Source organism: Salmo salar, chromosome ssa01 (genome assembly GCF_905237065.1).
Source record: "Salmo salar chromosome ssa01, Ssal_v3.1, whole genome shotgun sequence".
Classification (NCBI taxonomy): domain Eukaryota; kingdom Metazoa; phylum Chordata; class Actinopteri; order Salmoniformes; family Salmonidae; genus Salmo; species Salmo salar.
Genome location: NC_059442.1, coordinates 25,759,970 through 25,870,163, shown reverse-complemented (window position 1 = coordinate 25,870,163; position 110,194 = coordinate 25,759,970). Strand labels below are relative to the sequence as shown.

At 44.5% G+C, this 110,194-nt stretch overlaps 2 protein-coding genes across 7 annotated transcripts; one reads left to right on the top strand and one right to left on the bottom strand.

The window, feature by feature from the left end:
- Window positions 1-8,221: 8,221 nt before the first annotated feature.
- LOC106586878 (formin-1) lies at window positions 8,222-105,871 on the top strand. 6 transcript variants are annotated; one of them, XM_045715748.1, is made up of 19 exons: window positions 8,222-8,381; window positions 12,065-13,787; window positions 32,315-32,478; window positions 44,496-44,616; window positions 48,257-48,318; window positions 49,868-50,574; window positions 55,114-55,255; window positions 62,011-62,098; window positions 66,822-66,883; window positions 68,826-68,914; window positions 69,935-70,064; window positions 70,316-70,462; window positions 70,564-70,623; window positions 70,733-70,853; window positions 80,973-81,065; window positions 94,902-94,953; window positions 99,034-99,183; window positions 103,549-103,630; window positions 103,785-105,871. In XM_045715748.1, exons 2-19 carry the CDS (start codon window positions 12,188-12,190, stop codon window positions 103,827-103,829), a joined length of 3,915 nt encoding a protein of 1,304 aa, XP_045571704.1. In that variant the 5' UTR covers window positions 8,222-8,381; window positions 12,065-12,187; the 3' UTR covers window positions 103,830-105,871. The 6 variants fall into 6 exon arrangements, 5 of the variants coding, with proteins under 5 accessions (XP_045571704.1, XP_045571709.1, XP_045571695.1 ...); XM_045715753.1 differs by lacking the exon at window positions 8,222-8,381 and adding an exon at window positions 8,724-8,968; XM_045715739.1 differs by lacking the exon at window positions 8,222-8,381 and adding an exon at window positions 9,022-9,890.
- Window positions 105,872-107,302: 1,431 nt separating this feature from the next.
- LOC106586810 (gremlin-1-like) lies at window positions 107,303-109,919 on the bottom strand. The gene is made up of 2 exons (XM_014174527.2): window positions 109,691-109,919; window positions 107,303-109,123 (listed from the first exon to the last, which is right to left on the bottom strand). Exon 2 carries the CDS (start codon window positions 109,120-109,122, stop codon window positions 108,571-108,573), a length of 552 nt encoding a protein of 183 aa, XP_014030002.1. The 5' UTR covers window position 109,123; window positions 109,691-109,919; the 3' UTR covers window positions 107,303-108,570.
- Window positions 109,920-110,194: the final 275 nt, after the last annotated feature.

Here is a 110,194-nt window from a genome sequence, read left to right as displayed (position 1 = left end):
GGTAGCACAAAGCCTCCTTCACTCATGCTGCCAAACATACCCTCGTAAAACTGACCATCCTACCGATCCTCGACTTCGGCGATGTCATTTACAAAATAGCCTCCAACACTCTACTCAACAAATTGGATGCAGTCTACCACAGTGCCATCCGTTTTGTCACTAAAGCACCATATATTACCCACCACTGCAACCTGTACCCTCTCGTTGGCTGGCCCTCGCTTCATACTCACCGCCAAACCCACTGGCTCCAGGTCATCTACAAGTCTTTGCTAGGTAAAGCCCCGCCTTATCTCAGCTCGCTGGTCACCATAGCAGCACCCACCCGTAGCACGCGCTCCAGCAGGTATATCTTACTGGTCACCCCCAAACTTGGCCGCCTTTCCTTCCAGTTCTCTGCTGCCATTGATTTGAACAAACTGCAAAAATCACTGAAGCTGGAGACTCATATCTCCCTCACTAGCTTTAAGCACCAGCTGTCAGAGCAGCTCACAGATCACTGCACCTGTACATAGCCTATCTGTAAATAGCCCATCCAACTACCTCATCCCCATACTGTATTTATTCATTTATCTTGCTCCTTTGCACCCCAGTATCTCTACTTGCACATTCATCTTCTGCACATCTACCACTCCAGTGTTTAATTGCTATATTGTAATTACTTCGCCACCATGGCCTATTTATTGCCTTCCCTCCCTTATCTTACTTCATTTGCACACACTGTATATAGACTTTTTTTTCTACTGTATTATTGACTGTATGTTTGTTTATTCCGTGTGTAACTCCGTGTTGTTGTATGTGTCAAACTGCTTTGCTTTATCTTGGCCAGGTCGCAGTTGTAAATGATAACTTGTTCTCAACTAGCCTACCTGGTTAAATAAAGGTGAAATAAAAAAATACAAATATTATTATTTATGTACGGTATCTACCTCAAATACTCTAGTATCCCTGCACATTGTACATTTGGTATTAAGTTTCATATCTTATTTCTTGTTCTCGTGTTTTCTTTATTATATATACAGTACCAGTCGAAAGTTTGGAAACAAACTCATTCAAGGGTTTTTCTTTATTTGTACTATTTTCTACATTGTAGAATAGTAGTGAATACATCAAAACTATGAAATAACACATATGGAATCATGTAGTAACCAAAAAAGTGTTAAACAAATCATAATATATTTTAGATTTTAGATTCTTCAAAGTAGCCACCCTTTGCCTTGATGACAGCTTTGCACACTTTTGGCATTCTCTCAACCAGCTTCACCTGGAATGTTTTTCCAACAGTCTTGAAGGAGTTCCCACATATGCTGAGTACTTGTTGGATGCTTTTCCTCCATTCTGCAGTCCAACTCATCCTGAACCATCTCAATTGGGTTGAGGTCGGGTGATTGTGGACGCCAGATCATCTGATGCAGCACTACATCACTCTCCTTGGTCAAATAGCCCTTACACAACCTGGAGGTGTGTTGGGTCATTGTCCTGTTGAAAAACAAATGATAGGCCTGCTAAGCGCAAACCAGATGGATGGCGTATCGCTGCAGAATGCTGTGGTAGCCATGCTGGTTAAGTGTGCCTTGAATTATAAATAAATCACTTACAGTGTCACCAGCAAAGCACCCCCACACCATCACACCTCCTCCTCCATGCTTCACGGTGGGAACCACACATGCGGAGATCATCTGATCACCTACTCTGCGTCTCACAAAGACACGGCGGTAGGAACCAAAAATTGAAAATTTTGACTCATCAGACCAAAGGACAGATTTCCACCGGTCTAATGTCCTTTGCTCGTGTTTCTTGGCCCAAGCAAGTCTCTTGTTATTATTGGTGTCCTTTAGTAGTGTTTTTTTGTTGTTGTAGGAATTCGACCATGAAGGCCTGATTCACGCAGTCTCCTCTGAACAGTTGATTTTGAGATGTGTCTGTTACTTGAACTCTGTGAAGCATTTATTTGGGCTGCAATCTGAGGTGCAGTTAACTCTAATGAACTTATCCTCTGCAGCAGAGGTAACTCTGGGTCTTCCTTTCCTGTGCCCGTCCTCATGAGAGTCAGTTTCATCATAGCACTTGAAGAAACTTTCAAAGTTCTTGAAATGTTCTGGATTGACTGACCTTCATGTCTTAAAGTAACGGACTGTTGTTTCTCTTTGCTTATTTGAGCTGTTCTTGCCATAATATGGACATTGTCTTTTAACAAATAGGTGTATCTTTTCTATACCACCCCTATTTGTCACAACACAACTGATTGGCTAAAAAGGAAAGAAATTCCATAAATTAACTTTTAACAAGGCACACCTGTTAATTGAAATGCATTCCAGGTGACTACCTCATGAAGCTGGTTGAGAGAATGCCAAGAGTGTGCAAAGCTGTCATCAAGGCAAAGGGTGGCTACTTTGAAGAATCTCAAATATCAAATATATTTTGATTTGTTTAACACTTTATTTGGTACTACATGATTCCATATGTGTTATTTCATAGTTTTGATGTCTTCACTATTATTCTACAATGTAGAAATAGTACAAATAAAGAACAACCCTGGAATGAGTAGGTGTGTCCAAACTTTTGACTGGTACTGTATATATATTTTTTTAATTAGTTATGCTATTTTTATATTGATTACTGCACTGTTGATAATGCAAGCTAAGCATTTCACTGTGCATGTGACAATAAAACCTTGAACTTGAACAAAACAATGTTAAAGAGCTTATGTACTAAGATGTTTGTAAAGTCAATATTTTATCATCTTGACAGAGAATAGTTCTTCCTCACCCCTCCGCCTCCGGTTTGTATTTCTTTGAGGGCAAATTAGTCATTTATTTCACAAAAACAAATACATAGACCTATAATTAATAATTAGCCAAGTATTTTGCTTGACATGGGCTGTAATTGTATTTTCTCGAACAGTAGACCAATGTTGTGACTTAAGTCTTAATTGGAGATAGCCTAATGTTTTATGGTCCAATGCTGCCACCTTGTGACATTGTTCCAATTGGAATGATGGATGTTCGTCTAAAAGTGGTTCTCAAAAGGTTTGACCCGTAACCCCCAAAAAGGAGTGGTTTACAGCTTGATTAATTAGGCTGTAATTGACAATTATTTGGTAAATACAGCCTGAAACTAATCCCTGCAAAATCGTGTAAATGTTCCTTACAAGCCAGAATGTTGAATAAAATTACAATAAACCTACTCTATCGGTTTTATGTGCTGTTTGTCCTTCAGCTGCTCTAAATTTTAGATAAGATATCCACAGAAAACTATTGTTTACCCAACTTTTTAGGGAGCCGGTAGGTAGGCTATATGGTTCCAGCCTTTTTGGTTCCAGGTAAAACCTTTGTTGGTTCCAGGTAGAACCATTTTGGATTCCATGTAGGACCCTAAAAGTTCTACATAAAACCAAAAGGGTTCCACCTGGAACCATCAAGGATTCTTCAAAGGATTCTCCTATGGGGACAGCTGAAGAACCCTTTTAGGTTCTAGAGATAACCATTTTTTCTAAGAGTGTATGTTACGTTATGTTAGCTTACATTACATTAGGCTGCCGATGGAATAACGGTCTTACTATATAATACTATAGAACTGTAGGACGTCCAACGTCTTGATTGCATCAGTATGCTTTGACCCATTTAGTATGATATATTATGATCGACTGCTTTAGTAGGATATGTTACTTTAGATTACCAAAGGAATAGCAGTCGAACAATATAAAACATTTTAGTCATTTAGCAGACGCTCTTATCCAAAACGACTTACAGTAGTGAGAGCATACATTTCATGCATTTATTTTTTTATTTTTTGTACTGGCCCCCCGTGGGAATCGAACCCACAACCCTGGCGTTGCACACACCATGCTGACATTGCAAACACCATACTCTACCAACTGAGCCACACAAATTGTATGACGTAGAGTGTCCTATTTCTCGATTGCTTTGACCGAATTTAATTTGTGACCCTCCATTTACCTCAATTTACTGGGCTCCCGAGTGGCGCAGCTTTTTTTTATTTTTTATTTTATTTCACCTTTATTTAACCAGGTTTATTTAACCAGGTTGAGAACAAGTTCTCATTTACAACTGTGACCTGGCCAAGATAAAGCAAAGCAGTGCGACACAAACAACAACACAGAGTTACACATGGAATAAACAAACGTACAATCAATAACACGATAGAAAAAAAGTCTATACACAGTGTGTGCAAATAGCGTGAGGAGGTAAGGCAATAAATAGGCCATGGTGGCGAAGTAATTACAATTTAGTTAATTAACACTGGAGTGATAGATGTGCAGATGATCATGTGCAAGTAGAAATACTGGTGTGCAAAAGAGCAGAAAAGTAAATAAAAACATTATGGGGATGAGGTAGGTAGATTGGATGGGCTATTACCTGCTCAGATAGCTGATGTTTAAAGTTAGTGAGGAAGATATAAGTCTCCAACTTCAGCAATTTTTGCAATTCGTTCCAGTCAATGGCAGCAGAGAACTGGAAGGAAAGGCTGCCAAAGAGGTGTTGGCGGGCAGCGATCGGTTGAAAAGCATGCATTTAGTTTTACTAGTATTTAAGAGCAGTTGGAGGCCACGGAAAGAGTGTTGTATGGCAATGAAGCTCCTTTGGAGGTTAGTTAACACAGTGTCCAAAGAAGGGCCAGATGTATACAGAATGGTGTCGTCTGCGTAGAGGTGGATCAGGGAATCACCCGCAGAAAGAGTGTCATTGTTGATAAATACAGAGAAAAGAGTCGGCCCGAGAATTGAACCATGTGGTACCCCCATAGAGACTGCCAGAGGTCCAGACAACAGGCCCTCCGATTTGACACACTGAACTCTATCTGAGAAGTAGTTGGTGAACCAGGCGAGGCAGTCATTTGAGAAACCAAGGCTGTTGAGTCTGCCGATAAGAATACGGTGATTGACAGAGTCGAAAGCCTTAGCCAGGTTAATTTAAGACGGCTGCACAGTACTGTCTTTTATCGATGGCGGTTATGATATTGTTTAATACCTTGAGCGTGGCTGAGGTGCCCCCGTGACTTGGCTCGGAAACCGGATTGCACAGCGGAGAAGGTATGGTGGGATTCGAAATGGTCAGTGATCTGTTTATTAACTTGGCTTTCGAAGACTTTAGAAAGGCAGGGCAGGATGGATATAGGTCTGTAACAGTTTGGGTCTAGAGTGTCACCACCTTTGAAGAGGGGGATGACTGCGGCAGCTTTCCAATCTTTAGGGATCTCGGACGATACGAAAGAGAGATTGAACAGAGTGGTAATAAGAGTTGCAACAATAGCGGCGGATAATTTTAGAAAGAGAGGGTCCAGATTGTCTAGCCCAGCTGATTTGTACGGGTCCAGGTTTTCCAGCTCTTTCAGAACATCTGCTATCTGGATTTGAGTGAAGGAGAAGCTGGGGAGGCTTGGCCAAGTAGCTGAAGGGGGTGCAGAGCTGTTGGCCGGGGTTGGGGTAGCCAGGAGGAAAGCATGGCCAGCCGTAGAGAAATTCTTATTGAAATTCTCGATTATCGTGGATTTATCGGTGGTGACAGTGTTTCCTAGCCTCAGTGCAGTGGGCAGCTGGCAGGAGGTGCTCTTATTCTCCATGGACTTTACAGTGTCCCAAAACTTTTTGGGGTTAGAGCTACAGGATGCAAATTTCTGTTTGAAAAAGCTAGCCTTAGCTTTCCTGACTGACTGTGTGTATTGGTTCCTGACTTCCCTGAAAAGTTGCATATCTCGGGGACTATTAGAAGCTAGTGCAGTGCGCCACAGGATGTTTTTGTGCTGGTCGAGGGCAGTCAGGTCTGGAGTGAACCAAGGGCTATATCTGTTCTTAGTTCTACATTTTTTGAAAGGGGCATGCTTATTTAAGATGGAGGCGTCACGCTTGAGGCGTCACTACAGACACCCTGGTTCCAATCCAGGCTGTTTCACAACCGGCCATGATTGGGAGTCCCATAGGGTGGCGCACAATTGGGCCAGCGTCATCTGGGTTTGGCCGGTGTAGTTCGTCATTGTAAATAAGAATTTGTTCTTAACTGACTTGCTTAGTTAAATAAAGGTTCAATAAAATAAAATAGAAACTATAATATGTTACGTTACGGTAGATTCCATTACATTAAGCTACCAATGGAATAGCGGCCGTACAATATAATATGAATTGCAGGACGTACAGTATCCTACGTCTTGATTCGGCCATAAAAATGCTTAGAACAAATTAAATAAAGCAATGCAGGATGTGTATACTAGTTACACGACAATCCAGAGTAATTTCTGCCAACAGTGAGAGAACAGAATCCATAGTTTGATACTAGAATTGACACAAGTTACATACAGTGGCTCTGACCAAATAAGTCAATAGTTGTGTTTGGGTTAGATTTCAACAGGATGTATACAGTACCTCAGAGCAATCTCAACAGTGCATACTGACAAGAGTGAATAGGCCATTTGAAATTATTCAGCACACAAACCAATGTAATAGACAAAGTTTATTGTATAAAAAAATGTAAGGGTTGTAGCATTAACAAAATACAGAAAGATAAGCAGGTTGATCACAGTTCTATTGCAGGTTCAATTCAACTTGTCTCCAGATTAAAATAAAACTAGATTAATGCCAGGGTCACATTTAATCTGAACACGTATCAAATGTATACACATGTTTGGAATGGAAATAGTGGTAGTAAATGCACTAAAAACCTATGCTCTCTTTGAAATGGTTATAAACTGAGCAAAAAAAGAAACGTCCCTTTTTCAGGACCATGTCTTTTGAAGATAATTAGTAAAAATCCAAATAACTTCACAGATCTTAATTGTAAAGGGTTTAAACACTGTTTCCCATGCTTGTTCAATGAACCATAAACAATTAATGGACATGCTCCTGTGGAACGGTCGTTAAGACACTAACAGCTTACAGACGGTAGTAATTAAGGTCACAGTTATGAAAACTTAGAACACTAAAGAGGCCTTTCTACTGACTCTGAAAAACACAGAAAGAAAGATGCCCAGGGTCCCTCCTCATCTGTGTGAACGTGCCTTAGGCATGCTGCAAGGAGGCATGAGGACTGCACATGTGGCCAGGGCAATAAATTGCAATGTCTGTATTGTGAGACGCCTTAGACAGCGCTACAGGGAGACAGGATGGAGAGCTGATCGTCCTCGCAGCGGCAGACCACGTGTAACAACACCTGCACAGGATCGGTACATCCGAACATCACACCTGCGGGACAGGTACAGGATGGCAACACCAACTGCCCGAGTTACACCAGGAATGCACAATCCCTCCATCAGTGCTCAGACTGTCCGCAATAGGCTGAGAGAGGCTGGACTGATGGCTTGTAGGCTTGTTGTAAGGCGGGTCCTCACCAGACATCACCGCAACAAAGTCGCCTATGGGCACAAACCCACCGTCGCTGGACCAGACAGGACTGGCAAAAAGTGCTCTTCACTGCGAGTCGCAGTTTTGTCTCACAAGGGGTGATGGTCGGATTCGTGTTTATCGTCGAAGGAATGAGCATTACACCGAGGCCTGTACTCTGGAACGGGATCGATATGGAGGTGGAGGGTCCATCATGGTCTGGGGCGGTGTGTCACAGCATCATTGGACTGAGCTTGTTGTCATTGCAGGCAATCTCAACGCTGTGCATTACAGGGAAGATATCCTCCTCCTTCATGTGGTACCCTTCCCGCAGGCTCATCCTGACATGACCCTCCAGCATGACAATGCCACCAGCTATACTGCTCGTTCTGTGAGTGATTTCCTGCAAGACAGGAATGTCAGTGTTCTGCAATGGCCAACGAAGAGCCCGGATCTCAATCCCATTGAGCATGTCTGGGACCTGTTGGATCGGAGGGTGAGGGCTAGGGCCATTCCACCCAGAAATGTCTGGGAACTTGCAGGTGCCTTGGTGGAAGAGTGGGGTATCATCTCACAGCAAGAACTGGCAAATCTGGTGCAGTCCATGAGGAGGAGATGCACTGCAGTACTTAATGCAGCTGGTGGCCACACCAGATACTGACTGTTACTTTTGATTTTGACCCCCCTTTGTTCAGGGACACATTATTCCATTTCTGTTAGTTACATGTCTGTGGAACTTGTTCAATTTGTCTCAGTTGTTGAATCTTGTTATGTTCATACAAATATTTACACATGTTAAGTTTGCTTTAAATAAACGCAGTCGACAGTGAGAGGACGTTTCTTTTTTTGCTGAGTTTATTTGGGCACTCACAGCTGCTGTACATACTCAGACTGAAATGCTTTCCACCTCTTCCAGGCATCTCAAACTATATCTGTCAATTAAGAATGTCTATATAAATGGCAGTGGCTAGTCTAACCACCACAGGTGTAATTTAGGATTGAAATATGCTCTGACCTGCAGGAACTGCTAGCAACAAGAGTTTTCAAATTTGTGAGTTATTTAAATGATCTTTGCTAGTATCGTCATTCAGTGTACTGGCTACTCGCCTAACAATAAGAAGGAAAATACGAAATGTAGCTATGCGTGACCAAGTAACGTAACATATCGTACTAAATGGGTTGACACGGATTTATGTAGAGAATAATACATTTAGTGACAGGCGGGTTTTAGTAAAAGGTGGCTACGCTCCGGGACTGCAGTGAATGTATATTTCATTCTAATTATTTCACGTTGGTATGGTAAACAAATCGTTGCCATGTAGCTAGCTAGCTACGGTAGCAGAGGTTAAATGATGACAAGAGACAAAAAATGGTTTCATAAATAATGTATAAATAGGAAACAAGGACTTCAGCAAATAATGATTTTATAAATAATTTAGAAATACGCAACAACCAAATTATTGTGGCGTCAACCGTCTGTGTAGCAGAGCTACATATTTTGGATCCAGCTTTATTCACCTGCACTTGTAAATAAATCCCACCATTTTGCACCTGAATTCTGCTTGATTTGAAGCTTCGCACCCGCCTGACAAGACAGTAAGGTCCACTACCTTACACACTCATTGAAGTAGCATACAGGTAGGCCTACAGCAATACACTTGGCATATAATGTTGTATAACGGAATTGTTGCTGGTTAGATCCCAGCCAGAGCCAAGTCTCCCAAAATTGTTATTATTTGCCATTTTGTCATATTGCTGTTTGAGTTGCCTACTTTATGTGTATCAGAGGATAAAGCTGATCTATGCAGGGTCGAGGGAGAGTATCAAGTAATACGCCTACGGTTTATTAATTGTATTCAATCCACTTTCAACTCATTCTTAAAGCCAAATTTGAATCGTTACTATTTCACATAATATGACTCCTCCGTATACACCTAAATAGTGACAGTGCATTGATGTACAGCCCTTGTCCTCTACCAGGTCCTCTCTAAATGCGGATTGTCTATTTTGTGAGTTTCTTATCGTTACCTGAGAGCTGCAGCTGCTCTGACTCAGTGTGCTGGGGGGAAGGGGGACGACGACGACGGCGACGACTGTCCCGGTGCACCAATAAGAGAGTGTCAAAAAAACACTGAGCTCTCCCGTTAGCCCAAACGCTTGTCTGTCATGAAGGATTAACGCAACCCTCCAAGAAGCAGCGGTGGACGCTGGCTGGCTGCAGTGACGATATGGATAAATTATTTGTCACGCAACTAAAATTGGTCAATCGCTGTTTATCGTCTTCAAACAGCAAAATAATGTATCTGCAGGAGGTGCGTTGGATGTATCCATGCATTTGATTATTGAATTAGGACACTGGAATCCTTCCTTTTGGAGAACATTTAGAGTAGACGTTCAACTTAATGGTGCACAGTTTTCCTATGGAATTTAATAACGTAAGACATAATGGAATAGTTTATTTTGACGATATATCTTGTGCATAGTTTGTGAAACAGTAAACAGAATAGAGACGCATGCATTAAATGGCTTGCTGCTGCAAGGTGAAACCCTACGGAGGCAGGTATGTAAACAGTTAAACTCAGAGATGTACGTTACAGTACAGATACATTATTTAAAGTGGAAATTATATCTCTTTTATATGTGGTACTAACATATTTGTTTGCTTGTGATTCATCTTCACTTTTTGGGACATTGTTGACGCAGCTTGTAAAATGTTGATGGAATGCCTTTTAGGTGAGTTGTTGGTGCTTCAATAAAGATGATAGTTTGTTTTGCCGATGATGACGATGATGTGGATGAAGACTGCAACAATTGACTAGAACAGTGATGAGAAATGTTGTCTGTCTTTCTAGGTATCCATCAAATAACATGCATTGTTTGTTGGTAGATTAGGATTACTTCCGTTTGAAAGGATGACCCCGCAACACTAGTATTACATTGATATACAATACATACATCGTCAATAGATCCAATGTCCATTAGTGACATCTTTCCATGCTGTTAATTCACTTCGATCCTGCCTGCTTTGCACTCTTGAATGAGCCCACTGTGATTTGACCAGCAGCGCAGTCGTGCATGTCCCACTCCCAATGCTACAGTATGTTCTGGTCTTAGGTACAGTAAAATAAATATCAAAATGACCTGTGTTACACCAGTTAAAGACAGTCATCCATGAATTTGCTGTAAGGGCATATGTAGGGTATACACTGAGTGTGCAAAACATTAGGAACACATTCCTAATATATAGTTGTACCCCTTTTGCTCTCACAACAGCCTCAATTCGTCGGCATTGACTCGACAAGGTGTCGAAAGCGTTCCACAGGGATGCTGGTCCATGTTGACGCCAATGCTTCCCACAGTTGTGTCAAGTTGGCTGGATGTCCTTTGGGTGGTGGACCATTTTTGATGCACACTGGAAACTGTTGAGCGTGAAAAACCCAGCAGGGTTGCAGTTGTTGACACACTGAAACCCGTGCGCCTGACACCTACTACCATAGCCCGTTCAAAGGCACTTAAATATTTTGGCTTTCCCATTCATCCTCTGAATGGTACACATACATAATCCATGTCTCAATTGTCTCAAGGCTTAAATATCCATCATTAGCATGTCTCCTTCCCTTCATCTACACTGATTGGAGTGGATTTAACAAGTGACATCAATAAGGGATCATACAGCAGCTTTCACCTGGTCAGTCTCTATGTCATGGAAAGAGCAGGTGTTCCTAATGTTTTGTACACTCAGTGTATATCTGATAAGGCGATTTATCTCCTAAACCAGTGGTTCCCAACCTTTTGCGCTTACTGTACCACCAACTGAATTTTGCTCTGCCCGAAGTACCCGCTTGAGCATTTTACCAGTAAGCCTATGTTCTCATGAGTCTTTTCAAGTATCCCCTTCAGGGGTCCTTTTTATTTATTTTTTTATTTTTATTTATCCTTTATTTATCTAGGCAAGTCAGTTAAGAACAAATTCTTATTTACAATGACGGCCTACCGGGGCAGAACTAAAGATTTTTACCTTGTCAGCTCGGGGATTCGATTCAGCAACCTTGCGGTTACTGGCCCAACGCTCTAACCACTAGGCTACCTGCCTCCCCAAAAAAGTACCTAGTACCCCTGGTTGGGAACCACTGCCCTAAACCTCTCATCTGTGCAAATGCATAGCCTAAATGTAAATGAAATACATCCCTATTCAAGGTTATATTCAGACCTGCTGCAGTGGGGTGCATAAAATAACGAAACTAAGACCTATTACTCTTGATGTATTGCCAAAGATCTTCTGTCTAAAACGGTCTGGCTGGTGTTGCTTATTTGTCAAACGTGGAGACTTCTGTTGTGCTAAGCATTTCCACTGGTGCACCTGTTATTTTCAATAGAATAACAGACAAATAACAAAGCCTTAAAGGTTTTGTTATTTCTTTTTCTGGTTTTGCTCTACCTTTATGTTGTATTCCCTCAGAACAGTATCAATGTTTACTCTGTGAACACTGGCCCTGAATGACTTTAAAAAAAATACTTTGTTCTGCTCTTTGTATTGCTGGACCTTTTAATAGTGATATTAGGCTTCTTGCATTGGTGGTAGTTTAGAAAAAATCTGTCTAAAGATAAAATACAACTTTTAATTTTAAATGTCTAAAAAAATGAAGCATTGATTGACAGCTGTTACATGCTTTATATTTACTCAGGCAGATAAATGGCTGTTTGTCTCAATGAAAGCATATTTTTCTCTGACAGGAGTTCAATCAACCAGATGATGAACAGCTAGAGCTCTTCAGACTCTTCCTCTGAAGCCCAACGCCAAACACACCAGCATCTGGGGACAACAGTCCATTTTATTAAAGTGCTTAAGCAATTAACATGGTGCCCATAATGGAGGGCAGGCATACGGTCCTGTGTCTCTACGAGCCCATCCGGGAACTGTGCAGTATCAGCCTTTATCAACCCAAGGGGAGGGCCCCAGGGTTTATGTACAAGAGCCACGCCCCTCGGTGGGCCCAGCCCTGTAATGACCAAGACCAGGGAGAGGTGGATCCCACGGCAGCCAAACGAAGAAGCCAGTCTTCTGAGTCCGCAGGCAAACTCCTCAACTGCTGCCAGGCAACAAAGGAGGCTGTTGCTGAGCTCTGCTGGCTAGCCGCGGAGCACCACCAGTTGCTGGCTGATCTCCTATCTCTGTGTGGAGACTGCGCTGACAGAGTCAGGATGGGTAATCAGGATGGGAAGCTCCAGGATCACAGGGAGGGTCGTGGGAGCTTCTCAGGACAGGTCCTCAGCAGCAATGCTCAACATGCTCTCTCTATGTCCCTGGGGCACAATAGAGCCTCCTCACTGGGCAGGAAGCTGAAGAAGCTGGGGGGAAAGAAGTTAAACAGTGCAGAGGAGTTCCTGCACAGCAAGATGAAGAAGAAAGTAGGGATAGGGAGCACTGCAGTAGAGTCTTTATCTTTTCAGTCCTCGGCTCAGACCCGGGATCAATCCAACCTCGTCCCAGTGGCGGAGGAGAAAATGATTCCTGGGACCCCATCCTTTCTCCAATCTTCGGACACTCCAATGTCAGGCTCCTATGTCAGTGTTGCCAGCAACCACATCCTCAGTATGGAGGAGCACTTCCATATCACTAGGGAGGGCTGGGACTTCATGGAGGAAGACTCTCGTGCCTCTGAACCAGACCTGGACTTTTGCAACAACATGTCTGAGTACGACAGTGAACTCTGCTTGGGCTACGAAGCTTCGTCCTGTAGTTTATTGGAAGACGTGCAGGATCATGTTCAACGAGAGCATATGATGAGTGGGAACAACATTCGTCCCATGAGGTCTGAGGACAAGTCAGCCCACCAGCTCTATTATGAGGTCAACAGGAGGGACACGGGGGTTAGGGTGGTTGCCAAGGGGAAGGAGACGGAGGGCACAGTGCAACATGTTAGCTATATTAGCCCAGGCTGGTCCAAAGAGTTCTATCCAGAGGCTGAATCAGATGTACCTCAGCCAGGGACGAGCAGCTGTCAGCAGGGGTATGGGGAGTGGAGGAGGGACATTAAAGATACAGGAGGAACCAAACCTTCAGAGGGGCTGCAGCTGCATCTCTCACTCCCTGTTGAGGCCTCCTCTGTCAAATTCCACAGTAAAAGCCCCTCTTCACCCTCTCTGTGTGGGGTGTTCAACACCTCCTACCCTGCCACCAACAGTCTGCAGAGCATGTCCCCAGTGCTGTCCCCCGTATCGCACAAGCTCCCCAGCCCCAAGCTCAACCATCGCATCCTGCTCCTCTCTGACGTTGACGTTGGCAAGGGGACGGACAGTGACAGCCCCATGACTGGATCCGAAGAGGAGCCCAAAGTTACCACAGAGGTCATAGATAAGAATGGCAACAAGCGGACCATCACACGGCTGGACCTGAACCTCAGCAGACTACCAGGGACTTCCAAATGGAATTTCAATGGCCTATCTACGGCAACAGGTGAGTTATTAACCATCAAAAGCACTCTGTGCACCGCTTGCATTCTGTCCTGTAATGTCCCCCGTCTTGACACTAATGTTGACATCAATGCTTTTCACTCCTTCGTGGGACGTGCCTCTCAGAATTTGTCCTTACAATACAACACTGGAATGCAATGGCTGTTATGTTAACTTAGCTGTAAGAGAGATTACATAGTGATTGATGTGTAGAATATAGCACCTGAGCACTATAGCTACATTTTTTTAGCCAGTCCATACAGCCTGGAGATGTTTTGGAAATGCTTGGTTACTACAGTGTGGTAGTTGTCAAACAACATACACTATTTCTACTTCACACTGTGGGAGTTTTCCCCACTGATTGAAGCTATTTTCTCTCTGTAGTTCCCCCCTCTAGGTCAGAGACAGAGTAAAGCATGTCCCAGTGCTAGCTGATGCACAGTCATCCCTTGCCAATCTGTTTAAATTAAAATGGTTTCTGATCGTCCTGTTTTGGTTGTGACTGGCTTGATATGCTTGCTTTGCCCTTGGCATGTGACTCCGTATTAAAAGCTGCCTAACATACAGAGAGAGAGCAGAGCCTGAGACTGATTTGATTTCTAACCCATGCTGATGAGACACTCTTAACCGTTTCAGCACCGGGCAGGGAAGGAGGGGCTGTGATGGGGTCCCAGATCAAAGGGTTTGGGTTGACATGCAGTTCAAACCCACTACCGCTCTCACGAAAACAATGTTAACTGAAGCATTGCCAATTTGTCCTCTCGGTGCTCTGCACCTCCTCCTAAACCACTGCCTACCGAGTTCACAGACTGCCAGGTGACAAAGACTCAGTCTCAATAGGCACACGGGTTACAGAAAAAAAGGATTAGGATTTGGGATGTAGTTTAAGAAGCAGAAGTGCAGCAGAACCTCCAAATGGCCTGACCGCCTCTTAATCTGGAATTAATAAAATGCAGTATCTCCATGGTTACATCGACAGCATAAATGTGATACAAGGTCTAGCTCCCCCATATCCTCTTTCTAAATCCATGTAGACGTGTCACAAGCCTCGGCCATTGAATAATGTAACATTGACTGTCAGCCATTGTACCCCAAATGCCTTGTCCCTAGAGCAAAGAGTAGCCTGCTTTTACGTTGTGTAGACAGGTTGTCTGGTAGTGCCATTTGACCTCCCAACCTGTGATCAGTGTAAGAGTGCTGTAGCGTGGCTTAGTGTTTGGGTACATCCCATCAATCCAAATTGGTAAAGGAAGATACAAAGGTCATGAAGCAAGTTGATTGTATCAATGTTTGCCTGGTGTTTCCATTAAACAGTTACCTGTAATTACATTGTAACTACATTGATGACGTCTACCCAGGGGTGAAAGTAAGGCAGTATGGTCCGGTACAGCGTCCCGGCAAAATAAATAGTTGGGTTACTCCGTACCGGTAAAACAAGAAAACTGTACGCTGTTACACCATTATCTATCATTACTGCATGACAAATGGACTTGAAAACGAGTAGTATAGCAGCCTACGCTGCAAAATGCCATGTGGTAGAGTGACCGAAACCGAGACGAGCGTGGACACATACATTCTGGCCTAATGACATTTGCCAAATGTCATTACACTTTTTGGTGTTTGGTGTAACAGATGTATCCTTCCATTCACCACTGTTTGGAAGGTGGAAATATGTTGTGAGTGGATGAACATGCACTGGTAGCCTAGTAAAAGAGCTGTTTGAAGTGATTGTTTCTGAATCAGATGAAAACATCATGACTGGTTGTGTTTATGCAACAATAAAAGTTAATGCATTTAAAAGTTAAATGACAAATCTTTATGAATTAATAGGGATTCTATATGTAGTTCTATGATTAGGCCCATACATTGTTTAGGTGTGTGCACAAATAAAAGGTCCCGTACCGGGAAGAAAGTAAATCTACGTTCACCACTGCATCTACTCACCAATGTAGCTGATACTCTCTCTCTTTTCAACAGCAATTGCCCACAGTTTGCTTTTTCACTGTCTACGTAGTTTGTTAATAGACTGTGAAGAATGATTGAATAATGAATCTTTCTTAGTCTGTGATTTTGGACCAGTAGCAGTGTTACTCCTATCCGGTCAGGATTCCTCTACAATGCTGAGAAACTATAAGGGACACAGGCTTGACAGCCAATGTTCAGCCTAGTATAGTCATGACTGGAGGGAGGCTGGTGTATGCAGGCGGATAGATAGTGTTACTCATGTGGGAATAATCTGAATCAATTCTCATCGTGGTAATGTCCCCCCCCCATCCACCCATTCATACACACACACACACCACATACACACAATTTCCTGCAGAGCCGGCTTAAGTCTTCACCACTTCAATTTTTCATTCATCTTCTGAACCTAGATCGCCAGGCTTCCCAGAATGCAAGACTACTGAGACTAGATTCAAACAGACAGAAAATCCTATTTTCTTTTAAAGGTCAAAATTTGCTTCTGCCTTTCAATGATAAGAGAAATAGGATTCAAAGCAGTAGACTTATTTTTCCCTGTTAGCCTGTCTGTGCCACTGTGTGCTTTTCAGGCTGTTGTGGCTCATGATTAATCAATATGAGTTCTATAAATAACTATTCTTGGCCTGAGTGAACAGGATACAGTTTCATCTACAGGCATATAACATGAAGACTGGCCGTTATTGAATTCCATGAACAGTGTCTGTATGTATAGTATAGTGTCTGTGTGTATAGATAGTAATATGATATTTCTCCATGTTGCATATTGTCCCCTCTAAATCTCCCCTTTGATAGAAATCTGAAAACAGTCTCATTGTTCATTTGGCAGGACCTCAGTGGGTTCTGAGCCATCCTTTGTCCACATTCAATAATTAATTACACTTGAAATGTTAACAAGGACAAATGGACAACAGAGGGGCTAGAATTGCTTCTATGTAGGTCAGAATAAAGGCTGCCCTTCATGATTGGTCCTGCCAATAATATTCTCATTTAAATAGGATCTCTGTCATCTCTGTTGTTTGTGTGAGGTTCAGTTATCAATGTTTAATTGGTCAAAAGAAACTGTACATAGGGGAGAGTGTAGAAATATATGTAACATTTAGAAACCTATTGTCCTCTGCCCCTGAGAAAGGCAGTTAACCCACTGTTCCCCGGGCGCCCGAAGACGTGGATGTCGATTAAGGCAGCCCTCCACACCTCTCTGATTCAGAGGGGTTGGGTTAAATGCAGAAGACATATTTCAGTTGAATGCATTCAGTTGTACAACTGACTAGGTATCCCCTTTCCCCTTCCCCTTCTATACTAACAAAAATATAAACGCAACATACAACAATTTACAGTTCATATAAAGTTACAGTTCATATAAGGAAATCAGTCAATTTAAATAAATAAATTAGTCCCTAATCTATGGATTTCACATGACTGGGCAGGGGCCCAGCATTGGGGGGCCTGGGAGGGTATAGGCTCACCCACATGGGAGCAAGGCCCACCCACTGGGGACCCAGGCCCAGCCAATCAGAATGAGTTTTTCCCCACAAAAGGGCTTTATTAGAGACAGAAATACTCCTGTTTCATCAGCTGTCTGGGTGGCTGGTCTCAGACAACCCCGCAGGTGAAGAAGCTGGATGTGGAGGTCCAGGGCTGGCGTGGTTGGACGTACTGCCAAATTCTCTAACGACGTTGGAGGCAGCTTATGGTAAAGAAATGAACATTAAATTCTCTGGCAACAGCTCTGGTGGACATTCCTGCAGACAGCATGCCAGCATGCCACACTCCCCCAAAACTTGAGACATCTGTGGCATTGTGTTGTGTGACAAAACTGCATATTTTAGAGTGGCCTTTTATTGTCCCCAGCACAAGGTGCACCTTTGTAATGATCATGCTGTTTATTCAGCTTCTTGATATGCCACACCTGTCAGGTGGATGGATTATCTTGGCAAAGGAGACATGCTCACTAACAGGGATGTAAACACATTTGTATACAGAGAAATACACTTTTGTGAGTATGTGTCACGTCCTGGCCAGTATAATGGTTAATTGTTATTGTAGTTTGGTCAGGACGTGGCAGAGGGTATTTGGTTTATGTGGTTCGGGGCGGTGTTTTTTCTAAAAGGGGCATTTGATTTATGTATTCCGGGGTTTTTGTTGTTTATGTAATTCTATGTTTAGTCTAGGTAATCTGTTTCTATGTTGGGTTAATTGGGGTGGACTTCCAATTGAAGGCAGCTGTGTGGTGTTGCCTTTGATTGGAAGTCCTATATTAGTTGGGTATGTTTGTCTGTGTATTTGTGGGAGATTGTTTCTTGTTTAGCGTGAGTAAGCCTAACAGGACTGTCTGTAAATCGTGAGTTCGTTTTGTTATTTTTGTATGTTCGTTTTGAGTTTATTAAATGTTCAAAATGAACTATCTCAACTCTGCTGCATATTGGTCCTCATTTTCCGACGATGATTTCGCCATATCGTCTGACGACGAAGAAATCCCTGACAGAATCTCCCACCAATCCAGGACCAAGCAGCAGAGGAAGGAGCAGTGGGATTTTGAATTGGACAAAGGGAAGAAATGGACATGGGAGCAAGTTATGGCCGGAGAGGGCCCATGGAGAATGGCTGGTAAGGAACGGGAATGTTTTCGAGGATCACGACTGGCGTTGAAGCACGAGAGGCACCCCCAAGAAAAATGTTTTGGGGGGCACACGGGTAGTTTGGCTAGGCCTAGGAAGAGCCGGAAGCCAGCTACCCGTGGTTATATGGAGGAGCGTATGAGGTGGAGGGCGCAATGTTTCGCTGAAGAGCGCACTCTCACACCCATACGCACGCACAGTCCGGTGCGCGTTATTCCAGCCCCTCGCAGGTGCCGTGCTAGAGCAGGCATCCAGCCTGGTAGGAGGATGCCTGCGCAGCGCATCTGGTCGCCGGTATGCCTCCGAGGACCAGGCTACCCAACTCCCGCTCTACGCACGGCTACCATCAGGCCCCTGCACAGCCCAGTCCGCCCTGTACAAGCAACCCGCTCGTACAGGGCTACTAGTTCCATCCAGCCAGGACGGGTTGTGCAGGAGGTAAGATCAAGACCGCCTGTGCGCCTCCATAGCCCTGGGTTTCCAGCTCCTGTCTCTCGTGCGGACCCGGAAGTGCGTCAGCCCAGTCCGACTCGTCCTGTTCCCGCTCCCCGCACTAGCCTGGAAGTGCGTGTTCCCAGTCTGGTACGTCCAGTACCAGCACCACGCACCAGGCTTTAAGTGCGTCATCCCAGTCCGACGTCGCTAGAGCTGCCCGTCAGTCAAGAGTCACCAGAGCTGCCCGTCAGTCAAGAGTCGCCAGAACTGCCCGTCAGTCAAGAGTCGCCAGAGCTGCCCGTCAGTGAGGAGTCGCCAGAGCTGCCCGTCAGTGAGGAATCGCCAGAGCTGCCCGTCAGTGAAGAGTCGCCAGAGCCACCCACTAGTCAGGAGCTGCCAGAGTGGCCAGACTGCCCGGAGATGCCAGAGTGGCCAGACTGCCCGGAGATGCCAGAGTGGCCAGACTGCCCGGAGATGCCAGAGTGGCCAGACTGCCCGGCGATGCCAGAGTGGCCCGACTGTCTTCCGGGTTTGCCAGAGTGGCCCGACTGTCTTCCGGGTTTGCCAGAGTGGCCCGACTGTCTTCCGGGTCTGCCAGAGTGGCCCGACTGTCTTCCGGGTCTGCCAGAGTGGCCCGACTGTCTTCCGGGTCTGCCAGAGTGGCCCGACTGTCTTCCGGGTCTGCCAGAGTGGCCCGACTGTCTTCCGGGTCTGCCAGAGTGGCCCGACTGTCTTCCGGGTCTGCCAGAGTGGCCCGACTGTCCTCCGGCCCAGCCCGAGTGGCCCGTCTACCCGGAGCTGCCGGGGTGGGTCGGCTGCCTGGAACTGCCAGAACCAGAGCCACCTCCAGATATAGGTGGGTTGGGGAGGGGGGGTGTAGCACAGTTGACGGCAGCCACCCTCCCTTCCCTCCCTTTAGTTAGGGGGATTTTTTTTGGGGGGGGGGTGGGGTTGTTATTTTTGAGGTGCTTCCGGGGTTAGCACCTTTAGGGGGGGGTACTGTCACGTCCTGGCCAGTATAAGGATTAATTGTTATTGTAGTTTGGTCAGGACGTGGCAGAGGGTATTTGGTTTATGTGGTTCGGGGTGGTGTTTTTTTCTAAAAGGGGCATTTGATTTATGTATTCCGGGGTTTTTGGGCACTGTTCCTTGTTTATGTAATTCTATGTTTAGTCTAGGTAATCTGTTTCTATGTTGGGTTAATTGGGGTGGACTTCCAATTGAAGGCAGCTGTGTGGTGTTGCCTTTGATTGGAAGTCCTATATTAGTTGGGTATGTTTGTCTGTGTATTTGTGGGAGATTGTTTCTTGTTTAGCGTGAGTAAGCCTAACAGGACTGTCTGTAAATCGTGAGTTCGTTTTGTTATTTTTGTATGTTCGTTTTGAGTTTATTAAATGTTCAAAATGAACTCTCTCAACTCTGCTGCATATTGGTCCTCATTTTCCGACGATGATTTCGCCATATCGTCTGACGACGAAGAAATCCCTGACAGTATGGAACATTTCTTGGATCATTTATTTCACCTTATGAAACATGGGACCAACACTTTACATGTTGCATTTATATTTTTGTTCAGTATAAATGCTCTGCGCTCGCCATGTTTTAGACCTAAAGTCTGTTTATGGATGTACAATCATAAATATATAACAATCACGTTATATTAGAGATTTCTGCTCGGATTATCTATGCTATGTTCATTATCATTGTAATTACTCTGCTCTAAGCAGGAGAGAAAATGTAAATCCCATTTTTAAATTACTTTCATAAACGATTTTCACTCCCTCCCACTGTCTATAGCAGAGACAGCAGCAACTGACACAAATAGAGACTGAGTATGAGTGAATGTTCCCTGCTCAATCTGAGGTACCTTAAATAATACCTTAATGACATAAACCAGGCCATATGGAACTGATCACTCCAGCCTGGAGTCAGTTGACATGTCTTTCATCCCCTCTCCTAGTGTCAATCGCAAAATGCCGGTCATGCAACATTGCTCCTCTCAGTGAGGACAAGGGCCAGCTCTATTCAGATAATGAAATAGATTGTGCGAAGCCCGTCTGGGTAGGAGGGTTTGTGCTCAGCTCTCACGCTGCCTGTCTAAGCTGTATCACGGCCAGAGGAATAGTTCTACACTAAGGTCCCTCTCTACTGAGGAACTTGTTACTGTTGGAGCTCTTCAGAATAATCTTACCTTTCTTATCATAATCACAAATAGTCATATTTATGTATCATGTAACTTTTAGGTTGATGTTATCTGTTGAAAACCTATTTTATTGCTTACATGTATTATTACTGTAGTTGTTTAGCCTCTAGTTGTTGTGCTTTATGTTGACGTGCAGACATCACACAAGTCCCACTCCATTCGCTCTCTTCGCCCCATCGCTCTGCTAGTGCTAGACAGGAGATGAGTGATGATGAATCTGTGACCAGCTAGCCACGCTACATTATAGCTCTCCCCTTCAGGGCACCAGAGAGAGAGAGAGAGACTCTCCATTCTCAGCTACTGTATGTCCACCCTGCCTCTGTAGACCAGGCCCCAGACAACCAACCACAGAGAGCAGCGGGAGCAGGGTTAAACCATGCAGGACAGACAGGAAATGAAGATGTATAAAGCCTGCCTCCAGCACAGAGATGATGGAGGAGTTTCTAGTTAACCAAGCACATGGGCAGTCTTTTATATTGGAATAATGAGTTTATAGATGTTTGTATAGTACGGTAGGAGTAGGGCACTGGACACCACTTTGAGGGTTAGTGGGTGTGGGTGAGAGGGAGGGAGAGAGAGAAGAGTGCATTGTTTATAATGTATGGCTTCAGCCTGTTCGATGGAGGGCCTTAAAGAAGAGGTTGTTCCTGCTCACCTTGAGATTGTTGAGCGGTGAATTGCGTATTATCTCCAGTCATTAATCACCACTGACAACTCCAGGCACTCCACGATCAGCCATAAGTTGCCCTCTCAGCACCATGTGACCTAACACAGGCCCTGTTCTATTAGCCCTGCGCTGTCCCCGCCCCACCCAGCCCAATGCTCTCTTTTTCAGATGCAGAGTGTTTAATAGTCACATGTAAAGGGTTGCAGGTGTGATTGCAGGGCTTCGAGCGCCAACATGCAGGACTAAGTGAAATAAAATAAGGAAAATGGTAAAAAAAAAGAAATTGAAAAGGAAAATAAAAAAAAAAAAAAATGAAATACTATTATTCTTTCTCTGTCTGTCTGACAGCTGCTCAGTTCACAAGCTCTGATTTATACACTGTCACATCACAGCCCTGTCAATCAACACCTGCAGGACCACAGCATTCCCTGTCTGTCTGCCTGTCTGTCTGCCTGTCTGCCTGCCTGGCCTTGCCTGAGAGGGAGGAGGTGTGGAAACACACCTGTGCCTATAAAGGAGTTACTGTAAGTCTTATTAGTCAGAGTAGCAACTAGTAAGGTAGCAGGAGCAGAACAGTAGCACTATCCAGTAGGAGTGAGTTTGGCAAGATGATAATGTTGTCTTAGGTTCAGTCCACTCTATAGCCTGGAAAAGGGTGTTGTTATCAGATCCCATGTCATCAGTGAGAAAGAGAAGTGTGTATCTCTGGCTCTGTGTTCAGTGAACTACAGGCATAGATTCAGCCTACCTTGGCTTCTGTTTAAGAGAAGTTGGAGATTAAATAACAATTAGAGCAGAGTTTTCCCCAGTTCCAGTGAACTTTGCTTCACCCAGCATTGTGTGTGTGTGTGTGTGTGTGTGTGTGTGTGTGTGTGTGTGTGTGTGTAATGAAGTAACTGCCAGGTATTCTCAGAGCACACGCTAATAAATGTATTACCTAATGCAGCAGTGTGCTTTCTAAATCAGATTCTAGTCATCACTTTATGAGTTTAACTTTCTATTATTATAGTGAAATGGATTCAATTGTTTAAGTGTATTATTTTTCATTGCACTAGTATTGTGTTTTTCATATGTGTAATAAACAAAAGTTGAATAGATTCAAGTCTATAATATGTTTTGGCATACATATAATTTCAGAAGAAGACACAAGATCCCCTGATGATGGCGTTAATTCATTGTGTACCTTTGTATTTAGGGTGGCAAGAGAGCCAGTCAGAGCTGCACTGCAGTGAGTGTGTCTACAGGGACATAAAGCCTCTCTACCTATTCCTGTCCAGATGGTGGCAACGTGGCTCTCTTAATGCATTTTTAACACTGCTGCCTGTGTCCTCAGCTCAGAATATGCCGTGTAGTCACAGCTATAGATGTGGTCAAACTAGTCTCAAAACTCAATTGTCAGTAAATGTTTAATATCTCAGGGATGAAAAGATGGAAGAGTGCTATTCTCTACTCAATACGTTTTATTTACAAACGATTTGGTGGGATTCTGTTTGATTAGAGGAACAAATTGACGCGATTCGTTTCGATACGATTCGATTTGTTGCATAAACATATTCATTTTCCATTCTAACATCTACTGCTGATGGAGCTCATCAGCTGGGCCTCTGAACTGGATTCTCTAAAATGACTTATACAGTTAAAGTCGGAAGTTTACATAAGCCTCAGCCAAATACATTGAAACTCAGTTTTTCACAATTCCTGACATTTAATCCTTGTAAAGATTCCCTGTCTTAGGTCAGTTAGGATCACCACTTTATTTTAAGAATGTGAAATGTCAGAATAATAGTAGAGAGAATTATTTTTTCAGCTTTTATTTCTTTCATCACATTCCCGGTGGGTCAGAAGTTTACAAAAACTCAATTAGTATTTAGTAGCATTGCCTTTAAATTGTTTGACTTGGGTCAAACACTTCGGGTAGGCTTCCACAAGCTTCCCACAATAAGTTGGGTGAATTTTGGCCCATTCCTCCAGACAGAGCTGGTGTAACTGAGTCAGGTTTGTAGGCCTCCTTGCTCGCACACGCATTTTCAGTTCTGCCAACAAATTTTCTATAGGATTGAGGTCAGGGCTTTGTGATGGCCACTCCAATACCTTGACTTTGTTGTCCTTAAGCCATTTTGCCACAACTTTGGAAGTATGCTTGGGGTCATTGTCCATTTGGAAGACCCATTTGTGACCAAGCTTTAACTTCCTGATTGATGTCTTGAGATGTTGCTTCAATATATCCACATAATTATCCTGCCTCATGATGCCATCTATTTTGTGCAGTGCACCAGTCCCTCCTGCAGCAAAGCACCCCCACAACATGATGCTGCTACCCCCGTGCTTCACGGTTGGGATGGTATTCTTCAGCTTGCAAGCCTCCCCCTTTTTCCTCCAAACATAACGATGGTCATTATGGCTAAACAGTTCTATTTTTGTTTCATCAGACCAGAGGACATTTCTCCAAAAAGTACCATCTTTGTTCCCATGTGCAGTTGCTGTTTTGGAGCAGTGGCTTCTTCCTTGCTGAGCGGCCTTTCAGGTTATGTCAATATAGGACTCGTTTTACTGTGGATATAGATACCTTTTACCTATTTCCTCCAGCATCTTCACAAGGTTCTTTGCTGTTGTTCTGGGATTGATTTGCACTTTTCGCACCAAAGTACGTTCACCTCTAGGAGACAGAACACGTCTCCTTCCTGAGCGGTATGACGGCTGCGTGGTCCCATGGTGTTTATACTTGCATACTATTGTTTATACAGATGGTCGTGGTACCTTCAGGCGTTTGGAAATTGCTCCCAAGGATGAACTAGACTTCTACAATGTTTTTTCTGATTTCTTTTGATTTTCCCAAGATGTCAAGCAAAGAGGAACTGGGTTTGAAGGTAGGCCTTGAAATACATCCATAGGTACACCTCCAATTGACTCATATTATGTCAATTAGCCTATCAGAAGCTTCTAAAGCCATGACATAATTTTCTGGAATTTACCAAGCTGTTTAAAGGCACAGTCAACTTAGTGTATGTAAACTTCTGACCCACTGGAATTGTGATACAGTGAATTATAAGTGAAATAATCTGTCTGTAAACAATTGTTGGAAAAATTACTTGTGTCATGCACACAGTAGATGTCCTAACCGACTTGCCAAAACTATAGTTTGTTAACAAGAAATTGGTGGAGTGGTTGAAAAATGAGTTTTAATGACTCCAACCTAAGTGTATGTAAACTTCCGACTTCAACTGTAAGTCTATGGCTATTGGCTCAGCGCCTGATCTGCACCATGAGGTAAACTGAGCCCCCGCTGAAATCACCATCACCGCTAATTAATTTGTCATTTTTGCACATTAAAAGTGTTAGAGATAGTAAAATGTCAATATTTATCTACAAATGTGCGACGACACAACAGTGGTAGGCCTGATCACAGATAACGATGAGACAGCCTATAGGGAGGAGGTCAGAGACCTGGTAGTGTGGTGCCAGGACAACAACCTCTCCCTCAATGTGACCAAGACAAAGGAGGTGATTGTGGACTTGAGGAAAAGGTGTCACAATGGGTGGCTTGTGGATTCCGAAGAGTCAGGTGCAGGAGACAGAAAGATTCCGTTAATGAATTTAATAAAAATTTCCACACGGAAAATATGCAAGGTATGGAGTGCAAGGTGTGCAAAAGTAACGCACCACCCTTAAAAGAACGTAACCAGGGATGCAGCCCAAAAGGAATAGCGTAACTCCACAATATACAGAACCACATGAAACACACCCTGACAAACGAACAATCCCGCACAAACAACAAACCTAACTAACTAGCCTAAATACCCCTCCCCACTAACAACTAACACAAAACAGGTGCGCAACTAACCTAGGCCTAACTAACAGAACGTGAAACATAAATCGATGGCAGCTAATCGGCCGGCGATGACGACCGCCGAGTGCCGCGCGGGCGAGGAGGGGCGTCTCCTTCCGTAGGTGTCGTGACAAAAGGAGGACTGAGCATGCCCCCATTCTCATCGACAGGGCTGTAGTGGAGCAGGTTGAGAGCTTCAAGTTCCTTGGCGTCCACATCACCAACAAACTGACATGGTCCAAGCACACCAAGACAGTCGTGAGAGGGCACGACAAAACCTATTCCCCCTCACGAGACTGAAAAGATTTGACATGGGTCCTCACATCCTCGAAAGGTTTTACAGCTGCACCATCAAGAGCACCCTGACAGGATTATCCCGTCAGTCTCCTGAGGGAGAATAGGTTTTGTCGTGCCCTTTTCACGACTGTCTTGGTGTGCTTGGACCATGTTAGTTTGTTGGTGATGTGGACGCCAAGGAACTTGAAGCTCTCAACCTGCTCCACTACAGCCCTGTCTAACTCAGGCAAGCAAAACCTTGAGACTTCCTTAGATATCGTGCACCAGCTGTTGTTTACATAAATGCATAGGCCCCCGCCCCGTGTCTTACCAGAGGCTGCTGTTCTATCCTGCTGATATAGTGTATAACCTGCCAGCTGTATGTTCTTAATGTCGTTGTTCAGCCACGACTCGGTGAAACATAAGATATTAAAGTTTTTAATGTCCCGTTGGTTGTATATACGTGCTTTCAGTTCGTCCCATTTATTTTCCAGCGATTGAATGTTAGCTAGAAGGCAAAGGCAGATTAGCCACTTGTCGCCTGATCCTCACAAGGCACCCTGATCTTTTTCTGCGAAATCTCAGTTTCCTTCTTCAGTGAATGACAGGGATCTGGGCCTGGTCGGGTGTCTGCAGTATATCCCTCCCATCCGTCTCATTGACGAAAAACTCTTTGTCTAATCTGAGGTGAGTAATCGCAGTTCAAATGTCCAGAAGCTCTTTTCGGTCATAAGAGACATTATGTACAAAACAAGATAAGAACAACACGAAAACACAAACAAAATAGCATGGTTGGTTAAGAGCTGATAAAAGGGCAGCACTCCCCTCCTGCGGACTCATGTGCCAACTTCAAAGTTTGTTGGAGGAAGAGTAATGGTCTGCGGGTGTATTTAATGGCCCCTTAGTTCCAGTGAAGGGAAATCTTAAGGCTACAGTATACAATGACATTCTAGATGTCAAGAGCGTCTGCTAAATGTAAATGTAGATGATTCTGCGCTTCAAACTTTGTGGCAACAGTTTGGGGAAGGCCCTTTCCTGTTTCAGCATGACAATGCCCCCATGCACAAAGCGAGGTCCATACAGAAGTGGTTTGTTGAGATTGGTGTGGAAGAGCTTGACTGGCCTGCACAGAGCCTGACCTCAACCCCATCGAACACTTTTGGAATGAATTGGAACGCCGACTGCGAGCCAGGCATAATCGCCCCCAACATCAGTGCCCGACTTTACTAATGCTCTTGTGGCTGAATGGAAGCCCCGCAGCAATGTTCAAACATCTAGTGGAAAGCCTTCCCAGAAGAGTGTAGGCTGTTATAGAAGCGAAAGGGGTACCAACTTCATATTAATGCCCATGGTTTTGGAATGAGATGTTCGATGAGCAGGTGTCCACATACTTTTGCTCATGTACTCTAGTTGTAAATTGACACGTCATTGTTTGAACCTTTCGTGCACTTGTTTTTATGCAAATTGAGGTTTGCTTTTTAGTTAATACTGCTGGAAAGCCTACTAGCTTTATGAGCTTAATCTATTGTTTGATGTGTAACCCACATGTTATATGCTACAGTAAATAGCCACTGCCAATTTAGCCAACCACACCACATGTTTTTGCATCCCACTTTGACATTAATTTTGTTATCTTGTTGCTATTTTGCATAGCTTAATCACGTATGCATATTGCTATTGATTTGTTTAATAATTGTATATTTTTATATTACAATTTATTAATATTATAGCATTAGATAACCTAATTGTGCATTCATGTACTATCATTATTGCATGTTATTATTTGCTATTTATTTGCTATTTATGTCTCCCTGCAGACATACGACGTTACCTACCGGCTGGACAGTCCCAACCAAAGCTAATCAAGACAAGAATTAGACAAATTCCAACTGAACTGTCAACAATCTAACTCAACTGTACTGTGATTCAATCCATCTGAACAACCTTACATGCAATGTACCATCATCTGAATATAAAGTCTCAGGTCAGAGACATTAGCATAATGGATGAGCGGTAGATTACATTGAGCCATGGGCTGAAGTTTTGTACAAGTTTTGTATAAGTGCTACTGGCAACATTAGTAGTCAATGTCTGTGTTTTGTTTCCACGAATGTGAGATAAATTGCCATATTTCTGTTGATTTTGGAGAATATTAAAATGATACATTTATTTGTTATATATATTTTTCACCTTTATTTAACCAGGTAGGCTAGTTGAGAACAAGTTCTCATTTGCAACTGCGACCTGGCCAAGATAAAGCAAAGCAGTTCGACACATACAACAACACAGAGAGTTACACATGGAATAAACAAACATACAGTCAATAATACAGTAGAAAAGTCTATATACAGTATGTGCAAATGAGGTAGGATAAGGGAGGTAAGGCAATAAATAGGCCATGGTGGCGAAGTAATTACAATATAGCAATTAAACACTGGAATGGTAGATGTGCAGAAGATTAATGTGCAAGTAGAGATACTGGGGTACAAAGGAGCAAGATAAATAAATACAGTATGGGGATGAGGTAGTTGGATGGGCTATTTACAGATGGGCTATGTACAGAGGCAGTGATCTGTGAGCTGCTCTGACAGCTGGTGCTTAAAGCTAGTGAGGGAGATATGAGTCTCCAGCTTCAGTGATTTTTGCAGTTCGTTCCAGTCATTGGCAGCAGTGAACTGGAAGGAAAGGCGGTCAAAGGAAGAATTGACTTTGGGGGTGACCAGTGAGATATACCTGCTGGAGTGCGTGCTACGGGTGGGTGCTGCTATGGTGACCAGTGAGCTGAGATAAGGCGGGGCTTTACCTAGCAGAGACTTGTAGATGACCTGGAGCCAGTGAAATACCTTACAAATCTTTAAACTGTCTTACTTTATCAATATACAAATGAGAAAGACCTGTTGTTTTGTCTTGTGATAATTTGCAATGAAAATATAAAGCATTTGAAGCTTCAAAATCATGTCCTGAAAAAGTAATTTTGTACTCAATAATTATTATCCTGAACAAACGTATTAATTTGTATTTTCACAGAAGTATATTTTCTCGGGTCCTTTGTTCAAGCATACTACTGTACATTTGAACTTTTGGAATGACCAATGAGGAGTTTATAAACACCATATAAGAGCCAGGAATATACAATAAGAGGACGGACTCCCATTTACAGTATTAGGATTTGAAACACCATCATAGTGTTTAGGAGCTTTAGAGAGTGGAAACAACCCCAAAAGAGAAGGGATCTAATAGTGTGTGAGAGTTGAGCATCTTATGCAGCATGAGGTTAGATACAGTGCCTTGCAAAAGTAATTATCCCCCTTGGAGTTTTTCCTATTTTATTGCATTACAACCTGTAATTTAAATAGATTTTTATTTGGATTTCATGTAATGGACATGCACAAAATAGTCCAAATTGGTGAAGTGAAATGAAAAAAATTACTTGTTTAAAAAAATTAAAAACAATTTAAAAAAAGGAAAAGTGGTGCATGCATATGTATTCACCCCCTTTGCTATGAAGCCCCTAAATAAGATCTGGTGCAACCAATTACCTTCAGTAGTCACATAATTAGTTTTAAAAAAAGTCCACCTGTGCGCAATCTAAGTGTCACATGATCTGTCACATGATCTCGGGTATATATACACCTGTTCTGAAAGGCCCAATGATCTGCAACACCACTATGCAAGGGGCACCACCAAGTAAGCGGTACCATGAAGACCAAGGAGCTCTCTAAACAGGTCAGGGACAAAGTTGTGGAGAAGTACAGATCAGGGTGGGTTCTAAAAAAATATCAGAATCTTTGAACATCACACAGAGCACCATTAAATCCATTATTAAAAAATGGAAAGAAAATGGCACCACAACAAACCTGCCAAGAGAGGGCCGCCCACCAAAACTCACGGACCAGGCAAGGATGGCATTAATCAGAGAGGCAACAAAGAGACCAAAGATAACCCTGAAGGAGCTGCAAAGCTCCACAGTGGAGATTGGAGTATCTGGCCATAGGACCACTTTAAGCCGTACACTCCACAGAGCTGGGCTTTACGGAAGAGTGGCCAGACAAAAAGCTACTGCTTAAAGAAAAAAATAATAAACATGTTTGGTGTTCACCAAAAGGCATGTGGGAGACTCCCAAAACATGGAAGAAGGTACTCTGGTCAAATGAGACAATGAGAAAATGCTATGTCTGGCGCAAACCCATCCCCACAGTGAAGCATGGTGGTGGCAGCATCATGTTCTGGGGATGTTTTTCATCGGCAGGGACTGGGAAACTGGTCAGAATTGAAGGAATGATGGATGGCGCTAAATACAGGGAAATTCTTGAGGGAAGCCTGTTTCAGTCTTCCAGAGATTTGACACTGGAATGGAGTTTCACCTTCCAGCAGGACAATGGTCATAAGCATACTGCTAAAGCAACACTTGAGTGATTTAAGGGGAAACATTTAAATGTCTTGGAATGGCCTAGTCAAAGCCCAGACCTCAATCCAATTGAGAATCTGTGGTATAACTTAAATATTGCTGTTCACCTGCTGTCACGTTCGTCGTATGAAGTGGACCAAAACGCAGCGGGAATGTGTATACTCATCTTCTTTTATTTAGAAGGAAACTTGAACACTTAACAAAATAACAAACACCGACGAAGACAGTCCTGTAAGGCAACACGCTATACATGGAACAACTACCCACAAACACAGTGACAAAAACCCCTTACTTAAATATGGCCTCCAATTAGAAGCAACGAAGAACAGCTGCTTCTAATTGAAGGCCAAACCCAAAAACCCTGAACATAGAAATAGACTAAATAGACAGACATAGAAATATACTAACATAGAACATTGCCCCCCCAAAAAACGAAACACACTAAACAAACACCCCCTGCCACACCCTGACCAAACTACAATAACAAACAACCCTTTTACTGGTCAGGACGTGACACCTGCGGAACCCATCCAACTTGAAGGAGCTGGAGCAGTTTTGCCTTGAAGAATGGGCAAAAATCCCAGTGGCTAGATGTGCCAAGCTTATAGAGACATACCCCAAGAGACTTGCAGCTGTAATTGCTTCAAAAGGTGGCTCTACAAAGTATTGACTTTGGGGGGGGGGTGAATAGTTATGCACGCTCAAGTTCTGTTTTTCTGTCTTATTTCTTGTTTGTTTCACAATAAAACATATTTTGCATCTTCAAAGTGTTGTGTAAATCAAGTGATACAACCCCCCCAAAATCCATTTTAATTCCAGGTTGTAAGGCAACAAAAGAGGAAAAATGCCTAGGGGGGTGAATACTTTCGCAAACCAGTGTACCTCTCATTTTAACCTTATTATTTATCTAAACAACAGGTTGAAGTGATGGCAGTGTGACCCTCCTGGGAAGGTGTTGTATTACAGCATGAGAAACCCCTGAATTGAGGTTGTTGAGCATCAGTGTGTTCATTGTGAGCTGTTTCTCTATTTCTCTTTCTCCCCCACCTCTCTGTCTTTATCGTACTTCAGCGCTTCTCAAATCAAATTGTATTCATCACATGCTTTGTAAACAACAGGTGTAGACTAAAAGTGAAATGTTTAGACCCAAGGCAAACAATGCAGGAAGTATTTTCGCTGTGTGTGAGAGTACCACGTGTGCATATGTGTACGTGTCAATGTGGATGTGACAGTATTTTTGGGTGAGATGCACTGTTGTGTTATGTTTTTGGGGAGTGCACAATACTAGCCTACCCTTGACATTATTTGTGCTCATAGGCTGGAGGGGTGATGGACTATGAATGAGGTTGTCTCTGAGCTATGAATCACAAAGTCCAAATGAATCTGAATCCATCCTTCTCTGTAGGCTGAAGGGAGTGGATGTGTTTGAGGATTATCTTGGAATAGGAATAGGGTATGGATGAGAGACTCTACTCACATTAGCCCTAGTCTTGCAGCTCTGTTCCACCATAGTTTAGCCAGAACATAGCCTTATCCAGTCAGATTTAGTCAGGTTTAGTCTCTCTCTGAGTGGGCTAGATGTTAGCTGCTCTGCTCTCCAATCCATGACAACAGAATAGATGTGTTACAGTGAGTGAAAACAAACATAAACATGCTGTTGGTCTGGTTTCTTTAGCCAATTGTTTTAGAGAAGAGCATAGTACCATTCCCTAGGTAATGTACTTTGTTACAGTCCTGCGATGGCCAATGCATTGACTCATATACAGAAATCCATATTGGTTATAGTGGCATTTGTTTCAGATCAGAGGGCGGTTGGCGGTCCACAGGCTGAAGGAAGTCTAGCTATGTGCAGTATATAAAAACACACATGTAGCCTGCAGCAGAGATATGCTTGCTCTGTATCTTTGGTTTTTAAAAGCTACGATGCCTGCTTTCTACCTCCACCCACTTGATCCATTCAGGAAACATGCTGGCTCTGTTGCTCTGTAAAATCCCTCCCTAACAGAGGGTGTGTTTCAGTCTATCCTAATACACCTGTTATTACATTTAATAACAACTCATTATTGTGTGTTTACGTGTGTGCACGTGTGTTTGTGTGTGTGTGTGTGTGTGTAGAGGAGGCCGATATCTGGATGCTGGACGGTGATGATGCCATCTCCCAGACCCAGGACTCCCTGAACCGTATCTCCCGTCCCAATCACCTGGACTTCCTCAGGATCACGCCCCCAGAGGATGACATCATCGGAGATTCCCCCTACTACCCTCAACTGGAGTGCACGGTGAGAGCTGCTGCACCCACACATTTAGCTAACAGCAATAGATCATACTTAGGGTTATGTGACCTGACCAGGAAAGAACTGGCCAAGGTGTAACTAGGCCCTAGAGTTTTTCCTGGTCAGGTGGGTCACATGGTCAGGAACACCTCTGGCCCTAATTGATACTGTATAAAGGTTACTACTCCATTACGTATCTGCTTTCAGAGCAGTGTAGCATGACAGTGCTGTTCCCTCAGGGCTCCAGGCCAACGAGTACTCCAATCTACTGAAGTGCTAAACCACCTGATCATGATTTCCGCCAGTTGCGTTAACATTAAGAGATCTGGGATGTGGTGCTGTGGACCTTGGTGGTTCAGAGCCCAGAACTGACTCTAGCTACTCTACTAACCCCTTCACCTAGGTCCAGTGTGTGTTACGTCCCACATAAACCCAGTGGGAAAAGGCTGCCTAAATATGATCCCCAATCAGAGACAACGAAAGACAGCTGCCTCTGATTGGGAACCATATCAGGCCAACATAGAAATACAATAATCTAGAATGCCCACCCAAAGCACACCCTGACCTAACCAAATAGAGAAATAAAAAGGCTCTCTATGGTCTGGGCGTGACAGTGTGTCTCTAGGTGTTTTCACTACTGAAGCCAATCATCCATCCAAACATCAGCCATTTGTCGCAGGCAGGGTAGTGTCAGATGACGTTGAAGTAATACAGCTACAGGTTCACCTGCCTCACCTAAAGCCTATTCTCATAGGAAGTTGCTGTAGACTCCCGACCGCTAAAAGTCCGTTTTTGGACTATATGTGTGAAATGCTTGATAATGTATTTGATATCAACAGATACCTAAGTATATTTTCTGGGTGAACTAAATATTGACTGATTGTCATCAAGCTGTCCACTCAAAAAGAATCTTCAAGCTGTAACCGATTCCTGCAATGAATCGTGAATAATAATGAGTGAGAAAGTTACTGACATACAAATATCATACCCACAAAACATGCTAACCTCTCACCATTACAATAACAGGGGAGGTTAGCATTTTTGGGGGGGATAATATTTGTGCATCTGCAACTTTCTCACTCATCATTATTCAAGATTCATTCAGGACTATCCGTAATCATGGTAGCATCCACATTAATGTAGAAGTGTTTACAAACATATACTATTCTTATTTACAATAAAAGTGACTCCAAATTACACAATACATTATTTACCCTTCATTTCTATTGGGCACAAAATAATCTGAGACACAACCAAAACAAAGAGCAATGCATCCAACAAGTTTGTAGAGTCACAAGCTTGATGTAATCTTTGCGTGCTAGGAATATGGGACCAAATACTAAACGTTTTACTACTTTAATACACATATACACTACCGTTCAAAAGTTTGGGGTCACTTAGAAATTTCCTTATTTTTGAAAGAAAAGCAATTTTTTTGTCCATTAAAATAACATCAAATTAATCAGAAATACAGTGTAGACATTGTTAATGTTGTAAATGACTATTGTAGCTGGAAACGGCTGGCAGATTTTTTATGGAATATCTATATAGGCGTACAGAGGCCCATTATCAGCAACCATCACTCCTGTGTTCCAATGGCACGTTGTGTTAGCTAATCCAAGTTTATCATTTTAAAAGGCTAATTGGTCATTAGAAAACCCTTTTTCAATTATGTTAGCACAGCTGAAAACTGGCCTTCTTTAGACTAGTTAGACTTTGTTGTAAAATTTCGCCGGAAGAAATGGCAGCAGTTTTACGGGCGCCCAACCAATTGTGGTACTATGTGTTTTTTTCACGTTATTTGTAACTTATTTTGTACATAATGTTTCTGCCACCATATCGTACGGCAAAAAAGAGCTTCTGGATATCAGGACAGCGATCACTCACCTCGGATTAGATGAAGATTTTTTCTACATCAAAGACGACACACAAGACATTCTCCAAACACCCCACAGGACCGGCATCCCCGTTATTTGCAAGAGGAAGCGACGCAGATACAGAGGACAAAGAGCCGGATGCCTGGTCAGGACCCGGAGAAGGCGACTGATCGAGGTACGATCACGAATGTCTTACCAACGGGACATCAAAAACTGTAATATCCTATGTTTCACGGAATCGTGGCTGAATGACGACATGGATATTCAGCTAGCGGGATATACGCTGCACCGGCAAGATAGAACAGCACACTCCGGTAAGACGAGGGGGGGCAGTCTGTGTCTATTTGTAAACAACAGCTGGTGGACGAAATCTAAGGAAGTCTCTAGATTTTGCTCGCCTGAAGTAGAGTATATTGTGATAAATTGCAGGCCACACTACTTGCCTAGAGAGTTTTCAGCTATACTTTTCATGGCTGTTTATTTACCACCACAGACGGATGCTGGCACTAAGACCACACTCAGTCAGCTGTATAAGGAAATAAGAAAACAGGAAACCACTCAACCAGAGGCGGCGTTCCTAGTGGCTAGAGACTTTAATGCAGGGAAACTTAAATCAGTTCTACCAAATTTCTATCAACATGTTAAATGTGCAACCCGAGGGACAAAAATTCTACGTCACCTGTGCTCCACACAGAGACGCATACAAAGCTCTCCCTCGCCCTCCATTTGGTAAATCCGACCACAACTCTATCCTTCTGATTCCTGCTTACAAGAAAAAATTAAAGCAGGAAGCACCGGTGACTCGGTCTATAAAAAAGTGGTCAGATGAAGCAGATGCTAAACTACAGGACTGTTTTGCTATCACAGACTGGAATATATTCTGGGATTCTTCCGATGGCATTGAGGAGTACACCACATCAGTCACTGGCTTTATCAATAAGTGCATTGAGGACGTCGTCCCCACAGTGACTGTACGTGCATACCCCAACCAGAAGCCATGGATTACAGGCAACATTCGCACTGAGCTAAAGGGTAGAGCTGCCGCTTTCAAGGTGCGGGACTCTAACCCGGAAGCTTATAAGAAATCCTGCTATGCCCTGCGATGAACCATCAAACAGGCAAAGCGTCAATACAGGGCTAAGATTGAATCATACTACAATGGCTCCGACGCTCATCTTGTGTGGCAGGGCTTGCAAACTATTACAGACTACAAAGGAAGCACAGCTGCGAGCTGCCCAGTGACACGAGCCTACCAGACGAGCTAAATCACTTCTATGCTCGCTTCGAGGCAAGCAACACCGAGGCATGCATGAGAGCATCAGCTGTTCTGGACGACTGTGTGATCACGCTCTCCATAGCCAACGTGAGTAAGACCTACACAAGGCTGCGGGGCCAGATGGATTACCAGGACGTGTGCTCCGGGCATGTGCTGACCAACTGGCAGGTGTCTTCACTGACATTTTCAACATGCCCCTGATTGAGTCTGTAATACTAACATGTTTCAAGCAGACGACTATAGTCCCTCTGCCCAAGAACACAAAGGCAACCTGCCTAAATGACTACAGACCCGTAGCACTCATGTCCGTAGCCATGAAGTGCTTTGAAAGGTTGGTAATGGCTCACATCAACACCATTATCCCAGAAACCCTAGACCCACTCCAATTTGCATACAGATCCACAGATGATGTAATCTCTATTGCACTCCACACTGCCCTTTCCGACCTGGACAAAAGGAACAGTTATGTGAGAATGCTTTTCATTGACTACAGCTCAGCATTCAACACCATAGTACCCTCAAAGCTCACCACTAAGCTAAGGATCCTGGGACTAAACACCTCCCTCTGCAACTGGATCCTGGACTTACTGACGGGCTGCCCCCAGGTGGTGAGGGTAGGTAGCAACACATCTGCCACGCTGATCCTCAACACTGGAGCTCCACAGGGGTGCATGCTCAGTCCCCTCCTGTACTCCCTGTTCACCCACGACTGCATGGCCAGGCACGACTCCAACACCATCATTAAGTTTGCAGACGACACAATAGTGGTAGGCCTGATCACAGACAACGACGAGACAGCAAATAGGGAGGAGGTCAGAGATCTGGCCGTGTGGTGCCAGAATAACAACCTATTCCTCAAAGTTACCAAGACTAAGGAGATGATTGTGGACTGCAGGAAAGGAGGACCGAGCACGCCCCCATTCTCATCGACAGGGCTGTAGTCAAACAGGTTGAGAGCTTCAAGTTCCTCGGTGTTCACATCAACAACAAACTAGAATGGTCCAAACACACCAAGACAGTCGTGAAGAGGGCACGACAAAGCCTATTCCCCCTCAGGAAACTAAAAAGATTTGGCATGGGTCCTGAGATCCTCAAAAGGTTCTACAACTGCAACATTGAGAGCATCCTGACTGGTTGCATCACTGCCTGGTACGGCAATTGCTCGGCCTCTGACCACAAGGCACTACAGAGGGTAGTGCGTACGGCCCAGTACATCACTGGGGCTAAGCTGCCTGCCATCCAGGACCTCTACACCAGGCGATGTCAGAGGAAAGCCCTAAAAATTGGCAAAGACCCCAGCCACCCCATTCATAGACTGTTCTCTCTTCTACCGCATGGCAAGCGGTACCGGAGTGCCAAGTCTTGGACAAAAAGGCTTTTTACCCCCAAGCCATAAGACTCCTGAACAGGTAATCAAATGGCTACCCGGACTATTTGCATTGTGTACTTTTATAGCCTCGCTACTGTATATAGCCTGTCTTTTTACTGTTGTATTATTTCTTAATTACTTATTGTTCAACTAACACCTTATTTGCACTATTGGTTAGAGCCTGTAAGTAAGCATTTCACTGTAAGGTTGTATTCGGCGCATGTGACAAATAAACTTAATTTGATTTAGTTGAGTATCTGGAGCATCAGCATTTGTGGGTTCGATTACAGGCTCAAAATGGGCAGAAAACTCGTCAGTCTGTTCTTGTTCTGAGAAATGAAGGTTATTCCATGCGAGAAATTGCCAAGAAACTGAAGATCTCATACAATGCTGTGTACTATTCCCTTCACAGAACAGCGCAAACTGGCTCTAACCAGACTAGAAAGAGGAGTGGGAGGCCCCGGTGCACAACTGAGCAAGAGGACAAGTACATTAGAGTGTCTAGTTTGAGAAACATACGTCTCACAAGTCCTCAACTGGCAGCTTTATTAAACAGTACCCGCAAAACACCAGTCTCAACTTGAACAGTGAACAGTGAAGAGGTGACTCCGGGATGCTGGCCTTCTAGAAAGAGTTGCAAAGAAAAATCCATATCTCAGACTGGCCAATATAAAAAAAGATTAAGATGGGCAAAAGAGCACAGACACTGGACAGAGGAACTCTGCCTAGAAGGCCAGCATCCCGGAGTGGCCCCTCCACTGTTGACGTTGAGACTGGTGTTTTGCAGGTACTATTTAATGAAGCTGCCAGTGGAGGACTTGTGAGGTGTCTGTTTCTCAAAGGCCTGATAAAGGTGGAATGCTTCCTTCTGGAAGGTTCTCCCATCTCCACAGATGAACTCTGGCGCTCACTCAGAGTGACCATCGGGTTCTTTGTCACCTCCCTGACCAAGGCCCTTCTCCCCCGATTGCTCAGTTTGGCCACGGCTAGCTTTAGGAAGAGTTTTGGTGGTTCCAAACTTCTTCCATTTTAAAATGATGTAGGCCACTGTGTTCTTGAGGACCTTCAATGCAGCATAAATGTTTTGGTACCCTTCCACAGACCTGTGCCTCGACACAATCCTGTCTCGGAGCTCTACGGACAATTCCTTCGACCTCATGGCTTGGTTTTCGCTCTGACATGCACTGTCAACTGTGGGACCTTATATAGACAGATGTGTGCCTTTCCAAATCTTGTCCAGTCAATAGAATTTGTTGTAGGAACATCTCAAGGATGATCAATGGAAACAGGATGCACCGGAGCTCAATTTCGAGTCTCATAGCAAAGGGTTTGAATACTTACCGTAAATTCCGGACTATAAGCCGCAACATTTTTCCCACGCTTTGAACATCGCGGCGTTAACAATGACGTGGCTAATATATGGATTTTTCCCGCATTCTGTGACGTGCTCAGTTTTTTGGTGGCATGAAGCTTTCATTAGACCAATGAAATTGCCGAACGGGTTAAGGTCAAACAAGTTTTTTGTTTACTGTTTAGATTAAATCGAGCGCTCTCAAACTTCCCATCATTCTGATTACGGTAGTCATTTTGTCACCCTCATCATGGCAAAGACACGGAGAAATGAATATGATGCAGTTTTCAAGTTGAAGGCGATTGATCTGGCTGTTGGAAAAGGAAATAGAGCTGCTGCACGGGAGCTTGGTCTTAATGAGTCGATGATAAGACGTTGGAAACAGCAGCGTGAGGAATTGACTCAGTGCAAAAAGACAACTAAAGCTTACTGCTAATTTTTTATTTTTTTGTTACAAGCCGTTTCGTTAAAGCCTATTTATTTTTGTTACAAGCCGTGTTTCGTTAAAGCCTATTTATTTTTGTTACAAGCCGTGTTTCGTTAAAGCCTGTGTAAAGTTAATTTGTTTCAATGTACCGGTAGGCACCTGCGGCTTATAGACATGTGCGGCTTATTTATGTTCAAAATAAAAATAAATTTTTTAATTCAGGCTTATATTCAGGTGCGCTTAATAGTCCGGAAATTACGGTATGTAAATAAGGTATTTCTGTTTTTGTTTTTTTATACATTTGCAAGAATTTCTAAAACCTATTTTTGATTTCTCATTATGGGGTATTGTGTGTAGATTGATGATGTAAAAAATTATTTAATCAATTTTAGAATAAGGCTGTAATGTAACAAAATGTGGAAAAAGTCAAGGGGTCTGAATACTTTCCAAATGCACTGTAAATTGTAACAACTTAACAATTCCTGTGTCTGTCTGTCAAGATTCCATCATGCCATTTGACTAGATTTGAAGGGTAGATTATTGTGTGGTTTGGGTGTGGTTGTGTGTCAGAGTGACATAGCATAGTTTAATTAAAAGACACTCCCTGATCTTTGTTGTAGCATATCATAACAAAAGTAACCTGTCTCTGGTTTTACCTCTAGACTAGTGGTAGACTGTCTCAACATGAAGATACCCACATACTCATGTGTGGTGTGGCCTATGCTGGCATTGTAGTCATAGCGTCCATTATGGTGACTTAAATGCCATGGCATCCATTGGGGTGACTTGTTTTTCAAGTCACTTGTTACTTGATTGATAGACTGCTTTTCAAACATTGTACAGTAGTTGTGGCTAGGGCTGGGAATTGCCAGCGACCTCATGATGCAATATTTTCATGATACTTAGGTCCTGATACGATACGTATTAGGATTCTCACGATTCTATGCGCAGTATGTAATCCACAGAATAGGGTCTATAGACATCGCCGGGCGGCAGCGTAGCCTAGTGGTTAGAGCGTTGGACTAGTAACTGAAAGGTCGCAAGATCGAATCACCGAGCTGACAAGGTACAAAATCTGTCGTTCTGCTCCAGAACAAGGCAGTTAACCCACTGTTCCTAGGCCGTCATTGAAAATAAGAATTTGTTCTTAACTGACTTGCCTAGTTAAATAAAGGTAAACAAATATGTATTGTGATTTGATACTGTCCTAAAATCACTAGTTGTAGTCAGTGGGAGATTTAAAGAAGAACCTCCTTACTGTCACTGTGACTCAGCTCCTCTCAGCCCTTCAATACAGGGTAAGTCATGCTGAGGCCTGGCTATGTGGCTAGCTGATGGATTTACACTTAGTAAATTAAACACCAATGCTATTGATTTGATTACATAATAAGCCTCGCTACAGGCTTGACAGCCCCTGACTGACTATCTGTGGATTTGTTTTAAACTCTAGAAGATCAGAAATAATGTTTAAGTACAATAATAGTATTTTCTAATACATTACAAATATGAGTATCTAATATATTATTAATATTTACAGAGCTTTGTTATTAATGGCATGTTTTTGTCTTTGAACACAAACTGCATGTCTGGTTTGGTATGGGGCTCTAAATCACATTGACAACCATTGGTAATTCTTAATATTCCTATGTCTGAAGGAATGCAGTGAACATTGGCTGCTAAGGCCAACTATGGGTACCCTCTGAAAGTTAAATGACCAAGCAGCCCTAATTTCACCAAGTACTTTTCAGGCCTCTGTGCTCTGTTTTGTGCTAAAATCTGTCAAGTGGTAGTGCACATTGTGTTCAAATAAAAGTTGCATGGTGCTAGATAGATTGTTGAACCCATCGTACCTCTTTGAAGCAGCAGGTTTTGTAGACTATACATATTGTAGTGTTGCTTGTCTGTGTACACTCAATATAAACTCACTGTACTAGAAAACCTGTGTGATGATATGTATGTTTGCAGTTTATGATTTAGTGTCAAGACAAATCTTATCTAACGATATTCACACTCTGAGATGAAGAAATCAATACTTATTTTCCTCTCACCAAACTGTAGCAGCGTTAGCCCCTTGACGTTAGCGGAGCTACTGACGGCACAAGATTGCAGTGTTGGTCAGGGCTGGGCAGCAGCAGCAAACTGACTAATCACTACAGCTTAAGCCCTATGCTGTAATAGTACAGAGAGCAAAGAGCAGAGTAACACAGGGCTGGATCTCCCCTGCGGTCCACCTGACCATCAGGAGATTAGCTAGCTAACTAGCTAGCAGCCCCACTCTTACACTGCACTCAGAGAGCACAGGGCTAATCAACAGAGAGCTCCAGCTACCCATGGCTGCCATTTTGCGGAAGTAAGAAGAAGTAACCGGACACCTGTGCTGCCTGCTGCCACAGTTCCCTCCCAGACAGGGCGGGGGGAGGCGGGGCCAGACCGGATAGACCAGTGTGCCGCATTCTTTTCCAACCTGGAGGCTTTTCTCAGGAACACAGAGATCTTCTGTACACATATACACACAGGGGGAGAGGGGAAAGAACCATGCCAGGAGGGCAACTCGGACAGTAGCTCTGACTCAGGTCTCTGTACCTACACATACGGAAGGAGAGGAGAAGTGGAACCTTCCGGGCCAAATTCAAATAACTTGTTCCGTTGTTTTCCTGAGAAACTGAGAATTTGTTTCTCCTGGATTCCCAGGGAGATTATTCCGGGACATGCTTCCTGCCTCTGAACAGTTTGACGTGACCGGGCACGTCATTGGAATTCTGCTCTACAAAACTGGAAGTTCTGAAACTCTGGAAAATGTGTCTGTGACATTTAATGTAGAGTAGAGGCTGTTTGTGATTGAAGAAAGTTGTCTATACACAGCACAGCAAGGTTTTGTGTTGCCAAACGGGATTACAGGATAGCAGGGGTTATAGCTGGAGCCCTCCTGGAGAGGGTAAGAAGAGCTAGGGGATTTGTCCTCACAAAGGCCTTTTGTTCATTGGAACCAGTAGAAGTGGAACACAGCTTGGCAGGTTACACAGCTGGAGGTGTAAAGATGAGCCTTTTGTGACACTCTGAATGGACACACTGTGCTGGGCTAGCCTTTCTACCTGGCTGGCTGACTAGAAGTTACATTTTAGTAATTTAGTAGACACTCTTATCCAGAGTGACTTACAGGAGCAATTAGGGTTAAATACCTTGCTCAAGGGGCAAATCAACTGATTTTTCACCTAGTCGGCTCAGGGAATCAAACCAGCAACCTTTTGGTTACTGGCCCAACGCTCTTAACGCTAGGCTACCTGCCGACCCAGAGTTCCCTGCCCGAAGTACATGCTACAGTGCAGTTAAGGGCTCTGTGAAAATGGACAGTGTAAGTAATAGCTCTGAGGGTCAGGGGAAGCAGCAATCCAATTTGTTCCGCAATAAGATATCCACTATGTTTACACGTGGGGACAAGACTGAGCCTCAGAGGCTGGCGGGAGAGACTGCGGTGCTGACGGCTTTCAGGACCCTGTCTGATGAAGAGAACGATCTCACAGGGGTCAGTGATCAAAGTGCCCTGGATGTTATCAGTGATGTGAGGGGTATGAGTGTGGTACTTCATAAAAGAGAGGCCACCTTCCTTTATACTGAGGACAGGATAGAATCATGGGAGAATGAGTCCAGTAGCTTTGTGACCTCTCCTAACGCAGGCCAGGTGTCTGTTTCCCCGGCCGACCCAGGTCTGGTCCAGGTTACAATGGTGGAGATCTGTAGCGACACAGAGATGGAAGATGAGGAGGGGATCAGCAGCCTCAGCCAATCGGACAAGCATGACGCCCCTAGAATTTCCTTCCCACCTGACGATACAATGGTGGAGATCTGTAGCGACACAGAGATGGAAGATGAGGAGGGGATCAGCAGCCTCAGCCAATCGGACAAGCATGACGCCCCTGGAATGTCCTTCCCACCTGACGATGACCAGTGGACTGTGGCAGTTTTCGATGATAACAAGGGTCAGCTACCACCCGTTGGCCCAGTGAGAGGTGCCATTGAGACAGACTTAAAGCTGCCTGTGTTTAAGCCACATAGTCTTGTGGAGGGATCCCTCAAAAACACCTCTGTTCTGTACTCTGCGAGGTTTATGGGCAGATCTAACAGTGGGACAGATCTTGGACTGCTCTCCTCTGTCTCCAAAACACAAGTGCCTGGAGACGGCTGCAGCACCGACCTCTACACTGATCCCAGGCCTGTGGAGGTGGGTGTGGATGCAGCAGCCATGGGTTCAAAGGGGTCCAGCCATCATCACCACAAAGTAGCCAAAGGCGTCAGCACCAGCCAGGAGGTTTTGGGCCTTACTGACATGTGTGCTGGAGACAACTCTGCAGTGGCTTCACCTCTTAACTTGTCTCTCACCTCTGAACCCCAGACATCAGAGGAAGCAGCAGACGACACTGCCTTGCAGTCAGGACAGCCAGAAGACCAAGATTCTGGACAGAGGAAGGAGATTTTGGGGGAAAACACTGGAACTGAGGAGCATAAAGATCATGTCCACTGCCTGGACTCCCCCTCCACCCTCTCTGAGTCAAAGCCACCTGAAGCAGCAGAGACATCTTATCCTAGCCTGGAGAAGCAGCCTGACACTGAAGTGAGAAAAGGTATTTTAAGGACTGGTCTGTCCGTGTCGCGTGTTCCTGGAGAGTCCCCAACTGACAGCCAGCCAAGTGCCACTCCTGTCTCTGTCTCACCCAGGGGCCAAGGCGACATGCCTGTCAAAAGGAGGCCCGACAAAGACTCACCCTCCGCCTCCCCCTCCAGTGGCACAGTCTCCTCCCATGCCCCCTCCTTCCAGCTGCCTGCCCTGTTCAGTGGACTGCGGGTTCTGAAGAAAGGGGCTGTGGGGGAGGAAAGGGAGACAGTGTCTGAGATCAAACAGAGAGATGCTGACCTGGCCCTTCTGAGCCTGAAGAAGACCGTCAACAAAGCCAATAACTTCCCTGAGCAGATCACCTCCAGTAGCCGCACCCCCAAGAAACGTCCAGAGCCCAAACATGTGTCTGAGACCAAGGGTAATCTCCTGGGGCAGCTCAGCCAGCTGCTCAACCTTGACGGGACCAAGGCCGAGGACAAGCCGGACTCACTGCTAGAGCTCAGAGACAGGGAGCCTGAGAGGGGGGAGAAGGGGGCGACAGACAAGGGTCCAGATCTGATCCCCACCACCCCACCAGCAGACAGCAGGAAAGCCTCAGACACAACATTAAACACTTTTAATAGTCTCTTCAGCTCCAAACCTGCTAAAAGGGATACAGCGGATCCTGTGGATTTAGAGGCTGTCAAGAAAAGAAATAAAAGTGAGAAGGACCTGCTGAAATCCATCTTTGAGAGAACCTCCAAGTCTCCCAGCAGTGAGCAAAAAGCTCCAGCAGAGTCTAAAGTATGTACTGTTTGTGTCTAACTCAAAGGTTTATTCCTTCTGTATTTTATAGAACCCTATTGTTTGTTTGTTCTCAGATCATCAAGGTTTTGAAATGTAGGAATGCAGAGCCATTTGAAGTGTATGTTGTGTTTTGTTGTGACCTGCAAGGCAGACAGGACAGTAGGGTATTAGTTTTGGTCATGATCTTGATTTGAGATGTTCTCATGTCTTATCACATGTTGACTTTTCAGTCAGATTGCAGATACTCTTATCCTGGGCACCAACTGTTCTGTAAGTCTGTATGTTCTGTGTTAATTGAGGAATGATCTGCTGTCTTTCCTCCCAGTCTGAGGTCACCTCCCCTACAGACAGTGAGGACCGGACCCCCGGGCGGCTCCAGGCCATCTGGCCCCCGCCCAAGCCCAAGGATGAGGAGGAGAAGGTGGGGCTCAGGTACACCGAGGCAGGTAAGGACCTGCGCCATCCTGGAGCTCTCCACTTACTCTACACCGCATCTAAAGTCTCATACAATGTCCTGTTAGAAATGCATGTATGCTGTTGTCTTCCTTAACTAATTCTCACAAGACAAGATAGTCTTAACAAAAATAAACTGAGTGCCTCCTCCCTGTTTTATCCAGGGCAGGCGCTCTCCTTACATAATCGGTCTATTTAGTCTAATTGAGAGGTGACACAAACATGTAGTGCAGCCCTGCTGGTATCTACAGAGCCAGCTAATCCCAGTGACGGGGTGTAAAATAACCTTAAATCCATTTAAAGCAGGAACGCACTGAAACCTTCCCTCCACAGTAATGCTGCTGTCTGTTGAGACGTCTGGTAGAATCACACAGTATAGTGGAGCTTTGGGAGGTAGTTTGGGGATAGGCTGGGGGTGGGCAGCCTGCCATTCTCTCAGCATGTCTCTCTTTGAAGAAGAATACTCACATAAATAGGGTAAAGGCACGGAGGACTCTAAATAGGCTGATCTGATTACATTACAGGGAGAAGTTCATTTATCTTAATGTGTTGGTTGCAGAAAACCTGCTGTACTGGAGCAGAGCAAGTATGTGGCAGCTATATCAGGCCATCTCATGGAGTTTGGAAGGTGGAGGAAAACATGTTTACGTGTGTGTGTGTGTGTGTGTGTGTGTGTGTGTGTGTGTGTGTGTGTGCGCACATCCATGCTGTAGGCACGCACCCACACACACACCATTACCATTAACTCTCGTGCTTTCACTCTCTCAGAATTTTAGCCTTGAAACAGCATTGTTGGTTTGTTCAAACTGCTTGTGTAACCCTAATTATTTTACTTAACTATCTATTGTTTACCCCGAAGGGCCCGATGATAAAGAGTCTGGTTACCATTAAGTTATTTTCTATAGTTTAATCATTCCAAGTAGCAGTAACACAAACTTTAGGGGCACAACAGGTTACATCTTCACTTATCTGTCACACATCATCTCTCATGTGAATTCCTCCTCACGTGCAGGTGAGTCTGGGAAGGGTATTTTCAGAAGTCCCAACATAAAATACATATTGCAATGCCATAATAAAAGTCTCAGATACACATTGCATGTTTATGATTATATACTGAACAAAAATATAAATGCAACATTTAACAATTTCAAAGATTTTACTGAGTTACAGTTCATAGAAGGAAATCTGTAATTTGAAATAAATTCATTAAGCCCTAATTTATGGATTTCACATGACTGGGAATACAGATATCTTTTTTTTTAAGTAGGGGCGTGGATCAGAAAACCAGTCAGTATCTAGTGTGACCACCATTTTCCTCATGTAGTGCGAGACATTTCCTTCTCATAGAGTTGAGAGCATCCCTAACATGCTCAATGGATGACATGTCTGGTGAGTATGCAGGCCATGGAAGAACTGGGACATTTTCAGCTTCCAGGAATTGTGTACAGATCCTTGCGACATTGGGCCATGCATTATGATGCTGAAACATGAGGGAAGGGCAGCAGATGAATGGCACGACAATGGGACTCAGGATCTCGTCACGGTATCTCTGTGCATTCAAATTGCCATCGATAAAATGCAATTGTGTTCATTGTCTGTAGCTAATGCCTGCCCATAGCATAACCCCACCTCCACCATGGGGCACTCTGTTCACAACATTGACATCAGTAAACCGCTCGCCAACACAAAGCCATGCACACTGTGCCATCTACCCGGTACAGTTGAAACCGGGATTCATCCATGAAGAGCACACTTCTCCAGCGTGCCAGTGGCCATCGAAGGCGAGCATTTGCCCACTGAAGTCAGTTACGAAACCATGGTGAGGACGACAAGCACACAGATGAGCGTCCCTAAGACGCTTGCTGACAGTTTGTGCAGAAACTATTCGCTTGTGCAAACCCACAGTTTCATCAACTGTCCGGGTGGCTGGTCTCAGACGATCGCGCAGGCGAAGAAACCGGATGTGGAGGTCCTGGGCTGGTGTTGTTACACATGGTCTGCGCTTGTGAGGCTGGTTGGACGTACTGCCAAATTCTCTAAAGCGACGTTGGTAGAGAAATTAACATTACATTCTCTGGCAACAGCTCTGGTGGACATTCCTGCAGTCAGCATTCCAATTTTGCACGCTCCCTGAAAACTTCAGACATCTGTGGCATTGTGTTGTGTGGCAAAACGGCACATTTTAGAGTGGCCCTTTATTGTCCCCAGCGGAAGGTGCACCTGTGTAATGATCATGTTGTTTAATCATCTTATTGATATGCCACACCTGTCAGGTGGATGGATTATCTTGGCAAAGAGACATGCTCACTAACAGGGATGTAAACATATTTGTGTCATTTTTTTTACAAAATAATATTTTTGTGAGTATGGAACATTTCTGGGAACTTTTATTTCAGCTCATGAAACATGGGACCAACACTTTACATGTTGCATTTATATAGATTTTTCAGTATAAAATATAGATTTCTTATTCTAAAACCATGGCTACAGTTACATACTTTAAAACACCAAACAAGCATACTGTGATACCCCCTCTACAACAGATTGCTTAGCGCAAATAGCTTTACTGCTGAGTGTGCTAACTTGTTCATACTGCCAGAAGCTCTTTATATAGTTCACTGCACAATTAGATGAAAAAAACAACTATTTTGATGTGGTTGTCGAAGACATTGTTATTCTCACATACACTGAGTGTACAAAACATTAAAATATTATAAATTGAAGTGCCTTTGAACGGGGTATAGTAGTAGGTGCCAGGTGTACCGGTTTATGTCAAGAACTGCAACTCTGCTGGGTTCTTCACACTCAACAGTCTCCCATGTGTATCAAGAATGGTCCACCACCCAAAGGACATTCAGCCAACTTGACACAACTGTGGGAAGCACTCGGGTCAACATGGGCCAGCATCCCTGTGGAACACTTTCGACATCTTGTAAAGTCCATGCCCCGACGAACTGAGGCTGTTTTGAGGGCAAAAGGAGGGGTGCAACTCAATATTAGGAAGGTGTTCTTAATGTTTTTCACTCTCAGTGTATGTTGTCCTTATAAACTATATATTACTATAGTTTATTGTGGGATAACGAGGCAACATAAATAAAGCAGTCTTTGAAAATTCAATATCTTTCACGGTACCAGCAAGGACATTAAAAACAGGTTGGTTTAGTTTCCTAAATAGGCGCTTTTACTGGCATAGCTGTAACTGATCCACCCTACAGTAACTGTTGTCAGATGTTACTGTTGTCTTAAAAAGTAGATTCATGTCCTTTATTGTTCTTCAAGTGGTCCGTCGAGACAAAGGCATGTCTCTTTTGTCTCTCAACATCAGCCTAGCGTAATATGGAAGAGGAGAGGATGATGTTTTACTGCCATATTAGTTACCCCTGCAATGATAGGTTAATCTTGTGTGCATGTCACTATTTTACTAGTTAATGTATGATCACAGAGTAAATTATCTCATGAATGGCCAGTAAATTTGGTGGCTTTTGAAAGTGTCATCTCTGGCAGACATTAAAATAATCCTTCAAACTAATGTGACATTTGAGATGGTCATATGCTGTGTAATTGTATTTATGTAGAAATATTTATTACATTATGGTGTCCTACAGTAAGTGTCTGTGCTCTTTACGCTCACAGAGCACCAGGCTGCCCTCTTACAGCTGAAGAGAGAATGCAAAGAGGAGGTGGAGAAAGTACATGTAAGTTAATCTCCTTGTTCGAAGCAGTTCACTACATATAGTTCCTACTGGTTTCAGCACTGGGGTTTGTTTCAATGAAGAGAGAGAGAGAGGTTTGCAGATGTAGTCACCTCACCATGTCCTCCTGGAATGTAATAACAAAGTAACTTATAGTTAGGGAACCCAGGCAACTGCAGTTTTCTTCAGAGACACTAGATGTCACCAATCAACCACAGAAGCAAAGCCAACCCTTGTCTTTAGTGACTGGACTTTCCACGCTTGATGTCTGAGCTTGTCCCATAGTGTAGTTAACACTTCTCTTCATCACCATAGAACACTTACAGCCTTTAGTCTCTATCTAAATGTTATTAGCCTCACCTGTTGGGCTTATTCAAAACTGTATGTCAAAGTGGGTCTGGTGTCATCTTTTGACTCCTTCACATGGTCATTTCAACTAAAGCATCTCAGTAATTGACACACCTCTGTGGCATAACACTGTTGTCAGTCCCCAGGTTTTATCAGCATAGAAATGATCAAATGTGTTGGACTCTGTTTGAATGACAGTGCTCACCTCCAGTAGGACAGACCACATTCACATTTGATATGCAGTCAGCGTTGACTCTGGAAGCTGTGATGTCCTCATATGAAATAAGATCACCATTTACAACCTGGATGCACACAGAGATCTAATTTACTGAACTGTCTCTCTGCAACTGGAAATGTCTCCATTGTTTCTTGTAAGATCTAGTTTTGAGTTCACCCTATGAAGTTAGTAGATTCCAAGGAAGCACTAAAACGCATTGTTTGTTCAACTGAGCCACCAGTGCCAAGGTGGTGCAACTGAAAACAGTATTTCAAATAGTTTCTCACAGGTCTCAGTGGAGCGGTCAAATGTATTGGTTATGTTTTCTCTGTCTTCCAAGAACAGCCTGAGATTAATAAGAATGCATGTCAAAACATGCCAGATGATAGAACTGTTGACCTTATTTATGGAACAATTTTTTTGAAGATCAAGCTTATGGGAGCAAAATGTTTGGAAAGTGTGTCTTAAAATTACTATTATTACAGCAGTGCTGAATCAGCAGCTATAGGTTACTCTGTCTTCCTCTGTGTGTTACCCTGTCATTTGTCCCCGATCCCTTGCATTAGGCCATGATATTGACACTCCTAAATATGTAGTTAAACCATGAGAAAGGACAGAAACGTGCCTAACACATTTTCCTAGCTGACCACATGCTAACAAGGAACATGTGTCGGATACATAGCAAAATATTTTCCTTTTCACTTTTCCTCAAGTTTGTCTGGATTGTGTTGATGTTTGAAACGTCTATCAACATCCAGCTTATTAGATCTTCATTATGTTGTCAGTCATTGTACTTTTCGGTTGGAGATGAAAGATTGGAATGAAAATGAGTGGGCATGTTAGAATTACTACATTTCATCTCATGAAGGTCATGATGAACATTTTGAGTCACCCAGGGGTCTTTTTGGAGCCCCACAGTATGTGATTCTGTTTCATATGGCTGAGTGGGATGTTTCTGACTGATCTCTGTGCTCCTGCTCCACACAGGCAGACTTTGAGCTACAGATCTTCCAGGTGCGAGGGGAGCATGCTGTCGCCATGTCCCATCTGGAGGGAGTGATCTGCATGATGCAGACAGACCGTCAACAGGCCTTCAGCCTGGGACACGAGAGGGGCGAGCTCCGTGAGGCCTGCGTGTCCACCGAGGACGACCTGCCTCCCAAAACTTTTCGGAATGTCTGCATCCAGACAGACAGGGAGACCTTCCTCAGGACGCCCGAGGGTGAGGCCAGTCGGCCCGGGCTCAGCCCCAGTCAGAACGTGCCTAAGAAACTCAACCTGGACTCCATCAACCTGAGTCTGCATGGAGGAGCCTCAGGGCTCCCCGGCCCACCTCCCCCGCCCCCTCCTCCCCTTCCTCCCCTCCCTGGCCAATCAGGACCGCCTCCACCTCCTCCTCCACCTCCCCCTCCCCCATTACCTGGCAACATGGGGCCACCGCCTCCACCCCCCCTCCCAGGTTTTGGTCCCCCACCTCTCCCACCTCCCCCTCCCCCTCCTCCGGGGTTACCTGGAGCTGGCCCTCCTCTTCCTCCCCCTCCACCTGGGTGTGCCCCACCCCCTCCTCCTGGGGGTGGATTATTTGGGTTTGGGTTCAGCCAGGCAGCAGAGAAGGCCCCAAGGAAACCTGCGTTGGAACCTGCTACTCCCATGAAGCCTCTATACTGGACGAGGATACAGATCCAAGACAATAAGTATGTACTACTTCTATAGCCCATTCACAAGCTTTATTATCATCCCTATCTCCCCAGTGTGTCACTGCCATCCAGTATAGAGACACTGTCATTCAGTAATGCATCAGGCTGGGTTGACCTCCCCTGCACCAGTACTCTGGATGAGGACAGGTGCCCCAGTGAGATGTAGTGGATTATTCAGCTAATTTCCAGTGGCTGTGGTTTGTACTGCTGGATACCAGGCTCACAGCTTTATGGCCTTGTATTTCTATGGCTGGATTAGTAGAGGAAGTTGACTTGTGGTTCACACTCTCTGATCCTGGCCAATGATGGAGGGTTGAGTGGGCCACAGCGGTTTCATGTCTGCTATAAAGTTTACAGGAGAACAGAATTAAACAGGACTCTTAACTGTAACAAGTTTTTGGGCTAATGGACATTATGAGGGGAAATACAGTACACTTTGAAATAAGGCCAGGTCAACGAACAAATGTGAAGATAAACACAATTTGACTGTGTACACAGTGCAGGCTTTATGAGGAACCTGTAATAGGAAGGAATAGTTAGCACTAGTGTTTCCCCTAGGATTTCTTTCAGCAAATTTAGCAGGGGATTATTGGAGTCTTCCTGCAGGGTGGGGTGGGTACATCTTCTACATGCATATAGGGGAAATGCATACATGACATACAGGGGAATGGCATACATGATATACAATGCCTTTGGAAATTATTCAGACCCCTTAACTTTTTCCACATTTTGTTAGGTTATAGCCTTTTTCTAAAATGGATGAAATAAATGTAAAAAAACCTCAGCAATCTACACACAATGCCCCATGATGACAAAGCGAAAACAGGTTTTTAGAAATGTTTGCAAATGTATTACAAATAAAAAACAGAAATAATTTATTTACATAAGTATTCAGACCAATTGCTATGAAACTCAAAATTGAGCTCAGGTGCATCCTGTTTCCATTGATCATCCTTGAGATGTTTCTACAACCTGATTGGAGTCCACCTGTGGTAAATTCAATTGATTGGACATGATTTGGAAAGGCATCCACCTGTCAATATAAGGTCTCACAGTTGACAGTGCATGTCAGGGCAGAAGCCACTAAAGGCACAATACAACCAGCTTGGAGTTTGCCAAAAGTCAAAAGATTATCTTGTCTGATGAAAACAAGATTGAACTCTTTGGCCTGAATGCCAAGCGTCACGTCTGGATGAAACCAGGCACAATCCCTACGGTGAAGCATGGTGGTGGCACCATCATGCTGTGGGGATGTTCTCCGTGGCAGGGACCGAGAGACTAGGCAGGATCGAGGCAAAGATGAACGGAAATAAGTCAAGAGCGATCCTTTTTGAAAACCTGCTCCAGAGCCCTCAGGACCTGACTGGGGTGAAGGTTCACCTTCCAACAGGACAACAACCCTAAGCACACAGCCAAGACAATGCAGGAGTGACTTCGGGACAAGTCTCTGAATGTCGTTGAGGGGCCCAGCCAGAGCCCAGACTTGAACCCGATCGAACATCTCTGGAGAGACCTGAAAATATCTGTGCAGCGACGCTCCCCATCCAACCTGACAGAGCTTGAGAGGATCTACAGAGAAAAATGGGAGAAACTCACCAAATACACGTGTGCCAAGCTTGTAACGTCATACCTGTAACGGGCATCGTAAGGATTGGACCAAGGTGCAGCGGGAACGTGTATGCTCATCCTCTTTATTAAATCAAAAGAAGGAAAACCAAACAAATCACGTTTACAAAACAACGACCGACACTAAACAGTCCTGTCAGGTGCACAGACACAAAACAGGAAACAACTACCCACAAATCCCATTACAAAAACACCCCTATACATAGGACCTTCAATCAGAGGCAAGGAGGAACAGCTGCCTCCAATTGAAGGTCAATCCAATGAACTAAACATAGAAATAGATAGACTAGACTGAACATAGAAATACACTAACATAGAACATAGACCAAAAAACCCCGGAACACATAAAATAAACACCCCTCTTACATAAGTACATAGCCCAACAAACCCTGAACCACATAAAACAAACACCCCCTGCCACGTCCTGACCAAACTACAATAACAAATAACCCCTTTACTGGTCAGGACGTGACAATACCCAAGAAGACTCCATTCTGTAATCTACTGCCAAAGGCGCTTCAACAAAGTACTGAGTAAAAGGTCTGAATACTTATGTAAATGTGATATTTCAGTTTTGTATTTTTTTTTAATAAATTAGCAAAAATTTATAAAAACCTGTTTTTGCATTGTCATTATGGGGTATTGTGTGTAGATTGATGAGGGGAAAAAACGAATTAATTAATTTTAGAATAAGGCTGTCACGTAACAAAATGTGGAAAAAGTCAAGGGGTCTGAATACTTTCCGAATGCACTATATAGGGGAATTGCATACATGTCATATAGGGGAATTGCATACATGACATATAGGGGAATTGCATACATGATATAAAGGGGAATTGAATACATGACATATAGGGAAATTGCATACATGACATATAGGGTAAATGCATAAATGACAATACAGGGATGATCCAGTCATTTATAAATGTTGTCTACCGTGGAATCACAAAGGCTTTGTGGAGTTTATGTAGATTTACTTTCCCAACATTTTCTGTCATTGTTTCCTCCACTGCAGCGTGCTGGAGACAGTCAGAGTCCATTGCATGGAGTTATTTGAGTTGGTCCATTTGAAGGCAGTATGAAATGAAAGGGTGGATTTTCAGGAGTAACATTATGTTCTTGGTTAAAGCCTATTCTGGGCTGTCTCAGACAGATATTTTCACCACCGCTGTGGGAAGCCAATAGCAAATAGGACCCAATTGGACTCACTTCACTCTAATTGAGTCTCTGGCTATGTGGTTGATTGCTGTGGTATTTCAGCCATGACTAGCTTGCCAACTTTTTTGAATGTTTGTTGAGTTCACTTTGTCTCCACAGTTGTAAAATGTCTCCTCTCTGGAGGAACAGCCCGGGCCTGCCAAACCCTGACCTCATGACTGGACAGTAGAGAGAACCCAAACACATTTAAGGCATATCTACTGTATATACAGTATGGAGACAGTGCTTTAACCTACATCTACAGAAGCAGTGTAAAAAGTGCCAAACAGTAGGCCTATTACATTTTACAAAGGGATCCTTTATAGAAAGTTGCTAAATCATGCAACATTACACAGTAGTATCAGTAGATTAGCTCTACTTTGAAAGATAACATGACCTGTTACACACTGAGTATACAAAACATTAAGAACACCTGCTCTTTCCATGACAGACTGACCAGGTGAATCCAGGTGAAAGCTATCCACTTCAATCAGTGTAGATGAAGGGGAGGGGACAGGTTAAATAAGGATTTTTAAGCCTTGACACAATTGAGATATGGACTGTGTATGTGTGCCATTCAGAGGGTGGTTGGGCAAGACAAAATATGTAAGTGCCTTTGAACGGGGTATGGTAGTAGGTGCCAGGCACACCGGTTTGTGTAAAGAACTGCAACGCTGCTGGGTTTTTCATGCTCAACAGTTTCCGGTGTATATCAAGAATGGTCCACCACCCAAAGGATATCCAGCCGACTTGACACAACTGTAGGAAGCATTGGAGTCAACATGGGCCAGCATCCCTGTGGAACACTTTCAACACCTTGTAGAGTCCATGCCCCAACCAATTGAGGCTGTTCTGAGGGCAAAAAGAGGGGTGCAACTCAATATTAGGAAGGTGTTCCTAATGTTTGGTATACTCAGTGTACATACAGTAAGTCTGCTCACGTGGGTGGGTCCTGATGAACCTGTCTCAATAAATCTGCTGCCTGTGAAGCTGCCTGACCTGGCCTATAAACAGGCTGAGTTATGGCTGACTTCATCTTCCTGTCCCTGCATTATCAGAGACTAGGAGGCTGGATCACGTATCATGCCGAGTCTAAGGCTACCACACTGTCTGACCCAAGGGGTAGTTGTCTTCTGTGAGTTAAAAGAGGAATGGAAAGTAATGGTAGCAGAGCAGGGCTGAACTCTGGAAGACTCCTGTACAGAGACATCTTCAGACTTCCTCTCTGTTTGCTTTCAGCGTTACCCAGCAACAGAGGAAACAGAATACCTCCTATCTTCCTGCTAGTTTATTTGAAATGCTCCTTTAGTGCTGAAATCTCACATCTCAAACTCAGGGACACTTCACTCACATGATTTTCAGAAGCCTCAGTCATAAATGTCACTTTATTAAAAAGTGGAAATGCATTCTTCAAATTCTCACTTCAGCAACCGTCTGCTATAAATCAAAAGATGGAAGTAAACACTGGACAGCCCGAGTAAACATCAAATAAACTGCTTCATATCTGTTTATCTCTGTCACAGGACAATTTGTACTGAGCAGTCCACTAGCTATTCTACTTTTCCCAGGAAGTCACCTCTGTAACGCACTCTTCTTTCATCACAGTAACACTGTCACTAAAGAGGGTCACATGTTGAATTGGGGTGCTCCTCAGCATATGGAAGGGTATCTCTCCCCCAGCCCCAAGACTAAAAGCCTGTGTCTTGTTTCCAGTAATAATACACTGTGGGGCTCTCTGGAGGAGCCAGACATCGCAGACACCAAGGAGTTTGAGGACCTGTTCTCCAAGGCCACTCTGCAGCCAAAGAAGAAGCCCCTCTCAGACACCTTTGAGAAGAAGGCCAAGACTAAGAAGGTTGGTTTAACTCATACATTCTCTTCTCTCCCCATGCTGCTGCTATTATATTGTGTTGGCTCCTGCTGTTTCTCTCTCAGGAGGAGCATCTTAAATATCTTGGGCTTGGAAAGTGATGAGTGCTATTGGACTTTCCATGCAGGGATTTATATGCTGTAACTCTAAAGCTGTTATCAGTAACGATGACACACTATATTTGGCATGGCACGTTGTAATTCTCAACACCTGTCTTCTCTGAAGAAAATGCTTTGTCATCGTAATGGTGTTTAATTGCTACCACACGAGGGCGATAGTGGCACATTTAAATTCATATTTCCTTTACTAGAGTTTCCTAGTCAATATTAGGAATGATTGAGATTAGGTAGTCAGAAAGAAAATATTGACATAAACACATTTTTGAGGACATTATTACTGTTACTCCAGTAAGAGCATCTGCTAAATGAGTACAATGGTGTGAGCAGATTATCCCGTATTCTCCAACACTAGACCACTTACCTCTGGAACATTCCTTTAGGAGCTCTGCTGAATTACCCCAAGTAAGGATCCCAGCCTTACATGGAGTCTAATCTACAAAGAACACAAAGTGTGCAAGGAGTAAACCGCCCCCCTCCCTTTTCTCCTCTTACTCCCAACTGTCCAATTCCTGGTGATTGGTGTAGCCAGCTCTTGGGCTAGGTCAAAGCAAGCTATCAGGTGGCAGTGAGTTCAGTTCTCTTCTCCTCTCTCTGGCTCTGTGAATGGAAGCACAGCTGAGTAGAATCCACCTTTTGAAGACCTGCTGCTTACACTTCACAATCAGCTGCAGACTAAACTGTTCTATGCCATGGCTTGGAATGTTCTTTGGATTGTACTTTCAACTAAGTTTGATAGTTATTTTCCTACTGAACCTGGTCATAGTTATCGTTTGAGATAAATTATAGAACATACAGAATTACTAATGTTTTCCTGGGCTAATGCAGCTTGGTCAGATAGCAATGTGAGCTAGGAAGCTGATTTAGGGGCCAGCCAGTCCTGCAGGCAGGGTCAATAAGACAGAAGACAGTTGGCAGGACTGATTTACAATCCAGAATGACTTACAGGAGCAATTAGAGTCAACCCAGCTAACAACAAACTTCCCACAACTTTAGAGAGCATTCCCTTAAGGGTCTCATTAGGTCATTAACTAACGTTTTCATAAGAATGTTCCTGTGATGTGCAAGGAATGTTTGCAAGAGACCATTCCCTTAATGTCAAATAGAACTTACCCAGAATGTGGTTACCATGTTTTCAGAACTAAGATATTAATGTTATAGACACAATTCATCCAACGTGGCAAAAACATTCATGTGTCCAGTTTTCTGTGGGTTAGGAGAATATTTCATTAATGTCCCACCACACATATATTACCAGTCAAAAGTTTGGACACACCTACTCATTCAAGGGTTTTTCTTTATTTTTACTATTTCCTACATTGTAGAATAATAGTGAAGACATCAAAACTATGAAATAACACATATGGAATCATGTAGTAACCAAAAAAGTATTCAACAAATCAAAATATATTTGAGATTTGAGATTCTTCAAAGTTGCCTTGATGACAGCTTTGCACACTCTTGGCATTCTCTTAACCAGCTTCATGAGGTAGTCACCTGGAATGCATTTCAATTAACAGGTGTGCCTTGTTAAAAGTTCATTTGTGGAATTTCTTTCCTTATTAATGCGTTTGAGCCAATCGGTTGTGTTGTGACAAGGTAGGGGTGGTATACAGAAGATAGCCCTATTTGGTAAAAGACCAAGTCCATATTATGGCAAGAACAGCTTGAATAAGCTAAGAAAAACGACAGTCCATCATTACTTTAAGATATGAAGGTCAGTCAATCCGGAACATTTCAAGAACTTTGAAAGTTTCTTCAAGTGCAGTTGCAAAAACCATCAAGCTCTATGATGAAACTGGCTCTCATGAGGACCGCCACAGGAATGGAAGACCCAGAATTACATCTGCTGCAGAGGATACGTTAATTAGAGTTAACTGCACCTCAGTTTGCAACCCAAATAAGTGCTTCAAGGAGTTCAAGTAACAGACACATCTCAACATCAACTGTTCAGAGGAGACTGTGTGAAGCAGGCCTTCATGGTCGAATTGCTGCAAATAAAACACTACTAAAGGACACCAAGAAGAAGAAGGGACTTGCTTGGGCCAAGAAACACGATCAATGGACATTAGACCGGTGGAAATCTGTCCTTCGGTCTGATGAGTCCAAAATTGAGATTTTTGTTTCCAACCGCGTGTCTTTGTGAGATGCAGAGTAGGTGAACGGATGATCTCAGCATGTGTAGTTCCCAACGTGAAGCGAGGAGGAGGTGTGATGGTGTGGGGGTGCTTTGCTGGTGACACTGTTGGTGATTTATTTATAATTCAAGGCACACTTAACCATCATGGCTACCACAACATTCTGCAGCGATATGCCATGCAATCTGGTTTGCGCTTAGTGGGACTATCATTTGTTTTTCAACAGGACAATGACCTAAAACACACGTTCAGGCTGTGTAAGGGATATTTGATTAAGAAGGAGAGTGATGGTGCTGCATCAGATGACCTGACCTCCACAATCTACCGACCTCAACCCAATTGATATGGTTTAGGATGAGTTGGACCACAAAGTGAAGGAAAAGCAGCCAACAAGTGCTCAGCATATCTGGGAACTCCTTCAAAACTGTTGGTAAAGCATTCCTCATGAAGCTGGTTTTGAGAATGCCAAGAGTTTGCAAAGCTGTCATCAAGGCAAAGGGTGGCTACTTTGAAGAATCTAAAATATATTTTGATTTGTTGAACACTTTTTTGGTTATTACATGATTCCATATGTTATTTCATAGTGTTGATGTCTTCACTATTATTCTACAATGTAGAAAATAGTAAAAATAAAGAAAAACCCTTGAATGAGTAGGTGTGTCCAAACTTTTTACTGGTACTGTACACAGAACATGGTTGCCATGTTCTCAGAATGTAATATATTAGTGTTCTAGACACATTTCATGGGAACATTGCAAGAACATTCATCTGTCCAGTTTTCTGAGGGTTAGGAGAATATTCCACCAACATCCCACCAAACATACGCCAAAACATGCTAAAAAGGTTTTCAGAAGGTCTTTGCTATCATAGATCGAATGTTCCCCTAACAATCGGAAAACTGTACACTCAAACATTAGGGAAACATTACGATAATGTTCTCTCCCTTGAATTGTTAGCTGTGAAGTGCCTTGCTCAAAGGCACAATGACAGATGTTTCACCTAGTCGGCTCGTGGATTTGAACCAGTGACCTTTAGTTTACTGGCCCAACGCTCTTAACCGCTAACTTAAGCCACCCTGGAGTCTCTCTGTGGCTATCTGAGTTGGATCAAATGTTTGTGGGTTCAGAGTGACCAGACTGGATGGATACACCCACACTGAGACCTCTACAGTGGACTGGAGCCTTGACAGATTGATGACAATGTGTATGGATTGGGAAGGGGACAGTCTGGGCTAGTGGCCGATTTTTAACTGCTTGGACGCCACATTCAGTGCCATGGGGTTAGTGGGAATGCTGACACACACGGCTGCAGAAGTGCAGAGTTGCAGCATTGGACTTGACAACAACATGGGGCCTGACACAAATGCACATAACCCACTAGAAATGGGGATACTTTTCTTGGTAGTTCTTATTTGAGATACAGTATGTGGTATAGATATCCATGAGCAGTGAACTGTACTAGGGGCTGTACTATACTCAGGCCAGAGACAGCAGCCTGTGTTCAGCTATGATTACTTGGAGACACTACCACAACTGTGGAAAGGGTTGGCTACAGCCCCTTGGCACTCGAACACATTTAGAAGGGTCAGCTAAACAAAAGTAACTTGTTTACTGCTTCATCTTTTATCCCTAAAAGTTTATCTTCCAACGTTCAAACTCTCTGAATCATCGTCTGTTGATAGGTTCCCAGAAGTACTGGCTCTGACTAGACAAAGGAGGGGGGAGAGGGGGATGGAGAGGGGGGAGAGGGGGATGGAGAGAGGTGTTGGGGGGTGCAGACTGTCGTCCAGCTTGCTAACAGACAGAGCCAGACTGGGCCTGTGGAGACATGGGGTCAATCAAGAGCGCTGTCTTGCCTTACTCTGCAATATCTTCCCCCGAGGAGATTTGACAAGCCAATAGTCCTGTCCTGGCCTCGCCACCACACCGATATGGTTCGACACGACACAGAGACAAGTAATTCAATCTCTGCCCTGTAGTCGTCTCCATCAACTTTATGAAGAGCAGCTACACTCTGCACACATGATGGTTTTCACTGTACTAAGCATGTTAGCCGTAGGGCACACAGGGGTGTGTGATGACAGAACACCTATACATGCCTGACGCACTTGTAACTTGTTCAGAAAGTATTGCCAGATCAGATAACACCTGTGGGCCTAGTCGGGGGTGTGATGGGGGGGGGGGGAATGAATGGAATGTGTATGTGCAATATGGAGATTAGCCATTTTTCTCCCATCCCTGCTAATGCACAACTCTACATACTGGACCCTAAGTGGAAGTTGGGGCGGTAAAGGAATGGTAGAGGGGTGAGTCTGTACATGGGAGTGCTAATCTGTATCATGTGTCCAATACAACTGAAAGCTGCTGTTTTCTCTGGAGGCCTTTTTCTTTCACGCCACTGATTATCATATCAAAGCAGCAGAGATGACATGCAGGGGAATGAGCTCTCTGTCAGCCTCCACAGTCCATGGCCGCCCAGGACACACCAGACCAGACTGGGGGTAATTGTAGCCATGTGGCTCCACTCGGCTCCACAGTGGGGCTGGAGGAGATGAGATGACACCTGTAGGGGCATTTGAAGTGGAAAAGAGAGGATGCACGTGTTGCTGCATATTGGGTGTGAGGATAATGAGCTACAGGAAACCCTGACAGCACCCCACTCCCACCCACTGCCCCCCAGCCCTGCGTATACACCAGTAATACAGCCTGCGTAAACATTACACAGCAATTCCCGCCACCCATGGATCTCTGTAAAACGAATAGTGGCTTTAATTTGTTCAGACCCTACGTCTTTAGGGATGACATAATCGTTCACACTGGGGTTTATTAAAGGCATATTTTGAGTGTTGAGTGGGAGAGTGGTTGTAAGATTTGCAGAACGTTGTGTGGGGATGTTGAGCATTCAGTGGAGGGTGTTATTGATGTGTTCTCTTGATCCATGTATTATTGTAACGTATCTCCATGGTGGGTGAACTCTGACAGGGTTGGCTCCCAGTCACCTGTATAGCTGCCTGCCCCCTCAGCCATGGCTGTGTAAACTATCAGCTCTCTGATGAACCTGGTGCCCTCTCCCTTTCCCCAACACCAGCCACCTGCTACTCCTCAAAGCACTCCCTCTTCCTTTTGTTATTTTAATCTTCATTTCAGTGTCAAACCAATGTCTCCTCTATATTTCAAGTGTTTTTTTGGTCTGCTGGAAGGACATGGACTGGTGGGTAGTTCTCCTAGTGTCCACTGGATGTAGCTGTTATATTCGTCATGGGTTTCTAACTGAGCTCTCAGCATCAGCATCAGAACGTTCCTTACTTGCGGGCCTGAGAGTAAGCATCCAGGCTTGTTCCTCCAGATCAGTTGTAATTTCTCAGTAAGTCAACTAGTCAGGCTAATTGGTGCTTCTGGGTCCACAGCGAGTGGCCAGGGCTCCTGGGAAGCTTTTAGTGTGGCCCGACCAGTGCAGTTCATTAAAGGTGTTGGGAAGGCCTCTCACTCTGCCTGCTTCCCCTCTCATGTCCCCATACAGGGAGATCCTCGGTGATAATGGGTAATGACGTGGAAGCAGTATGCATCTTACCTTCTGTAATGCAATACTCACTTCTAAGGCTTCTGCTCCTTGGTTCCCACTGGATGGCCCAGTAGCTGAGATGCAGTAATAACGGCCAGTGCTTCCTAATGAAGAAGGCTGAGACATTAAGTTTTAGAGCTGGGCTTTACCTTGCCAAAACTGTTTCTAGCTTTATGGGTAATTCAGTAATAAGTAATTGTGACCATGTGTAGGCACAAATAAAAATCCTGTGAATTTATAGTTTGTTATAAAAAACACTTACCTGCTCTTCCAGACTGAAAAGATGTCCTTTTATGGTTTCATTTGAAACTTTTTAACTTTCCTGTGGCTTTATGTTTCTGACTATATCATGCACTTTTAAAGGGGGACTTTTTCTCTATACTCTGTGCTCTGCATTGTTAGTGATGTCATTCGATAAGTCCTGCTGTCTGTGGCGTGTGGGTTTCTATCCTCACTGTCTCTCAGCCTGTTATCATGGACCGGGAAGGATTATGACACTGTGTAGATTAGTGTGGCTTTAGGGTCAATCCAGACGCTCCACAGAGATGTTAGAATGGCTCTTCTCTAGAGCACTCCTTCTCTCCCCAACCAGAGTCAATCTATCTTCAAGTGGTCTTGCTCTGGGAAGTGACTAACTTATACTTTCTTCTGGCCTCTCTGGGAAAAAGACTGTGGATGATGTTAACCTGTGTCCCTGTTTCATCTGAATATATCATATTATATCATATTCTAGTATTCTAATAAAATAAATCCTATTAGTTGAATTTAAGATGAACTGTTGGTCTAAATCTTATCAACTGTATTAACTGTGCCACTTCAGTCACATGGTAATGGTGATCAAATAGAGGATGTGTAATCCAATGGAATTCTCACTCTTCGATGTAATCACTGTGATTAAAATATGATGTTTATGTCTTTTCTGCAGATTATCAAGCTGCTGGATGGGAAGCGTTCCCAAGCAGTAGGCATCCTCATCTCAAGTCTACACCTTGAAATGAAGGACATTCAGAAAGGTGAGAGCATACAAAATGGAACTCCTTAACTGTGTTAAAACCACGCTGTTTGGTGCGTTATTACTGGAGGATATTGTCTATATTACTGACAACCTGTCATTTCCTCTCCGTCCAACAGTAATTTTTTCAATTAAATAGTGATAAACTTCAGTTACAATCCTATTTTCACCTGATTAGAAAATATGCTTAAATGCCATAAAAAGGATGAAAGTAGTTATTTTAGAAAGAAGAAATGTTGAAGCCCGCTGCAAATTGTTTCCTGCCTCTTGTGTGAATAGTTCCACTTTTATAGATGAAGTTGTGTTTCATGTCGAATGTGGAAGATTTCCAAGTTTTCCAGACTAGTGCCCCCAGTTTCCCAGACTAGTACATAATGTTGTGAGTGAACAGCATTGGAATGAAATTAGCCATTTTTGCAATTCTGTCTCGCCAGATTCAATCGTTCCTGCACTGGTCAAAATCACATCAATATTTTCCTTCTTGCACTAAAGAGGAGTGGAGTATTTGGTTGTGTATGTGTATTTGACTGCACATGTTTATGTATGTGAATGGGGCGGGGAATGTCCGAGGCAGCGCTTAGGCGTGCATGGGTTAGGGCCGTTGGTGACAGCCAGGGTGCACTGGGTTGATACTGGGACTGGGACTGGGTGTGGAGCGCCTGGCAGTCTGAGCATGCGGCCAGCCTGGCAGATGTGTTTATTGTTGCCAGTGACGGTTTCCACCGCCTAATGGGAGCGACACCCTACTAATGATCTGAGTGTGTATAAATCCACCTTCGCAGTCAGCAGACATAGCACCGCCACATAAAAACGCTGGCCCAATGCAAACCGAACAACACATTGGGCCAAGCTGCCATTTTTAGTTGTGATATTTTTTTCTCTCTCCTTCTCCCTCTGTCAGTGTCGAGGTAAAGAACCCCCAATAAAAGAGTCTGCTCTCTCCCAGCGTGAGCCTGCTTCCTACAGCCTTAATGGGAGGTGTAGGTGAAATGGACAATTTGAATCTGACAATGCAGCAGAGCAGCTTAATAAGCAGTTCTAAGGGCCCTGGTCCCTGGCCTCACCTGCTTGCCTGCCCTTTGTAGGCAAATTAAAAGGACATGGGACATGTAATGTAATTACAGCCACTAGGGAGGAGGGAGTGAGGGGAGGCAGGGGTTTGGTGGCCCAGAGCAGGGAGAGGGAAGAGTGGGGGCCAACGGAGGGCTTGAGCCTGGCTGGGGGACCTCCTGGGCCACCGCAGTTCAAGGCACACCACAAACACCCTGAGCGATGGGTGTGAAGTGAAGGGAAAGGGAGTGAGGCGGCGACAGGTTTCCTTTGATCTCCCGGTGTGGAGAGATATCCGGGCCTGGCCTCCTTTGGCTCAGAGCACTGTGCTGCACTGCGCTGCGGCCCCCCTTTGGTGTGTGATTGACGGGTTCATGGCGGGCGCACTGAGGCCTTAAGTAATCCACTCTATTAAGAGGTAGGAAATGGCCCTCCACCTCCAGCCTGCTATCCAGCATGCTCTCCACTTCGATCCATAATTTTGGGCTGCCCTGCTGCCTCACCTGGTCAGGCGTCATTGGAAGAATGCTTGGATTCTGGGATGCAGAACTATTTCTTCTTATTTTGGAGGCACTGTGTGGAGATAGAAGTTGACATGTCTTAATGACTCCAGGGGTGTCGCTGTATACAGTACAGTCATGTGCTTTTGGCTCGACTTCACTGGTGGTTCTTTGCTAGTCATGCGACTCTGAGACATGACACAGCCACAGTGATGTAGAGAGGGGCTTGTTTCCACTCACATTGGGTCTGTTCTGGGCTGATCTGAGTGCAGGCGTCGCTCTGCAGTCTACAGCTAACAGCACACAGATCCATATCGCCATTGAGACCAGGAGCCATCCCTCCCAGTCTACCCCCTCCTTTCCTCTCTCCTCCCTGACCTGTACCCAGCCATAAAGCTGTGACTCCTCTTTCTGAGACACTGAGCAGAGCTCTCCCTCTCTTACTTTCTTTCTCTCTCGCACTGCTGCTAAGCAGGGGTGAAAGTAGATCAAATGTCTTGCTGGTACGGGGACCTCCTACAGTATGTGTGAACGCACTTTGTCATTTTCATGGGCCTAATCACAGAATTACATATAGAATAATGTTCTATTTAATAGGGTCTCTATGGGCCTAATAGGAAAGATTTGCCGTTTTACATTGACTTTTACACTTGTGCGGCAATCTAATCAACATGATAAAAGAATCCCCTCAAAATCTGTCCGTTTTTTTCATGGGCTGCATCTCAATCCACGTCCGTCTATGTCCGTCTATGTGGGCTTTCCGCATCTGTGGCTGAGCTACAGCGCTGTTTGTCAGACCAGGACACATCCCGAAAATGTCTGTAGTGTCTGAAGAGGTTAGCCTACTAGCAATGGAAAGATGACACTCTTACGAACACAATGATGTACTCCGTTTTGTTCTGTGACCCCCCACAAGTGTCACAGGATTTGTCTGAAGGTAACCCATACAAATTAATGGAGGTATGGAGATAGTTTTATGACATTTCAAAACGAGGACGTTTAGGGACCAGGGAGGTTCCAAATGACATCAGTTTGGCTGGTTTTAAAGAAGTTTGGCCAGTTTTAAGGAAGTTTGGCCGGTTTTAAGCAAGTTTGTCTGGTTTTAAGGAAGTTTGGTTAGTTTTAAGGAAGTTTAGCCGGTTTTAAGGAAGTTTGGCCAGTTAGGCTGGGTTTAAGGAAGTTTGGCCGGTTTTAAGGAAGTTTGGCCAGTTTTAAGGAAATTAATAGCTGGGGAAAAGATCCAATATGTTTCTGGTAGTATTTCAGTTTGTCTTGGATGCATATTTTATGTGGATGAAAATTAAATATTGTCAGCTTTTATGTCGCTGAAATAAATTGCACATTAGGATTAAACAACAGGTCCCTAACTGTACATTTGCATTCTCTCAAGGTGCTGAAAGAAAGAAATCATATTTCTCCACTACTGTTCCCGAGACAAAATTAACATTTGACCTATCATTTTACTACGAGGAACACTTAATTTTGCAGGAGTTCATATTATAATAGGCTAGGCTATGTGTGAGGCCTACATTCAGTTACTATTCCAACTATTAGGCTACTCCACTCTAAAATAATTCCGGCATCCATACAGTGCCATTTGATAAATGCGAAGAGACATCACATACAAAACACCAAACAGTATTATGAATGACATTGTCACGTCCTGACCAGTAAAAGGGGTTATTTGTCATTGTAGTTTGGTCAGGGCGTGGCAGAGCGGGGGTGTTTGTTTTGTGTGGTTTGGTGTTTTTGGTTTATGTTCTATATTTTCTATTTCTATGTGTATATCTAGTTTTCTATTTCTATGTTGGGTTTTTGGCAATGACCTCCAATTAGAGGCAGCTGGTTGTCGTTGTCTCTAATTGGAGGCCATATTTAGTTGAGTTTGTTTTCACTTGTGTTTTGTGGGTGCTTGTTTCCTGTATAGCCTGTGTTGCCTTACGGAACTGTTTCGTCGGTTTGTTATTTTTGTTTAAGTGTTCACGTTACTTCAATAAAAGAAGATGAGCACTCTACACGGTGCGCCTTGGTCCAATCCTTACGACGCCTATGACAGACATTCAGTGATTGTCATCATTCGGCCTAAACAAGTCTTGTAAGCTGAATTTATGTGTACACTGCTGTCCCCGCGCATCTCTTTCTCACCCACTCATCTCTGCCTTAGCAAGATTTCACTGTCTATTTTCCATATGACTGACATGCGGTCATGATAAATAGTGTAATAGCCTACAGTTTTCTTGGAATCTATGTTTTAACTATTGTGATAGGCTCATGTTTTAACGGTACTGAGTACCCCCACTATTTATTTGGTTGGTTATCCGTACTGGACCGTTCCAGCTTACTTTCACCCCTTCTGATAAAAGGTTATTGTTATCTCTCTCTCCTCTACACTCTGAGAAAAAAGGGTTCCAAATAAGTTATTTGGCTGCCCCCATAGGAGAACCATTTTTGGTTCCATGTAGAACCCTCTGTGCAAAGGGTTTTAGATGGAACTCAAAAGGGTTCTACCTGGAACCAAAATGGTTCTTCCTGGAACCATAAAGGGCTCTTCAAAGGGTTCTCCTGTGGGGATAGCTGAAGAACCCTTTTAGCTTCTAGATAGCACCTTTTTTTCTTAGAGTGGAGCCTCCTCTCTCGCTCTCGCTCTCTCTCTCTCTTCTCTCTCCCCTCCTCTCTCTCTGCGGCCCCACTTTAGAGATCATTACTGGAGACTGTGGTAGTTCTGGCTGAAGGTCCTGGGGTTAAGCAGTTACAGGCTCTCTCCTGTGACCCCTGGCCTGAGAGGAAAGCTCCCGTGTGAGGTGAGCCCTGGGCTCTGCTCTGACACAACGACTGCCCTGGCCTGCCTGACCACACGCCCCGATACCCACCACTCCCTAATTCTCTCGTTCAGTCACTTTAAAGTGATAGTTCACTACAAAATCTAAGTTTGTCAGACATTTCAGATCTCAAAAGATGTTTCATGTTGAAGTGAGTTAACAAAATAATAGACATGGGTATTATTTCTGTAAAGTATAGTTTTGTACATAGCATGCCTATATGAATTTAATCTTCCTCACAGGATAACAGGCCTGGGCTCCAAACCCAGGCAGCAGGTCATTTAAACAGCATGCCTGCCCAACATATTCCATCTTTATAAAAGATTGTCTCTAATAAATGAATTTATTGTTCTAGCTGTTTTGAGTGTCGATAACTCTGTGGTGGACTTGGAGACCATCGAGGCTTTATATGAAAATGTGAGTATTCCGAAGTGTGCTGTAAAGTCATTCAATAGCATTTTTTATTTTTTTAAATTTATTTTACCAGGTAAGTTGACTGAGAACACATTCTCATTTACAGCAACAACCTGGGGTTACAGGTGGATGAATGAGCCAATTGTAAGCTGGGGATGATTAGGTGACCATGATTGTATGAAGGACAGATTGGGAATTTAGCCAGGACACCGGGGTAAACACCCCGACTCTTACGATAAGTGCCATGGGATCTTTAATGACCTCAGAGAGTCAGGACACCCATTTAACATCCCATCCAAAAGACAGCACCCTACACAGGTCAGTGTCCCAATCACTGCCCTGGGGCATTGGGATATTTTTTTAGACCAGAGGAAAGAGTGCCTCCTACTGGCCCTCCAACACCACTTCCAACAGCATCTGATCTCCCATCCAGGGACTGACCAGGACCAACCCTGCTTAGCTTTAGAAGCAAGCCAGCAGTGGGATGCAAGGTGGTATGCATGAGAGAAATGTGAGAATCTAAACTCCTTTTTAAGTGTTTTTCTCACTCAGTATGCTTTTGTTAACACTACACAGTGGTGGAATAATACCCAATTGCCATACTTAAGTAAAAGTAAAAAAGCATACTTCAACACTCAGACATCATTTACAAATGAAGCATTTGTGTTTAGTGAGTCTGCCAAATCAGAGGCAGTAGGGATGACCAGAGATGTTCTCTTAATAAGTACGTGAATTGAGCCATTTTCCTGTCCTGTTAAGCATTCAAAATGTAACGAGTACTTTGGTGGTCAGGGAAAATGTATGGAGTAAAAAGTACATTCACAGTCACAGTGCCATCCGTTTTGTCACCAAAGCCCCATATACTACCCACCACTGCGACCTGTACGCTCTCGTTGGCTGGCCTTCGCTTCATAATCGTCGCCAAACACATTGGCTCCAGGTCATCTACAAGACCCTGCTAGGTAAAGTCCCCCCTTATCTCCGCTCACTGGTCACCATAGCAGCACCCACCTGTAGCACGCGCTCCAGCAGGTATATCTCTCTGGTCACCCCTAAAGCCAACTCCTCCTTTGGTCGTCTCTCCTTCCAGTTCTCTGCTGCCAATGACTGGAATGAACTACAAAAATCTCTGAAACTGGAAACACTTATCGCCCTCACTTTAAGCACCAGCTGTCAGAGCAGCTCACAGATCACTGCACCTGTACATAGCCCATCTATAATTTAGCCCAAACTACTACCTCTTCCCCTACTGTATTTATTTATTTTATTTATTTTGCTCCTTTGCACCATATTATTTATATTTTATCTCTGAACTTTCTTCAAACTACAAATCTACCATTCCAGTGTTTTTCTTGCTATACTTTATTTACTTTTCCACCATGGCATTTTTTTGCCTTTACCTCCCTTATCTCACATCATTTGCTCACATTGTATATAGTCTTATTTATTTATTTATTTATTTTTTTTTCTACTGCATCATTGATTGTATGTTGTTTTACTCCATGTGTAACTCTGTGTTTTTGTATGTTGTCGAACTGCTTTGCTTTATCTTGGCCAGGTCGCAATTGTAAATGAGAACTTGTTCTCAACTTGCCTACCTGGTTAAATAAAGGTGAAATAAAAAATTAAATAAATAAAAAACATTATTTTCTTTAGGAATGTAGTGGAGTAAAAGTTGTCAAAAATATAAATAGTAAAGTACAGATACCCCAACAAAAACGACTTAAGTAGTACTTTAAAGTAGTTTTACTTAAGAACTTTACACCACTGACAGTACACCAGGGCTCTATAACATATGCTAGTCTACAGCTAATTTCTCAAGGATGTCAAACTCAACATTTATCTATTGCTATTCTACCTCTTGTTTTGTAATGACTGTCTATATCATTCATTGCTACAGCTTTATTGTTGTCTACTCACCCGTTTTGTTTGTGTGTGATCACAGAGGGCCACGAATGACGAGCTGGAGAAGATAAAAACACACTATGAGACGTCCAAGGAGGACGAGGTGAAGCTACTGGACAAGCCTGAACAGTAAGAGTGCTTCTCCAGCATCCAAGGGTTCAGGGAAAGGGCAGTAGAACGCTGGACCCTGACTTCTACTGGAGTCAGAGAACTAGATGCTCATACACACAGAAAACCATCCCCTCCAGTGAATTCACCATGTCAATTTCAGAGGGTACTTTGGTTTTGTCTTAGAGATTTTTTAGAAACACATCATGTGGTTTTTAATGTGTACAGACAGAGAAAAACAGTTTGATTTTGAAACACTTTGGTCTTTGACAGCCTGAGCTCACTCATCACGTTGATGGTTCTTTACAGCCAAACCATTATAGGGAGATATTTTATATAAACATCACTTAGAAAAGGTGGCATCACGTTTGTGTTTATTTATCATTTCAAGAAGTAAATAAACCAAGCTCCTTAGTCTTCCTCAGACAGTAAATATTTGTTCCTGGTCTGTTTTGCAACCCTCATGTCTTCCATACTGAGGGAATGGATGGGTGTGTGTGTGTGTGTGTGTGTGTGTGTGTGTGTGTGTGTGTGTGTGTGTGTGTGTGTGTGTGTGTGTGTGTGTGTGTGTGTGTGTGTGTGTGTGTGTGTGTGTGTGTGTGTGTGTGTGTGTGTGTGTGTGTGTCAGAGTGAATGGCAGAGATGGACGGCTGCTGGCTGTTAGCGTGGCGTCCTTCCCATGGGGGTTAAATGTAGCTGGCCTGTTAATGACTTGTCACTGTGGGGCTGTTCATATGTTCATACCCACTCAGTGTCTGATCCATCAGCAGCCTAATCCCACAGGATATTACGGACATGTCCCTGTTTACACGAGTCGGCCTGACGCTACGTTTGACCAATCAGTGCTCCGGTCCTCCTTAGTTGACCCTGGACCTATCAAACTATTAGAGCAGAAAGACTCATGACTATCAGCTGCTAGTTAAAAGCCATACTGACTCAGCCGTGTGTGTGTGGAAGCAGCGCAGCCAAGGATTAAAAATAGTTCTTCCTGTTGGACATTTTGTTTAATTTTGTCATAACACATTATTTCCTCTTGTGCAGGTTCTTGTATGAACTCTCCCAGATTCCAGACTTCTCTGGCCGGTCCCACTGCATCATATTCCAGTCTGTCTTCCTTGACTGCATATCTTCCATCCACCGCAAAGTAGAAATAGTCTCCACCGTGAGCAAAGTAAGACATGACATGACTGCAATCTTATTGATTTGTCAGTGTATGAGCTTTTATCATGCTGACCCTGTCTGTCTGTCTGTCTGTCTGTCTGTCTGTCTGTCTGTCTGTCTGTCTGTCTGTCTGTCTGTCTGTCTGTCTGTCTGTCTGTCTGTCTGTCTGTCTGTCTGTCTGTCTGTCTGTCTGTCTGTCTGTCTGTCTGTCTGTCTGTCTGTCTGTCTGTCTGTCTGTCTGTCTGTCTGTCTGTCTGTCAGGATCTGCTGGACTGTAGAAGTGTGAAGGATGTGATGGGGCTGGTCCTAGCCTTTGGGAACTACATGAATGGAGGCAACAGGACACGGGGTCAGGCTGATGGCTTTGGCCTGGAGATCCTGCCCAAACTGAAGGACGTCAAGAGCAGGGTACATTCACCACACACACACCCATATTACATTATATTAATCTACAGTATGTTACTGAGAAGTTGAACTGGCTTCTTCTGTCTGACCCTTTGTATCTTTAGGACAATCGTATCAGTCTGGTGGATTACGTAGTTGCATACTATCTGCGCAATTTTGACGAGGTACAGTATTTCAGATGAAGTGAACAAATATCCCAGGATGGACTAAAAGATAGATTCTACTGTTGTTTCCTGATGTTTTGTCATTGGTGGGTTGTCTGTTGGTTTGCAGCACGCAGGAACAGACAAGAGTATATTCCCACTGCCTGAGCCACAGGATTTATTCTTGGCCGCTCAGGTCAAGTTTGAAGACCTCACAAAGGACATGAGGAAGCTGGGGAGAGACCTGACTGGTGAGACACAGGTTATTTCACTTTTTTCTAAGCAACTCACGTAACATCAGGCATACATAGAGGCGTCCTGTTCTATATGTAGTGTGATACTCATTGTACATTCCGTCTTATCCTGTAAGAACACTTTCCTCCATCATCCATCAGCGGTGTTTCAGGGTAGATTCAGGGTAGATTCAGGATCTCAGACGCTCTGAAACACCTTTTCCTTGTTCCCAGGCATCGTGTCATGCCATAACAGGCATGTCATCACTCCCTCATTTCCCCCTGCCATGAACATGCTCTACTTACAGTATCCTATGTCAGAAGTGTCAGTGTCTTCATTTCAGCCAAAGCAAGTCTATCTGTCTGAAACGTTTACAGATGATATGAAAGCTGGATGGAAATGCAATAAAGGAGCAACACTCACAGGAGAAACTTTACCACATGGCTGGTATCAGGAGCTCAGTGCTCACTGGCATGGTCTGCCCAGTTAGCAAGCCAGCCAGTTAGCCAGCCAGTTAGCCAGCCAGTTAGCCAGCTAGTTAGCCAGCCAGCTAGCCAGTGAGTCAGTCAGCCAGTTAGCCAGCCAGCTGGCCAGTGAATTAGCCAGTGAGTCAGTCACCCAGCCAGTCAGTTAGCCAGTGAGTCAGTCAGCCAGCCAGTTAGCCAGTGAGTCAGTCAGCCAGTGAGCCAGCCAGCCAGTTAGCCAGCCAGCCAGCCAGTGAATTAGCCAGTGAGTCAGTCACCCAGCCAGCCAGTCAGTTAGCCAGTGAGTCAGTCAGCAAGCCAGCCAGTCAGTTAGCCAATGAGTCAGTCAGCCAGCTAGTCAGTTAGTCAGTGAGTCAGCCAGCCAGCCAGTCAATGAGTTAGTCAGTGAGTCAGTCACCCAGCACGTCAGTTAGTCAGTGAGTCAGCCAGACAGCCAGCCAATCAGTTAGTTAATCAGTAAGTCAGTCAGCCAGTCAGATAGTCAGTGAGTCAGTCATCGAGCCAGTCAGTGGTCAGATGGGCCGTCCGGGGGTTAAAGGCATTGCCCCCCAGGCAGTCAGATAGTCAGTGAGTCAGTCATCGAGCCAGTCAGTGGTCAGGGCGGGGAGTCATTGAGCCAGTCAGTGGTCAGATGGGCCGTCCGGGGTTAAAGGCATTGCCCCCCAGGCAGTCAGATAGTCAGTCATTGAGCCTGTCAGTGGTCAGATGGGCCGTCCGGGGGTTAAAGGCATTGCCCCCCAGGCAGTCAGTGAGTCAGTCATTGAGCCAGTCAGTGGTCAGATGGGCCGTCCGGGGGTTAAAGGCATTGCCCCCCAGGCAGTCAGATAGTCAGTGAGTCAGTCATCGAGCCAGTCAGTGGTCAGATGGGCCGTCCGGGGGTTAAAGGCATTGCCCCCCAGGCAGTCAGTGAGTCAGTCATCGAGCCAGTCAGTAGTCAGATGGGCCGTCCGGGGGTTAAAGGCATTGCCCCCCAGGCAGTCAGATAGTCAGTGAGTCAGTCATCGAGCCAGTCAGTGGTCAGATGGGCCGTCCGGGGGTTAAAGGCGTTGACCCCCAGCACCCTGGTGTCTGTGATTATTTCAGTCAACCAATAATACAGCATATGAAAGCAATTAGATATGCTCTCTACTCTCCCCTCCTCGTTCAGATTGCTGCCCTCTGGGAAAATACAAAGAGTCTATAAAAGAGCCCCAGACCCAGCTGTCAGTCATTTATTAGGAAAAATGTAACACTTAAAGACAATACATTTATTTTATATGTATTTATATCTACTGCAGGAATAAAATAGCAGTCTCCCCCGGAGTCCTCTGGGTATTGGCAAGGAGCGGTGAGCCTGAATTCTCAGTGTTTGGTGAGGTCCACCTATGACTCCCATTTTTATCCTCCTCGCCAGCCTCCAGGAATAAATATTTATGCTGCGCTATTATAAACCACCCTAAAGAAACAAACTGATCTTAATTATATCAGATCACTTCCATTCACATCTGAATTATGTCTAACTCTGTGTGGCTGGTGCTGACACAGGATCACACCCCCATGGGTTCTGTAGCTACAAGGGCTCTCAACTGAGAGGAGGCTAGCAATATGAAGCAGCTCTCCTTATCCATGCAGGAGCCACATGAGTCCTGTTTTGCCCCACTTTTTAATTCTTTGCTAAGGTTCAGTGGTGTTCCTCCATATCCCTCTTCCCGAGAGTGAGGCTCCAGTAAGTAGCCAGGCAGATGTATGTGTGTGTCTGGTCTGAGACAATGGAAAGGAGTTGGTCAGACTCCCTAGCCTGGCGGCTGCACTTTCCTCCTCTCTGCCGTGAAGAAACATAATCCTCATTTGATCTGCCTTCCTGTTTGGGCAGGAGGTGATGACCTCTCTCTGGGTCTCTCTCTGGGGAGGGGGGGGGGTAGGATCCATCCCTTCTCTCCTGCGCAAGGAGCCTGACAACTATAGAGTAAGACCTGGATATTGCACCTTGTTTTCCCTAGAGTCTTCTGAGGCTTTCAGTTAAAATCAAATCAAATTGTATTTGTCACATGCACTGTATACAACAGGTGTAGACCTTACAGTGAAATGCTAACTTACAAGCCATTAACCAACAATGCTTTAAGAAGTTAAGAAGAAAAATGTGTTAAGTAAAAAATAGTTAAGTAGAAAAAGTGAAAATAAAAGTAACAAATAATTAAAGAGCAGCAGTAAAATAACAATAGCGAGGCTATATACAGGGGGTACCAGTACAGAGTCAATGTGCAGGGGCACCGGTTAGTCAAGATAATTGAGGTAATATGTACATGTAGGTAGAGTTAAAGTGACTATGCATAGATAATAAACAGAGAATAGCAGAGGTAGCCCTTTGATTTGCTGTTCAGAAGTCTTATGGCTTGGGGGTAGAAGCTGTTAAGAAGCCTTTTTGACCTAGACTTGGCGCTCCGACACCGCTTGCCGTTCGGTAGCAGAGAGAACAGTCTATGACTAGGGTGGCTGTGGTCCTGGATGGTGGGAAGCTTGGCCCCGGTGATGTACTGGGCCGTACGCACTACCTTCTGTAGTGCCTTGCAGTCGGAGGCCGAGCAGTTGCCATACCAGGCAGTGATGCAACCAGTCAGGATGCTCTTGATGGTGCAGTTGTAGACCCTTTTGAGGATCTGAGGACCCATGCCAAATCTTTTCAGAGTCCTGAGGGGGAATAGGCTTTGTCGTGCCCTCTCGCGACTGTCTTAGTGTGTTTGGACCATGTTAGTTTGTTGGTGATGTGGACACCAAGGAACTTGAAGCTCTCAACCTGTTCCACTGCAGCCCCATCGACTAGAATGGGGGTGTGCTCGGTCCTCCTTTTCCTGTAGTCCACAATCATCTCCTTTGTCTTGATCATGTTGAAGGAGAGGTTGTTGTCCTGGCACGACACCGCCAGGTCTCTGACCTCCCTGTAGGCTGTCTCATCGTTGTTGGTTCTATCTGTCAGGAGGGGTATCTGTATGTTTGGGGGCTACGGTACATGTATATGTTCCTGGAGAGTATCCTTGGTTCACCCAATCCCTGGGCTCATGTGGGCACGGAGTTAACCTTTCATCCAATCAGGGTCAGCGGAGACCACGGCCACGTAAAGCTCTATTTAACTGCTAGGTAATTGGGGCAGACAGCGAGGCAGGGACGCTACTGAATGTATCAAATAAAAAAGAACAGTCAGAGCTCATTTGCTGCCCAGGGGAGTTTAGTGTTTCACAGAAGGCCTGTGCAGGGTTCGGCATTCATCACCATGGCAAATCAGACAGTGTCTTTATTAGAAATGCCCCTTAATGTATGGTCGAGGCAAGGCCTTTACCCTGAAGTCCATTTTATGACAGAAGCTCCAGTTTTGGTTAGAGTACCGCTACCCCTCCTCCCCACATAACGGTTAAATATAGGCTACTCGTAATTTTACTTAAATACAGGCACAAGATTTAGGGAACATACAGAGTGTAGATAATACAGTCTTTGTAAACTCAAGACCCTCACATAAGAATTGTAAACCATGTTCTATGGTTTCTATTATTTTGTCTTGGTAGCAGGCCATATATTAAATGATGACACTGCCTTTTCAACAGCTTTGTCCATACATTTCCTCACCTTGTTTTTCTCTTAAATATGGAGCCAATTGAAGCTAAATCTATCAACTAGAATAGAATAAAACTTTATTGTCCATCCAGGATGGACATTTGTCTTTGGCATCACCTTGATTAAAAGAATCACATACATTTTCACATCATACACATTTAAACCAGTCAGTACATCATGTTGCATCCACTAACAACATAGAGGACATTAATACATTCACTCAGAACGACCACTGTCCCAACTGCACTAGATAGATAAGTACATATACCGATGCAACTTATTTTAACCCCTTTAAATTCCTGAAAATCTATACTTTTTTTATGATTTCCTCAAACTATGACATCCCAAGCATTCCCTTACAGCAGAACAGCTGAAACCCTTAACATTGGAGTACCATGTCTTACAGCAGTTGTGTTCTCAGACAGGCTCTATGTAAGACGTGGGCCAGGGTTGGATGCAGGATAGGTCCAGGCTGATAGAGTCCCATAGAGCGGTGCACAATTGTCCCAGCGTCGTCCAGCTTAAGGTTTGGATGGTGTAGGCCGTTATTGTACATAATCATTTGTTCTTAACTGATTTGCCTAGTTAAATAAAGGTTAAATAAAAATTAAATAAAGAAATCAAGAGATAGATTTATCTTAGAGGTAGGTGTGGGTGTTTGACCTTTATCTCTTGGCTGGCCCAATGTAGCCTGGGTTATAGCAGGGCTCTAGCCTGGATGGGAGGGAGGGAGGGGAGGGAGGAGGAAGCTGGGTGCCTGACAGTGCGCTGGGGTGGGTTGTATATAATTGTGGATTAGTGAGAGAATTCCTTGTGCTTTAGAGCTGATGGAAAATGATCCAGTGCCTGGCGTAAATAACACTGATCTGCCAGGCCAGACCACGGACAAGACTAACCTCCCTCTCTCTCTCTCTCTCTCTCTGTCTCTCTGTCTCTCTCTCTCTCTGTCTCTCTGTCTCTCTCTCTCTCTCTCTCTCTGTCTCTCTCTCTCTCTCTGTCTCTCTGTCTCTCTCTCTCTGTCTCTCTCTCTCTCTGTCTCTCTCTCTCTCTCTCTCTCTCTGTCTCTGTCTCTCTCTCTCTGTCTCTCTCTCTCTCTGTCTCTCTCTCTCTCTGTCTCTCTGTCTCTCTCTCTCTCTGTCTCTCTCTCTGTCTCTCTGTCTCTCTCTCTCTCTCTCTCTGTCTCTCTCTCTCTCTCTGTCTCTCTCTCTCTCTCTCTCTGTCTCTCTCTCTCTCTCTCTGTCTCTCTCTCTCTCTCTCTGTCTCTCTCTCTCTCTCTCTGTCTCTCTCTCTCTCTCTCTCTCTCTCTCTGTCTCTCTGTCTCTCTCTGTCTCTCTCTCTGTCTCTCTCTCTCTCTCTGTCTCTCTCTCTCTCTGTCTCTCTGTCTCTCTCTCTCTCTCTCTCTCTGTCTCTCTCTCTGATTAAAAAGGGTTTTCAAAACATTCATGCTTGACGGGTGAAAACATATGTAGTGTCAGTTTATCTGTGTGAGTTTTTTATTGTCACTGATGGTTAGAAATAAAGGAGGGCATAACAGAATCAACATGAACCTGGAATGAGTTCAAGCAGTAGAACAGTGAGAACAGAAACCTTTTCTATATGGCAGTCAAATATGTAGAGCTCAATGATCATCCAAGTGTACAATGTTTTGTTTTCCAAACATCCCAGGGTCTACAGAATAATGTGGCAAGCTGTCGGTTAATGTGGGGAATTCATGGTTCATTCATTACATCAAAGTGAGCTTGATTAACAGTGTTTGCCATGTCTCAGAGCAGAAGTCAGACTATCTTTTCATGTAAGCCCACTCCCCATGTTACAGTACAGTAACATACCTTATATGATGCATACCAGCTACCCCAGTGTCCCTACAGACAGCATGTACTGGGTGAGCTTCCTATTTACACACACTGTAGAGTTTATGAATCCATGCCTTACTACAGTATTAACCGCATACTGTTTGGGCAACCCTTGAGAATATGGCCATCAAATCATCCTGCCATAATTTTTGTCTTGTATCTCCACTCTAAACCCAAATAAACCATCACAAATAAACCATTACAAATGTTCCGCTACATGTATTTGTATACAGAGAATCAATGTGTTGCTTACAGTTTATGATGAGTAACATCTGGAAATCAGTCTTCTTCAGTGAAATAACCCTATCCCACAATAATGCTGAATCCACTCTCTGTATGAAGGCTGGCCCTGCCTGAATGTGGTGGCGGGAGGGGAGACAGGTCCCTTGTGACCTGGTGACTGGACAGGAAGCCAGACAGGACAAACAGCGCTGACATTCACAGTAGGATCTGCTTCTGTCTAACCATCTTAACACAGGGTGCCAAATACAACTGGTGTAGACTTTACCGTAAAATGCTTGAATACGAGCCCTTCCCAACGATGCAGAGTTGGTGCAGCTGTAGAACTTTTTCAGGATCCGAGAGCCCAAGCCAAATGTTTTCAGCCTCCTGATCGGGAAGAGACGCTGTCGTGCCCTCTTGATGACTGTGTGGGAGTGTGTGGACCAAGATCCTGGTGTGCCTTAGCAGTTATCTGGTTAACACAGATGATGGATAGGAAAGCACCTTTTGGTGGTCATTTAAAACAGAGTCTTTTCCTCTATGAAGGAAGAGCCTCAACTGCAGTCTCTGTCTCCCCTCCCCCACCCTCTCTCTCTCTACCCCTCCATCCCTCTCTCTCTCTCTACCCCTCCATCCCTCTCTCTCTCTCTCAATTCAATTCAATTTGCTTTATTGGCATGACGTAACAATGTACATATTGCCAAAGCTTAATTTGGATATTTACGATATTAAAATAAGAAGAATCAAAATTGTCAACGGGACAACAGTAGCAACAATAACCAAGGGTCAAAATAACCATACATTGAACAATAACTAAGCATACAGTAGAGGAAACGTGCAGGTTGGTTGGTCTGTCAGACACTGTCCCTCATTTAATGGCAGGCAGCAAAGTAGTACGCTGCCAACCCACAGCTCTCTGCGTCCTCCCCCAACAGGACGGGTAGCCTATCCTCATCAGAGAGGTCTTTGAAAACTTGAATGAGGGTTTCAAATTTGGGGAAATATTTTATATTTTTTACATTTTGTCAGGAAATGCAGCTCTGTCTCAGGTTTTGCTGTTGTGCAGTGGGTGCACAGCCTTTCCTCTACAGAGAGCCAGGTTTTCCTGTGTCTACCCTTCTCAATGGCTAGGCGGTTCTCACTGAGCCTGTACTTTGTCAAGGTTTTTCTAAGGTTTTGATCAGTAACCATTGTCAAATAGTTAGCCACGGTGTACTGTCGATTTAGGGCCAGATAGCACTGCATTTTGCTTTGTGCTTGTGCTTCCCAATAAGCAATTTAGTTTTGTTTTGACTGTGTTGTAATTTGGTTTATTCTGATTGATTGGATGTTCTTGTCTTGAGGCTTCAGTGTGTTAGTAGAACAGGTTTGTGAACTCAGCCCCAGGACCAGCTGGATGAGGGGACTCTTTTCTTTGCTCAGCTCTTGGCATTGCAGGGCTTGGTAATGATATGAGAGGGTCACTATATTTTAGATGTTTCCAAAACTTAATAGCTCTTTTTTTAGATTTTATTATTAGTGGATATTGGCCTAATTCTGCCCTGCATGCATTGTTTGTAGTTTTCCTCTGGATTATGTAGGAGAATCTTACAGAACTCTGCATGCAGGGTTTCAATTGGGTATTTGTCCCATTTGGTGAAATCTTGTTTTGCAAGTGGACCCCACACCTCGCTGCCATAAAGTGCAATTGGTTCAATGACACATTCAATTAGTTTTAGCCAAATTTTAATAGGTATTTCAATTTGAATTTGTTTTTTAATGGCGTAGAATTCCCTGCGTGCTTTCTCTCTCAGTTCATTCACTGCCTCATTAAGGTGTCCAGTTGAGCTTATTTTTAAACCTAAGTAATTGTAGTGTGTGCAGTACTCTATATATTTTGTACCAATTGAGAACTTTGGTCTAATTCCCTGAGATCTGGATCTTCTCTGGAAAATCATTATTTTTGTATTTTTGGGATGTTACTGCCAGGGCCCAGGTCTCTCTCTCTCTCGCTCTTTCTCTGCTGCTGTAACCCCAGGGAAATTGACACGGCTGTTTGGGCACGGAGGACCCAGATTAACACTCACTGGCCAATTAGAGAACAGCATGGACATATTTACAGTAATGGGATTAGGTGGCTGTGGGGAGAGCAGGCCCCTGGGAGCAAAGTGGGCCTTCAGTTGGCCTATTTCACTGTGGTAATACTGTTTCACTGTAGTAAAACTTTTACACTCTAGCAATACATTTACACTGTATTAATACTTTTACACTGTAGCAATACTTTTACACTGTAGAAATACTTTTACACTGTAGTAATACTTTTACACTGTAACCGAAGTAATACTTTTACACTGTATTAATTTTACACTGTATTAATACTTTTACACTGTAGAAATACTTTTACACTGTAGAAATATTTTACACTGTAGTAATAATTTTACACTGTAACTGTAGTAATACTTTTACAGTGTAGTAATACTTTTACACTGTAGTAATGCTGTTTCACTGTAGTAATACTTTTACACTGTAGAAATACTTTTACACTGTAGTAATACTTTTACACTGTAGCCTGCATATCCCCAGGAGACTGCTTTAGAAAGGGCTCCCTTGATCCTCTACTAGCTCCTCCTCCCCCCCACTCCTCCTCTGTGCCTATGTATTGTCACTGTAGGACAATGTCCTAAACCAGAGCCTACTGGGTTTTTATTTCATGCAGCTGCTGATGTTTTGGGGGTTTCCTTCTTGTGGCCTACACTGTCTGGACCACATTTAGAGGAGATCCGCCTCTTAATTGTAGTCTTGCTGTTTTGAACACCCTTTAATGTGCCTGTTTGAGACAGGGGGGTTTTAAGGAGCGAGGGATCTAAGACTTTTAAAAAAGTAGGAACATTTCAGTGGTGTTTGAGCTGGCTCACCTGATCAGGTTTGTGTCATGGTTGTCCCTCAGCTGTAGATGATGTATTTTCTTACTCAATTCGTGTGCAGTAGTTCAAGTTTAGTCCCTCACCTTTCAAGAGCAACTATTCCTGAGACCCTGGAAAAGGATTGTGGGTAACTGGGCATATTCACCTGTTCTTAATACATCCCTCTGGATTATTCTGGAAACCAGTGAAGCAGTCTCACACTCTGACCAGCCAAGTGTTCCTGTTGTGTTGTTAAGACATTTAGCTATGCAGTAATAACCAACACAAGGTATTTACTGCACTCATTAATGACTTGCAGGTTTGAGTAAAGTTGCAAAAGTTATTCCGGCAGGCCGCTCTGTATATAGCGTCCCACGCTGATTGTTAGGAGGAAATGAAATAGTTTGGCTCACGTTTGCCCAAGTCATCATTGTTTCCTTTGAGCCTGTGTGAGCTAGGTGGTTTGGCAGGGCAACAAAGACCCATCCACAACAAACAAGGCTTCGACATTCAGCCGTCACCCACATGTACAGTTCCACTGGGGAGAGCCAGAACAGGACAGGCCCATCTACTGCCACCATGTCATATCTAGCTAGTGGGCCAAACACTCATGGTGGTTGGATAACTGTCTTACCCCAGTATCAGTGGCGCCAACATGTATTACCTCCTCACATTTTTTGAGAGTACCAGATTGAACACCCTACTCACATTCAAAGAACAGTCTGTGTTTATGAAGATTTATAATACATTTCTCATTTTGAATGCAGACCAAGCTCATTTAAGTGATTGCAAGGTCTTTTCAATAGCCATCTGGTTGGGATGTTTTGGAGGAGATTCACACACATTTCCCCTCAAATGTTTTCCCTCGGCAGGCTTTGGTTAACTCACTTATGAAAGTGCTGGAAATGTGCTACATTTGCTGTTTGGGCACGCTTGTTATTGTTTTACAGCTTAGCTCAATAATAAATGCCAAATTCACACAGTATACAGTCTACTCTCGCTCACACTTTCTTTCTTTCCCCCACCCAACCCAGGCCAGAGCTTTTTTTAATCCATTCCTGCTGAGAAATGTCAGATATTTAACATTTCACGCTCTCTCTCTCCCTCAGTGTGTGAAAAGGCTGTTCAGAAGGTGTGTGATAGCTCCTCTGAGAAGGACCTCCAGCCCTTCAAGGAGAAAATGGAGGCCTTCGTCTCGACCGGTGAGTAAAACAAACCATAACCAGAGAGAGAGGAGGAGAAGAGATATGACTAGGACAGTAGCGGTGCATGGGTAAAATCACTGGGGAAGCCAGGGGGAAAAAGCCATATCACAACCTGCTGTATGTGTTGTGTTAATTACGTTACTTGCTCTATAACCTGTTAGTTCATATGCCTTGCCAGCATGATATATAGGCATATGGCTGAGACAATAAGAAGATACAGTGGCAGAATAAATTCAACGACACCTTTGTTTCATCACAAAACTGGAGAGCAACATCTGTCCGCTGAAGTCCACAAAGCATATTGCATGTACAGTGCATTCAGAAAGTATGCAGACCCCATTACTTTTTTTCTATCTTAAATGCCTGATTGGTGGAGTGCTGCAGAGATGGTTGTCCTTCTGGAAGATTCTCCCATCTCCTCAGAAGAACTTTGGAGCTCTGTCAGAGTGACCATCGGATTCTTGGTCACCTCCCTGACCAAGGACCTTCTCCCCAGATTGCTCAGTATGGCCGGGCAGCCATCTCTATGAAGAGTCTTGGTGGTTCCAAACTTATTCCATTTAAGAATGATGGAGGCCACTGTGTTCTTGGGGACCTTCAATGCTGCAGATGTTTTGGTGCCATTCCCCAGATCTGTGCCTCGACACAATTCTGTCTCTGAGCTCTACGGACAATTCCTTCGACCTCATGACTTGGTTTTTGCTCTGATATGCACTGTCAACTGTGGGACCTTATATAGACAGGTGTGTGCCTTTCCAAATCATGTCCAATCAATTGAATTTACCACAGGTGGACTCCAATCAAGTTGTAGAAACATCTCAAGGATGATCAATGGAAACAGGATGCACCTAAGCTCAATTTCGAGTCTCATAGCAAAGGGTCTGAATACTTATGTAAATAATTTTAAATACATTTTCAAAAATGTCTAGATACCTGTTTCCGCTTTGTCATTATGGAGTATTGTGTGTAGATTGATGAGTCATTTTTTTTTATTAAATCCATTTTAGAATAAGGCTTTAATGTAACGAAATGTGGAAAAAGGGAAGGGCTCTGAATACTTTCCGAATACACTGTATATATATTCATATTATTATTATAATTTTTTACTATATCAATATGTGTTGGTTGTCAATGTTTTGATGTCAAACTGGTGGCAGTTGTGAAGAAAAGTCAATAGTTGGAAGAGTTGCAGAGTTGATTGAAAATAATGCCATTGTGATAAATTTTTTCATTAATTAGGCTATTTTCTACTAGAAACTCATGGACAATATCGAATATAGATATAAAACTATATTAGTATATATGAATATTTGTTTTTTAAGTTATTCAAGTATAAATTACCGAAGTTACAATAGATTGCCATATATTTTCTGTTAATTACCGAAATTACTAAAGATTCTGGTAACTTTGGTAAATCACCGGTAGCTTTGCAACCCTAGACATGACCCCATGTGTTGACCTCCAGGGGGTGCTATGTGTTGTTTTTCTATGTTGTTTTAGTAAATACTGCTCCAGCAGACTCATAGCGTGTCACCTAACCCATTGTTTGATATCACTCACTGTATCTGAGGCAAGCAGAGGCCTGTGTCAGAGCCCATCCACTGGACTGAGTGATGAGACGACCTTCCCCCTCCTCCTACCGCCAAATCATACTCTGTGACACACTCCCAAGTTCTACCAGTAGATAGTGATGATGTATATTCACCCCCTCTGTCATGTCTCTAAGCCAGCCTGTCATCTCTCTGAATGGAGAATGAACCCACTGTTCTCCAAATCTGTCTTCAGAGATGAAATATTCTCCACATAGACTATTTATTGCTGAGGAGAATGGCATGTAAAGAAACCAAACTCAGAAACTAGAAAGATCCTGTTTTCCTTTCTCCAAAACACTGAGAGGAACCATTAAAGCCCAGAGCTGTAATTTAGCTCTTCACTATATTCTTTTGCCCTGTCAGGCCGTTAGTTGGGTGGTGGTGGAGCCTAGAGCCAGCGTTAGTTAGAGACGGAGCTGCCTGTCAGGGACAGGAGTGTAAAGCCTAACCCTGTAGAGAGGATCACATTGCCCTTAACATGCTGCCTGTACTCATGGCTGCTATAAAGCTGGCAGGACATCCCTGGCTGAGGCCTCGTAAAGGCTGGTTGGACAGCTTGGGGACCACTGTGTTAGCCGGGGACACACTACACCGAGATGGAGACGCTCTGATCCTCTCTACCTCTCCCCCCTCTACTAGACATCTTCACCCCAGACGCTTCCTACAGCCCCCTTCGGTGCCTTGCAAAGGCAGCCAGTCACCCAGTAGAGCTACTGCCATTGAAAACATAAAGCTTTTTCACTTCCATCATGCAGACACGGGCTCCTGTATGGTTTCTGTGGTATGCAGCATGAGGAAACACAGAGGTCATAGTGTTCCTAGAGAGAAAGTGGACATCCATCTCGGAGCGTTCCTCCAACGTGTTCAACTGTGATTACTATTGATCATAGGGATGTGAGAGGCAGAGGGAAGGAGTTTACAGAGACACGGTGTGATCCCTGATTTACTGGAAATTACTGTGTAAATATTCCCAGGAGTTATTGTTCACATAGCAGAGACACATCTGATCCTAACATGCATTACAATGTGTCTTGTAGACAGAGGGAGAGGCCTTGTGTCAGGCTTATGCAGAGTGGGTGCCAGGCTTGTGTCGCTAAAGCACCATAATACATACAGAAGCTCTTCCCCATTTGAATGAGTGCCAACTAGGACTCCCATACAGTAGGTAGGTGTGCTACTGCCAATGTTCTCACACAGTTCACTGGTTTTAAACGATCAAGCTCTCATCAGTCTCGCAGTGGGTAAACATAAGTGCAACCAAACAGAATCCAACTCAATGCAACTTGGCAAGCCAACAACCACCTGCATGCAATCTCGCCACCTTCACCATCTTCACATAGCTGCCACAAAGAGCCACAAAGAGCGGGCTATTAACAAAACACACTGACTCAGGTCTATAAACCTCTATAGGTCTGGTAGAGCATCAGAGTTGGCTTAAAGTGGACCACCTCTGAGGCCAACATCCTCAACAATGTCTTTTATCTCTACAAAGTACTAGTGACAGACAAAAGTGTCAGCGTCACGCAAGGCAATCTACATTTTACTACATTAAAGGGCAAATTGCACACATTACTTGGCGGACAGAGAATATTGTTAAACAATAGGCTCTTTCTATAAAAAATGCAAATGAGGTATCTCACAGAGAGATTGCATCCATATGTTGTTGGAGGTACAGAGTGAGAACTGGAGGCAGGGCAGTGTTTTCAGCATAGAAATGATTTATGAACTGTATGTGTTGCAAACAAAGTCTGCCTTGGTATGTTTGTCTCCTAGTTACACATTGCAAATGGAAATGTGTTCTAGAATGTTTACTCTTTTTAACATTCCAGTGTGTCAAACCTCTATCTGTATTATTGGTCAATAACACAGAATATTTGAAAGGTCTTTAAACCATGATGGTTGCCACAGGCTACAAAATGGTATTGGTTAAAAAACACATCTTAAACATAAACTTTCCAGTGGGAAACATATAAACCATTCTTAATAAACAGAGCTCCTCCAGCAGTTGCCCTTACTTGTGAAGCAGTGCGGTTTAGTGCTGGTGACAGGTCCCTTCCATTGCTCATCTGCATGCGTGGCAGTGTGCTTCTGGTAGCAATCTCGTCATCGGTATTGATGGACAGTGATAACCATAAGCAAGCATGTGTAAGAAGGGAGACAGTATTATCTCATACACACTGTATGCTTTTTTATGGAGGAGGGAGAGTCTGTTGGTCATAGTGCACTACATGCTTGCTCCTGTGCGAGGCAGGGGAGCAGAGCAGCTCATGTGACCGTGTCTGTGGAGCGCTGACCCAGAACTGCCTGGGAGACTGTCGGGAGGCTGTGAGGAAGCTGTGGGGGCTGTGACCCACCCCTGCTTCCCTTCCATACATACAGTACTGCTCTTCCTCTTGTTTTATCTGCTCAGATTTTGGACATTTTTGATAGAATGCTGAAATGTTGAGTCCCTAACTTCAAATCAAATCAAATGTTATTTGTCACATGCACCGAATACAACAGGTGTAGACCTTACAGTGAAATGCTTACTTAGAAGCCCTTAACCAATCATGCAGTTTTAAGAAAATACCTAAAAAAAAGTAAGAGCTAAGTATAACAAATAATTAAAGAGCAGCAGTCAATAACAATAGCGGGGCTATATACAGGGGGTATTTTAGCCATTTGATTAGATGTTCAGGAGTCTTATCGCTTGGGGGCTTGGCCTTCCCTGTGGCTCAGTTGGTAGAGCATGGTGTTTGCAATGCCAGCATGGTGTGTGCAACGCCAGGGTTGTGGGTTCGATTCCCACGGGGGGCCAGTACAAAAAAAAAAAATGCATGAAATGAAATGTATGCATTCACTACTGTAAGTCGCTCTGGATAAGAGCGTCTGCTAAATGACTAAAATGTAAATGTAAGCTGTTTAGAAGCCTCTTGTACCTAGACTTGGTGCTCCGGTACCGCTTGCTATGCGGAAGCAGAGAGAACAGTCTATGACTAGGGTGGCTGGAGTCTTTGACAATGTCTAGGGCCTTCCTCTGACACTGCCTAGTATAGAGGTCCTGGATGGCAGGAAGCTTGGCCCCGGTGATGTACTGGGCTATACACACTACCCTCTGTAGTGCCTTGCGGTCAGAGGCCGAGCAGTGATGCAACCAGTCAGGATGCTCTCGATGGTGCAGCTGTAAAACCTTTTGAGGATCTGAGGACCCATGCCAAATCGTTTCAGTCTCCTGAGGGGGAATAGGTTTTGTCGTGCCCTCTTCACGACTGTCTTGGTGTGCTTGGACCATGTTGGTGATGTGGACGCCAAGGAACTTGAAGCTCTCAACCTGCTCACTACAGCCCCGTCAATGAGAATGGGGGCGTGCTCGGTCCTCCTTTTCCTGTAGTCCACAATCATCTCAAGTCAAATCAAATCAAAGTGTATTTGTCACGTGCGCCAAATACAACAGGTGTAGAACTTACAGTGAAATGCTTACTTAAAGGCCCTAACCAACAGTGCAATTTTTAAGTAAAAAATAGGTATTAGGTGAACAATAGATAAGTAAAGAAATTAAAAACAACAGTAAAAAGACAGTGAAAAATAACAGTAGCAAGGCTTTACACAGTAGCGAGGCTATAACAGTAGCGAGGCTATATACAGGCACCGGTTAGTCGGGCTAATTGTAATAGTATGTACATGTAGGTATGGTTAAAGTGACTATGCATATATGATAAACAGAGAGTAGCAGTAGCGTAAAAGAGGGGTTGGTGGGTGGTGGTTGGCGGGACACAATGCAGATAGCCTGGTTAGCCAATGTGCGGGGGCACTGGTTAGTCAGGCCAATTGAGGTAGTATGTACATGAATGTATAGTTAAAGTGACTATGCATATATGATAAACAGAGAGTAGCAGCAGTGTCAAAGAGGGGTTGGGTGGGTGGACGACACAATGCTAACAGTTCGGTTAGCCATTTAATTACTTGTTTAGGAGTCTTATGGCTTGGGGGTAAAAGTTGACTTGGCGCTCCAGTACCGCTTGCCATGTGGTAGTAGAGAGAACAGTCTATGACTGGGGTGGGTGGGGTCTTTGCCAATTTTTAGGGCCTTCCTCTGACACCGCCTGGTGTAGAGGTCCTGGATGGCAGGCAGCTTTGCCCCAGTGATGTACTGGGCCATACGCATTACCCTTTGTAGTGCCTTACGGTCAGAGGCCGAGCAGTTGCCGTACCAGGCAGTGATGCAACCAGTCAGGATGCTCCCGATGTTGCAGTTGAAAAACCTTTTGAGGATCTGAGGACCCATGCCAAATCTTTTTAGTTTCCTGAGGAGGAATAGGCATTGTCATTCCCTCTTCACGACTGTCTTGGTGTGTTTGGACCATTCTAGTTTGTTGGTGATGTGGACGCCAAGGATCTTGAGGCTCTCAACCTGCTCCACTACAGCCCCGTTGATGAGAATGGGGGCGTGCTCGGTCCTCCTTTTCCTGTAGTCCACAATCATCTCCTTAGTCTTGGTTACGTTGAGGGATAGGTTTTTTTTACTGGCACCACCCGGCCAGGTCTCTGACCCCCTCCCTGTAGGCTGTATCGTCGTTGTCGGTGATCAGGCCTACCACTGTTGTGTCATCTGCAAACTTAATGATGGTGCGTGCCTGGCCACGCAGTCGTGGGTGAACAGGGAGTACAGGAGGGGACTGAGCACGCACCCCTGGGGGCTCCAGTGTTGAGGATCAGCTTGGCAGATGTGTTGCTACCTACCCTCACCACCTGGGGGGCGGCCCGTCAGTAAGTCCAGGATCCAGTTGCAGAGGGAGGTGTTGAGTCCCAGGATCCTTAGCTTAGTGATGAGCTTTGAGGGTACTGTGGTGTTGAACGCTGAGCTGTAGTCAATGAATAGCATTCTCACGTAGGTGTTCCTTTTGTCCAGGTGGGAAAGGCAGTGTGGAGTGCAATAGAGATTGCATCATCTGTGGATCTGTTTGGGCGGTATGCAAATTCGAGTGGGTCTAGATTTTCTGGGATAGTGGTGTTCATTTGAGCCATTACCAGTCTTTGAAAGCACTTCATGGCTACAGACGTGAGTTTTACGGGTCTGTAGTCATTTAGGCAGGTTGCCTTAGTGTTCTTGGGCACAGGGACTATGGTGGTCTGCTTGAAACATGTTGGTATTACAGACTCAATCAGGGACATTTTGAAAATGTCAGTGAAGACACCTGCCAGTTGGTCAGCACATGCCCGGAGCACACGTCCTGGTAATGCGTCTGGCCCCGCGGCCTTGTGAATGTTGACCTGTTTAAAGGTCTTACACACGCCAGCTACGGAGAGCGTGATCACACAGTCGTCCGGAACAGCTGATGCTCTCATGCATGCCTCAGTGTTGCTTTCCTCAAAACAAGCATAGAAGTGATTTAGCTCGTCTGGTAGGCTCGTGTAACTGGGCAGCTTGTGGCTGTGCTCCCATTGTAGTCTGTAATAGTTTGTAAGCCCTGCCAAATCCTAAGACAAGCATCGGAGCCGGTGTAGTACGATTCAATATTAGCTCTGTATTGGCACTTTGCCTGTTTGATGGTTTGTCAGAGGGCATAGCAGGATTTCTTATAAGCTTCCGGGTTTGAGTCCCGCACCTTGAAAGCGGCATCTCTACCCTTTAGTTCAGTGCGAATGTTGTCTGCAATCCATGGTTTCTGGTTGGGGTATGTACGTACAGTCACTGTGGGGACGACGTCCTCGATGCACTTATTGATAAAGCCAGTGACTGATGTGGTGTACACCTCAATGCAATCGGAAGAAACCCGGAACATGTTCCAGTCTGTGATAGCAAAACAGTCCTGTAGTTTAGCATCTGCTTTGTCTGACCGTTTTTTTATAGACATAGTCACTGGTGCTTCCTGCTTTAATTTTTGCTTGTAAGCAGGAATCAGGAGGATAGAATTGTGAATCAGATTTACCAAATAGAGGGTGAGGGAGAGCTTTGTATGCATCTCTGTGTGTGGAGTAAAGGTTATCTAGAAATTTCTTTCCCTCTGGTTGCTCATTTAACATGTTGATAGACATTAGGTAAAACTGATTTATGTTTCCCTGCATTAAAGTCTCCGGCCACTAGGAGCACTGCCTCTGGGTGAGTGGTTTCCTGTTTGCTTATTTCCTTATACAGCTGACTGAGTGTGGTCTTAGTGCCAGCATCCATCTGTGGTGGTAAATAAACAGACACAAAAAGTATAGATGAAAACTCTCTAGGCAAATAGTGTGGTCTACAGTTTATCGTAAGATACTCTACTTCAGGCGAGCAAAATCTTGACACTTCCTTAGATTTCGTGAACCAGCTGTTGTTTACAAATATGCACAGACCGCCCCCCCTCATCTTACCGGAGTGTGCTGTTCTATCTTGCCGGTGCAGCGTATATCCTGCTAGCTGAATCCATGTCATCATTCAACCATGATTCAGTGAAACATAAGATGTTACAGTTTTTGATGTCCCGTTGGTAGGATATTCGTGATCATACCTCATCTAATTTATTGTCCAATGATTGTACGTTGGCGAGTAATATTAACGGTAACGGCAGCTTTCCCACTCGCCTTCTGCGGATCCTTACGAGGCACCCCGCTCTGTGTCCTCTGTACCTGCATCTCTTTCTCTTGCCGGCAGGATCGAATGGCAGCCGCGGGTAAGCTCAAGGGGGAGGTGTGTGTCTCTTTGTTAACAACAGCTGGTGCGCGATCTCTAATATTAAGGAAGTCTCGAGGTTCTGCTCAAGAATAGCTCATGATAAGCTGTAGACCATACTATTTACGAAGAGAGTTTTCATCTATATTTTTCTTAGCTATCTATTTACCACTACAAACCGATGCTGGCACTAAGACAGCACTCAACGAGCTGTATAGGGCCATAAGCAAACAAGAAAATGCTGTTTCGCTAGAACCGACTGGAATATGTTCCGGAATTCATCCAATTGCATTGAGGAGTTTACCACATCAGTCACCGGCTTTATTAATGTGCAACAACAACGTTGTCTCCACAGTGACTGTACATACTGTACATTTTCCAACCATAAGCCATGGATTACAGGCATCATTCGCACTGACACTAATTCGGACACTTATAAGAAATCCTGATATGACCTCCGACAAGCCATCAAACAGGCAAAGTGTCAATACAGGACTAAATGTCTTCTATGCTCGCTTCGAGGCAAGCAACACTGAACCATGCAATAGAGCACCAGCTGTTTCGGACGACTGTGTGATCACGTTCTCCGTAGCCGATGTGAGTAAGACCTATAAATAGGTTAACATTCACAAGGCCGCATGGCCAGACGGATTACCAGGACACGTACTCAGAGCATGCGCTGAACAGCTGGCCAGCTGTCTTAACTGACATTTTAAACCTCTCCCTGACCTGCAATAACTATATGTTTCAAGCAGACCACCATAGTCCTGTGCCCAAGAACGCTATGGTAACCTGTTTAAATTACTATTTCCCAGTAGCACTCACATCTGTAGCCATGAAATGCAAAGTCTGGTCATTGTTCACATCAATACCATCATCCCATACACCCTGGACCCACTCCAATTCGCATACCGCCCCAACAGATCCACAGATGACGCAATCTCTATTGCACTCTACACTGCCCTCTCCCACCTAGACAAGAGGAACACCTATGTGAGAATGCTGTTCATTGACTACAGTTAAGCGTTCAACACAATAGTGCCCTCCAACCTCATCACTAAGCTAAGGACCCTTGGACTGAACACCTCCCTTTGCAACTGGATCATGGACTTCATGATGGGCCGCCCCCAGGTAGTGAGGGTAGGCAACAACATATCCGCCAGGCTGAAGCTCAAGCTGCCCAGTGACGAGCTAAATCACTTCAATGCTCGCTTGAGAGGCAAGCAACACTGAGGCATGCATGAGAGCATCAGCTGTTCCGGACAACTGTATGACCACGCTCTCCGTAGCTGACGTGAGTAAGACCTTTAAACAGGTCAACATTCACAAGGCTGCGGGGCCAGGTGGATTACCAGGACGTGTGCTCTGGGCATGTGCTGACCAACTGGCAGGTGTCTTCATTGACTACAGCTCAGCGTTCAACACCATAGTACCCTCAAAGCTCATCACTAAGCTAAGGATCCTGGGACTAAACACCTCCCTCTGCAACTGGATCCTGGACTTACTGACGGGCCACCCCCAGGTGGTGAGGGTAGGTAGCCACACATCTGCCACGCTGATCCTCAACACTGGAGCCCCCAGGGGTGCGTGCTCAGTCCCCTCCTGTACTCCCTGTTCACCCACGACTGCATGGCCAGGCACGACTCCATCACCATCATTAAGTTTGCAGACGACACAACAGTGGTAGGCCTGATCACCGACAATGACGAGACAGCCTACAGGGAGGAGGTCAGAGACCTGGCCGGGTGGTGCCAGAAAAAATAAACTATTCCTCAACGTAACCAAGACTAAGGAGATGATTGTGGACTACAGGAAAGGAGGACCGAGCACGCCCCCATTCTCATCGACGGGGCTATAGTGGAGCAGGTTGAGAGCTTCAAGTTCCTTGGTGTCCACATCACCAACAAACTAGAATGGTCCAAACACACCAAGACAGTCGTGAAGAGGGCATGACAAAGCCTATTCCCCCTCAGGAAACTGAAAGGCCGCTCCGCAGGGAAGAAGCCACTGCTCCAAAACCGCCATAAAATAGACAGACTACGGTTTGCAACTGCACATGGTGACAAAGATCGTACTTTTTGGAGAAATGTCCTCTGGTCTGATGAAACAAAAATAGAACTGTTTGGCCATAATGACCATCGTTATGTTTGGAGGAAAAAGGGGGAGGCTTGCAAGCTGAAGAACACCATCCCAACCGTGAAGCACGGGGGTGGCAGCATCATGTTGTGGGGGTGCTCTGCTGCAGGAGGGACTGGTGCACTTCACAAAATAGATGGCTTCATGAGGCAGGAAAATTATGTGGGTATATTGAAGCAACATCTCAAGACATCAGTCAGGAAGTTAAAGCTTGGTTGCAAATGGGTCTTCCAAATAGACAATGACCCTAAGCATGACCCCAAGCATACTTCCAAAGTTGTGGCAAATGGCTTAAGGACAACAAAGTCATGGTATTGGCGTGGTCATCACAAAGCCCTGACCTCAATCCCATAGACAATTTGTGGGCAGAACAGAAAAAGCGTTTGCGAGCATGGAGGCCTACAAACCTGACTCAGTTACACCAGCTCTGTCAGGAGGAATGGGCCAAAATTCACCCAACCTATTGTGGGAAGTTTGTGGAAGGCTACCCAAAACGTTTGACCCAAGTTAAATTGTGAACACTGAGTTTAAATGTATTTGGCTCAGGTGTATGAAAACTTCCAACTTCAGCTGTACATACATCAAAACATTTTTATAGCTGTGGTCACCGATGCAGTAAAGATTGTGTAATTTTCTTTCACAGAAAGCTTCCAGGTCCTTAACACAGCTTATGTATGTAGTTCCCTAGCCCTTCGTTATCTGAATGCTTGGTAAACCAGTGGTTTGGAAAAGTGTGTCAGAGTTTTAAAGGCCTAATTTATTGTCCCTCCCAGCATGCGTGTCTCATAACTTTCTAGTTAGCCACTACTGGTTTCATGTTTACACAGGTAGCGGAGGAAGAGAAACTTCACACATCCTCTTTCTCTCTCTCGCTTTCTTTCTTTCTTTCTTTCTTTCTTTCTTTCTTTCTTTCTTTCTCTCTCTCTCTCGCTCTCTCTCGCTCTGTGGACCACTCTCTCTCAGAGCACAGGCCAGCCTGGTGCCACCTCTACACAGAACCGCACCAGAGAGGACCTCAGGCGCCAGCTCGACCCCCCCGCTGTGACTAACGCCATTGGTCATGACTCTCCCCCCTCCTCCCCCATCCCAGCCATGGCCACCCCTTCCTTTCATTAGGTTTATCTCAGACAATCAGCCTGCTTATGTAAAAAAAAATGGGGTGGTAGCAGCTTAAGCTCACCCTCTCCCAAAAGACCCGCAAACCTGCCTTTGAACAATTTTTGGGAGACTTCCCCCTCTTAAATCTTCAAGTGGGAAAGGTCCCCCATCATTGTAAAAAGGATGAATCTGGAAAAATGCAATAAATCTGAGATCACAGGCACTCTCTGGCCCTAGATAAATTCTTGCACCTCGCCCTGGCCGGCCGCACACATCTGCCTTGCATTTAGACACTTTTACATGGCAGGAGTCCACAGGAGCCTCCAGTTCCCGAGCCTCATACACTCACTCCTCAGCCCAGCTCTGTGCTGCCTGTGCCCCTGCTCCGCGCCTCTGCTTCTTTCCCCTCCTCAACACAGTCCACTGAGACCTCTTCTACTACAACCCCACCCCAGACATCACCAACTCACACTCCTCATCAATACACTGTATATATATATATACACTGTACAGTATCAGTCAAAAGTCTGGATACCTACTCATTCAAGAGGTTTTCTTTATTTTGACTATTTTCACACCCTTTTGCCTTGATGACAGCACTCTTGGTATTCTCTCAACCAGCATAACCTGGAATGCTTTTCCAAAAGTCTTGAAGGAGTTCCCACATATGCTGAGCACTTGTTGGCTGCTTTTCCTTCACTCTGCGGTCCAACTTATCTCAAAGCATCTCAATTGGGTCGAGGTCGGGTGATTGTGGAGGCCAGGTCATCTGATGCAGCACTCCATCAATCTCCTTCTTGGTCAAATAGCCCTTACACAGCCTGGAGGTGTGTTGGGTCATTGTCCTGTTGAAAAACAAATGACAGTCCCACTAAGCGCAAACCAGATGGGACACTGCAGAATGCTGTGGTAGCCATGCTGGTTAAGTGTGCCTTGAATTCTAAATAAATCACCGACAGTGTCACCAGCAAAGCACCATCACACCTCCTCCTCCATGCTTCATGGTGGGAACCACACATGCGGAGATCATCCGTTCACCTACTTTGCGACTCACAAAGACATGGCAGTTGGAACCAAAAATCTCAAATTTGGACTCATCAGACCAAAGGACAGATTTCCACCGGTCTAATGTCCATTGCTCGTGTTTCTTGGCCCAAGCTCGTGTCTTCTTCTTATTGGTGTCCTTAAGTAGTGGTTTCTTTGCAGAAATTCGACCATGAAGGTCTCCTCTGAACAGTTGATGTTGAGATGTGTCTGTTACTTGAACTCTGTGAAACATTTATTTGGGCTGCAATCTGAGGTGCATGTGAATAAATGAACTTATCCTCTGCAGCAGAGGTATCTCTGGGTCTTCCTTTCCTGTGGCGGTCCTCATGAGAGCCAGTTTCATCATAGCGCTTGATGGTTTTTGCGACTGCACTTGAAGAAACTTTAAAAGTTTGTAAAATTTTCTGGATTGACTGACCTTCTTGTCTTAAAGTAATGATGGACTGTTCTTTCCCTTTGCTTATATGTTCTTGACATCATATGGACTTGGTATTTTACCAAATAGGGCTATCTTCTGTTTACCATCCCTAACTTGTCACAACACAACTGATTGGCTCAAACGCATGAATAAGGAAAGAAATTCCACAAATTGACTTTTTACAAGGCACACCTGTTAATTGAAATGCATTCCAGGTGACTACCTCATGCAGCTGGTTGAGATAATGCCAAGACTGTGCAAAGCTGGCATCAAGGCAAAGTGTGGCTACTTTGAAGAATCTAAAATGTAAAATATATATAACATGATTTGTTTAACACTACATGATTCCATATGTGTTATTTCATAGTTCTGATGTCTTCACTATTATTCTACAATGTAGAAAATAGTAAAAATAAAGAAAAAACCTTGAATGAGTAGGTGTGTCCAAACTTTTGACTAGTACTGTATATATATATATATATATATATATATATATACTGCGTGCATTTTATGTATAGGTGGTCCTGGGAATCAAACCCACTAACTATACTGGCGTTGCAAGTGCCATGCTCTACCAACTGACACACAAACATCTTACCTCTTACAATCAATCTCAGTGAAATGCACAGACACCTCTATCACATGCTCTTTCACCCTAGACATGTCAACCTGGTGACCCTCCACTCTGACTCTCATCCCTGCCCCTGGGAGAGGATAGGTCTGTTCCCACAGTGCCTCCACCTGGGCTCCACCCAGTGTGACCCTGTATCAGTATGGAGTCTCATTGTTGTACCTCAGTTTACCTCACATTGGAAATATCTATTCCCACTACTGTATGTACTTTGACCTCAATGCCTCGACGAATACTGCCTCACACATAGGTTTGTTTAATCCATGTTGTTTTTTGTCTTTTCCAGCTCAAAAGGACCACACTGCTGAGGACGACAGGCTCAGTGCAGCACAGAAAAGGTATGCATCGTCTCTATCCATTCTAATATGATAACACAACACGATTTACCTAGATGTCTTAGACCAAACAACATGTCATCTGTGTAACAGAGGAGTTTTTTATTTTCTGACCTGGCTGGTTGCATACCTCTGGAATACTCTAATGTTGGCTTTTATAAGACCTTTCGACATTCAGAAGGGAACCCAGCCAAGTATAATGGATGGTGGATTTCATGAGGGCATGATGGTTATTTAACATGTTTCACATAGCTAACATGGCTTACATCAGATAAAAGTAATGCAGGTCATTTGTAAGGCTGTCTGTAGTAATCAGATACGGATTGTGATAAGACAGAGGCTTCAGTACTGGGGCCTTGCGGTATCCAGGTTCTTCAGTCATGTAGCAGAAAATCCAGGTCATAAGCTGGCCCACTGTAGACTGACCCCAAGACAGGAATGGCTGCCTATGTAGACACACCAAACTCACATACACCTCCCTATACACACACTGCTCCCGCGCCGATACTTTTACATACACATACTGTGCTCACTCCACTCCAGTTGTTGTCAAGCCTTATCTTCCGTGTGTGGTATTGCAAACTTCAAGAGTCACTGTAAGAAGCGGCCCATCTGATTTATGGAGATATGGTCAACTGGCAGACGTTTAACGAGTGTCAGAGCGAAACCATATCTGGAAAATGTCATATCGGAAAAACACACTAGAAAGAGCAAACAAAAAAATATTTTTCCTTGTTTAGATAGAGACCAGAATTGTTTGCTTTAAATCATAACTCTCCCAATTCCAACATAAATCATGAAAAGCACATAAAGGAGAAAGTTTCCAAACGTCCCTGTTTCATGTTTCCATTTCAAGCCAAGAGAAGCACTCAGCTTGGGTATGCATGGGTCTCTCCATCTCTCTCTCTGTCTCCCTCACTCCTCTCACTCGCTCTGTCCCCTCTCCCTCTCCCTCTCTCTTTCCACTATCCCTCTCTCTCTCCCTTTCCCTCTCCTGGTGGTATTGTGATATCTCTGTCTGCGGCTGTGTGACTGACACCAGTGTAATGAAGATGTTGAACTTGGGGATATTGATCAAAAGGGTCCCGCGGCTAAAAGCCCCCAACCTTTAATGAAGTTTGCCTTTAATTTCACCTAAACGAGGCCGGGGGCTGCTTGGCGCTGGGGGGGGGGCTCTCAGGTTCCCAGGGACGCACCTCATAAAAGTGACATGCTGGTGATGAATATGGGCAGTGGGCCGTGGTGTGTGTGTGCTATGGTGTGTGTGTGTGTGTGCTATATTGTGTGTGTGCTGTGTGTTCTTTGGGCCCTGGGTGGGCCCCGACCCTCACATTAGGGCCCGTGTTAATAAGGCTCATAGACATCACCACAGCTAGCTACTGAAACGCTGGGCCAACCCTGAGCCGACCCTGAGCCGACCCTGAGCCGACCCTGAGCCGACCCTGAGCCCAACCCTGGGCCAACCCGTCAAGGAATGGGATTGCGGTTGTTTGTTATGGTCCATGTGGCCTCAAGACAACCACCATCATAGGACTAATTTGGGTTGTAGTGAATTTGGATACTTGGTTGGTAAAAGGACTTTATGGGAAGCTGATATGATACACAGTTTATGACATCAGTTTTGGGGGTTTGTTATGGTTTTCCTGGGCATCCTATGCAGTGAGTAATGAGGTCCTCTCCAGAACACGCAATCCTAATTTGTTCCTTTTATTTTTCAGTTTCCCTGAGGTTTCCTGATACGTCCACAGTTAATGGACCATTACAGTTCCCCTCCCTCATCATGCTCAATTTCATATGACACGACTGCAGCGTGTGTGCTGCTTACATAAGTATGTAGTTACTGGGTGATTCGCTGGAGGGATATTTGAACTGTCCCAACTTCCACTATCCATAGTATATTGAAGATGTCTTATCTCTGTTAAAGAAACAACAGATGATCACAAAAGTGTGTTTACCGTTCTAATCTGTTTTTGTATGGAATGTTTTAGCGGTCCAAATATCCTCTTGATATACCCGGTTGCCCAGGCTTTTTTAACTGACCTATTTTACAGCCGTCAGTGAAGAATGCTGAACATAGGTACAGTAATAAACCGTCTCACGGTAGTTGCGTCATAGCCCTCCAGAAGTACGTGATATGTGTTTTTAGAACTTGGAGTGGGCGGGTGTGTGCGTGTGTGTGTGGTGCATCTTTGTGTTAATGTGTGTGTGTGTGTGTGAGAGAAAGGGAAAGAGCTAAGCTCACCACACTACAGACTGTGTGTGTGTGTGTGTGTGTGTGTGTGTGTGTGTGTGTGTTGTGTGTGTGTTTTTGTTTTTTGTGTGTGTGTGTTGGAAAGAGTATCAAATGTGTGTGTGTGTGTGTGTGTGTGTGTGTGTGTGTGTGTGTGTGTGTGTGTGTATGTGTGTGTGTGTGTGTGAGAGAAAGGGAAAGAGCTAAGCTCACCACACTACAGACTGTGTGTGTGTGTGTGTGTGTGTGTGTGTGTGTGTGTGTGTGTGTGTGTGTGTGTGTGTGTGTGTGTGTGTGTGTGTGTGTGTGTGTGTGTGTGTGTGTGTGTGTGTATGTGTGTGTGAGAGAGAGAAAGGGAAAGAGCTAAGCTCACCACACTACAGACTGTGTGTGTGTGTGTGTGTGTGTGTGTGTGTGTGTGTGTGTGTGTGTGTGTGTGTGTGTGTGTGTGTGTGTGTGTGTGTGGGAAGGATTGTGTGTGTGTGTGTGTGTGTGTGTGTGTGTGTGTGTGTGTGTGTGTGTGTGTGAGAAAGGGAAAGAGCTAAGCTCACCACACTACAGACTGGTGTGTGTGTGTGTGTGTGTGTGTGTGTGTGTGTGTGTGTGTGTGTGTGTGTGTGTGTGTGTGTGTGTGTGAGAAAGGGAAAGAGCTAAGCTCACCACACTACAGACGTGTGTGTGTGTGTGTGTGTGTGTGTGTGTGTGTGTGTGTGTGTGTGTGTGTGTGTGTGTGTGTGTGTGTGTGTGTGTGAGAAAGGGAAAGAGCTAAGCTCACCACACTACAGACTGTGTGTGATTTGTGTGAGCTCTGACACCTGACCCAGGGTCAGGGAAGGAGCCAATACAAAAGCGGCCTAGTTAATCACGCTGGACCGTGCTGGTCGGGTCTACAAAGGCTTCCAGAATTGATGCCCGGCTGTCCTCTCTCTGTTGTGTACCTCCTGGGTTTTGCTGGCCTGGTCTGTTCTGATTGTAGAGCCAGGCAAGGCAAGGATGATATACTGCACGATCGGAGGAGGAGCACATGACAGTTATCTGAGGAATTGTGAGCAGCCGTCTGCCGCGCACATTTCCCCGTCCCCCAACAATCCCCGCCCAACATGTCTTACATTAGCGTCGCAACAGCCACCTACCATCTGGAGGTCAAAACCTCTGTGTCAATCTGGGAACATCCCCTGAATCATGACTCCTCTATATCAAGCGTGTGACAGACAGGCCTAGAAAATGCCTTTAATGTTTGGGTTAGAGAAAACCCCGGAGCAGCAGGCTGCTTTTCAAGCCCTGTGAGCACTGCTGAGAGCCTTGTGAAGAATTTAGATTTGGTTACAATTGAATTAGTCTGAGGATCTGCCATACACAGGGTTGTGGATTCTCTTCTCATAAAGACTGAGAATCTTGAATCTCTTCAAGTAGTACTTCCTTCTATTTGTGGATTTGAAGACCTAATCCACAACATGTTTGAATCAAGCATGTCTCAGTGTGCAGGATGATGAACGTTACGTGTGTGTGTGTGTGTGTGTGTGTGTGTGTGTGTGTGTGTGTGTGTGTGTGTGTGCACGCACGTTCAATATCTGCCAGCACCATGCTGTGTTTTGATGTAACATTTACACATTCCTGTGATCATCTTGCATATTGTCTGCCAATAACCATTGTTCCTGGATCGAAACAACGTGTGTGTGTGTGTGTCAGCCAGATCTTGGCTAGATCCCCTGGCACTGTTCCCCTTCAGGCTGTAGTAGAGGTCAATGTGATAACGGGACCTCCGCTACCGGCTCTCCCCTGTGACCCAGCAGGATGTCCCCTCACTCTATCTCTCTTCCCTCTGTCTTCTTCCCTCTGTTTCTCCCACACAGCTTCCTGGACATGGTGGGCTACTTTGGGCTCAAGCCAAAGTCTGGGGAGAAGGAGGTGGCCCCTGGTTACGTCTTCATGCTCTGGTATGAGTTCTGCAGCGACTTCAAGAACACGTGGAAGCGGGAGTGTAAGAACATCTCCAAGGAGAGGTGAGTGGAATAATCCAGGCCTGCATCAGAGATCATATTAAATCACACAGCTTGTGATGAAGGGGACAGTTCTACAGCTCCTTTCCAACTGTATCTATTTCTAGAACCCTGAGTGTTCTTTTTTTCATGACATAAAAGGGGGATTTTTTTGTGACCGGGTCAAAGTTCATTCTTCACACTTTAAATATGTTGAACAGTACCTTTAGTCGCTCTTTTCTTACCCATCTTTATTAACACGTAGCAGATTGTTGGTGTCCATCTGTCACGTCCTGGCCAGTATATAAGGTTAATTGTTTTGTAGTTTGGTCAGGGCGTGGCAGGGGGTATTTGTTTTATGTGGTTCGGGGTGGTGTGTTTGTGTAAAGGGTGTTTGATTTAGTAATTCCGGGTTTTGGTTTATGTTTAGTTAATTCTATGGTTAGTCTAGGTTGTGTGTTTCTATGTTTGGTTGATTGGGGTTGGGACTCTCAGTTGAAGGCAGGTGTTGTCTATCTGCCTTTGATTGAGAGTCCCATATATTAGGGTGTGTTTGTATGTGTGATTTGTGGGTGATTATTCTGTGTATAGCCTTGTGCCTTACCAGACTGTTTATTTGTCGAGTGTTCGTTTTTTGTGTTTTGTATGTTCATTGTTGAGATTAATTAAAAATCAAGATGAGCATTCACGTACCTGCTGCGTATTGGTCCACATTTTCTGATGACGATTTCGCATTATCGTCAGAAGACGAAGACAGTTGTGACAGAATCACCCACCACCAAAGGACCAAGCAGCAGAGGAAGGAGCAGACGGAGTTCGAGTTGGACTGGCGGGAGAAGTGGACTTGGGAGGAAGTTCTGGACGGGGCCGGACCTTGGCACCAGGCTGGGGATTATCGACGCCCGCAGGGGGAAATTGAGGCAGCCAAGGCAGAGAGGCGGTGGTACGAGGCCAAGTACGCGCTGAAGGAGAAGCACGAGAGGCACCCCCAAGAAATTTTTTGGGGGGGCACACGGGTAATTTGGCTAGGCGTAAGAAGAGCCGGAAGCCAGCTACTCGTGGTTATATGGAGGAGCGTATGGGGTGGAGAGCGCTATGTTTCGCTGAGGAGCGCACTATCTCACCCATACGCACGCACAGTCCGGTGCGCGTTATTCCAGCCCCTCGCAGGTGCCGTGCTAGAGCGGGCATCCAGCCTGGTAGGAGGATGCCTGCGCAGCGCATCTGGTCGCCGGTACGCCTCCGAGGACCAGGCTACCCAACTCCCGCTCTACGCACGGCTACCATCAGGCCCCTGCACAGCCCAGTCTGCCCTGTACGAGCACCCCGCTCGTACAGGGCTACTAGTTCCATCCAGCCAAGGCGGGTTGTGCAGGAGGTAAGATCTAGACCGGCTGTGCGCCTCCATAGCCCTGGGTTTCCAGCTCCTGTCTCTCGTGCGGACCCGGAAGTGCGTCAACCCAGTCCGACTCGTCCTGTTCCCGCTCCCCGCACTAGCCTGGAGGTGCGTGTACATAATCTGGTAAGCCCAGTACCAGCACCACGCACCAGGCTACAAGTGCGTCAACCCAGCCTCGCCAGTCAACAGTCTTCATCAGAGCTGCCCGCCAGTCAACAGTCATCATCAGAGCTGCCCGCCAGTCAACAGTCATCGTCAGAGCTGCCCGCCAGTCAACAGTCATCGTCAGAGCTGCCCGCCAGTCAACAGTCATCGTCAGAGCTGCCCGCCAGTCAACAGTCATCGTCAGAGCTGCCCGCCAGTCAACAGTCATCGTCAGAGCTGCCCGCCAGTCAACAGTCATCGTCAGAGCTGCCCGCCAGTCAACAGTCATCGTCAGAGCTGCCCGCCAGTCAACAGTCATCGTCAGAGCTGCCCGCCAGTCAACAGTCGTCAGAGCTGCCCGCCAGTCAACAGTCGCCAGAGAGGTCAGACTGCGCTGAACTGCCGGAGTGGTCAGACTGCGCTGAACTGCCGGAGTGGCCAGACTGCGCTGAACTGCCGGAGTGGCCAGACTGCGCTGAACTGCCGGAGTGGCCAGACTGCGCTGAACTGCCGGAGTGGCCAGACTGCGCTGAACTGCCGGAGTGGCCAGACTGCCCTGAACTGCCGGAGTGGCCAGACTGCCCTGAACTGCCGGAGTGGCCAGACTGCCCTGAACTGCCGGAGTGGCCAGACTGCCCTGAACTGCCGGAGTGGCCAGACTGCCCTGAACTGCCGGAGTGGCCAGACTGCCCTGAACTGCCGGAGTGGCCAGACTGCCCTGACCAGACTGCCGGAGTGGCCAGCCTGACTGCCCAGACTGTCCCGAATTGCCAGACTGCCCAGACTGTCCCGAATTGCCAGACTGCCCAGACTGTCCCGAATTGCCAGACTGCCCAGACTGTCCCGAATTGCCAGACTGCCCAGACTGTCCCGAATTGCCAGACTGCCCAGACTGTCCCGAATTGCCAGACTGCCCAGACTGTCCCGAATTGCCAGACTGCCCAGACTGTCCCGAATTGCCAGACTGCCCAGACTGTCCCGAATTGCCAGACTGCCCAGACTCTCCCGAATTGCCAGACTGCCCCGACTGCCCCCGGCGATGCCAGACTGGTCCGACTGCCCCTCGGCGATGCCAGAGTGGCCCGACAGCCTGGAACGGCCGGAGCCAGAGCCACCTCCAGAAATAGGTGGGTTGGGGAGGGGGTGTAGCACAGTGCCGTCGTTGACGGCAGCCACCCTCCCTTCCCTCCCTTTAGAAAAGGGGACTTTTGTTGGTGTTGCTTGGGGTTATTTTTTTGTTAAGGTGCTTCTGGGGTAGCACCTTTAAGGGGGTACTGTCACGTCCTGGCCAGTATATAAGGTTAATTGTTTTGTAGTTTGGTCAGGGCGTGGCAGGGGGTATTTGTTTTATGTGGTTCGGGGTGGTGTGTTTGTGTAAAGGGTGTTTGATTTAGTAATTCCGGGTTTTGGTTTATGTTTAGTTAATTCTATGGTTAGTCTAGGTTGTGTGTTTCTATGTTTGGTTGATTGGGGTTGGGACTCTCAGTTGAAGGCAGGTGTTGTCTATCTGCCTTTGATTGAGAGTCCCATATATTAGGGTGTGTTTGTATGTGTGATTTGTGGGTGATTATTCTGTGTATAGCCTTGTGCCTTACCAGACTGTTTATTTGTCGAGTGTTCGTTTTTTGTGTTTTGTATGTTCATTGTTGAGATTAATTAAAAATCAAGATGAGCATTCACGTACCTGCTGCGTATTGGTCCACATTTTCTGATGACGATTTCGCATTATCGTCAGAAGACGAAGACAGTTGTGACACCATCACATTTATGTGTGGTACAAAACACCCCAACAGGGCATTATAAATTCTGTAGACAGTGTGGAGTGGAGATGCTTTTACCAGTTCTTATTAAAGCACAGGGGCATCAAAGAGAAGGTAGGCAGGCCGGGACCAGGGCCTGGTACAGAGTCAAAGCCTGGGGCTGGATTTACAGTGTTTCATCTGACCCGAGGCGTGGTGTCGGATGGGAGTCCAACTGCTGGACAGCAGCTCTCCTGGAGTCCTCCTGGCTTTACTGGCAGGGGACAGAGGCTTGTTAAAGACTGTGTGTTCTGGGAGGACTGTTAAACATGGTCATGATCTGACCAGTCCACAGGGCTTCAGGCTTACTGCACATGGAGACATGCAGCACTGCACATGGAGACATGCACACATACAGTCACCATACATACAGTAAAGCAGGGCAGCAATCTTTGAACTGGTGAGTTATGGAGAGAGGTAATGCTCTCCCAGCCATTCCATGGATCCATGTGCTCTCTTAATTGTTTAGTAGGCAATCATGTCCCGTATTACACAGCTGATTGTGCTTATGTACAATGAACTTTATTTTAAATACGGTTTGCACACCTATAAAACCCACGTGTTTTTAAGTCTAGCTCATTATCTCATCGACCCACTGTCATTCTCCCTGCTTTAACCGGTGGGCTTCACTACCTGCTCACTCCAGAAGGCTCAACAGAACAGAGTGGGGCTGTGAGGGAGGATGAGGACTCTCTGTGCCATGCTTCCGTACAGTGTTCCCGGTAAAATATAACATGTTGCGGCGGTGCTTCGCTGTGCCACATACAATAGTGCCCAGGGGGATACATACTGTGGTGTGTACATGCTGCTATTACAGTACAAATAACTTCTGGAGGGACTGAGGCCGTTGTTAGCTAACTAACTCAAGTACGCCAATGTTACTAACAGACATCAAGAGGTTTTCTGTCTTAGACATGACTGTGTTGTGCCACATGGTCAGATATGTGGCACAATGTACAAATTTGAGGGAGCTGTTATGGTTTATGTACTATTATCAAAGGTTATTTAAACCTGGATAGATAGAGACATGTTTCCTCTTTCTTCCAGGCTGAAGGAAGCGCAGGAGAACATGAAAAAGATCACTGCTGAGAACAGGGTGGAAACCAAGAAGATCAATGCCAACAGTCTGGTAAGAACTGGACTCCCTTCAACCTCCCTCAAATATTTTGATCAGTAACATGGTCGCTATTACCTTGGCTACTAACACAGTCGATCATGGTGGATCATATCATATAACACAATGCTATAAATCTCAGCTATCCCTTTTTCTCCTCTGTCAATAGAAAGAGAGACTGCGTCTGAAGGAAGCCAGCGTGTCCTCCAACTGAAGAGGATGACCAATGAAGGACAGAGTGGAGAGTGGAAGTGGAGAGAGATGGCAGATGGGGAACATCTGCTGGCTTCACCACTTCTCGCCTTCACCACCTGCCTCTTACCCAACATCATACCTCATATAGCCCTCCGTGCCCCCACGCTGTGGACCTCTCTACTACGGCCCCATTCTACCATCCCTACTGACTGGACCATCTCCACCACTCTCCATGGGGCACCCCTCTTTCACCTCAACCTCGTCCCCAGATGAGAGGCACCTTGTGTGGCTTCCATCACTGTGTATCCCTAGGACCACCATCCAGACCAACACTTACACCATGGGAAATAGGAACCTGTCTGCCTGACACCCTGCTGTAGATATGCCGGCTGCTAAGTCTATGTAGGCTGCTAAGTCTACACAGAGGGTCCATGGCTGACTAAACAGCTTACATGATGATAATCACAGGGGTCAAAAGTCAACCTCATTCATCCAGACTGGTGTGACCTCTGAATGGCCAGCCTGTAGAGCCTGCTCTGAGGGGTGCTGGAGGTCAGGATAATGAGCACTGCAGCTGACATATCTACAATGCTGACCCCTGACCTCTAGGCTTCCTAGGCCTGCTGGAGCTGAGGACCTACATTCGTTCCTCAGTCTGGGTTTCTTTAAGGACAGCATCACACATCCTGATGACATAATCCAATGCATTGTAGCTAGGTTATAAAAATACAATAAATACATAAAAAATAAAGAGGAGGCCTCATTGTTGTTGGGCTATGTTAACAGATATGGCTACCAGGTGATGTTCACTCAGAGAAACTATTACGATTGAATGAGTAAGACATTCAGGAGTTGTTATTCTAACAATGATTCAGAATATGAAAGCAATATACAATACTATCATGTAAAGAATAGCTATTCATCTGCTGTGGCCCATTTTTGAAGTGTGTCTTGTAAATGCATTTCATATGGTGTTTGTTTTCATATGAGCAGAGACAGAAACGTTTGACCCGATGTTGTATTACGAAGAGAATCAGTAGTCTTTATTGGACTGAGAGTCCTGTTGAAGGCATAGCAATGTGGGTCCTGGTCAGAAGGTGGAACCTGGATGTAACGGTGTTAACTTCCTCACTGCACCAGACTGACCCCTCCTGGGTGACAGCCAGAGAATGCCAGACCTTGGCAGCAATGCCTTGCTCTCATCCACCGAGTCAGACGTCACGCTCTGAGATGAACAAACAACCCTGCTATAAGCTACGCTGAGAAAAGCAACAGGTCTTCTGAGTAGGGCTGCCCTGACACATTTTTTAAGTGTATATGATAGAATCGTTAGTTGTTCCCAATGAATGTCGTTGATGACATATGTATGTCACAATTCTAAGCACTTTCCTTCTTGCATCAGCTGTATTTAGTAGCTAAACTACATCCCTGTTATTGTCAGAATGGTACTTAATCTGTATTGCACTTTACACCTCAGTTTAAACTCCTATGCAATTCTATGGCTTGCGTGCTATGATAACATTTATGAATTAATGTTGCAATAAAAATTGCATCATCCATTTAGAGTTTTTAGAGGAAACTAGATTATATTTATTTAACAAAATATTTGTCATTTAACTCTGGAAGATTTAAACATTGTCTTGGAAAACTATAAATGATAGGAGAAACTATAAATGATATGAAAGATGTATTTTATGCCAAAACATTAGCTGTTTTCTCTTTGAGGCTGTATTTTTGTGTTTTATTTTATTCCTACCCTTAGCTTGAGGAGGATACACGAATGGCTCAGTAGTCAGGTGAAAGATGTGTTTAGTTTCATATGGATGTGACATATTATGTAGAGCCTTATTCATTTACCCCAAATGATCTTGTTTCATACCTGATCTAAACTGATAGGGAGAGTATAATTTGGCTAAATATATTGCCTTTTGATTTATTTAAATCAAGAACATTTGTACATTGTTTAAAAATAGAAACGATTACTCATATCAAGCCATGTGTATACTTTACCCCTGTCAGAACCTATTGAGTGTAAAAAATAACATCGTTGTTTCATAATCATTGAATGTGCCATTATTTTGCATGAAGACATTTCATGATCTTACAATTGCAAATTGTCTGTTTACTTTACATTTTTTCAAAACCAAATTAGTAGGCTAGAAGTTAAATATTATGAAGGCCTATCTATAATGTATATTGGTTAATTTAGTTATAGGCCGATATGTTTCCACGTTTTTTAGATGTTTATCGTAAAATAAATAATTTGCGCGAGGTCAAAGTAATAGATGACAAACATCACACACATCACAACATTTCAGTAACCAAAGTCTTAACTGGAGTCTATAGATGAGGAACTTTGCAGCTATGGAAATGAACGTTTAAGCATCCTTTTAAATTGTTTCTCTACTTTCAGCACTCCCTAATAGGCTTAACATTCAGGCTCAGTAATGATGCAGTAACTAAATAAAGGTGAAAATATGTTCATGACAATGACTCAAGTAGCCAAATTGTTTCATTAATACATATTATTAATTTATGCGCAATTATTTATTAAATTGCACCTGTTGCTCTCAAAATGCATCTGTTCATTATGAGTGAATAATTGAAACATGTTAGAAAACACGATAATAATGGGAGAAAGTAGACCTAAGTTAAATGGATAGAAATGGATAGAAACAATACATTTCCCTGAAAACCTGACTTGTGTATTTGCCTACAATTGGCCGCAAAGTTGATTATTTTGCACTACATTAAGTACAGTGAAGGCATGGCAAGGCTAAATCGAAGAAAAGCGAGGCAACTGACATGTTCTTAGTCTAAAATCTTGCATTTCCATGCGGATGTATTTTTTACGCATGGGGCGGCAAATTCACATTTGCCAAATGCGCACTTGGCTTAAACAACTGGACAATAAAGATTTGATGAAGAAAACTCGGTATCACATTTTTATCGAAGGGCTATTGATTGGTTGATGTATTTATTTTTAGAGAACCGTGTAGAGAACCGTCTACAGTACACCGTCTGAACAAAAAATAGTAACGCAGCAATGGTTTTACAAATGCGTCATAGCCCGGTTTAGCGTCAGATTGTCCACAGAAAGACATGGGCCTGTGGCTGTGAGCCGAGGTAGAGGCTATTGTAAACTCTGATAACATCGTTTCAATGGGGTTCTTGAAAAGGTTGTTGTGCCTGACATGTAATTGCGTTTCTTGTAGTCTTTCCTCATAAATTATATTCGTTTTACGACGAAATGTAAGCTGTCCACGGGTCTAAGGAACGTATAAAAGTCCCAGCAAGAGGTTGGCATCAAGCAAGAAGAAAATAACCCCATCGCTGGAGAAGATGCTTTTATTTGGAGTTTCGGGTTAACCTGATGCATAAAATGTTCTGTATGAAATCGGGAGTCTTTGCAGTTTGGGTGTGGGTTAAGTTACTGCAACTTTCAGACAAAGAATGTGAGCAAAAAAACAAGCACGTTCAGTGAACACTGCATCAATGTCAATAACTGTTTATTTTGTTTTGTGGATCACTTGCTTTGATATAATTATCAAACCGGCTGCATATACAATTGGTGAATGAATAACATTTTAAAACTAAAAGAAACGCTTCCATCTATAGCATTATAAACATTAAGAACACCTTCCTAATATTGACCCCCCCCCCCCCCCCCCTCCAATTCTTCCCACAGTTGTGTCAAGTTGGCTGGATGTCCTTTGGGTGGTGGACCATTCTTGATACACACAGGAAACTGTTGAGCTTGAAAAACCCAGCAGCTTTGCAGTTCTTGAAACAAACGGTGCCCCTGGCACCTACATACCCCGTTCAAAGGCACCTAAATAGTTTGTGAATGGCACACAAACACAATTGTCTCAAGGCTTAAAAATCCTTATTTAACCTGTCTCCTCCCCTTCATCTACACTGATTGAAGTTGATTTAACAAGTGACAAGTGACTTTCACCTGGATTCACCTGGTCAGTCTATGTCCTGGAAAGAGCAGGTGTTCTTAATGTTTAATACATTCAGTGAACATCGACCATTTTTATTTAAATGTCAAACTAATACAAACATTTTGTTTGTTTCGATTTATAGCGTCGAACATAGGTATAGGCCTAGCATACTTTACAAAAGCTCTCTTTTCTCCACTAGGCTATACTGAACATTGGAGTCACAAATCAGTGGAGCATTCTTGCCACATTTAAATAGTCGTCACTTATCTTCAAATTCCACATAGTGGAAACTAGTCTTCAACCATTATTTAAATGCATTGTCCGTCATATTCCCCTCCATTGAAATTTGTTGTGATTGCCTAAGGATGTTTCTGTCCAAAAGAGTGTAAACATCCTCTGTGAAATGGTTCTGCAGTCCTATTTGCGGAGGTTGGAAAAGCCATGCGCTTGGTTACAAGTCAATCGGCAGCTTGTTGTGTTCATTCCATGTTATTATACCATGCAATGTTGCTTGCAACAGGCTGCTATTGCAATTTGATTAATACAACATTTGACACATAAAAGTATATGGTACAGCAGGCTTTGTTTACAAAATAGCATGCCCACGTATAGGCTTATCTACACAAGCCTATAACACGGGATGCACATGTTTGTAATTTATTACTTTCCTTGCAGATTGAACATTTTCCCATATTTGGAAGAGGGAAATATGCTCCCAGTCAGTCATATGGGTTTTTTCGTTAATGTGAGCAATCCAATAGCGGTTTGATGAGCAGACTTATTGATTGCATCCCGGTCAATCACACCACAGGGCTAGTCCAATTCTATGGATATGCAGCGGCACTGCTTTACGCGCTGGATGCGCTTCTTCTTGGTGGGCGGCTGCTGGTCCGGGCAGTTCAAAGTGTAGGTCATGGTTGTAAATCGTTTCGGCTTGCAGAATGAACAAGACTGGAAGGCTCCCTCTTCCCTGCGGACATGTCTGGGGATGTAAAAAGAATTACACTGTCCGTAGCAGAACCTGTTAATGATGGTGCGGCTGATGCAGCCCTCCTCGTGGATGGTCTGTTTGAGTGGCTGGGTCTTGCACCAGTCGCGTTTCAGATAGCGGCGCTCCGTGACATGCAACGCTTCTTGGCTGGACTCCAGCACCTCCTCAGCCGGTGCAGCAGAGCTCTTTCCCCGCCCTCGGGAACCAGAGCCCGCCTGCGGTGTCTGTGGTTGCTGCTCCGATTCGTTTGGGTTGTTTTTGTCAGGATGAGGGATGGCGCCTTGGGAGCCCCTGATCCTTTTGGAATCCACTGGAGATGACAGCAGCCCAAGGACGAAAACCATGCCACAGAGGATACGCGCCGATCTGGCCATCCTTGAAGAGGAAAGATACGTGAAGGTTGAATCATCATCCATAGCCTAGCATTCTAATATTTGTTGTAAACGACAACCCAGATTTACGCTGCGTAATTAATGCATGGGCTTTCCCGTCTGTTTTGGCCTCACGAAACATTACACACAACTTGCGATTTAAGAGGAATAGAAACATTAAACATTGCCTTTAAAGAACATATTTATTTTCTTGTTTTTATATTCACAATATAGTCCACATTACCCAACTCAATCGTCAAACCAGAAAGAAGATAAAAGCTATCAGAATACAAATGTATATTTTATGGATTTTGCGGTATAGTCAAGTTATAGGGCGAAAGCCATTGAGTAAAACCGAATAAAGAAAAACAATCTGTATGCATGAGAGTAATCATTTAATTTCACATTTATATTTACAATAGTCTACAATAATCACTGAGACATGTATTCTAACTACAGAATAGGTATACATACATCCACGTGTGACATGATAAGGAACCTAATTCGATAACATGCCCAAGTTTTACGCACATACTTTCAGATGTTAAGCGTTGAACTTCACTTCACTCACCTGTCAAAAGCTCCAAGTAGCCGCAAATGAAATTATCTGTGGTGGGTGTTTTTATGAAATCTCCCGAGGCAATAGGCAGCTAATGGTGGAGACTGTAGGACTGCAGACGGGGCGCGCGTTGGTGGGAGTCTGGAGTCGTTAACGATTCCATAGAAAGCGGCTGGAGTTTCAATACAAAATGCTGCAGCGCCGGACTGTCTCCTTTTTAAATGTCTGCCAGCTGAGATGTGCACAACAGATCCCTCAACATTATTGGCTAAGCATGATGCAAGGAAAATCAAAACTATCCGCCCCCTCAACACTTCCCCGAATCCACTTTAAGAAAACAGACAACCAAGGAATATCATGGGGGAGGGGGTGCAGGAGAACTTTGGCACGAATTTCATGGAAACCATGCAGACTTCAGTGCTGAACTGGGCACACATTTGGGAATGTAATGCATGTCATAAATATAAAGTAAGTCTAGCCTATTTTACTCATCTGCATGTTATCTCTAATATCTCA

What these genes read in the sequence shown, in the direction of transcription:
- LOC106586878 (XM_045715731.1), top strand. Translation starts at nt 42,116, where the DNA reads ATGGACAGTGTAAGTAATAGCTCTGAGGGTCAGGGGAAGCAGCAATCC. An exon ending in GCTCAGGTACACCGAGGCAG is followed by an intron (nt 44,617 to 48,256) that starts GTAAGGACCTGC and finishes TTACGCTCACAG; the next exon opens with AGCACCAGGCTGCCCTCTTA. An exon ending in ATACAGATCCAAGACAATAA is followed by an intron (nt 50,575 to 55,113) that starts GTATGTACTACT and finishes TCTTGTTTCCAG; the next exon opens with TAATAATACACTGTGGGGCT.
- LOC106586810 (XM_014174527.2), bottom strand. Translation starts at nt 109,122, where the DNA reads ATGGCCAGATCGGCGCGTATCCTCTGTGGCATGGTTTTCGTCCTTGGG.